The following is a 139,909-nucleotide window of genomic DNA, read 5'->3' as shown; positions in this document are numbered from 1 at the left end:
ACCACCTCTTTGCACGTGTCCCACCACCATCTCCTTTTTGCACCATCTCCTTCTGCGGAATCTCCTTCTGCACCATCTCTTTCAGTCTGGACCATCTCCTTCTGCATCATTGTCCGAGTTTCCTACACCCGGAGTGTGAAGTTGTGGGATTCGCGGATTCATTGTCGCCGGGCAGGGACTGCGGTGGAGTCGCTTGTTGCTCGACAGTCCGCAAGAGAGATGAGGTAAGAGGCGAACAGCAAGAACTTTGTCCTTTGATTGGCGATATTCCAACTCGCGTGCGAAATATGTCTGTTGTGCCACCGTGGCCGTGTCCATCGCCGAAAGTTTCCGGTCTCGAGATGTGCGGAGTTCTGTGTCGCGCGGTAGGATCTTCCAGACTGCTTCGACGGTATCGTGTTTCAACACTGGTTCAGATGCTCTTAAAGCACCGGTGACACGTACATTTCCGCCGCGCTCGAAGTTCTTCTTCGTTCTCGATGATTGCTCGATTCGTAGTCTGTGGAAGACGATGTGGGCTGGGAGTGTGCCGGAGTGCTGTCCACTAGCTGAGTGATTCCGAGAACATGGCTCGTTGTACGCTCGAAGGCTCGGCGAGGGCCTTGCGCTTGCGGAGCGCGGGTGTAGCGGTCGCCCATAAGGCGGATGGGTGGGCGGTGTTGTCGTTGTCGCCGGCGATGAGCCTCGCGGTCGCGGAGCGGGTAAGTCGCTGGCTTGGAGGCATTTGTCGATGATGGCTATGCGGAAAGTGCTCTGTTGATAGGTAAAGGTCGTGGTGGCATTGAGGTGAGATGTAGGCGGCGCGGCGGTGTTGCTTTGAGCTGGTGTGAGTCAGCGTTCCCCGCGCTAGCTTGATTAGGAATGCGCAGAAATCGGCAGCCCAGACCGGGCCCGAAGATCCTTGTCCCTCGGATAAATTTCCGCGCGGCAGGTCGATATGCTCGCCCGTTGAATCGCCGCCTTCAATACGGTCGAGAATCGTACAACGCACAGCCCTCTCCTACACGCCGCGCGCAGAATCCTCGGTCTCTGCTTGTCCGCAGCCACATCGAGGACCGACTACCGTTGGCATTCCTCCTGCTTTTTTGTGTACGCATCGCACGCCATCATCGAAGGATGCGGGATCCGACAATGGGCTCAAGATCACTGAGTGGCTGGATTTGAAGAGCACAAAGCCAACAAATGTCTTTCGAGAGACATGTCCGCGTTCTCGACAGCTAACAGCAGACCCGCTGTCGACTCCGCCGCAGCTCAACGAAGGATTCACATGTCTCAGGACATACGCCGCAAGTCTCCACTGTCGCTTCAGTACCCACGATTGCGGAGGTGCAAGTTGATCGACCCGAGATCGGTCATCTGCCACTCCTCATCATAGCGAACTCCTTGTGCGCAAGGTCTGGGCGTTCGGGAATCAGCTGAAGCATTGCTGCTTCGTTTTCGGCTGTAGCGAAATGCTTATTATCAAGTTGTTCCATCTGATTGAGGGTTGAGACTTTCCTGCCGAGTCGCCCGCTGCTACAAAGCGCCCTTCTTGTGTCTGATGCTTCACTAGGTGGCCATTCTTAAGATTAAAGTTCAGGTAAGTGCGATTATTCTAGTTCTAGGGACGAAGCGGAGGCTTTTCTCTAAGAAAGCCGCTTTCGGGCGGAAAGCCGCGGAGGATGCTTTGCCGTTAAACTTGCTCTCTACACCGTGATTTTGATGCGTGCTGGTTGACTTTTTAACAAGCTTATGCTCCACAATAAGTGTGATCTTGATTCGTTTTAGCTGGTGGTCTGAACTAAGCGTACCTCGAAACTCAATTAGGAGTAGATTTTGTGTGTGAGACCTTTAAGTAAGCGAGGAGAGAGTGGGGAGAGAGAGGGAGAGAGAGGGAGTAAGAGAGAGAGAGCGAGCCGGCGTAAGCAATCGATCAAGGCCGGGAGATGTGGAGAGATGACATGTTTTGGGATGTTTTGACATAGATTCTGTTTTCTATGGATTCAATTTCCCTCTTCCCTCGTATAATGAAATGTTTTAACATAGATTCCGCTTCCCTCTTTCCTCGTACGAAAATGGTGGCAACTTGCGCAAGATGCCTCTCGTCGGGGACGAGCTGTGTTCCTCCAAGACCGTTAGCAGGAGCTACGAAAGAGGGTCGACAGGAAAAGAACATACCCTCAACCTGATTAATCAGGCACCTTAACAATTTCTTAGACCATCCTATCTACTCTTTCAATCTCTAGAACTGTTTCGCCTCTTCTTCTAAATCCACACTTCCATTCTCCTCCGCGCCAGCATAGAACACGACCGAGATGCCCGACACTCTCTTATCCCCCGCCTGCCTTAGATCCCACACATCCTCTGCCTGCAGGAATTCCGGCACCGTGAACCCACTCGGCAGTAGGGTGCGTTTGACGCTGTACGCGCGGTCTAGGTCGCACCGGCGGGCGAAGTACCATCCCGTTCTCAAAGGCACTTAGGGCGGTGGGCGGAAGCCCGAGGTGTAGACGAACGATGACTCGTCAAAGTGGGAGGCACGATGAGTAGCGGCGTTGGATGGCGGTTGGCCTCCTCGCTTAATGATTCTGTGTGTTGGTGTGGGACCTTTGAACTTGACGGGGCGGTGGTCGATGACGAAATGTTGGTCTTGCTTGATAGGACGACGTTCTTTTGATTTGATGTTAGCATCTGGTTTGATGTCCTTATCCGAGTTGCTGTCCTCATATGGCTTGAATGGTTTGTCCTCATCTGAGCTAGTGTCCTCATCTGGATTGATGTCCACATCTGGATTGATGTTCGCCGTCGTAGTGGTGAGGTTGTCGAATGCGGCCATGGGTTCGGCGGGCAGCTCGACGGGCGGTGGAACCATAATGTGTGTTGGATTGGTGGCCGGGAAAGTCGTATTGAGCAAAGATGGATGTTGAAGATGGACGGTTGTGGCAATGATAACTTCTCAACAAGAGAAAGGGCGAGAAGTTATTATAGTCATGTCCTAATCGGCAAGGTGAGTGCCATCATTACCTCACCATCAATCATCATCACTCCCGCCGTCGCACTCAGCGCTAGCGGGTCATGGGATAATAGGATTGTACATGGTCGAGGTGACACACGACGACAACGCTGATCCTGCAACCGAGATGAGTCTCCAGCTGCTGCATAGACCTTGCTCCCATTCCCACCCGCACCGCCCATTCCGCCCACTCGATCTGCTCTACCCCCACGTCGGCCAACCTGACATCTGCGTAGTCGGCGCGGTGCATCGACTGCAGCCGGCCAGCAGCGTCGCAGGCGGCAGGGGCTCCTGCGCCGCGTGTGGCCATGCACTCTGCGGCTCGCGCGACTATTGCTCGGAGCCGTTGAAGGTTTCATTGTGAAAGTTGAGATAAATGAAGGAGAGAGCCGTTCGTTCACAACACCTCAGTCGCCGAAGAACCCAGCAAGAACCTCAGTCTTTCCAGCACTCGGCATCTTTCTCGAGTGCTGTGGAACAAGGGACTGCGTCGCCCGATCTGTACGTGTGCGTCTGCTCGATCAAAATACCCGAAGCTGTCGTGCATGCAACCAATGTTCCACACCTCGGACCCTGTGCAATCCGTGGCGTTCTTTAGCCAATTCGGCCGTGTTTTGCTGTTTTCCCCCTCCTCTTCCCCCGCTTGCCGATCTCGACGTCTGAACCGGCCATGATGGTGAATTTTCGAAAACTTGATATCCTGCACGAAGCGCAGCCTGTATGGCTTTGCAATTGCTGGTGGAAGTGATCTTGAGGTCAATCCACAGCCGCATGCGAGTCGAGGTGCGATTCTGAGATGTCGCCGTCGCCGTCGTCTGTGGCCAGTGGGCGTTTTTGGACTAAAGGAGGTGGAAATCGCTGGTGTCTCCTACACAAAGGATGATCAGCGTGTCTCGTTTACCCTCATCAAACAGACGCGCAGGTCGCGCCGTGATGTTGGTGTTAGTGGTGAATCTGCAGAGGGCCGATTGATTCAGCTGCAGGGCTCCGGCTTGGGGGTGGGCTTTTGGATTAATTAGTTGTGAGACAACACAACGTCGCGCATGTATGATAATTACATTGCTGTGACCGCAATCACTTTTTCTATCGATCCCACTAAACAGATTAATGTATATCGGTTGTGGTGGTGGTGTTGATGTTGGTGGGTTTACAGAAGGTCACTTTTCAGCCATTATTCATCAGACCGGTGGATGTAGCTTGAGGATCAGGCAGAAATTAAGGCATCAACATAACACGTGACGAGGACTACATTCACTCGAGTTCTCCTCCCGCGAAGGTCGGCGTCTGTAAGTTATGCGCACCACCCGCCTCTACCGTTATGCATGCGGCAAGCCATCCTTTCGATTCGTCGCTGATTTACTTGGAGGATAGAGTTTCAGAGTATCCTCGGTCGCATGCCTCGCCGCGCCTCGACACCAATCCATGCCTGACCGCTGAGCATTCCGGAGCGAGTTCATCGACAACCCGAAGAGACGCGAGACGAGATTTGCGTCTACAACATCTGAAGCCAAGAACTCGGTGATCCGATTGTCTACGCCTCTACAGTCTTCATTTGTACAGCTCTCCCGCACGGGTACGGAACGACACGAAGCAACTTGTGGAGGCTTCTCTACAGCACGACGGTGCTGCGAAGATCGAAGATGGTCAAATGCGGGAAGAGAAGAGCGCGGGATCACATCAAGAGAAGGATTTGTACGGACTCGCATCTGAGCGGACAGGTCAGTTCTGGACTGGTCGTCGGCCGGCACCAAGAAGTACTACAACACTCATACTATCCGAGAACAATGCCTCCGTTCTCCGGTTGCGAGAAATGGATAATTCAGGACTCAATCACATTCCAAGTCGTCCGCCTTCGCTGTAACGGGCCACGATTCAAGGTCAGCGAAACTTTTTGACGAGTTTCTCGCGCATTGGCACAACCTTATGAAAGGGACTCCGGGAACCGGACGAGGCCATGTCTGCGAGTCACAGACTGAGTGATACCGCGAGCTCGAATCGATTTGGTGAGCATGCAGTGGGCATCATTGCGCGGCGTGAGGCTGTGCTCAAAGTCTCTCTGCAGCAGCGATAATCTGAAGTTGAAGAGGACGAGCAGCGGTGAAGTTGCTGAGAACGAGGAGAAAGATGGGAACGCGTATGCACGTTCGTCCGACGGCGTCTTCCATTGGCATTCGATCGCGCACGTTGAGGTCGCGATGGCTGTGAAAGCGCAGCGTGGCATCAGAACTGCTCGCTTTCCTCGACTCCATCGCATCCTTTCTCAAGCTCATCGCCACCGGCGTCGACTTGCCGACCAAGTTTCTGGATTTCTGGTCACCGAAGTCAGATTGTCTATCAAGCTCATGGATGTCGAAACCAAGTTGACCATTGTCTGTCGCAGCCAACTTGCCCGTCATCTTTTGAAGTCAGCTTGATCTACAGCATCGCGCGAAGCGTGACGTGCAAGACGACGCATGCAGTCTCGCCAAGAATTACTAAGTTCCAGAAGCTGGGGCGCCCCGCTTCCTTCCGCATTCCGGCTCATGCGCGCCGCAAACAACAAACGTCTGCATTGCTCATTGTCGATGCGTCCTTTGCCTTGCAAGTACGCCTCCTCCGCCTCACAAGTACCGCCGAGCACCTGCTGATTTTGATCAGGTCCCCAGCTCAACGACCCTACACCTCTCTCAGATTCATCGAAATCCAAACATCTCGAAAGTTGCTTGCCGGGTCCTTTGGAGCCCGCTCGTCGGCGTCCAAATCCACGGTGTCGGAGATTTCGGTAAGAGTCTGCTCCGGGATGTATTCCTGCCGATGGCGGGGACTTGACAGCAGCGCAGCTCTGCGCCTCGAGAGGCTCGCAAGGAGCCGCTTGGTCTCGGTGCGCTGCTCGCGGAGCAGTACGGCGGTGTCTTGAAGTTCTTGATACCCAGAAATGAGGGGACGCTGGGCGTTGAGGTCGGTCACGAGATTTGCGTTGTAGATCAACGTCGACCTTTCTTGCGGCGCCCAGACTTGCGCATTGCGAGATGCCATAGCACCACTTCGGAGTGTATCGATGCTCTCCGTGAAACCTCGCAACTCTCTCGCTGTTGTAGTCGGCAAGCAACTTTCGAAAGGCTGAAGGCCATGTTGCGGAATCTGCGCGATGAGACGAAGGAGTATACTCTAGACGAAAGCGGCGGATACTTCCGCCTCCAGCGTCCAGATCCTCCTGGTTTGCGGGCACAAGAAAAGGCAGTCTTCACGATCATACTGTTGATATTCTGCGCTTTCGTCGGCCTTTGGACCCGGCAATGAACTATTCAAAGCAAGAGTGGCGGGGATCTGGCTCGAAGTCTTTCATCGCCGGAGATACCGGAAGAGTGATATTCTGACAGGCACCGTTGCAATCGCGCGCCGTCTTCCATCGGCCGTCAAAGGCTGTCGAAAAAATGGGAAATGCGAGCAGGGTGCCTGTCTTAATTAAGGTGCGGCATGCGGCACCGATCTGGCGAGTATGCGGAGCTTGATGATCCGTTGGACTCGTCGGAGGAGAGAGCCCAGAGCAGAGTGCATCAAGACACAAACTCTTTTTTCGGCTTCCTTATACGCCTATGGCAATGATGGGGCATAATATGCCAGGGCGCCGTGCTGTCGGTGGAACTCCTCACAAACGTCGACCTTTGCTTTGCTACACGGACCTTGCAACGAACCGGACACAGATAAAAGCCATCGGCAAGAGCAAATCGACTCCTGCAAAGCATATCTTGCCAGCCAGCGTCGTCTCGCTACTCGGTCCGCAAGTGACAAATCCATCGAAGATGAACTTGGCCGTCTCGAGCTGCGGCTGAAGGATCTCGAAGCAGAACCAGTCAAGATTTCTCAAAACCGTCTTCAGGTGGTCCAGCGGCACATGCAGCGTCTGGCCGGGTTCATTGCTGCGAGAAGTTCCGAGTATGATGGGGAGATTTCGTCTCTCGCCATTTGAGTCAAATGTGTGTCGCAGCGGTGGACGATTCATATGGCCTTCTTACTAGGAGGCAAGGAACGGTACGGCTTGGCTTCAATGGCTTGCATTCAAAGCAGAGAAGCGTGGACCTTCTTGGGAAGAGCCGGCGATGATCGAGACGAAGAAAGACCCTAATCAAGTGCGCATGGCGGACTGGGCGGCTGTCTGGGGAAGCTATTTGCGTCAATCTTCATCCTTTCCCATCGTCCACACCCAAGCTAAACCTTTGCCTCTCACGTCTGACCCTTGTGGACTGCCGAATATATAGTGGGCAGGCAAGTTCGTATTCGTGAATCTTTTGCAGCCCAGGTAGTCGTATAAGTCTTTGTAAGCCCGGGCCGCATATCGTTTTTTGCGGTCGGGACGCATAAACCTTTCCAGGCCCAGGACGCATAAACTCTTTTACAGCCCAGGCCGCATAACTTTTTTTGCAGCCCGGACAGGGTGTCGCAATACTTTGTTCCAGCACCACAGGTGGGTAGAACGTTAGTAAGGTAGAACTACCTCGTTCTACCTCGGCTCTGTCAGCATATTCTACGTCTCAATACCACCTTACATAGCAGACCTTTCCTCGTGCGGATTTCGCACCGTTATGGCCCCAGTTGTACCGTCAAGCAGGTCCGCTCTTCTGCTCGAGAGGAAAGGTACACCCAACTCTCCAACTACGGAAAGCAAAGCGGAGGGCAAAGCAGGAGGTGAGAAGTCACTGCGGTTGAACCCAAGACTGCGTGATGTCCTCTGACTAGTAAGTCCGGATGATGATGATGACGAGAGGGTGGACGAGTCGCGACGGGCTGCGACCGATGTTTCGCACACCCAGACGGACAGACGTACTAGATTTCTGCGACAGCGAACAGCGAACAGCACACATCCCTGCGCAGTCTCTGATATCCCACTACACTCGCCTCGAGACAAGCACCTCATTGTGACCACGACTGCTGGTCGTCGGATTACTGACCGCTGTATTGCTCTGCGACGAAGACATGCTCCGCGACCAAGGTAGTAGGTCCAGCTTCCTCTTCACGCTCTTCTTGGTTTCCTCATCACTGCCGAGACCGTTCTTATCGACAACAACGTCTTCACCAGCCTTCGCAGGTGCCTCAACCTCTAGCGCTGAAATTACCCAGCAGAGCCGGCATCACCTACCCGGCCCTCAAGTCCATAACTCCGCTGCGGATCCGACCTCCATGGCCATACCCATCCTCACAGCAGCGCGGACGTCGAAATGCAGCCACCGGGCGGCAGGCCGTGGGCCTCGCCTCGGCGCTCGACGTGACAACACATGAAAAATTCCCAAGTCTTTCATCTCGACCGACAGATCTACCAAGACACGAAGCTCGCCAACCGGACTTTCCGGCTCTTCTATCGGATTGACCTTTACTTCCAGACCCACCGCCACCACCGTCAAGGACTCCTCGTAAAGTTGCCAAAGGAGGGCCGAATACAGGACCTGTTCTCCATCCGAGCGGAACTTTGCAGACGAGTGTAGCAGTCATGACGGGCGGGCCACCGACACGATTTTGAAGGCAAGCTCAAGTTCATACCGTAGTCCTTTGGTCAAGCTGAGGAACGGAAGAAAATCGGAGTGTGACATCGTCGAGGAGTTATTTGAAAACATTGTTCCGGGCACTGGTGAGGCTTTTGGTCCTGTGATGCCAGGCGTCGAGGGCGCTGGTGGAAGTCTTACGCATGAGTCTTGTTAAATTCCAGGAATGGATTGAGTCCACTCGACATGAATGGCAATCCAATCTGTCGCACACAACGCCACACCTGAACACCCGCGATCATGCGCATCCGCATGCTAGTCTCGCACTGCATAAGGCGAAGTCTGCTACCTCGCCGACAAAAAGTGGAAATGTTATCTACGTTCCTCGCAATTACTGAGGATCAGCATCAACGGCGCTGTACAGCTGGTTACGGGCCTGCACTCTCGTACAAAGACTACCATCGGCGGCACGCTTTAGCACACAGTTGCCGGTGTGCTTGCGCGAATCGGACATACTGCGCACGCTTCCGCCACTAGCCAAGCTTTCACTGAATCCATGCTTCGCGCCCATTACGACATCTCTTCGACATACCATACCCAGACCTCTGCAGCATCGACTTCACCACACGCAATGCGCTCCCTAGTCATGCCGCAGTCGCAGACGTCCACCTCGCGCGAATTAGTAGGATGCGAAGCAGAACTCAGCACTATTACGAGAGGAGTCATAATGGTGGCGATGGCGATTCATACCCCGGCGAAATCGAGGTGCGATATCCTTCTCGCTTGGAGATTGCACGTCGAAGGGAGCCGTGTCAAACCTACATCTCCCAGCAGAGCAGACTTCATCACATCGCTAACGTTGTGCAGGCCGGAGAAGACACTCAAATTGGAACCTGCAGCTCCTTCGACTGTACACAGGAACTCCAGCTGCAGCTCAGATTCAGACGAACAGACTGCAATCATACCCAGGGTCCAGCCCTCAGATTTTCCTGCTAACAACGGAATTCCAAGAGGCAACAACGTGTCGAATCTTCGGCGTCGGCGGCTGCCGCGATGACTTTCGGAATCGAGCTGGTGGACGTTCAAGACATACAGCTTCCGCGCTTGGGCGAGAGAGCGGGACTTGGCTCGGGTAAGCTGTAGTGCTGCTCGTGGAACGGGGAAGCAGAAACCTGACCAGATGCTCCACGACTGGACTATAAAAGTACGCCTCGATCTGATGGCTTCACTAGCCTGCGTGGTCTACTTCGAATACTCCGACGGAGTGCTAAAAACTCCATCCGCCAACCGAATGGCCCTTTGAAGCTAATTCAATCCCGATACTGCTCCGGCGCCTTCGACAACTCTTCCCTTTGACACGATGCTATGCGACAGCGATCAAAGAGTGCCTCATCAAAGAGACAGCGGGAAGTGCTGTGGTCGTGTGGTCAGATTAATTATGGATATCAGCCCGATTTATCGATGCGGATAATGTCGCACTCGCAGAGGGTGCAAATCGGCCTTGGTCGAATCCATCGCATCTAGCCTACTTCATTTCCGCATGCTCAGGAGTACCGCCGCACAAGTGCCAATTCTTACTACGACTCGGCTATTCTCCGAACGGGAGGCGTGTAACATGACCGCCCAGAAGCAGGAGGAAGTGGCTACGAGACGTCATGTTCAAGTTCCTCGCTCGGAGCAGGTGTACAGAAGCCCTTCCCAGAGTTGATGTATCCCCTTACTACTCAATATCTACCGCATTCTGCTCAAGAGTACGGCCGCACCAACACGCAGTACGAAGGTTCCGCATTATCGCATCGAAATGACCTGCAGGCTCTTACGATACAGTCATTATTGCTATTCTTTTTATATACTGGAGCCTAGGCTAGGCCGTTGTGCACCGGGTCAGACCATGGCGCAGCAAGATTCAGATAGATAACTCTGCTAATATCTACTCCGGCACGTCATGGAAGTTGCCCAGACACCTCCTCACATCGAACCGGCCAGAATCGGGTTGGCGACAGAGCTGGCTCGGAGAGATTCAAAAGTACCAGAGCTTCCATTCTCAGGAATGGCCAAACGCAGACCCAGGACATGGAACTTCAAGGAACTTTCCAGTAGAAGCAAGCGGGCGTCCTGAACAACCTGCTCTACAAAACCAGACCGGTTCTCTTCAACGGAACAGATGCCAAGACGACCCAGGCAACCGAAAGGATCGCGGCCCATGTGTTGTTTGTTTTGTTTTGTTTGTTTGTTCCATTTACGTCCTGTATGAGTCTATGACTATGTAGGACGGCTGTCTCGCGACAGTAGTCTATCTATGTACAATCGTTGTTCTCTCGTATCTCTTAACCTTAGGGAAAGACCCGTGCCTAGGATAGTAGCAAGCTAGTATCGAAGGACTTTAAAGAAAGACAAATAAGGAAAAGTAAAAGGAGTGTAGGCTAGACGGTCTCGTCTTCGCCTCTTGCTAGGTGCCAGGACCTAGAAGCAATCTTTGTATCCGAGAGAAAGGTAGTAAGGTGTTTCCGGAGTTCCTTATCTTCTACTATTTCTAGCAGAGATTGTGCTTATCGTAGCGGTAGTAGCCTAAATACATCGTAGATAGGGCAGCTACATACGAGGTGTTCTGCTGTTTCTCGTCGTCCGCAAGGGCAGTCTAGCGTCGTTGCGTGTCTAAAGTAATAGAGATAGGACTTTAGGTATCCGTGTCCTAATAGGATAGTATAGAAGGCACTAGTTAAAGCACGTCTTCCTCCTATTCTATGTTTTCCTAGCGAGCTCTATAGAAATCGACTAAGGTAGCTATTTATATTCCTAGGTACCTTATTAATCTCCCGTTGTCTTGCTATTTCGTATCGGGTTTTCCAGACGCTAAAGAGATCGTCTTTTGCGTAGTTAGCCCTCTCGTGTTTTATGAAATGCTTGTATTATCGGAGTCGATAACAGAGTAGTTGTATCTATGTTCTCTATCGTTTTTGCGGAAGTATCTCTCTCGAGTCCTCGTGTTGGACTTCTCGCGTATCCGAAGGCGCGCTTTAGATAGCGAGTCTTACGGGGTAGTTTTCGGGTAGCTTTGCTGCGCGTAGAGAGTATAAAATTAACTGTCTCTCTAGGCGTAGATCCGGGGGGAAGAGATTTGACTCTACTTCGGACGGGACGTTTAGGGCGGTACGGAAAACGCCTAGGATCTTCCTACAAGCTTTACTTTATAGAGATACTAGAGGTTTTATGCTCTTTTTCGACCGCTACCAAACCGGGGCCCCGTAGTCTGCTATTGTAGTAACGCAGGCTAGGTAGATCTTTCTTAACGATATAGAAGATAGACCGCGTTCGGTGTTTGCTAGTCTTTCTAATTGATAGAATGCCGCTTATGCTTGTACCGATCTTATTGTAATATGCTCCTTAAAGGTAAGACCGGCGTCTAGCTAAATCCTAAGCTACCTTATCGCTTTCTTTGCCGGGCGAACAATATCGCCGTTTGGAAGAATTACCGGGCAGTCGGACCCTTTCCCTTTTAAGAAGTATACTAGGTCTGTCTTTGCTAGGTCGAAAGCAATCGAGTTCTTCTTTCCTAGGTCTATTAGCCTTCTTGCCTTACGTTCTAGTACCTTAGAGTTCTTCTTAAGGGACGTAGACGAGGTAGATAGTCTAATGTCGTCGACGTAGGAACTAGGAGTAACTCCTTATAGCGAGAAGAATATGTCGCGCGTATAGATAAGAAAGAGGATAGGAGACATCGGGCTGCCTTGCGGAACGCCGATCTCTACGTCCTGGAATTCCTATATCTGTCCGTCGAATGCTATTCGTAGGCGTCTATTGCTTATAAACGACTAAACCCAATATATAAGGCTGTACGGAAGCCTTAACTGGATTATTATTCTTAACAGTCGGTTCTTTGCAACGTAGTCGTATGCTCCTCTTACGTCGAGGAAGATAACCGAAGTCTTCTTTTTCTTTCTTCGATTCTCCTCGATTTCGTTCGTTAAGAGAAGCACCGTATCGATGGCCGATTTCTTCTTTCGCCCTCCTAACTACGAGTCGTGTAGAAGGGGCTTCGTCTCTGCGATAATCCCTAGGCGTTTTGCAAGTATTCTCTCGCTAATCTTGCTAAGGCAGTTTAGGAGAGAGATAACTTGGTAGGCCTTAGGGACCGAATAGTCTGGTTTTCCCGGCTTTGCTAGAACTACGCTTGTCGCAACTTTCCAGCATCGGGGGTAGTGTCCTTCGTCGAGTAGCCTACTGTATATACGTAGAAAGGTAATAGGAATAGCGCCGTACGCTTTACTAATAATAGCTTGCGTAATACCGTCCGGGCCCGGCGTTTTTCCTTTTACTATCTTCGTGCTACAGGCAGCAGCGAGTTCCTCTTCGGTTAGCGTAGTCTAGCCCTAATCCCCGGCTGTATACGCTTCCTAACAGCTAGGTAGAGGTTCCTCGGCAGGAGGGCGCGGAAATAAGGCTTCGGAGAAGGCCTTACATTTCCCCTCGAAAGAATCTTCGTTGTTTATCGTAAGTATCTGTCTTCGGCTGCTATTCCTAGTATAGGACATAGCTTTAAAGATAGATTTCGAGTCTTCTTTTTCGAGGAAAGCGTTCTAGTAGTTCTTCTTAGCTGTTTTAATAGCTTAGAAGTACTCGTTTCTCGCTTTCGTATACGCCTCTTTCTCGTCTAGCGTCGGTGTACGTCCGCAGGTAAAGGTCTGTCTATATGTTCTAGACATTGTACGGCGTAGCGTGCGTAGCTCTCTATCCTACCAAGGTTTTGCACAGGCGTGTACTACTTTCTCTAGGATTGCTCCCCGCATCGATTCGGTAATACATAAGGTAAAGGAGTCTGCGATGTCGTCGAGGGAGTTCGTATAGTTAATAGACGTCGCCTTGCTTATTAGGAGATCTGTAAACAGTTCCCAATCCGCGGAAGCTATATCTAGAACTACTTTCTTCTGTTAGGCTCGATCTTGCGCGCTAATAAGGTCTATAGATATAGCCTTATAGTCTGAGCCTGTCGGAATCGTTCTCCAGTCGATTTCTTTCGTAGATAAGGATCCTCTTGTAAACGTAAGGTCTAGGACCGACTCTGCGTCTAGGTGCGGCCTATAGAAGGTCCCGACACCTATCGTATTGCGTAGAGTAAAGCCCTAGTCTTCTATCCACTCTATAAATTCGCGGGCGCTAGTAGTATCCTTTCCCCTCGGATCCTAGGACGGGTGTCTAAGGTTAAAGTCTCCTACTAGTAGAGTATTTGGAAGGAACATGTTGCGTAGAGAGTAGAGGATTCTCTCTGTTGTTCGTCGGTTTTGCGGGTTCTCGGTATCCCGAAGGTCCTTCTCGTTATAGAGATTAACTATCTGGATCTTGTTACCCTTCTTGTCTGAAATAACAAAGGAAAGTATGTCGCTGTCGTCTAATAAAATAGGAGAGATATTAACGTTAAGTCTTATGCTAATATATAGCATTGTTCTTGGCCGGATCGTCGAATCCGTAGTCGTTAGGAATAGCTAGTTGTATTCCCGGTATGCAATAGATCTTGTCTCTTTATAGCCTGTTATCGGGTCTTCTATAGTCCACGGTTCCTGGACTAGTAGAAGGTCGGCTTTCTGCTTAACCGCGACGTCTAAGGTAGACTCTATAGCCTCGATAGATCGGTTAAGATTAACGTAGAAAATCCGTAGAGAGTGTTCTAACATGTAGAACGTTCTAGGGGCCTCCCTTTCTGTTGTATACGATCCTTCGCCTTCTCGACTCTTAGGCTATCCGCGCCTACGTATAGACGGTTTTGAATAGCCCTTTTTGCCTCCTCCTCGGTGGCAAAACCTACTAGAACTGTCGCCCTAGTAAGAGTCCTTCTTCTCTCTTCGTTTGTTAGCCAAATCGGGGTGCCTACGAGTTTAAGACCTCTATTAAAGGTCTTAATTTCTCGTTAAATGTCCTGTAGGCCCGTTAGCGTGTTAAAGTTCGCGGTCGAGACGCCGTAGACTACGACCTTATGCTAGAGAGAGTCCTCTATTACCCGTGCCTCGCCTACGATATCGGTAACCTTAGTAAGGCTATCGATCGTTCGTTAGCGGGCTTTCTCTGTTGCAAAGTTTAGGACAATGTTACCCCGAAATAATTTCTTTATCGCAAGGACAGCTAGCTCTTGGTCTTCGCCTTTAAGAGCGTCGTTAATTTTGTCTCGGGTTGCGATCTAGTCGAGTTCCTTCTCTTTATCCTTTAGTACAAGGATAAGAAGCATCGGTTCTGCTTGTTCTTTCGGCTTGCTTGCCCTCCGGGAGACGGTCGTCTACTATTGTTGTTGTTGTTGTTGTTGTTGTTGTTATGTTGTCTTTGTTGTCGAGGAGGTAGAGGTAGAGGTAGCGGATCCGCTGTCTCCCTTAACAACGTCTACGAAAGTAGGCTTCTTCGCCTGTGCTGCTAGTTTCTTTGTTGTTATTTCTAGGTTCGAGACTTGCTTTGCGAGGATTTGGGACGTTGTCCTAAAGTCTGTACGCTCGGTAAAGTGCCGAAAGACTTCGAGAAGGTTAAGAACCCGGGTTTGTTCTCCTGGAAACCCGACTAGATCCCCCGCCGCTTCGACTAGTAGCTGTCGGGCTTGTAGGATCTTCTCGTTCGCGGGCGTGTAAGAGAGTGTTTGTTTCTTTCCGAGAGAAGGGCTGCGAGTCGGGGAGATACTAAATTCGAAGGGGTTTTGCCTTTTCCTAGGTAGGAAAGGAATGCCGGTTCTTTTTAGTAGTTCCTCCGGCAACGGCAGGGTTTTGAGAGACTTAAACGTAACTTCCTCGTCCCCTCTAGCCGTAGCTTTTAGAGTCTAAGGGGCTGAGCTTGCGTCTGTCATTTCCGTCTCGGTAGACATTGTCTTGTTGTTGTTGTTTGTTGTTTGAAAAGAGGCTTAGCAGTCTTACGCCGAGAGGGCTGCTTGTTCGTCTCTATTTCCAATCGCGTTCGGGTCCTAGCCTACTTGCGACACTAGGGCACTCTTCTCCCTACTATACAAAGTAGGAGAAGGTATACTTTAAAGAGGAGAGAAGAGATATATAAATATACCTCTGCTTCTAGGAAGTACTCTGGCCTGCAGCAACGTGCGTCTTTATAGCAGGCTTTAGAGGCGTTCTGCGGGTAGCTATAGCAGGTTCGGGACAACCTTTGTCTCTAGGGAAAGGTAGGCCTATACTCTATATAGAGTATCTAGCTATACAGCTAGTACTACTACTCTAATCCCTAGAGGTGCAAATTCGTCCTTACTAAGCCACACTGCTCCTTTAGCTTCCTCTCTCGGCGGCGTAGGACAACAGGTAACTCTAGTGTAGAGAGAACTGAGTATATGTGTATGTTTGTGTATCCTGGGAGCACTGCTCTTGTTTGGCCTTTGGCTCTTTCAAAATTCGACCAAATCAGGCGTTTGATAGCTAGAATAAAAGCTCTCGTCGAGGGCTTTCAAACGGGCTACACGGCGTCCGAATCGGCGGCGTATTGGTTGTGTTGTGGTGTGTTGAAGTGTTGGCGGCCCATGTGTGTTAGTAGGCAAAAACACTGAATTTCTCGTTTTCTCAATCCTCGTTTATCGATGTCGACGCTTACTAAGCGCTCGTAACGTCTACCTCTCTTACTCGTAATATCGTTCTTCTTCTCTAAACCCTTACTACCCTTACTACCCTTACCGCCCTTACCCTTGCCCTCGCCGTCGCCCTTACCCTCGCCGTCGCCCTCGCCGTCCGCTATACTACGCCCTCGTATCGATATCGACTACCTTCGAGACGAAATCGAGCTCCTACTTAGAGTCTCCGAGTAGAAATAGGACGACGTTCTATAATAGCTAAAGGACGAGAAGGGCGTTAATATATACCTACGAACGTTCCGTAATAAGCTAAGGGATTAGGGACTATTAATATAGCCGAAGGTCTATTAAGACGAGGAATATAAAGTACTACTATATATAAGGATTAAGGAGCTCTTCTAGTAATAGGACATTAAGGATAAGAGGCTCTTAAGGTACTTAAGGAAGGATAGTTTTAAGCTATTATTAGGGTAGTTACGGACGATTCGGAAGTAGCTAGGCTTATATCGAAAGGTTCCTAAAGATAAGTAACTAGAGTACGATAAGATTATACGGATAGTATTAGAGGGGACGATTATAGGCGGTGCCCTAGATAACTATAGATATAAGCGGTTAGTAAGGTACCTACGGAAGGAATTCTACCTTATAGGAAGGTCTATATATACGCTCGTAAGTACGCTCGTAAGTACGCTCGTAAGTACGCTCGTAGGCTAGATTCGTCCGCTCGTAAACCCTAATTTACGCTACTTCCCTTACTCGTAAACTCCTCCGCCTAGCTCGTACGCTAACGCTCGCCGGCTCGTAGGAATCGTATATCTTATATCGCGTATACCCTTAATCCTATAGGTTATAATATACGCCGCCGGAGGGGTACTTAGGAGCTAGTCTAGCGGAGTCGTCTAAAGGCTAAGGGTCCTAATTATATATAGTTAGTAGATACCTACTATAAGTTCGAGACCTTTAGTATCTACTTTTACGCCTATATCGATATATTTATACGGAAGATTATATAGATCTATATAGGTACTATAGCTAAGACGGTCTTCTCGGTTTCTAAGTAGTATTTAGATATAGTCCGAGAACTTAGCTTTATACTATAGGTAGGCTCGTTACCGTACGTCGTATACTCGTAGCTCTACTAACTCCCTTTATATATAGATTATATAGGCGGATTACGGCGTAGAGACTCCTATAATAGCTAATATATACCTCTTCTACTATAAACTTTAGGAGGGTGCGAGTATTAAATTCCGCGATAGCTTCTAGTATATAACGAGTAAGGGTAATTAGACGATCGAGCGCTTCTAGGGTCTTAGTATAGCTATAGGATAGAATCGATAGCGTAATCTCTTCTACCGGCTCCGCGATAAAGAGCTCTATAGCGAGGATAGTAGGGCTAACCGTATAGTATTCCTTACTATCTACGTTCTAATCCTCCGGTTCACGGTTAAGCTATTTATTAATAGCTATAACAACTACGCTATTCGGAAGTAGGCTAAAGTCGTAGGGCACTTGCCTAGTATTCCTACTTATAATTACGACTATCCTCCTAATAGCGTAGAGGATCGCGGGATTTACCTTAATATAGACGGCCGAACAGACTGCACCTTCACGCGGTGGCCGTCGTAAGTACCTTCCTCGGAAGGGAAACCAAGACAGTCTGGAAGAAACCTCCTCGAAAACCTCTCGAAATCCGCCCGAAATCCTTCTCGAAATCCGCCTCGAAATACAAGCTACAACAGAACAACGGCACGATTCGAACGAACAGCCCTCTACGCTACAAACGAGAAGAAGAAGAAGAAGGAGAAGCAGTCCACTCTGCCCTATACGCGCACCTCCTCGAAATCCGAACCGAAGCACTTTAAAGAGCTAGAACAGTCGGTGGAATCCATAACTCTGCGATCAACCTGCGTAGCTGTATGCGTTTGGAAGCGGCATATAGTTCCACAAAGGCGTATTAAGGACAAGAGAAGGCAGCGAGTTGGACAGCTGCTTCTGCTTTTGCACGGCATTTTGCACTGCTTTTGCACGGCATTTTGCACTGCTTTTGCATTCGAATTTGCAGCGTGCGTACGAAGCGGAAGCATCCGCTGAAAATTCTGCAAAAGCTTGGCGCGAAAATTCTGCAGCCTTAGGCTGCAACACTCGTTTGATTTCCTTTGTCTCGCATTTGTTTAAAGTCCTTTGGCAAGGCAATTGCCTTAGGCACGGGGTCTCCCCTAAGGTCAAAGAATACCGAAAAATCTGATTGTAACTAGATCTACTGCTTTGCCTTTATGGCAAAGCCGTCCTACATAGTCTTGGACTCCGAAAGGACGTAAATGGAACAAACAAACAAAACAAAACAATACCTTAATATAGAGTACCCGCGTATCTAGCGGATAGCGGATTAGTATACTAAATTCGGTTAGGATTCCCCTACGAGTAGCTTACGTACTACTACGAGCCTACTACGAGCCTACTACGAGCCTACTACGAGCCTACTAAGGTTAAGGAGCGGTAAAGGGATTAAGAGCTTACTAGTTAGTATCTTAGCCTACTAGCGTTACGAGCGTTTTACGTACCGTAACGAGCTAACTATTTATAGATCTTATTATATACCTTCCCCCGCCGACTCTACTATAGGCTTCCGAGATGCTAGTAGCCAGTAGCTATCCGGTAACGCTAGATAGCCGCGAGCTAGACGCTAACGAGGATAAGATCTATATAAATATATATCTCTATCTCTATAATACTACCGCTCGTTATCTTACCGCTAGTAATAACCTCGCGGAGTTTTAGACCTCTCCGAAGGGCGCTAAGTTATAGCCGCGTAACCGTATAAGGGACTTCTTCCGTACTAATAGCTTTATATTCGACTAAACGATATATAAGGGTATGCCCTCCTACCCTTCCTCTTCCTCTTCCTCTTACTCTTACTTACTACCGTCCCTTATATATATAGCGCTCTTATAGCTACCCCTTAGTTCTACCGTAATCCTACGGCTCTACCCTATACCTCTTATACTAACCTAGGCGATAAAAACTATAGCTTCTACGGCTGCCCTCTACCCTTACGAGCTCTAGCGAGCGACGACGACGAGCCTACGAGCAACTATAAGCGCTAGCCTACCCCTCCTAGCTCTAGTACTCGCGAGGGCTTTTATATTACGTAGAGCCGTACTAATATAGAGATAAGGAAGGAGGCTAAGCCGAAGGCTCGTAAGACCCCTAACGCTACCGCTAACTTATTAAAGGAGGCTAAGAAGGCTAAGCGTATTAAGGAGCTATTAGCTAATACGAAGAGTACGAATAGGGCTAGCCCTAAGAGGAAGGACGATAAGGTCGTAGCATTACCGGTCTTTACTATTAAGTATACTATCGATACCGTCGACATAGAAGATCTAAGCGATAACGACGAGGACGTAGTACCTAGGTATTCTAGTCGCCGTAACGAGTATATATAGTTAGCCTAAGGTACTATTACTACTATAGATACGGCTCTTAAGGACGCTATTACGGAGAAACGTAGTAATGTCTTCCTATAGTATCTCTTAAACGAGAGTATAACTACGAGGAAGCGGCTATAGAAGCCCTACTACGACATCTACCTTACTAAGGAGTATAGTAAGGGCTAGCCTATTAAGCTCGGTAATACTAATCTCGCTATAGCGGATACTACGCTTAGGATAATGTAGCTGTTTAAGCCGAAGACAGGCCTTAAGACTCCTACCGCGAACGTCCGGATTACTTATATTATCTACGTTAAGCCCGACGAGCATAGCGATCTTAAGCCTAGCTCTAAGAACGCGGACGACGGCGGCTAGATATATTAGCACCTTAAACGCTCTATAAAGAAGGACGGCGGGCCTACATTTAAGTATATAATTAGCTATAGAGTATATAACGATAGTACTGTCCTATTGTAATAATGAGTGGTAGGGATGTATGAACAAGCGTACTACTCGGGTGTGCAACAGTGTAAGGATACCGTACTATCTGGTGCAAGAGTAATTCTTGCCCTTTCGATCCGCCTACGGCGGCTACCTATTTTAACCCTCGAGAGATGGACACGAGTCGGTGCGGAATGGGTGCGGTACGCCTGCGACTCGCTGCGCGACATCTGACTCGCACCCGTATATGCACACCGTAACGATATCGTAGGGACTTCGCAACGACCTAAAGGTCCCTACGGTCCGCCTACGTTTAGCTTTGGCGCCTTTTACACACGCCTCCTCCTTGTGCTAATGTCCTTAGCAGTAGAGGCCCTAGCTATCCGCCTACGCCTCCTTGCGCCCTGTAGTCCTAACTCTCTTGGTATTTATTTCTTACTCCTCTCGGATCCCTTGCGATCCGCCACGGTTCACGTGCTTCTAGTTGTCTTGGTTTGGTCGTTGCGGGGCGTCTGCGTAGCGACGGTCGCTAGGCGTAGCCCCGCGTTGTTATTCCGAATTTTTTTTACTAATACTCCGGTTAATCCTCGGCGGAACGCCTGCGAATTTATACCTTAGATATTTTCCTCTCGAACGACTTTTCCTCGATGGTACATCGTCTTTCCACGCCGCATTCGCAACTAGACTGCAACCGATCTACAACTAATATTACTAACTAACATTATCACCCATACGTAAGCGTGCCGTGCGCCTCTATAGCTATAGGCTACTAGAAGGGCGCTATAGCGGACTTCGTATATCTGACGGACCTGCTAGAAGAAGCCGTCTATAAGTAGAGCGTAGACGATATAGCTCCGGATGCTCCTACTACCTAGATCGATTGCTATAGGTGCGCAAAGTCTATTACGGTTAGTAGGGAATGCAATAAGCCGCCAAATAAGGCTTATAAGTTTTGTAACTCTAACAACCGTAAAGGTTGCTATTAGGTACGTATGCGCTTCGCTATAACTTGTTAACTTTAGCTAACTACATTATAGGTGCTCGGCGGTATGTAGGGTAGAGTTAACAAGATCTATTCCCTCTTTAATATCTACTACGAGGAAATTAACCGCGTCCGCCGCGAAATAGAGGAGGAGGGCACCCTATTAGATAACTTAGAGGAGTGTGTCCGCGAGGATGACGTAGCTTTCACGGCCGGCCTTAACCTGTCTCTAGCTGTAAAGACGCATAACTCCGAGATCTAGCAGATAGAGGCGAATACGTCTCGCTAGGGACACCGGTTGTTCGGCCTAACTTCGAAGCCTTGTTCTAACATAGAGGCTACTCTCCTCGCTAACGAGGCCGCTGCGCGCCTTAATAGCATACACGCCTCGTAGGTGGCTGGCATGTTTTCTTCTAGCGCGTCGCGCGTATGTTATCCCGCAACTATACCGTAACGACCTTTTACTAACTTTTCGCTTTCTCTAGACTCCCCGCTCTAACGGAGTAATCGAACTATATCTTGCCGTACGCCCTTTTGCCTCTAACGAATAGGGTGCGATTACCTTTGGCTCCGGCCCTGCCGATATACATCTCCCCTCTAACCGTAAGGCCCCTAGCACCCCTTCGACTCGCGTTAACGACTGTAGCGCCTCTGGCGTAACCGCGGCTGCTAGTAGCGACTCGGAGGATGAAGGCGATAGAGACTATAATAAGGATACTAGCTTAAGCGAGGTGTCCGACACCGAGGAGTCGTCGGAGGACGAAGAAGAGGAAGATGTTGTCTACTCCCCTGTAGTCCGCTGTAGTCGCCGTCGCGGCTCCTTTAACAACGGTAGGGCTTCTAGTAGCCGCGTGCTAAAGAGCAAGTCGCCTCGTAAGGGCGGTAGTGCTCTCCGCCTCGCGAAGGAGAAGCGTGCGAAAGTAGCGCGTAAGGCGGCTCGCTAGGAGCAGCGTGCCCGTTACGATAAGCAGTGCCGTACTATCCGCTCGGCTAATAAGCGCAACCGTTCTCGTGGCGGAGGTGTTTCTATTCCTACTACGTAAGGCAGCCGCACCGGTGCCGCCGGTAACGACTTTATCTATAACCGCTCTATTAACCGCATAACATTCGATAAGAACACCCTTCTAGGCAGCCCGGAGGGTACTCCTACTCGCGACAACCGCGGTCGCTAGCCTTTCGCTAAGATCGATCCCGCAATAATAAGTAGCGCTCTCCCTAACTCGGGGACTAAGTAGGACCGTCTTCGCCGCCAGATCGCTAATAACTAAGCTAAAGCTCTACGCCTCGATTAACAGCTTACGGAGCGCACCTAAGAGGACCTCGACCGTAAGGCTGGAATATTTAATAGTACCGCCGGTAGCCGTCCCGCTACCCTATTTAACGCTGGCTCGGCTGGTCCACCTCTAAACCTTACTACGCCTACGGCTCGCACCAACCCTGCATTAACTCTATAATCTGCTCGTCTTACCCTCCTTCGCGAGCGCCAGCGCATCCGCGAGGAGCAAGTCTAAGAGGCTCGCTAGCGTAAGATTAAGTGTACCGCTATGATCCAGCGCGAGCGCGACTAGCGCCAAGTACGAGAGGAGTAGGCCCGTATAACGGAGGAGGAGTCCCGCGAGATTACCTGTGCTGCTGTCGCTAATGTAGTTCTTTGTGTTAAGGCCAACCGCAACGTACCCGTAGGCACTCCGCTAAGTAGCAACTATATCCTCGGAGGTCTTTAGACTCCTGGGACTCGTGGCGACCCGACGGCGGCAAACCCTAACCTGCTGCTTCGCTCCGTTCGAGAGGAGGTGTACCTTTAGTTCCCTGCTAATCCTAACTACCGCAATTAAATTATGTAGGCTTGTCTAGCGGATTACCTAGAGGATCTAGCGCGTAAGAACAACGCTCTATAAAGAGTAGATCTCCGTACCGACTCCGCACCTATCTCGCAACAACTTGTTATCGTAACTGTAACTCGCAGTTACTACTATAATAACTTCTCTTCTTTAATATAGCGCATTTTCCGGGCGCGGGCAATTGGTTAGATTAGAGTCTCGAATGCGATACGTATAGGACGACACCGACTTAGTAGTTCGACAATACTAATATGTTTAATCGTGATCTATGTTCTCCTAGTCTTTCGCCGTAACTTCGTAGTAACTTCTTATTCTTATAATAGCTCGTCTATGTCTTCGAAATTATCGGCGGTTTGCTATGTATTACAAGTCTCGTTATAGTCTTTCTATCTTAATCGATACTACATCTCGCCGTCGCGAGTCCGCTAGTCCACAATTCTTTCGACCTTATATACCTCGTTGCTATCCGTAGTAATATCTAGTAGCTTAACATTCTTTAGCTCGAAGCCGGGTCTAATATAGTATGGTTGTAGTAGTGAGATATAGAAGACGTTATAGATCTGCTATGACGAAGGTAGCACTAGGCGGTACGCCTGCGCCTTCTCTCTAATTATATCGTCTACTCGGAAAGGTCCTACGAACCTAGGTAATAGCTTCCGGCTTAGCTTCTTTAACTTCAGATTTTTCGTACTTAGTAATACTAAGTCGCCCCTACGGAACGCATAGTTGCGATGCTTCTTGTCGTACGCCCTTTGCTAGTACTTCTAAGAGGTCTTAAGCTTCTTCGCAGCTGATTCGCGTGCGCTTTGTATCTCCTCGAACCGCTCGATTGCTACCGGCGCCTCCCCTTTGTAATAAACGGCCTCGTTTATATCGTTCTATTATGGATTCTCTCTATATACTAGGAAAAAAGGCGTTTTCCTAGTACTTAAATAGTCCGAGTTATTGTAAGCGAATTTAGCGTATAGTAACAACTTGGCCTAATTATCCTATCTTTTATTATAGAATGCTCTTAGGAATCCTTTTAGCGTCTGGTTCTGACGCTTAGTTTAACTATCCGTTTGCGGATAGTACGCGGTACTTAGTCTTCTTCTTATCTAGTATTAAAAACACAGCTCTATCCAAAATGCAGATGTAAAGAGTATACCACAGTCGGACATAATGCCTTTAGGGAAACCAAACTTAGACGCTACTCGATCTATAAATACTTTAGCGAAGTCTAAAGCTTTCTAAGTTTCTTTTCCTAGAATATATAATACTATCTTTAATCGTCTATCTACGATTATAAGTATAGAATCGAATATATTATCGTTGCGCTTCGACGGCGGCAACTTTACGATAAAATCTAGGGTAATTTCTTCCTAATTCTTTCCTAGAATTAGCAGGCTGGACAACTTGCCTAAGGGCAACAATCTCGGAGCCTTTATTCGTTAGCAGACATTACATGTCTTTACGAAGTGCTTAACATCCGCGTCTAGTTCGGGCTAGTATAAGGACCTCGTAATAAGTATAATAGTCTTGTCGGCGCCGAAATGTCCCGCAAGCTTGGAGTCGTAGTAAACCGCTATAACTTCGTTCTTTACAGCCGGTTTATTTAGTATATACAACTTGCCGTACCTACGGAGCAAGTTGTCGTCTCCTAAGCTCTATACTTAACTCCCGCGCTTCTTTTAACTCTCTATCTATATCTCTTCGCTAGATCTCTATCGCTTAACAAAGTCGTCGCGATCCTGTAGTAAAGATACTAGCTCGAGGAAAGGTTTTAAATCTTCCGAAGATGTAGTTGCGCTAGTAAGTAGGACTTTTGCTACATAGCGTAGTACGATCTGCATACATTTAGAAGTGCTAGCGACGGGGGATTTCGTAGAGACTACGTCGCTTTAGTCCGGGAGGTCGTTACGATCTCCCTACGGTGTTATACCGTAATCGGGTCCCTAATCCTTTTCGGTTGCGATCCTAGCGAACGCAACTATCACGCTCTAACTTGCTAACTTCAGCTTATTCTGTAGAGTTAGAAGTAGTTCGTTTATAGCCGAATTTTTAGTCTAGTAATCCGGTCTGCGAGATAGTCTATCTGCTAGGTTCGATTTCCCTGCTTAATAGAAAATCTCGAAGTCGAATAAGCCTAGGTATAGTACGTACCGCGCTTGCCTCGCATTTAACTTCTGGACAGTCTAAATGCCTTTTAGATTGTTGTAGTCTATGTAAACCTAGACCGGGTTTTCCGAACTACTAAAATAGTGCCTCTACACCTTAAAGCAGTACACTATTGCTAACAACTCCTAATCGTACGTCTAGTAGTTGCGCTCCGTAGGCTGCATCTTTCGAGACGTAAACGCTATAGGGTGCTATTTACTATCTAGATGCAGCTGCGACATAATACCTAAGATACTAAAGTTAGAGGCATCCGTTTCTAGCTTAATCTTTAGTTTCGGATTAAAGTGCCTAAGAACGATATCGCTAGTAAACACCTCCTTTAGCTTTCTAAAAGCCGCGTTAGCTTCCCTGCCCTATACGAACTCCTTGTCTTTCTAGAGTAGGTCGGTAATCGGGCTGCTAATCTTTACAAATCCTAACACGAAGCGTCGGTAGAAGTTTGCAAAACCTAGGAAGACCTAAACGTCGTAGACGCTATTCGGTTGCGGCTATTCCTAGATCGTTGCGATCTTTTTAGGGTCGGTAGTTACACCTTTAGTCGTGATACGGAACCCTAAATACGAAACCTCCTGTGCCGCGAAGGTACACTTCTTAAGGTTAACGTACAATTCTGCGATACGCAAGCGGTCTAGGACCTTGCGGACCGCAGCCTAATAGCCTTCGATGTCCTTACTATAGGTGTAAATCAATATGTCGTCGAGGTATACTACACAAAGATTATCAAGAAGGCCCGCTAGGGCACGGTTAATATAGGCCTGGAATGTGGCCGGAGCATTGGTTAAGCCGAAGGGCATGACCTTATACTCGTAATAGCCATACCGCGTGCGGAACGCAGTCTTCCATTCATCGCCCTTGCGAATGCGGATGCGATAATATGCTTCCTTAAGATCGAGGGTAGTAAAGAACTTCGCACCTATCAGGCGATCTAAGGTTTCGTCAAGCTATTCAAAACCGTCTATACGTAGGCGCGGACAGCCTAAGAGTCGAGAAGGCGAAGGATCGTATACAACAGAAAGGGAGGCCCCTAGAACGTTCTACATGTTAGAACACTCTCTACGGATTTTCTACGTTAATCTTAACCGATCTATCGAGGCTATAGAGTCTACCTTAGACGTCGCGGTTAAGCAGAAAGCCGACCTTCTACTAGTCTAGGAACCGTGGACTATAGAAGACCCGATAATAGGCTACAAAGAGACAAGATCTATCGCATACCGGGAGTATAACTAGCTATTCCTAACGACTACGGATTCGACGATCCGGCCAAGAATAATGCTATATATTAGCACAAGACTTAACGTTAATATCTCTCCTATTTTATTAGACGACAGCGACATACTTTCCTTTGTTATTTCAGACAAGAAGGGCAACAAGATCTAGATAGTTAATCTCTATAACGAGAAGGACCTTCGGGATACCGAGAACCCGCAAAACCGACGAACAATAGAGAGAAGCCTCTACTCTCTACGTAACACGTTCCTTCTAAACACTCTACTAGTAGGAGACTTTAACCTTAGACACCCGTCCTAGGATCCGAGGGGAAAGGATACTACTAGTGCCCGCGAATTTATAAAGTAGATAGAAGACTAGGGCTTTACTCTACGTAATACGATAGGTGTCGGGACCTTCTATAGGCCGCACCTAGACGCAGAGTCGGTCCTAGACCTTACGTTTACAAGAGGATCCTTATCTACGAAAGAAATCGACTAGAGAACGATTCCGACAGGCTCAGACTATAAGGCTATATCTATAGACCTTATTAGCGCGCAAGATCGAGCCTAACAGAAGAAAGTAGTTTTGGATATAGCTTCCGCAGATTAGGAACTGTTTACAGATCTCCTAATAAGTAAGGCGACGTCTATTAACTATACGAACTCCTTCGACGACATCGTAGACTCCTTTACCTCGTATATTACCGAATCGATGCGGGGAGCAATCCTAGAGAAAGTAGTACACGCCTGCGCAAAACCTTAGTAGAATAGAGAGCTACGTACGCTACGCCGTATAATGTCTAGAACATATAGACAGACCTTTACCTACGGACGTACGCCGACGCTAGACGAGAAAGAGGCGTATATAAAAGCGAGAAACAAGTACTTCTAAGCTATTAAAACAGCTAAGAAGAACTACTAGAACGCTTTCCTCGAAAAAGAAGACTCGAAATCTATCTTTAAAGCTATGTCCTATACTAGGAATAGCAGCCGAAGACAGATACCTACGATAAACAACGAAGATTCTTTCGAGGGGAAATGTAAGGCCTTCTCCGAAGCCTTATTTCCGCGCCCTCCTGCCGAGGAACCTCTACCTAGCCGTTAGGAAGCGTATACAGCCGGGGATTAGGGCTGGACTACGCTAACCGAAGAGGAACTCGCTGCCGCCTGTAGTACGAAGATAGTAAAAGGAAAAACGCCGGGCCTAGACAGTATTACGCAAGCTATTATTAGTAAAGTGTACAGCGCTATTCCTATTACCTTTCTACGTATATATAGTAGGCTACTTAACGAAGGACACTACCCCCGATGCTGGAAAGTTGCGATAGGCGTAGTTCTAGCAAAGCCGGGAAAACTAGACTATTTGGTCCCTAAGGCCTACCAAGTTATCTCTCTCCTAAACTGCCTTAGCAAGATTAGCGAGAGAATACTCGCAAAACGCCTAGGGATTATCGCAGAGACGAAGCCCCTTCTACACGACTCGTAGTTAGGAGGGCGAAAGAAGAAATCGGCCATCGATACGGTGCTTCTCTTAACGAACGAAATCGAGGAGAATCGAAGAAAGAAAAAGAAGACTTCGGTTATCTTCCTCGACGTAAGAGGAGCATACGACTACGTTGCAAAGAACCGACTGTTAAGAATAATAATCCAGTTAAGGCTTCCGTACAGCCTTATATATTGGGTTTAGTCGTTTATAAGCAATAGACGCCTACGAATAGCATTCGACGGACAGATATAGGAATTCCAGGACGTAGAGATCGGCGTTCCGCAAGGCAGCCCGATGTCTCCTATCCTCTTTCTTATCTATACGCGCGACATATTCTTCTCGCTATAAGGAGTTACTCCTAGTTCCTACGTCGACGACATTAGACTATCTACCTCGTCTACGTCCCTTAAGAAGAACTCTAAGGTACTAGAACGTAAGGCAAGAAGGCTAATAGACCTAGGAAAGAAGAACTCGATTGCTTTCGACCTAGCAAAGACAGACCTAGTATACTTCTTAAAAGGGAAAGGGTCCGACTGCCCGGTAATTCTTCCAAACGGCGATATTGTTCGCCCGGCAAAGAAAGCGATAAGGTAGCTTAGGATTTAGCTAGACGCCGGTCTTACCTTTAAGGAGCATATTGCAATAAGATCGGCACAAGCACAAGCAGCATTCTATTAATTAGAAAGACTAGCAAATACCGAACGCGGTCTATCTTCTATATCGTTAAGAAAGATCTACCTAGCCTGCGTTACTATAATAGCAGACTATAGGGCCCCGGTTTAGTAGCGGTCGAAAAAGAGCATAAAACCTCTAGTATCCCTACAAAGTAAAGCTTGTAGAAAGATCCTAGGCGTTTTCCGTACCGCCCTAAACGTCCCGTCCGAAGTAGAGTTAAATCTCTTCCCCCCGGATCTACGCCTAGAGAGACAGTTAATTTTATACTCTCTACGCGCAGCAAAGCTACCCGAAAACTACCCCGTAAGACTCGCTATCTAAAGCGCGCCTTCGGATACGCGAGAAGTCCGACACGAGGACTCGAGAGAGATACTTCCGCAAAAACGATAGAGAATATAGATACAACTACTCTGTTATCGACTCCGATAATACAAGCATTTCGTAGAATACGAGAGGGCTAACTACGCAAAAGACGATCTCTTTAGCGTCTAGAAAACCCGATACGAAATAGCAAGACAACGGGAGATTAATAAGGTACCTAGGAATACAAATAGCTACCTTAGTCGATTTCTATGGAGCTCGCTAGGAAAACATAGAATAGGAGGAAGACGCGCTTTAACTAGTGCCTTCTATACTATCCTATTAGGATACGGATACCTAAAGTCCTATCTCTATCGCTTTAGATACGTAACGACGCTAGACTGCCCTTACGGACGACGAGAAACAGCAGAACACCTCGTATGTAGCTGCCCTATTTACGATGTATTTAGGCTACTACCGCTACGATAAGCACAATCTCTACTAGAAATAGTAGAAGATAAGGAACTCCGGAAATACCTTACTACCTTTCTCTCGGATACAAAGATTGCTTCTAGGTCCTAGCACCTAGCAAGAGGCGAAGACGAGACCGTCTAGCCTACACTCCTTTTACTTTTCCTTATTTGTCTTTCTTTAAAGTCCTTCGATACTAGCTGGCTACTATCCTAGGTACGGGTCTTTCCCTAAGGTTAAGAGATACGAGAGAACAACAATTGTACATAGATAGACTACTGTCGCGAGACAGCCGTCCTACATAGTCATAGACTCCTATAGGACGTAAATGGAACAAACAAACAAACAAACAAACAATAAGGTTTCGTCAATTAAAGGCAGAGGGCATCTGTCTTTAACGGTAATAGAGTTAAGTGCTCGGTAGTTAACGCACAAGCGCAGCTCGCCGCCCTTCTTTGGAACAAAGATGACTAGTGCACCCGCAGGGCTGATGCTGTGTTGTATGCGACCCGAGGCTAACCCCTTCTCTAGGTAATCCCGAAGGATACCTAACTCTTTCTCCGAGAGATTGTATAGGGAGCTATATAGTAGTTCCCGGCCCTCGACTAGGTTAATAGCATAGTCGGTAGCTCGATGCGTTAGCAACGCAGAAGCGGAGTTAGAGTTAAATACGTCGGTGTAGTCTAAGAGAGCCGCAGGGATTTCTACTACCTTTACCTCGGCTAAGCCGACGGTGTATGCGAGGCGCATGGATCCCGCAGGTGTCACTATAATCCACCCGACGACAACAAGCAGAGTCTTGTCGTTCCTTAACTCCTTCTTTAATCTTTTGTACGAGATCCTGCCGATGGTTTCGGTCCCCAGACCCTATTACTAGGTTCCCGCACCGACCTAGATGTTAAATCCTTTCGTCGTTATAGTGTGTTGTCTAAAGAGGATCTCTGGTCCATCCTTGTCTACCCTATATATAAGTATAGTATGTTCTTTGACGATACTATTGTCGTCTATTATCCGAACAGGAACATTATACGCGCCATAACAGGTTATGCTTTAATCTTAAAGCTAAACCAGAGATAGGAGTTCGGCCTCGACTGTTGCGAGGTTGTAGCGAACTACAAACTTCTGGTCGATTAGGGTAATTTGCGACCCTATATCAAACGTGGCGGAGACTATGCGATGTCCCTACGACAACACGATATCGACCTGTCGAGTAATAACCTATCTAGCTTCGATAGGCCGCACTAATTTCGGCTTCGTTACACTTTATGCGGTTGCGACGAAGCCTATCCTTTTCCCGAACCGATTAGAGCTCGGTTTGGATTTCTACCTCCCTGTCCTTTCTAGGGACAGGTAGTTAAGATATAACTAGCCTTTCCGCATGTCTAGCAGCTGACAGTAGAGGATAAATCGGCGGGGCGCGAAGGAAGATTAGAGCCTCCTCTAAAGCCTCTACGATTTCCTCTACTACGATTATTACCGTTGCCTCTCTAGCCTCCTCTACGGTTATTCCTATTAGAGTTTCGGCCCTAGCTGTTACTTCTTAGCTCGCGATTGCGAGGCGCTAGCGTCTTAGAAGGTTCTAGAGGTCTCTAACTAGTGCTCGCAGAGGGAGCTTTTACATCCTTAATGTTCTTCTCTATACAAGACGCAAGGTCTACAAGCTCTATGCGAGTAGTTAGTATTACATTATAATCTATAATCTTAATACGAACATCTTTGCGAAGTCGCACATAAAACATATACAACGACTATTCCTCCGAAGGTAATAGTAGAAGCTAAGCTTCGATGCTTTCTAAGTATGTAAGGAACGAGCATACGGACTAATCCTTGCCTTGTACCGCGACGCGATGCTTCTTAAAGGACTCGAGCTTACGAGCGTCTGGATCGTCCAGCAGGTTGTTAAGGAATTCTATAAATCCTACCTAAGTTACTACGGTACGCAGGTTAGGGTTGTTGGCCTACTAGCTGTACTAGCGTTCTCTTAGATCGTAAGAGTAAGCTAGGTATTGTATAGACTATATAACCTTCTAAGAATTACTGCGGAACGACTGCGGTACATTAGCAAATGCAAGCTCGCATTCGAAGCGCTAGTTACGCAGCTCCTTTACGCTCTTGCCCTTAAGGTCGAAAGGCTTCTTAATATTAATCTTAGCTCTTCTAACTCCGGCAAACTCTTTATCGGACCGCACCCTTTTGTGTCCGGTCACGCGACCGTAGGCGATATCGTCTGCTAAGTTCTTATTAAGTTTCTTTATCTTTCTGAGCTTTTTCCGAAGGAAAGCTTTGGTAAGAGCCTCTTCCGCGGCGACGGCAGCCTAGAGGTCGACTATTTCGTCGATTTCGGCATTGTCGTCTTCGTTTCCCTCGGCGGGATCCGCCGGCGGAGTAGTTGCGTGCTCTTCCTTAGAGAGTGTCGAGGTAATATCGTCACCTTCCTCTTAGTTAGTAATAAGGTTATCTTGGTCGTTATTAACGACTTCCTTAATGCGACCCGTATCGGCAACAGCTTCGGCAGTAATGCCCTGTTCATCGGGCATAGCGCTACTCATAAGTAGCTCGTCTCTTCCTACAGCGACCCTAGTAGTTCGCTTAGGTAGCATCCTCGGACTGTTACCCTTGTAGTAAAGGTTAAGGAAGAATTACTATGTAATAATAAGTGGTAGGGATGTATAAACAAGCGTACTACTCGGGTGTGCAACAGTGTGAGGATACCGTACTATCTGGTGCAAGAGTAATTCTTGCCCTTTCGATCCGCCTACGGCGGCTACCTATTTTAACCCTCGAGAGATGGACACGAGTCGGTGCGGAATGGGTGCGGTACGCCTGCGACTCGCTGCGCGACATCTGACTCGCACCCGCATGTGCACACCGCAACGATATCGTAGGGACTTCGCAACGACCTAAAGGTCCCTACGGTCCGCCTGCGTTCAGCCTTGGCGCCTTTTACACCTATACCCTAACGGGCGTATATTTAAAGATAAGGACGGCGTTATTTACTATCCGTTTATATAGACTAATAGCTATACTAGCGTCGACGGTAGGGAGATCCTCGTAGGTAAGAGTTACCTACTCGTAAGCTAGCTCGTACCGGAGGTACGCTACCTTATAATAGCTATAGTAGGTCCGTCCGGTAGTAATAGTAAGACGCTCGTAGACTAGTCTATAGGGCTCGTAAGCCGTTCTCGTTCCGCTCGTAGTACCCTTAGCTCCTCGTAGGACCCGGAGCGCTCTAGCCCTCTACCTTAGTAACGCTCTAGCTCTAAACGCCCTACTAGCCGCGACCTCTAATTATCGCTAGTAAGCTAGCCTAACGACTACATTCTACTCGACCCTAATACAGATAGCTTAGGCGATATAGTAAAGGCTAAGGAAGCTACCGCGAGCCGAGCTAAGTAGAATAGTAGATCTTCGACGATTACCTCCGTAGTAGCTAGTACGCTAGCGCTAGCGATCCGTTCGGACTCGACGATACCCTCTTCGTCGGCGATAACGACGACGCTAACGCCTTAATTAAAGTCGAAGGCGAAGGCGAAGGAGCCTAGTAGTACTACTACTACTACTACTACTACTACCGCTAGCACTATTAATTAAGGGGGTTTAGAGATACTAGAGGAGGTCGCCGAGCCGGTCGTTTAGTAGTAGAAGATAAAGAAGAAGAAGAAGGTTAACGAGCCGGTAGTTATTAGTACTAGACGGAGCGAGCGGACTATTACGCTTACCGAGAAGGGTAGGGCTAACTAGAAGGACTAATATATACGAATCTAATAAATATACGCTACCGACGACTCGCTCGTTACGTGCTCGCGGACTAAACGGAATAGCTCGTAGCTAGAAGGAGCAATAAACGTATATCTTATATCTTAATAGCTTAATATCTTAATTCTCTTCCTTAAAAACGGCTCGTAGCGTACTCGTAGGCTAAAACGGCTAGCTCGTAAGCGTAAAAACGAGGGATTTAAGGAGATATATAGTAACTAACGTATTTATTTAGGTATTAACGTATAGGCTCGTAAGGCTCGCGGAGAGCTCGTAGGCTAAATCGATCTATCTATTAATCTATTACGCCTAGTCTACCGAACTTCTCGTTAATAGTACGCTAATACTATAACACCGACTACTTAATCTTAGTAATAGTAGCCTTTAACTTACTCCGTACGTTATTAACCTCGTCTATAATCTCCTTAATTAGCTCCTCCTTTAGCTAACCTTTTAAGCCCCTTAAACCGCTAATCTTATACTTTAAATCCGACACCTCCGACTCTAACGTAGCGATCTTATCCTACGCCTTATTTATCTTACCTCGTATACTACTAACTACCTCCTTTAATATAGACTTCTTTTCTACCGGCTCCTCCTTAATCTTAACCTAATCTCTAGTAAAATACGGAGGCTTGCCCTTATAGTAGTAGTAGGCGTAGGTAGGGAGAGTCGTAGAAGTCTTATACTCGAGTCCGCGATCCTTATACTAGCCGTACTCGGTAACTACCGGAATACCTATTTTTTTTTATTAGCCTACGAGCCTTACTAAGAGCCGTACGAGCTATATTACCTTCGTCCGTCTCTATAACTCTACGTACATAATCATATCTTATAAGTATCTAACGTCCGCTCTTCTTAGTGTTTTTATTACTACTCTATACTCTAACGAGGGCATCGTTCTATTAGAGGTCGGAGATATACTAGAAGTCTTTAGAGGTAGCCGTAGTAGACTTATCGTAGACGAGAAGGTCGGTAGGTAGCTAAGGAGTAGGAGCGATAGCTAAAGTAGATGCGGTCGCTAGCTCGGAGTTACCGTCGTCGTAAGTACCGTCGAGAGAGAGGCCTTAAAGGCGCTAGGGGTCGCGAGCCTTACTAAGTTCCGTATTAATTACTATAAAATCGACTATTTTTACGTACGCGCGCGGTACGATATTACGAGCTATATATATTATATAACGAGCGAGCTACGAGCGCGCGCGGTAGAGTAGTAGAAGTAGTAGTATTAATAAGAGTCGAAGAAAAGCGGTATTAATAATACTTATCTACGTAAACCGCGTATTGTCGCGTACTTATATATAATTATTAATAATTAGAGTAACTAGCGCAGCTGTATAGCGACAATATAAGCAATTGGCGACAATAGCGGTGGTGTTAGTAGTGGTGGTGAGGAAGTGTTGTTGAAAATTTAGTGTTTTTGCCTACTTAAACACATGGGACGCGATCAAAGCCCAAATTCGTGGATGATCCAAGTGTCCGGAAGCTAGTCGAGCTGTGTGACGTTTCACGTCTCTCGAAGGAGAAGCACGATGCTGTCGGCCATGATGAATTGCTCTCTGTGTAGGATCCAAGCGTAGAGATGTCTTCGACGCCGGTCACGTCCCTCCTGTATCCGATAGCTCACTTCGACCGACCGCCACCGCCCTCTGCAGCCCTCTAAGACACCTCTGAACGTCCTCGACTTTGCACCTGCAGATAATCAGCCCCTTAAAGATCTCCACGAGATAATCGTCAGCGGAGACAACCTTCTCCCCAAGCTTCGGAAGTCAGTTGTGCAAAGTACTAGCAGAAAGGACAAGTCTATGGCTGCTAGCCGTCCGCCACATTTATAGGCAACCTTTGCCGAATCGGGTGCTCTCAGTGCACTGCATGTCGATCTAGACGGGATGAGAACATACATTACCGTCGCATGAAATACTTTTTATGTCATGTGACTCCATAAGCGACAATGAGGTTGGGAAATGGCAAAAGCAAGAACTCCTGCGTTCACTTGAGAATCACGATTGGCATTGCACCGTCATGGAAAGCCGGTTAATCCGTCGTCTTTCCCGCTATTAGAACGCTCGCAATAAAGAATGAGCCACCCTCGGTTTTGGGACGTACAGAGAGCCCTCGTACCACGGTTTGGTACGCGTGTTCTCTACCAAACCTAGTTAGCCCTAATGTTAATTTCCTGTTGTTTACCTACTCTTGTGTCGTCGGTATAGCTCCATTGTCGCCATAAACCAGCTATTTAAGGTGTCATAAACCAGCCCTTTAAGGTGTTGCTATGCCGTCTCTTTTTATGCCGCCCTTAAGCCCTCCTTCTGCCGCTAGATCAAGTCCTGCTCGTCGCTTACCGCGGAAGGTCGTTCGTACGCGTGTTGTCGAGGAAGCTATTAACGCGTTAAGGCTAGGAGGTCGTAGAGGTCGTGGAGGTAGAGGTGGAGGTGGAGCGGTAGACGCTAAATTGAGTCGAATCGAAGAGGAAGAGGAGGATAATGTCGCTCGTAGTAACGCGGTTAATAAGGACGTAGAAGTCGCAGGTGGAAGTAGAACTGTCCGTTCTGTCAGCGAGCAGGCCGCGATTGATGCTGCTATTAAAGAAGAGGCTTGTCGTCAAGACCGTCTACGTACTGCGGCAATGTTAGAAGACAAGAGGAGGTTAAAGCGTAAATACTTACGGCAGCGTAGGCTACGGTTGAAGGCTGCTTAGGTCGTCGGTGCGATAACTGGCAAGCGCGCGCGACCGGATGTCGATGTTAAGGATAAGGATGAGGTGGAAGAAGAAGGAAACAATAGAACCTCACTACCGCCGTTATATCAAACGCTAGCGCCTTCTCGTCGTCGCCGCCGCCCTTCTGCCCCTACGTTGTTAGCTCGTAGCCGTATTGTTAAGGTAGAAGAAGAAGAGGAGGTGGAAGACACACCGTTCGAATTCACTATCGCTTTGTGTGTGCGCTAAGGACGGACTGAGTTACAAGCAGATACGCTGTATAGCTCTAGTAATAACCAAGATAAGGTGGCATCAGATGTCGAGGCATAGATTCGAAATGCTATTGTAGATCTGAAGGTCGTCCTTAATCGAGTGCAAATGAAGGTGTTGTATCCGAAGCTTATAGTCCGCTCTTATATACAGTTTCCTTAGAAGAACGAGTATAGCTAGCACTTAATCGTGAGGCAGTTGGAGATGTAGCATCGTGCCGGCTATAGCGATCAAAAGGTAGATGTTGTTGTTAAGGCAGAGCTTCCGGTCGTCGGCTCGACACCAGGTCGAAGAACGGCTACGACGATTTAATTAAGTTAGTTGCCGAACGACCGTAAGGCGTTGTCTAGCTCAGGTAACAGAAGTAAGGATATCATAAGACGATAGCTATGCACGAACGCTCGTTGTAAGAACAAGGGCTTCACATGCTATGTCTATAGCATTAACGAGCCTGTTAATTACTACCCTCTTTACGGAACGACTCTTACTACATGGGCCTCTAGCATTGCGAATAGCCAACTCACGGCTGAGGATCCAGGCCCTATAATATATAGGGACCTTGTAAACAGGAAGGCGAGCGGTCTGACCGCGGATGAGGGCACTATTAACTCTGTGCGTTCGAAGATGAAGGGGGGTGCTATGCAACAGGACCTCGTCTTCCATATCTATGCCGCCGGCTCGGCATCTAGCAGCCTCCCTCTAGCGGCCACCGTCGTTCCTCGTACAAAATCTAGTAAAGGCTCACGGCCTTCGACAGGTTACGACCGCGAGCCGCCGAGCTCTTAACCGGACGACGTCGACGACATTAGCGCGTTCTTTGCCTTCGCACGCGCTCGCAAGGAGTTTAGCAATCCTACCGGTTAGCAGGGCTTAGAGGCTATACAACGATGTATTATACGAGGTAACTGGGCTATTGCTAACTTCTGTTAGCTAGATAAAGAGAATTAGGATGCACAGGAAGGCTTCTTAATTAGTTACCGATTGAAATACTATCGCGCTGTAAAGGCGTAGAAGAAGCACATTCGAAAGGGGCGTCGAAGTTCTCCGAAGCAAAGTTAAGCAGCCGTTGCGATTGCAAGCTACTACTACTACATTTTGCTTAGCTTTCTGGTCGTGCTTGTTCGCACGCTCTTGTTATATGCAGAGTTCGATATTAAGGATATATAATAGAATGGTTGTTGTGTAGTTGGTAAGGAGGATGGAATTCGAGCAGACATATTCACCTCAATTCGCGCTAGTAATGCATCGCAACGGTCGCTCCCGGTGCGGTCTAGGCTAATAGGGAGCTTCCGTTGTAATAACGAATTCTTCAGTAATAACCGCTCTTCTTAAAATGCTTCTACGCCGTCTTACCAAACTTTTGCTCACGCACTACATGTATTAAGAACGCCTTAAAACTATCGAACGCCGGCAGCTCTATCCGGTGCCGTTTAATCTACGCCTTTAGCACGTTAAAGGACTGCTCGATAAGGTTGAAGTCGGGTGAATAAGGTAGTAGGTATTCGAGGAAACAGAGGGTATTAGCGACTACAACAGACACCTCCTTATGCCGGTGGATGCTCGCATTGTCTATAACGATAATAGAGCCAGGTGAGAGCTGTGGAAGGACAACGTCGCGCAGCTAGCTAACGATATCCTCTGCCTTAATAGCGCCCTGCTTAAGCATAGGGCTATTAAGGTAGCTATTAATTGTTATTGCAGGCACTAACGACCACCGCTCCGACCGCCTCGACGGCGACGACGTATCCGCCGGACGACTAACAGGCCCCTACGAATACTTCCTTAGTCTATTGCGCTTATTTACCGCCGACTTATTAATAAACACTAGCTTCTCGCGTAGCCAGCCCGTCGCCTTTGCCTTCTAATAGCTCCTTAGCTCTTTATTACGCTTACCGGCAATCCTTCGAGCTACCTTCCGACTCTAGCTATACCTGAAGAGGATATTCCATACCGTCCTGTCGCACACTACCTTGCCTATTATATCGAACACGAACTATGCTATTTTATCCAGATATGCGTCCGGCTAGTCGGACAGGTATTGTAAGAGCTGGAGCTCCTTAGCGGCGGTAAGGACAGTCGGTCGGCTACGACGAACGAGAGCTGGTAGATACGCGGTGCTAAACAACTCTATGGATAACCGCACACGTATCACCCTTATGCGATCTAGCTTGTATCGTCTAGCGATATATCGACTGCTCTAGCCGGTGTCGAATGCCTTACGGAGCTGGTGTTACACGTGCTCTAGAAGGCGATAACCTCGAGTCTGCAATAGTCAGTAAGCAACAACACGAGCGACGGCGACGGCGACTAACTATATTGGCGACGATAAGGTATACAGCATGAATACACACGATCCTCCACGGCTAACCAAGGGTGGAGAACGCGCGTACCAAAAATAGGTACGCGCGTTCTCCGCTATTGCGTGACTACCGAGGGTGGCTCATTCTTTAATTCGAGCGTTCTATGCCGCACGCTGTCGCTTGCAATCCGGGAGATCCGCACACCTTGTCAAGGCTGTCATTCGGCGGTCACTTCCTACGCCCGCCACGAGCTCGACAATCCGGGCTCCGCCGCACTGAACGAAGATTCTGAAAGCACGGTCTGGCAGTATTTACTGCTGACCGCGAAGCGTGTCGTAGGTGCGCAAGTAAAACGACGGCTGGGAGCAAACGTTTGGAGGCGAGGATTTCAAGGAGACTGTCAGGCGGTTCTTTTAGGTTCTTCGGGTATGCAACGACCGGTTTCTACTTGGTTGGACACACATATTGCTGACAGTGTTACAGAGCATCAACCCCCAATTGACCGAGGCTACGATTATAACACAGACACCCTTTGGGTTCGCGAGGAGGACAATGGTCCGAAGGAGGAGGAGAGCGCGAGAGTCTCGAGGAGCTCGGCTCCGAAGTAGACGTGTGGGTTGCAGGGACGTATCACACCATTGAGCAACAGGAGGAGAGTCACTTTCTGAAGCAGTCCCAATCACCGCAATAACACCGGAAAGAAACGGAGAGAGAGGGACTTTCATTTTCTGCGTTGAGCGAAACAATACCTCAAGAACGCGAGGCGAACCAAGATCTTGGTCCTGTACATGCAATTTCCCCAAGTCCCGGTCGAATTGCCCTTTCCTTCCCTGCAGACTCTGTCCGCTGCTTCGTTTCGTGCCAGCAGACTGTTGACTTGAAAGGGAGGCTGTCGGGGATCTTGCGTCGTCGGATGAGCGAGGTGAAGGACGGGACGAGCGAGATGAAGGCCTTGGGCGATCTCCTGTGATCGTGCGAGATGGTGGTGTCGATATGGCGGAGGATCGGCTTTGACTGTGCATGATGATGGTGTTGATGCCGGACGATCGCCTTTGACCGTGCAAGTGCAAGATAATGGAACGCTCGTGTCGCCTTTGAGCGAGCGGGCTGGAGCCGATCGAGATGATGTCAAGAAGTCGCCTTTGAGCGTGCACAATGAAGGAATCGACCACGGTAGATGGTGAGGGCTGCGTGACGTCGGTGATGGCAGATTGGATCGATGGCAATGGTACGCTCTCCGCCGGTGATCCGCGTCCATGGAGGCCCATCCCACTCCCTCGTCTTGAGCACCCTCATTCTCTCCCTTGGACCGACTCCTTAGCGCTTGCTCCCTCTCCGCCCATGCCAGCTGCTCCCAGAGTCTCGCGTTCGCGTCCTCCAACCACTCATCTTCTTGGTCGTTCTTTTCAGACTCTGGTCTTCAACTCTTCAACTCTTGTGCTCATCCTTTGGTCTCGCCTCCCGGCGTGTACCATTACCGTTGGAGGGCGGCGCATTTTCTTCATCATTCTCGAAGACTTCTACGCGAAGTACGTTGGGAGAAATGTGGAGAAGTAACGAGGATGATACCAGGTACTGAGTGTTTCTTGGTACCCGAAGCCTGCCACCCCGTCGGCTGCGATGGACGTCTTCGATGTCTCAGGCACACGTCTGTCGGTTCAGCAAGCAATGCAATCGAATCGACTGACTTTGCCAGCGTCTGCTCGCTTGGAGACTTCGCCTGCGCCGGACATGTGAGAAAGACCTCATGCCTCCGTCTCCACGCCTGATGAGCCGTCCGAGCCCTCTTCACCACCACCTACAGTACCTCCGTCTCCGCCTTGCTCCGAACTCCCCAACAATGGGCACGGGATAGCACGGCACCGAAAAGTGCCAGCTTCGAGATGCCACTGACATCAATGCTACGAAACTGCCCGGCCCAGACGATCGCAGAGGACGATGGATCTGTCAAACGGCCCAAGAAGTTCACGTTTGATGTCCCAGTCACTACGTCCAACCCTGCGAGGACTCAATCGCCACACCAGGAGAACCCCACAGCCGCAGCCAGGTGAGATTCCCGTTGAGGGAGCCAAAGAGACGTTGGCACAGACATATCAGAGTGAGTTCCAGAAGTGGAGAGCCATATTCAGCGAGCACACGATGATTTCGATCAGTTGATAAAGGAGCGAGTGCATGGCGTTGGTTGGGACGCGCATCACATCTCCAGCGGATCTATGAGCATTTCGGGCCGAAGAGGCCACAATCTCAGGACGAGCAGACCACGGCGGGAGGGAGGTCGACATTTGGACGGTCATCGAGACGTGTCGGGAGAGCTTCAACAGCAGTATACTATGTAAGGAACGACGCGGAGAAGGCGGTCGACACCATCAATCGATCGCACGAGGCGTTCCGGGCAGATGACAGGGCGAACTTTCGGGCATCCAAGCGGGACAGGGTGCTCGTTGGATGGAGAGGAGATCAATGTGATGATCAAGGCTGAAGACCAGGTAAGAAGATGAAAAGACGAAGATGAAAAGATCAAGTCTGGCTGTCCGCGGTTCAGAAGCGAGGACGGGGAAGGAGCGCAACTAAGAAGGGGGCAGAAGTCTGGAGCAAAGCTGGTTGCCACGACGCCGCCACTGCTGCAGCCAGCGTATCGCCGAGGGGAGGTGAAAAGGCGGAGGCTCAATTCTCCAAGCAGCAAGGATGCGGGCAGCAGCAGGTCGAACACGGCCAGAAACGTCCCCTGGCCGCGAAGGACAAGCCGCGAAATGCAATGCAGGCGGAAGAGGCGTTGGAAGAGCAGTATGACCGCCGTCAAAGGTTGACCGTCAAACACGATCCAACATTGCGGCGGCCAAGGAAGTCATTTGCCAATGGTTCTCACGGATTGGTTCAAGAGCAGACCCTCGAGAGAAGTGAGCTAGACTCAGATCGAACTCTATTCCATTTCCGTTCTCTATGCACCGCTCCGCTCGTCGCTCGTCTCTGTTCGTGAATGAATCCCATCATCGGACGGACCGATTGCCCGCCAGCAGTGTAATGGATCTTGCTATGCCGCCGCCGCCGATGCAGATCAGCCGCGGACAGTCTGGAGACTTGTCGGCAACTCGTGAACGTACAGTACACCCCTGGAGATCGTAATAGTTCTATCGCGTCTGAGTTCCGCAGCTGGCTTATGTTGCTTCTACTCACCTTCTCCCCTCATGTCGACAACACAGCCTTCGGGACCCGCAGGTACCTCGTGGTCGTCTCTGCTCCACAGGCCTACATTTTTCGGACTCTCCACCACGGAAACGCTCGACGTCTTCAACTTAAAAATCTTTCCCGTTTGCGGAACCTCAAAAGTACGCAGCTGCAAGGATTCAAACTACAAGATTCCTCCACCGAGCGGATTCGGGAAGGATGGTCGACCTTCTTAGCGCTAAGTCTTACGCCGAGATCCGTTCGCAGAGAATGTGGTCAAGGCATCGCTAATCAATACCGGAAGAACATCTTCTAGAGTCGACACTTCCTTGGAGGTAAGGTCCTCGGCGACTGGTCATACTGTGGCTAGGTCAACATCCAATTGTCCGGCGCTGTCAACGAGCTGACGCCGACATATATGGCAATGAAGGAGATGCCGCGGTAGGCAAACGATAGGTGGAATGGTAAGCGACGCTTCTGCTGTGGTATGCAAACTCTACTGGCCAAAAGATACGGAATCTCTCTACGGAAGCATTGCTGCTGTCAGCATCTTGCATTCGACATCGGAATCTTGTTGACTCTGGAACTCAGAAAGTCTACGGCTCCTGTGGTTTGCGGCTCAAATGTCCTGCGGTCTCTGGAGCACGACAAGTGCGGCAAGCCCAGCTCGAACAAGCTGCAAGGTCGATAACACTCATCTACCATACGGACCAAGACTGAAGCAGCCGATGCATAGAGTTGTTGACGATGAGACGGTAAAGTCTTGCTCTCGGCGGGCTTTTCGACCCGCTTCACAAAGATGCTCAACGATTTCCATTCATCCGCTCACCAGCGACCGGACATTGACGGAGTGCAGTATGTCACAAGATGACTGCCTCGCCGTGGAGACGAAGTGTGCGAGAGTCTCGACGACAATTCTGTAACGAGCGGTCAAACACGGCAACACCTCAAGTCGGCGTGGGAGGACCTTGACGAACATGCTGCAAATCAGCTACGATCATCTCGACCCAAGCGCTGCCCATCCTTCCCTTTCGACGAGAGTCTGTCGGACGGCTCGACAACACCGCTCAATCTCGCTCCCCGCACCTCCGTTCAGGAATCCTTCGCGATGGCTTCACACTGCAACACCTAAAATCAGCTATCCAACATCCTTCCGCCTCCGCCGGGCTGTCTCAATCGATCCGCAACTCCACGGCGACTTCCTCTTGAAGGTCATAACGACTACATGGTGGAGGGTAAGGCGAACGAAGGTGGAGCAACATGGGGAGAGTGTCATTCTGGAGATCGTCCATGATGAAAATGGCACTCCACCGTTCTCAGCTTGCTCGTGGCCATGTCAAAATGTGACTGATGGAATCTCAGGTAGGTATGGGCTTTTCATTGCACCCGACTTTCTGTCCATCGCTGATGGGCTTCACAATCAACACCCCGAGCTAAACGGGTCTTGACCACTTACCTTGGAGCTCCACCATCTCTCTCGCTTGCCTCTCGTTATGCGATTGCAAGATGGTGGAAAGACCGTAGCCTGCTCCAACTCAAACCTGCCCGAGGTCGGTATATGCAAATTCCGAAAGCTTGGGTCATCACTACTCCGTGGAGTACACAGCTCCGCCGACGTCCAAACCCCAGCGCGACTCTCCGTCAGATGTACGACAGCATCCTGCTTGAAGTGCCTGCCCGCAGACCGAGTCAAGATTCAACGTCAACGCCGCCGAAGACGGCCATTTATCCAAAGGGCCAGAACAAAAATTTCGAGGTCACGAGCCTCGTGGTGTAGATTAGAACTCCATGTTGATGGAGTGCTGTGATTTCCGGCGAGCAATCGGGCGTCTTCACCGAAGCGTTCAGTGCGAGCGGAGAGTTAATAATCGCAGACATCGAGTATCGCAAAGGAGATGTTGCCGACAAGGTAAAGTACGGACTCGGCGATCTGGATCTTGTTGTTTGTTGGTCTTGGCTTTTCGTTAACATCCAGGATGAGGCCTATTCAACGCGAATGCGACGGGCCCGAGGTCGAAGGCATCAAGATTGTGGAGCTTGGAAGCATGTTGTTGTTGGCTCTAACGATCGAACTCGGAGAAGGAGGTCTGGCAGGTCATAGCGAGGAGAGAAAAGTCCGGGAGATCTGCACGGAACGCCGCGATGCGAGCTGCATTCGCTAATGCCGGTACAGTCGTAACGCGGAGCGGAACTTCGGCGGTGGAATGCCACACCGGATGGGAGTGGATATCGGTATGCCGCCGATGCTATGGTTTCTTTATCGGGGAGCATCAGGCCCGGCGGAGATGGATGAGTGTGGGACGAGATGGACATCTGGAACCCAAAGTCTTGCGGGTTTGACAATGGAGGTTTTTATCGTTACTATGACCGGAACGCCGAGACGTCGAGTTCTCCAGCAGCGACCTCGACATCATCCTCGCTGCCGGATGCGTAGCATGCCAGAGTTGTTCGTGCTACTCACAGCAGCATGTCATCACCTGCAGCAGTCTCGACTCCGACCGAGCCACTGGTATCCTCAACAGTATCCTCCTCAACAGCCTCGGGATCCTCCTCGTCGGCCTTCTGTTGTTCCATCAGAGCCCGCAGGTCTTCCTTCACCTCTGACCCGACATTCGCGATAAACCACTTGATTGGCTCTTTAGTAAGCTTCCATCGCACCTTGCAGAGGCGGCGTCCGGCGACCTCTTCCATCACCTCAGCGATATCCCCCTTGTATGCTCGTGCTTGCCGGGCGGTCACCCAAGAAGATTCCTATTCGATTTGGACTTCCTGCCTCGGAGCATCGAAGGACACGAGACGGCGAACGATGAAGGAGTTGTCGCTGTTGGCTTCCGGGCGGGGTTTGGGTTTGGTTTTGGGTTTGGTTCGGCTGGGATGGGAAATGAGCGGAGTGATTGTGGCAACATGCGACGGTCTACGTACGTGCGTCTCCCCATGAGTGCAGTGTGGCACCAGCGAAGGCGCGGATGTCGTAGCGGTTGGAGTGATGCGAAGGTCGTGTCGCAATGTGATGGAGAAAGAGTTGAAGTTGCAGCCGGATCGTGACAAGTCCAGAGGTCTGGGTGCCTGAGGCTGAAGTGCACGCCTTAGGCCGCAAAAGCGAGGACATCGGTTTTTGCTCGCGGCTCATTCTATAGTTCTAACTACGCGGCGGTCTTTCTCTTAAGTACCTCATCTACTCTGACCAAAAGATTGTGCTGATTAATGCAAATGACGGAAGAGCTCTACACACGACCGTCTGTCGTCGATTGGACACATTCATCTGTGCCGGCAAAGAACACTCACTGCCTGGACTGCATGCTTTCTCTCTCACATCTCCCAACGCCGTGGTCACCATCCCGTCATCATCGAGACCGATGTCATTTGCATTATTACGACCATCACGACCAACCCCATCACGACCATCAACATTATCATGACAGCCATACTCTGATCGAGACACCGGACAGGAATTCCCCTTCGTCCACTCTCAACTTTCTCCGGTGAAATACCTTCCCAGTCAACTTGGCGAGGCACAACCGAGGATGAGTCTATGGCGAGATGCAGAATCCTTGTGGCCGAGGTAACTCCCGCATGAGTTTCCACATTCCATCGCCTCGTGGTGATTGTACGACCAGGATGTCAAGCTCGTACATAACTTCTCTCGATTTAGAGGCGGCATACCTTTCTTCGAGGGCAAGGAATCACCAAGACTTACATGGAGAAGTTTCTCAACACTGTACAAACTTGGCTGGCGGGAGCATGCTCCAAGCCGGCCTCATCACCACTAAGCAGAGGAGTGGAGAAGCGAACGAATTCTCTCAAAAGCGGGTGGATGGCATCCGCGGGAAGAACGCTGATCAGGGGATTCGTGGCCCTGACTGACACTTTTCAATCTCAGGTCTTGTTCAAATACATTCAACAGCCACGCCCTCAAGGCAGTCGCTGAGGGCGACTATCCGTAGCAGTCCACGGCCGCAATGACGCTAGTGAGAATCGTTCCATGGCTCACCCTGCCGAAGTGGGAGCGTATTGACGATGAAGTACTCTGACTTTGGGCAAAGATGCGGAGATCAACGGGCGGCGAACCTAAAACACGATGTTTTCAATCGTCCTCTACTTCCTCGGCGTCCAATCTTTCGCGGCATAATGTCTCCCGTACAGCGTGCTACGCAGCTGCTGAAAGGCCGTTATGCTCTGTAACAATTTCTGCCGACTCTTGCTGGTTAGTAAGACTCTCGTCGCGCTTGCATCCTTGTGGAGAATCGAAAGGAACGCGGTCATTAGGAGTGGCTGGCTGAAGCGACGTAGCGCGGGAGGACCAGTTGTGACCGGCGCTGTACAATTGCGGCGCCGTCGCTGGTGTCGGCGTGTGTAGCGGCGATGGTGTGGGAGACAGCATTGCAGGCTGAGGCGAATCGAGGAGCTCTGGCGCCGACGATGAGCATGGCCGGCAGCAACGCGGGAGAAGCAGGACAGGATCGTGCTGAATGCGGCCCAGTGCTTGCTTCAGGTCGCAAACCAGCCGTTTCTGGCCCTCTGCGGCGAATTCTTCCAGCGAAGCGACTACAGCGTCGTCGGCGTGGTCGAGGTCGTGAACCGGGCTGGCACGGCGGAGTCCGAGGTGCATCATCACATCAACGCCTCGGGTGGAGCGTGAGCGCGAGACGGTCGGCCAGCGACGGTGTACGCTATGTCGGGTGCTGATGGATCGCGAAGTCGTGTGCGGGAAAGAGAGGTGAGGTGTTGGCGGAGATCGTCCCGGTCCCGGTCCCGTTGGGGTGGAGATTCCGCGCGTGCACGTGACGTGAGATTCGTAGTTCCATCACCTCTTCGCAGCAACCTCATGGCCGGACACGCCGATTCGAACGCTCCTCAGCAGCCGCCGTCTCCAGCGCCGACCGAAGTCGACGTAGCGACCTGGGATTCTTGGCCAAATGCACCAGTAAATGACTTTGCGCGAATGATTCCCGACAGTCTCAAGGCCGCGTCGCTTTCCGCCAGTTGATTCAAGGCGCCGTTCGGAACGACCCTGCTCAAACTCTCCTCCCGAGCTTTTCTCTGCCCTACATTCATTGGGAATTCGCCGGCGACGACCCGACCCCCGAAAGCGACACCGATCCTACTAGCGATGGATCCTTCTGCGTTCCGCCCACAATGCCCGGAACCCACCTCGGCTGCGAATTTACCGAATGTCACCGGCTTTTATCGCTTCAATTTCGTTCAGCCTACGCCCCGGAATCCCAAACTTGGCTGGATCGTCGGGCTCGGGGGAAGGAAGGGGCCGAAGGGCGTCGATGCGGAATTCATCGTGGCACCAAAGGGCTACCCTGAAGTCCACTCGAGGCATCTCCGGATTGTGTTATCCCAGAGCAACGTCCTTTTGGCCGTGTCCGATCCGTACGAGTTCCAAGTCGACGGCAATCAGCTCCGTCGCCGAGTGCTAGACCGAACCATCCCGATGTCAACCTAATCGAACAGCCGCATAAGGAGTATTAAAGAGCTCTCCTCGACGGATCCCGCCTTGTCGTTGGCGGCCTAGCATACGTATTCCGTATGTGCACGGGCAACCGCGCCAACGTCGCAATGGAAGTGCTAGCCGACGTCGATGTCGAGGCCCTTCTTACACCTACTATCCACGTTGTAGAGAACTATGCTCTTTAGCAACCATTCACCCGCGGCAGCTTTAGTACGATATTATACGCTGCTTGTCTCTCCACCGGCGCAAAAGTGGTGATTAAAAGAGTTACCACTGCAAGTCCGTCTACGAGTAACACGGTCCTCGCCGAAGTGGCCATGCTACGATCCTTGAATCATGTAAGTCTAGCGGACAAGAAAGTCCTGCTGACGTTGCCTCGCTGACCAAAGATTACGCTCTCTCAAGCCCAACATCTCTAAATTACAAGACTTTGTCGACCCGGCGCCGTACTTCTCGAACAGCGCCATTCGCGAATCCTACCTCGTCGTTGTCCCCGCGGCGAAAGACTGTCTCGACCGGGCTGTCCGAGATCTTCGCTCTCTACTCCCGCCGGAGGTTGACAGCGACAAATTCCGGCCTTTCTTCGCCGCTCAATTCCTCGGGCAAACGGCTGACGCCTGCGCATATCTCCACCAACAAGGAATTATGCACCGAGACCTCGAGCCCGCGAACGTTGCCCTCCAACCCGTCAACCCTTCCATTAGCCCGCAGTCCCACCACTCAATCCTGGGTGCTCCCGGTTCAGCCCAGTTTCAGGTTTACATTGGCCAGGCAAAAAGGGCAGCTTCAAGCGAGAACCACATGGTCGGCACAATCACCTATCTTGCCCCGGAGACAATGCTGCTGAAGGACCGTCCACGCCCCACGTCTCGTGCCGCGGCTGTACCGCCCTACACCAGCAAGGTCGACATCTGGGCTCTCGGTCTTTGCTGCTGGCAGGTCTTGGTAGGTCGTACGCTCACAGACAACGACCAGGCCATGCAGGTCGCCCGGGAAGTCGTCGAGGAATTCGGCCAGAACCCCAGTAACAGATTGTGGGGCGTGGTCGCGGAGATGCTCGTGCAAGACTGTAGGACGAGAATCTCGGCTCGGGAGATTCTGCAACGGATGGATCTCGATGATCAGCCCTGATCGTTCTTGTGGGAAGGACCTCTCTGATGATGTAAGTACAAGCGAAAGCAATGCGACACCTGCGGATCTCTTTCAGTTCACGCCTTGAGCTACTCGATTGTTTCTCCTTTGTCTACCTTCTCGAACGTGCACTCGGCTTGTGGGGCGCCATTGTGGCACAAACGCCCGTCGACTCGGTCTTACTGTAACTCCTCAACCTCGTGCAATGTCTCTTTTTACTAAACCCTCTCTCTTACACTTCCGTCCACACCTCCACACCTCTTCTTCCTTTACTACCTTCCACCACCTTTAACACAACATTGAACATCACAGCACTCATCACAGCACACTTCACAATCTCCCAGAATGTCGGCTCACGTCTCAGCAGCCGTGTCCGCTCAGATGGGCCACCAGCGCATACCAAATGATTGGTACTACCCACGCCTCTTCTACCACGATCAGTCCGGAAATCAGCATTCTGTCAGAGTGAGGTGGAATTCATGGGGTCGAAAGATTGCGCGGGCTGTCAGCCTTCTGCTCCTACCGAGGCGGTTGAGTAGAATGACCGGAGCGCCCTTCGCCGCGGTATATCGTGGACCTTGATCGCGCGGAAGCTGTTGGCGGATTTCTGGGAGGATCAGTAGCGGCGAAGCCGCCATAGCATGCTCCTCAATCTCCTCGTGCGGTTCATGGGTGTTTGGGACGTAAACAGCGCCAGGGGTTAACTTCGTGCATGAATGCTCGCGATGGGAATAAGTGCTCTGGTCGATGATCCTGGATCTCGAGCTGTCAAGCTGCGCCAAGGCCTTCAGACCAACACCATGCTGATTAGTTCTCCGGTGAGCCATTTGGCGTTTCTGGGAATGTCCAGGCTGTCCTAAGCGGGACACCGCATCAAGAGGCGTGGTTCATACATGCAATCCTGCACCATCGCGTCGGAATCACCGCACCAAGGGTAGAACTATCAGCAGATGGAGCTTGGTTGCATAATGACGAGGACGGCATTCTCTCATCACCGGCGACAAGTCATACCAATGCACTGCCGCAGTTGCCCTGAATCCGGGCGGCGAATAGAAGGAAGAAGCGCTTCGGCCGTGGAATCGAAAACGATGTCCGCTTGGATGAATTTGCGAGAGACAACGACTTCTTCACTAGAGGAGAGCTTGGCGCAGGTCTTGGCGAGATTGAGACAAACGAGCGCGGTTCATCACAACGCCCGCTCTCGACCATCGACAACTTCGAAACAACAACCTCAATGCCACTCCAAGCTCACGGCACGTAGCTCTTCTGGGCTCGACGTCACTCCGCCAACCTCGACCACTCGCATCCACTGTTTCCCTTAACCTCCACTCGCAAAACGTCCAGCCTCTTTCACCCGCTCGATTCCGAAAACATCAAAATGATGAATTCGACCAATTACAGAAATTTCAAGTGTTGCCCACAGTGTGTGGATCCGCCTTTGAACTGCTCAGATCAACCAAATGCCCACCGAGTACCAAAGAACGAACTCAGCGACTCCGAAGCCGGGTCGACGGTGAAGAACTTTGCATTGCGCATTAAGGTCGCGCGCAAGAACCTTGGCAAAGACTTGGAAGACAATGGCGACCAGATCCTCTCTAGATGGAAGAAGTGGCCCAAGGTTAAGCGCGAGGCCATGTTGCGTCAAGTCGAGCCGGAGATGGAGGACACCTCTTACAGACACACCAAAGAACCCTTATGGGGTCAAGGCGCAACCTTCCGAATATCGAAACTGCCATACCTCGACATCGAGACATTAAGGGATAATCCTATGCGACTCCTCAGTCTGATACACTACCGTTCCACTTATACCCCAGGCGAATGGGTGCCGTATGACATGTCGCGCATGTTGGGCATATGGCGGTCGCTCGACGGTCAGCTCCCTACAAAGTTCAATTCAAATTCGGTGGTAACGCGCGGTCTTGGATTTGGAGACCTGGTAGCGAATGACAAAGAAAAATGCCACACCCTGGAGATTCTGGCTTTTCCATTAGCATACAAAGTGCTCGAACTGCAGGATGACCTTTTGACATTTCTTTGCGACATGGTCAAGAGAATCAAGTGAGATACGACAACGGCACCTACAGGAAATCGACAATGGTTGGCCGTGATTGGGTCCGGTCTCAAGCTTCCTGGCTCAGTCGAATGTTGGTCTGAATTCGCAAACCCTTTTGCATGTCCGCCTGCCTTCGACGCACAGCGATGTTGTGAACAGCTTGAGGCGGACCTTGCCGAGGCCGAGGATCATCTGGCCCTCTTGCAGACCAGCTCTGAGTACCTGCATACATACCTGCGAGGACACGGCACACTCGATCCACTCATTAGGCCATTGCACAAGGTCATCTCCCTTCAAATGGTCAAGAAGCAATGCGAAATGGTGAGAGACGCCAGCAGGATTAAGATGCAGAACATCACGCTCGGCAGTGGTGCAGTTCCCAGGCCTTCCGACAGAGCGTTGTCTGGGTTGTTCAACGAGACATACGCTCTATGCAGACAAGCGAAGCGGGACCTTTTCACGATCATCAAAGACAGCACAGAATTTGGTTTCGACCACCCACTCGAGCTCCGGCCTTGGCTCGACGAAGACAAATTAAGAGGGTTTCTATACCAACTCCCTCTTTGCCGACCATACGGCACTTCCACCGAAGAGGCCGGCATTTTCAATGGGATCGATGAGCATCTGGCGAGAGCAGACAGCAGAGAGCGCTCACGGATCGACCGCGGCATACTCCAACAGTTGAGTTTTGCAGCGACTCTGCAGCTAATCCAGACGAATATAGCTCTGTCAAATCATCATGTCATCAGCTCTGGAGTCGTGGCGGTGTGCCATCCGGAATTCGACTGTCCGCCTGAGATTGTGATCAACGGGAAGAGTACTGCACTGGAGAAATTCCAGAAACACTGCTGGCCCAAAGGACAGCGCAACGAGGAATGGCTCGCCAAAGCGGACGAGGATCGCCGTCTTATGCTTGAGCTGTGGAATCGTGCACGACAAGAGTACAGCAACATGCTGAGCGCAGCAAGATGGCCCGCGGACTTGGTCGATCGAGTTATGTCCAGTGTTGCCGCGGACCATTCCCCACAATATCGAGCAGAGCTCGAGGCAGAGCGGAGCGAAGTACAGGAAAAGATTGCCGTCGCAAAACGTCAGAATACAATAACGAAAACATACGCGCCAGTACAGACAATGTGGGGACCAGATACACGAGAATCCAAGACAGCAGTTGCCCTTGGTCGCACGAAACCAAAGACTCGACCAGCAGAACCCGTTCTACAAGACATTAGCAACGAGCAGACTGTCCGTCGAGGGACCAACGCGATTGAAACACCTGTAGGCGGGTTACAAGATCGGATACCAGTGAACACAAACAGCCTGCGCGTCCTCGCCATCCTCTTCGGGGTGGGAAACTCGAAAGCAACCGTCAAGTGTGAGTAATCTCGTATCCCGCCGTCGTCTTCTCCTTCACCACCGATTGAGCTAACAAGATTCGAATAGGGCAAGAGATCGTGACCGCTCTGACCGACGCTGGCATGGTAGCTATGAACTCAGGCGGCTCGGCCGTGACCTTCAAAATGCTCTCTAAAAGCGACTCGGGCTCCCCGCGAATCGTCTTCCACAAACCACATCCGGATCCAGCTGTCGATTCAATTACACAGCTCTGGATGGGGAAGCGGCTAAATAAGTGGTTTGGGTGGGACGCGGGCACATTCGTGAAGAGGCAGAAATCCTCCGCGTGCCTGTAGGAAACAGCCGACTATCACGCCTTGCGACAAGCAGTCAATGCGATTAACACGTCCGTCGCTCGGCTAGCCATTCCGACCCCTCGCCTGGAGGACAGGTATCGTGGGTTGGATGTGAAGGCGCTCGGTCGATGTGTAGCCAATATGTGTGTATCCAAATTCTCTCGATGTATGTCCTAACTATGAACATGTTCATTGCTCTTGCGATGACCGCCGTTATCCTTCTCGTGATCTACGAAGTTCGTTAGCCCTCCTCTTAAAAGCCCTGCTCTTGTGATGCATGTGCCTTGCCAGGTAAAGATCCGTATAGACTGTGCAAAGGCGAAGCTCGTAGTTGCGAGTGCAAGGTAGGCCGAATAGGGAGCAAGAATGGCTTAGGGTGGAGCGCGTAAGCGTTGCAGGCGGGATTCAAAAGAATTACCGCAGATTGAGGGAAAAGATGAGACGCCGCGGAGGAAAGGCCAACATACGTATTCCATCCGCCAGGTCTGATCTGATCTGACGTTTGCTCATCGAATCAGCAAGAGGTACGTGAATGTTGATCATCTGCTTTGACGGCACGTATCTGTGGCATAGTGTAGGAATAGAAGTCTCTCTGTTCGAGTGAGCGAAAGCTGCTTGGCGGTGCGAGTGTTCAATCAATACGCAGAGTCCTTGTCTCGCCGCGAGCAGTGTACCTTGGGCAAAGTCGATGTGGAACACAGACTACACGTATGGCGGCGAGGCTGTTCGTCGAAATTTCATCGAAATTTCCACGACGATGACACTTCTCCTTACAAGGCAACTATCCTCTTTTATCACTCTTTGGATATTCTGATACACCTTCGCTTTCGGATCTCACGGCGATGAACTGTGTGGTATGGGAAGATGTTGTGTGGGTTTTATTTGCTGGCTTCTCCGACAATGACCCAAGATGATCCAGCGTTGAGTCCAGGTGAGGAGTTTCTTGCCCAGGACGCGGAAGAGGTCCGGGTCGGACACTTCCCAGCCGACAGCGCGCATGAACCTGTAGCACGGGTTAGCATCATGTCGAGCAGAAGGGAGAGGGAGAAGAAGTAATACCCGATCAACTGCTTGGAGTTCTGCGGGAGACAGTGGACGGAGATCTGCTCCTTAGCGCAATGGGCGAGCGCCGCGCGGACCCAGGTCGAGGAATGGGTCATCTTCTTGCCCTGAAGCACCTCGTCGTAAGAGCAGTTCTCGTACACCTGTGTAGATAGATGTTAATCGTGCGATAGGGAGATGCTGAATGGGATGGCGTACACGGAGCATGTCCTTGTTCATCTCGGAGGCGAATTAGCTGTCGTTGGATTCAGAGTAATCAGAGTGGGCGCGGGCGCGGAGACCATGGGCGATGCGAAGATTGTCCCGGAAAAGCATGTTGGTTGGTGGTAGTAGTTAATAGTTGGTCGGGTGGTACCGAGAACTGAGTATCGAAAATTGGGTATCGAGAATGCGAAGCTGCAATGTTCGATGGAGAGCGTAGAAGGGCAGGATGGGAGGTTGCTTATAGATGGCAGTTGGTCCAAGAGATAGCAGTAGAAGTATTGCTGGTAGAATTCTTGCGCTGACCGACAACGCAGATGGCGGCAGCAATACCAAAGAATCCTCCTTCCACCCAGGGCTAGAGCAGGTGCATACAGCGTTTCTGTAACGAGAAGCGGGACTGGCAGCATCAATGATCTTGCTGACTGCCATGGCCATATTTGTCGTAGGAGATGAACACCGCCCTCATCGACCATGCTGCCGCGGCCTGACGGTGGTCCCAAAAGCCCCAGCAATGCCTTCCTTGTTGTGTGAGTACTATCAGGTATGGATAGGAGCCACGACAACTCTCGGGCAGTTCAAAAAACATATGTCCATCATCTCCGTCCGCACCAGCAGCGATCCCACGTACGCCGACCGGTTGTCTCAACTCCATGTGTCCTGTCCCATTACCAATGCCGACAACCGCTTCGCCAAACTGCATGTGTCCCTTCAAGAACGCCGACAACCGCCTCTCGACTTCCAGAACTTCTTCTTCGGGCTCCAGCCCTTCCCGTCCCGCAGCAGGTCGGCATCACCAAATATTCGTTTCCGCGGCGTTCAGTCCGGCGGCGTGGAGTAACGTTCATTCAGCTGGCGAGAGCAGTAACCGTGCTGACTCTTCGAGCGGCGGTTTTCGATGCTTGTCGTGGTGGTGGTGGTGGTGTTTCTTGCTGGAGTGTGGTGTGCTCTTCGCCCATGTCGGTGGGATGTTCTCCTTGCCTGGCGAGTGAGAGTCGACGTATCTGACCCGTTGTTGGTGGCTGTGACGCGGAAGTTGGACTTGAGCAGCCATGATGATGAGCTTGATTGAGCTGGCCGATGGCGAGATGGTGAACACACACACACACACACACACACACACACACTGAAGGAGGAAGTGAAGCGCAGAAGAGGTCGACGGAGGATGAATGTCGATGAAGGAGGAACGTCGATGAGGAAAAGACGATCGTATCCGACGACGAGGCGGGAGTTCTCGAGCCTTCATGCTTCACGAGCAGTCGACACTCACCCATGCGCCGCCCGCGCCGGGTATCTCTGGCACAGCACCGTGCCACAGCAAAGGCCGTTCTCCGGGCAGCAAACGAACGACAGCGCGCGCCTTGCTTGATGCCCTGGTTCTTCGAGCAGGTTGCCTTGGTATCTTCATGACTCCGGCTCGCAGATCATCCATCCGCTCGGCATCCGCCTCATCTGCGCCCGCTGCTTGGACGCGATTGTATCGATCCTCCGTCCGCGCGGTGTTCAGGCTTTCCCTCAGGACTGCAATGCCGTTCATTTCCCAGCTCTTCAACTGCAGCATGACCCCATGCTCGTGATGAGGGTGAAGGGTGTCCGACGAGGCTTGAGGAGGTGGCGGTCAGGTCGGTTGTTCTAGTCGAGGAGTTGGATGGAGTAGTCGGATCGAAGGATTCTTGATCGTCGATAATCATGACGGTGAGGTGGAGACTGGAGATTTGGGGTCAGATCGGAGGCGGGAAATGCGGAGGTGAAGGAGACCAAAGCCCAAGGCCCAAAAGGATGAACATTGAAGAGTTGACGGGAGAATTTTGGAAGAGAGCAATTGTCCTCGGCATTTGGGCTCAGAACTGAAGTTGGTCGAGTAGCATCAAAACCGCCTCCTCGCATTAGACATGGAAGTCTGCAGGGCGGGAAGCCAAGCGAGGAGACTCAGTCGGCGTTGATGTACAACGAGTTGAGTCCGTGTCAACGGTCGGGCGCTTGGTTCGCTGCGAGAGTAGACGTGGAGGTTTGCAGCGCGGGCACCTGAGCGAGCAATCCTGTTGGCGTCGATGTGCCCGACGCGCTGGTCTCGATCGATGCGTCCAGATCGAGCAATCCTGTCGACGGTTGATGTGCCCGATGCGCTGGTCTCGATCGATGCGTCCAGATCGTCTACGGGCGCATGGTTTCACCGACGAGAAGTTAAGCCAGGCGTGGTAGCGGCGGTCTCTTCAAGGCGCGGAAGGTTTCCCGTAAAAAGCCTCTCGAACGTATCAATGTTGTTGCCTTCGTCCATCTCGACCGTGCTATCACTCTGATCTTGCCTGTCGTTCTCGTCATCCGTCCGATCTTCTGCATCGTCCTCGCCGTCATCGGTCTGACCTTCTGCATCCTCGTCTTCTTCGTCTCCTTCATGTCCTAGCTTTTCTCGAGATGTCTTCGCAAACCGAGAAGATGCGCTCTTGCTACAATCTCGCCAGATTCAATGTCAACGTCATCCCGTCGCCTGCTTCGGTGAAGTCGTGCTCGTACTTGCCGAGGATGCGCTCCAATCTCCTGCCGCTTGCTCTGCAAGTGGTCATTGTGCAACCAGCCGGATCCAATGTCGACCTCGTCTCGCCGCCTGCTTTGGTCAAGTTAAGCTCATACTTCGGTGAGGTCGTGCTCATCTTTGCGGAAGATGCGCTCGAAGCGACCTTGGTTCATCAATGTCGATCTCGTCGGCAAAGTCGTGCTCATATCTACGAAAGATGGGCTCGAAGCTCACGCCGCCTGTTCTGTGAGTAGTTATTGGCCCGTAGACAACCGATTCGATGTGCTTCGCAGTAACGTGTAATGTACGTCGAAAACCTGACGCACCAAGCAGGATAGCCACGCAGTCGATCCGCTTCGAAAATCAATCGGCTGCGATTTCCACTCCGCAAGTGTAAAGGCTGCGCTCGCCGTGCTGCCTGCATCTCCGCCCGGTCGATTTGACGCCGGAAGGGGCGGAAAGTCGGCATTGTATGACCGTGAGGCCGGCTATAGCAGGGTCGTTGGAACTGGTCGTTTGAAGGAGTCGTTTCGTTTGAGGTAGTGCTTGTGAAGATGCCTTGCAAACTGTGTATAGTCCAACAAAATCAATCGAGAAGCCCGGTAATGTCGTATTGATGAGACTATACCAGGTGATTCGCAAGACATCGACGCTCGACCTTGTTAGAAAGTCGTTCAGACGTCCGACATGCGCACGAAATACTTGCACAACGTCAGACGACACGACGACGCTTGATCCGGCAGAATCACAACCTCGCCACCAACAAACTCGGCGCAGTCCTCAAACTCGGGAATTCAGCTATGTTGGGCCGAATGAGCTGGACGTCTGGGCCGTGAGCGAAGTGCTGAGGCGGGTTTTGAAGGTCTCATCAAGGCAATGCTGGCTCTGACGCGCGCGCACATCTCCTTGTCGTCCCGCCCTCTCTTGATTCTCTCGTTCATCGTCAACATCCTGGAGACTCGCATCACCTACCGTCGGCACTCGACGACTGGAATGGCAGTGCATCCTCCGCGGCAGTGAGGCTGATCAGGGCGTCGATACAATTACCACAGTGCTGGCCTCGACGGCAGCAGGTGGGAACAAGAGCTGAGCTGCAGCGACGCGTTCGAAAAGGCGCAAGATGCTTGGTGAAGCCAGGTAGGCCGTGAGGAAGATGAGCGCTGAGGTGGAGGCTAAGGAGGAGGGAAGAGATCGGCGGTAGGGCAATCGTCCAGCTCCCTGACTTCCGATGTGTCGTCTTGGTCGGATCCTGCCAATATCGAGCAGATTCGACTTGGTAAGGTCGTAGCTTAATGGGCGTGCCGTTGGATGTGCTGTCGACTGTGCCATCCTCTTCCCCATCGACGAACAATAATGCCATCGACTGTGCCGCCGTCGTCCTCCTCCTCGCCTTCTTCCTCGTTGTGAGCTTTTCCCTCCGGATGCTTGATACTCAACGCCGCCACGAGCTGATCAGCGAAGCTGTATGTCTCCTTCTGCTTCTCCGCTTCCTTCATTCGTCGTCCGGATCGGGGAGAAATGTCGGTCTCGTAGGATAATGTATCGTTTTGAAAGGTGTTTTTGCGGGTTGCGAGGGGTGTGTGACATTGAAGAGTCCAAGGACGATAATGCGGTAAAGTATGTCGCGGGCGGAGATGCGTCTCGAGATAGGTGCAAAGATGCCGGAGGAGAAACATTCGTGAACAATTATAGCGTATGCCCGACGCAACCTTCGTTCACTTCCTCCTGCAAATTCAAATTCCCCGACGCCGAGCCCAGCGCTCCCTTCGAATGTGAAGTGGCCAGCAATAGCCGCAGATGTGATCATGTGAGCCTCCGTGTAGTGATCAAGCATCACCAACGGATGCTTTGTTCACTTCTTCCTGCGAATCCTCCAGCGCCCGCCCCAGCGCTTCCTTTGACTCTGAGATCGCCTGCAACACCCTCTTCCACAACGCGGAAGTCTCATGTCTGGTAGTGAGAAGAGGTGCTGTCAGGTCCTGGGTGTGGCCATCTTTTCCTTGATCGCCTTGAGTGTGTCCACCTGTTCCTTGCAGCGGGAGATCTCATCGCCAAAAGTCCCTGGCTCGCCAATGCTGTCCACCACTTCAGCGCTCTTCTTGTCCCCAACTTTCAACAAACGATCAGTGGCGTTACGTCAAGCTCGCAGGCACAAGGTCGCCATTTCCTGGTGCGCGGAGGTAAAGGCGGCGGTGGGAGGATATGAGCTTCCTTGGGAGGTCGCGCGTGAACAGGCATTGAGAGGAGGGTGTCGAGGGGGACGCATGATGAAATCGATGATGAAGGCCCATGCGAGAGCTCTGGCAAGGTCGGTGTCGATGTGCATTTCAAGGTGAGGTATCGAAATGTTGCTGCGTGGGGCCGTGGGCGATGCACTGAACAAGCCGCCCATTGTGAATTGGAGGCGCGAAAGTAAAGTCGTAGCGGCCGAATATCGGATTGGCGGTTGTCGTCGTTGTTATCGTTGTCGTTGTCATTTTCTTTCGCGACGCTGTTGCCTGCCAAATGGAGCCTATGCGGCAAATGCTGATGCGTGGGACGCGGCTGATGATCTGGTAATAAGGCCGGTGAATGTGGTGAGGTGAGGCCGTTGAATGTGGTGAGGCCGTTGAATGTATGTAATGCGGCAATAGGCAATGGAGGCAAGTCAAATAACTTCTTCATAAACCTTTTCGGGCCCGGGACGCATAAACTTTTCCAAGCAGGGGCCGCATAAGTTGTTCTAGCACCTCCGGGTGCCGCAATACTTTGTTGCAGCACTACAAGGTGCCGCGATAATTTGATCTAGCACCTCCGGGTGCCGCAATACTTTGTTGCAGCCCGGGACGCATAATATTTTTTAAGCCCGTTCCGCATAACTTCTTTGCAGCCGGGAATCTTTCATAAGCCTGGGCCGCATAACCCTTTTTTGCAACCCAGGAGCATTTTTCAAGCCCAGGCCGGAAAACCTTTTTGCAGCCCATGAATTTTTTGCAGCCCGCGTCGCATAACTTTTTTGCAGCCCGTGACGCATAATTCCTTGGGGCCTCAGGCGCGGTAAGATGACCTTCAGACAATCTAATAGAGCTCCATATCGCGTGAGATGGACTGCGTGAGTTAGACGAAGAGCGGCGCCGTATGCCTTCCGGACTGCCTATTGCAGGAAGCCGGCAGGTATGACAGCCGGTCCTCAATCACCAGCATTCAGAATCTCAAATGCACCTGAGGCTGTATGACATTAGCGGTATGAAGTGAGATCCATCAGATTGACTGTCATACAGATAATCCAGAACCGTTGGATGTTTTCTTCCTTGTGCGAACGTCGATCATGATGCAGGTGTCCAAAAGATGCGTCGTCGCATTTGGCAGCGGCCACAAATCGCTTTTGCAGACAAGTTTCTGGTCGCAAATCATTCATGGGGACAGGTTTTGGTCGCATATCCTTTTTGCTGACAGAATTTCGGTCGCAAAAGCGATTTAGCAGCCACAATTTTGGTCGTATATTGATTGTTAGATCAGCTGTCATACTAATAAGGTAGTATCGCGTTCGACATCTTTCCGGCTATCAGGTGACCTTGGTCAGCTGATCCAGAAGCGACTGGATTTTGCAACGCTGGAAGACTGGTATCTAGTAAAGAAGGAGCATGGAGGGACGTCGGGCCTTTCCGCCACGCGACTGCAGTCGCAGGCGGAATCGCTCGACGTTCATGCATAAGGTGTAATCAGGTAGTCGATCCTGTTCGCAGCCACCCAGCTCACCACCACCTATGGTACACTCTCGCAAATCCCACATCCCTCGAGCGTGGTCGCCACCCGCACCCTACGAATCACATCGCCATGGCTCGCTTGTACGGCCACCATGCCTCGCCGGCATGCGATCGAATCAATGGCGGAATTGCGAAGAACCCGAAACCTCGAACCGAAGGCGAAACTGCGAAGGACCCGAAACCTCGAACCGAAGGCGAAAATGCGAAGGACCCGACACCTCGTCCCGTACAACTTCGGCGCCTTCTAGACAACGATACCTCGGACGTCACGGAAATGGAGGCAGCCAACGCGACAGACGGTGAAGCCGACGAAACGCTGGTGCGCGCTCGAAGCAATGCTGGAAGCTCTAGCAAGGAACCTCTAGAAGTGTTGCGGGCTTGGTGGTGGGAGGATGTTAAGAAAGTGGACACACTGGATATCTACTGGCCTTCTAGCACCGTGATTGGAGAGCTATCGGACGAGGACGCGCAGGAGCTGGAGACTCGTGCGGATGCGAGGCTAAAGGCAAACTGGCGGAGGGCACTCAAATATCTTGCCAAAGCAATGCGATGGAAGCGATACCCAACGTTGCAGATGTATGTGCTGTTTGGGAAGGAAATGTGCGGGAGCCGCAAGTTCATGGACGGAGTTCGGAAGCTCGTAAAGCTGGCTGGGTCGCGCAGGAAAGCGCTGCGGGCGCTGAAGGATGCGCAGCGTCTGAGGAGATCCGGACAGGTCTCGCATCAAAAGGTCAGTTCGAGTTCGGAGTGGTCGGCGTACGATACAGACGTGGCAGAAACAGCATTGCAGAAGAAGGCGGATCAAGGGCGAGATCGGGATGGACCTCACAGCAACAGTCAAGAGGACAAGGAAAGCGACACTGAAGAGAACGACAGTCAAGCGGGAGAGGATGAGGATGGAGACGAAATCCGAGACGAAGACCGCGGCGAAGGCGATGGCCTCGATGGCGTCAAAAAGTCGCATCGAGCAGGCCTCCAACAACCCGTCCAAAGCAAGAATCGATCCCAGCTTCTAGCAGGCCAACATTCCGAACCGACGAGGCTGTCACGCTCGAAGTCGCCCTCGGCATACAGGAAGAGACGGCTCGATCGCGAATCACACTCTCAGGACGACGATTTCCATGCATCATCGGCTGGAAGTCAAGACGATGTCCCAGACGATGTGCCCGAAAGGTCGCCCGAGGTTGGTCGAGGTCACAACGGAGACTCGTACGACGACGCCCCTTCAGAAACGTCATATTCAGACAGCCCGGTCATGCCCATGGATGATGATTCGAGGTTGAGCGAATGTGCACGTGACTCGATCTGGACGGAGACGGTCCGCCGCGACGCGGGGCGCGACTTCACGATAAGGTACTTCCTACTGCCACTTCCACACCAGCAACAAACACCACTGACCACTTCGGTATCTTCGCTCCCAGCCAAAGTTCCGCCCGAGCTTCACTGCCACCCGTGAGTCTATTCCAACGGGAGACGACAATTAATGCCCGGCTCGACTGACTTGGCTTAGATCGGCACTCCCAGAATCGCTGCTGCGAAACCACACCACCCCATCGCCCACAGCGACATGCACAACATGCACAAGCGTCTCAAGCGCGAGTTGCCACCGGAAGCCTCCGACGATGAAGGCCTCACCAAGCGACGCCACATGCTCAGGATTCTCGATCGTTCGGAGACTCTTACGCCGTCGATCGACCCACAGCACGAAGATGTACTCGAGAACTCGCTCCGCGCCGTGTGCGGAGGAGGCGGAAGCGAAGAAGATGGGTTGCAGATCACGCATCGGCGCGTCGACGATACCAATCCACTCCCCCAAGGCGATCGAACATGTGTCCTGTACACAGATGAAGGCGGAAAAAGCGTGGCATGTGCATACATCGAGAATCGGAGCGGGATGCCAGCGTGCAAGATATATGTCGCGGACAAGACAGCCATCGATGTGGACGCCATCAAGCGACATCTGCGCCGCGAGCACGAGGATTGCGATGAGATCCAGGAGCTCGACTTCACACTGGCGGCCACGGACTCAACCTACTATCCACTTGTCGTGGTAGCAACGTGTGTCTGCCTGAATCTTCCACTCCCACCTCCGAACGGTGTCATCGCACATCCACCCATCTGGTCACACGCCATGACCACTTTGCTCTCTGGGTCCAACGCAAAAGAGGACAGAACAGACACAGGCGCTGCGCTTGCGACCGTCGACAACTTGCTCTTTTCTTCTACTACTCTCATATCCAAGATACCCGAGCCGACCAAGACCAAGCAGTCAACTCGTCTTTCTTTGATGGGTATGGGAGGTTTGTCTCAATCTCACCGACAGCGCGCGTCGTGTTGCGACGCTCTGGAAACATGGACAACTCTCGCCACAGGCCTCCTTGCCGATGCCACGCTTATTGGTTTCCTCGTTTCCGTGGCCCTGGACCGCCTTGGCTGTCCAAAGGATCGACCAGAAGACGACGTCAACATCCAACAAGCGATCATATCCTGCGAAGCGTCTCTCGCTGCTCAGAGAAAACTAACGTCAACTGACTACACTCGAACCGAGATTGCCAAACTGGAGAAACAGCTGGAAGATTTCCGACGCAACAGGGCCGAGCCTCAAAACGACCGTCTCGAGCTGGTCCAGCAGCATATGCGCTACCTGGCCGGATTTATCGCTACACGACGCACCGAGTACGAGATGGATCGAAGATTGTTGGTCGAGTCGGCTTGAGCGAACACATGTCTGAGGGGAAGCTTACTTGCTGGACTGTACGATAAGGGACTTTGTACGATAGAAATCCACAGCAGGGAAAGCGACAGGTTGCAAGATCATTATCGTTCCGCTCGAATCTCGCCGCTGCGGCAATCTTGTCACAGGTATTCCTTGAATGGCACTCGATGTACCGCGCCATTCTTCGTAGCGATTGAAATGTGGCATCGGAATTGACCGAGGCCGTACGAGAGCGTGAGCAGGATGAAGGCAGATGGCATGAAGGTGTACGTGTTCTCGTACGCGAACGAGTACGTGGGTAAGGTTTGCGGATCCGGACTTGAACGTGCTGACGTGCGTGATCCCGATCAGGACCTTGTGAAGCCACGAACAAGGCCGACATCCTGGTCGCGCAGCTGATGGTATACGGGAGCCTGGCTGGTCTATCTCGACGCCCTGACCGTGGGACGGAAAAACCGGTCCTATGCCCAGTACAGCAGCACCCGTGCCTCGCCCATACGTTCGGGGGGGCACAGGAACATGAATTCCCGAATAGTGACCTGAACTAGAGCACGATCCTCTACGACATCCAGAGCAATGTCCTTCAAGATTTAGGAAGAGGATGTACGGGCTCGTGCAGGAATGTGATTGTCATCTTCGGCGCCGGCAGGTTGTTCCAGAAGACCAGCGAGATGGGAGGTCTCGCAACTTGCTCGTACATTGCTATCGAGCCTCGAATGAGATCGACATCGCCATCGCAATCCCCGAGCAAGTGAGTGAAGAGAGGCTGTTGTCGATCACGCCCTACGACCACCCCCGAATGGTGTGCGGCTGGTATGTCCAGCCAAGCGCGTGGCCCCACCCGGAGATGCTGCGTCAACTCGAGTCGGGTCGCCGACACTCGGATCCAAAGGGATATATATATATCCTCTCGCTGATCGATGGAGTCTTGGTGTCACACACATCCTTTCCGTCCACGAGCTAGTCGGCCTGAGGGCGAGCCATCGCTGCCGCCCGCATGACACCTCTCGAGCTGTGCAATTTCTGGCCTGGTTGGCCGTGATCGATGGCTGTATTGCTACAGATGTCGTGCTTGAATGGCTGCCACAAGTCCGTCGGTCCCTTTTTTTTTTCTGGTGGATCGAGGCCATCCATCTTACCAAGGGCCCCCCTGCAAGCTTTGCAGTGTTGTTAAATCGATCATTTGTCTGCGATACAAACTGCATCGTAACCGAGAATGGTGCTGAATAACTTCCCCCGAGGGATGCATTGCCAGCTGCTTCTTCAATTTTTCTACGAATTCGACAGCGGTTAGTGTGGCTCTCCTAATGGGCTCCGGAAAGAAGGCCTACCGCTGCTGCGATGTTCTCAGCGGTACTCGCATGGTCTCGCCCGTCCGCGGTGAGTCCTGTTCTGGTTTTTTTTTTTGCCCATTCCTAAAAGCGTGTTAGCACTGTCCGCCGTCGTCCTTGAAAAGGCCCAAGAATTCCCCGGTTTCAAGCGAGAGAAAAGACGGTGCCGCTCCGTAGCCGTGCGTGCTACGTAATAGGCGGGTGCGAAGTGTAGGGCTTAAAGTATGGGGATTCTAAAGTGGACAGCAGAACCGAGAATGTTAGAGGAGGAGGAGGAGCAGGAGAACGATGAGTGAATGGATTGAATGAATACGTATAGATCAAGTTCCATTCGCGCCCTTGACCTCATTCAAACTGCTTGCTTGCTTGCTCTTTCTCGCATCTGCGCCGCGGGACCAACGAACCTTGAGCTCTCCCCACCGCAGCCTTCTAGAGCAAAGTGAAGAATGAATGCTTTCCTAATCGGGGAACCGCCTCCCTCAAGCTAACGCGAACACCCCCCTCTCTCTCCTCCTTTCCTATCTAATCTGTGGGACATAACTCCTCGCGTAGCTTAAGATCCCAACGACGGACGTTGGGGGCGAACATGGTTGCTCTAGTAGGCAAACGGGAGGGGCTTTTCGGCCGGAGCTGCTTTTCGAATCGAAGGAGAGATATCCAAATTTCACCCAGCCTTTTTTTTTTTTTTTGCATCGAAGATGGGAAGATTTTAGTCGGAGAAATCCGTTACCCTAACTTGAGTTCGGGTCTCTCCTTATATAGTGTCGGAAGGGCTTGCGCGGGAGCTAGATCGTAGAGGCAGTTCTCGAGCGAGGCGGTAAGGGAATCCTAAAAAAGAAATGTATTCCTAACAAATCTCCTTTTTAGAACGTATAGCCCCTTCTTAACACTTTGCTCGCTACGATAGAACGAAAACGTAGACTAAAAAGTATTTTTGAATCTAATTTTATTAGACAAAAAAGAGGATAGTTAAACTAGATACGGAGATTTTTCTCGATAAATCCCGGATCTATTATTATTATTATTATTATCGCCGGCTTCTCCTCGACAACACTATATACTCCTCCCCTAACGCTTTCCCCTCCTACAAACGTATAGGTCGCTAGCCCCCAAGCCCGACTAATCTCCTCCTCCTCCCTCGCATCCCTCGCGCCTAGCGACGCCCTCGAGCATAGAGGAATCTATAAATCCGTCCCGACGCCGGCGTAGGTGCGGCTTAGGTGGGGCATGGACTAGAGCAGGGCGGAGAGCACGAGGAGGGCGTGGACGTGCCACGTAGTAGTCCGGTGGCGGGGGTTTCCGGCGGCGGAGGAGGAGGAGGAGGAGGATGCGGTGGGGCCAGGAGAGCGGGGAACAGGCGTGCGCGTGCGCGGGCGCGGTAGTGAGGCGAAGTGGGCCGGGCGAGCTAGACGGCGAGGGAGGTGCAGGAGTAGGAGACAGGGCGGACTTTGGGTGGATTAGCAGGCGGAGCGCGACGTCCGGACAGGAAAGGTGCCGAGTGCGCCGAAGGGAATGAAATGTACAACAGCGAGGCAAAGATGGAAAGACGATCAGAGGAGGAGGGAGGAGGGCAGAGGATGGATGGATAGATGGATAGGGATCTGGATGAAAAGCCTTCATTTGCATACTATTTCTTATCCCGCCAGCCCCGACCAATCCTTGCAACGGTTCGCCCACCATCATAGCTGCTGCCTGGCCGATCGGGAGATTGAGCGAGTCCTTTCCAACCTTCCGGCATCGTTTCTTGTCCGCCGCCACCATCTTTCCTATCAATCGGTGTCGGTGGATTGTGTTGTTACGAGCAGATAAGAGGTATTCAGATCTCCCGACGGCGGCATGGATCCAGAGATGGTGCAAGACAGTGTGCCGAGTGGTGGTGGCGGCGTTTGTCGTATGGTGCAGCTTTCCGTTCGGCCGAGGCGCCTTGGGAAGATTCCAAAACGCTTTTCAACTCAAAGTCTTCCACTCCTTCCTTTTCCTTGACATGGTGCTCCGATTCTCCTCCAGGCGAGACTTGCGCATGAGCCTTTATGTCGGTGGAGTGTGGTTCCGATCGCGTATAAGTCTGTCTTGAAGTGTCCATCTCAGTGGATGTAAGGGAGGAGAAGAAGAAGAGGAGGAGGAGGCATTTGCGGAATCCGGGAAAGAAAAGGTAGATGCTTTCAGGCTGGTGGATGGAGGAAGTCCTGTCGCGATGAGGTATAGTAAGGTAGGTAGGGATAGCAAATTGATCAAACGGAATCGACAAGCTCGAGGTGGTGAGGTGAGGTCGAGTCGGCGGATGCAGGTGGACCGGACCGAAACTTCCGTTAGAACTAGTTAGCCGCCTTGACGACCGACTGAATACCTTAGCCTTGACGACTAACGAACTGATCTCCGGACTTCCAGAACAAGCGGACCGGCTGCGACAAGCCCTCTACTTCAGGATGGCAGTATCTCGTACGATTCGTACCTTAAGGAAGTATTCTGTCGTTCTGTCGACTCAGAATTTCGGTAAGCGTACTGTCTTGTGCTGATATACAGGTGTGAACGACGTTGACTTCGCCAGCTGATCCGCCTTTTTTTGGAAGTTCAGGGCTGATAGTGATGACCGAAGTTAGGGCTGATGACCGAGGTCACGTGCCCGCTACTCGACTCAAGTCACATCTGCCACTCGACTGACCTTCACAACTTACTGACCTTCATCACTCGCTGACCTTTACCACTCGCTGACCTTTACCACTCGCTGACCTTCATCACTCGCTGACCTCCAAATTTCACGCGACCAGCGTCCAAATCTGCCACAGCCATGGCACTTGCTAACAAAGGCCTCTCCCACGCCACCAGAGCTCCGCGGTTTACAAATACCATGTCTCCAGCAACACCATTCTTAGCCAGAACGAAGCGCTGTTCCCCTTGAAGCCGCTCTCCTTCGACATCTTGTCCGCAAAGCAAAACATCGCCGAGCTATCCCACCCATCTACCATTCAATGCGCCTGCGAAAACACGAGACTGGATAACTTGAATGGAACTAGGCGCCGAGGACAGCACGGGCGACGCAGTCGGTAATAACCCGGAAGAATGAAAGACGAAGATGAACGAATCCAAGGAAGAAGGCGCCGGCGACAAGGACAACAAGACGTCCGCTCTCGCGCTGGGACAGGAGCCACATCTGCGCGTCGACAACAACTCTCCACTCTTATCGACCACTCGTCCCTATCCTCTCCCACCTGCACAGTGCCCGCTCGTGCAAGCCCGCAATACTTCCCGTCCCTTTTACCCGGTCGAGGCACGCGATGCGCAAAGTTCATGTCAAAATTCCAGCCTGTGGCAGAAGAGAACGACGGGAGACTTTCAAACCACCAGTCAGGGCTGCGCGGAACGATCTTGTCTCTGACATCCCTTAACCTCTCAAAGATGACTCGAAGAAGCAAGCCTGCACCTCGCCTGCCAGCCGCCAACAGCAAAGATCGCCCTGTCTCGCGCGGACGACGAGTATTTGCCAACCCTCAACCTTTCGACGCACGAAGAAGCACCTACGGCCGTCAACAATTCCCCCCTCCTGACCTTCTTCAGCCGACCTCTCCTTTTCTCACCACCACCTTCGGAATCTTCCGCCAAAGAGGCCATCACCCGCGGCACGCCTCCTCCCTCCGACCTATCCTCAATCAGCAACACCGTGGACAATGGCGCTCGACCCTCCCTCCAACGTCACGGTCGGTCTTCTCCCACTCGGCTGATGCGAGTCAGTCCTGCGCCAGGATGTCGTCCGTACACCCAAAAACCACCACCCGAACAACAACAGAGGCGTGCAGAAAAGACTACATTACTGTGCCGAGAAATTACCTCCCGATGGAAGACGACGAGGATGGCGAGGGCACGGGACTCGCGGAAGAAGACCGGAGGAGATGATCTGGTTCAGAAGGAGATGGCTCGGAATGCGGAAAAGGATGTGTGGGACCACAAGCTCAGGGACAAGCATATCTTTCATTATACTTCACATCACAGCGTTCGGTCCATCCCTTTTTTGCGCAACGCCGGCGTTGAATTCTGTGACGCGGACACCATCGCTGTCATCGGCCAGTCGATTTGAGTGCTAGAAAGTTCTCGAGGTCGATGGGATGTGCGGCGGCTTCCTAGAATATCCCATTTCGTTGCGGGTCGGTCTGCGTTGATGCCGAGATACCCGATAGCTCCGTCTGATTTAAAGACTGTTGTGTCTGGTCTGGCTAACGGCTGAACGGTTGGAGATCCGTCCGGTGACTGGCGGCGATTTCGATGCTTGGCTCCGGTCCTGCACCCAATCAACCCCGGTGACGGAAAGTAGTACGATCGCATAGAGCAGCAGTTCCTCACATAGAGCAGCAGTTCCTCACCGGTATAAAGGTCGCCGAGAACAAGTTGATTACCTTCCTACAGGACCGTGTTGTCGACAGACCGCTCAAGGTCTCCAGGAAACGACACCATGACGAACAAGGACGACTTAATCGACGCAGTTGGCATCGCGTAAAGGCACCATTGCGGACCGAGCTATTAGTTGGCTTGTTGACCAACGAGTCACGGAAGATGCATGAAGAGCGGTTTCAATCTCATGAGGACAGAGCGACCGGAAACGCTGCTCGATGGGATGGGTATGACAACGAGCAGCACGCAGCGCGGTAAGAACGTCGACAGCCGGCTCGTCTTGCACTGACTATTGCACCACTAACCACGCACTGACCACTAAGCAGCTCTGCATCCTTGTTATGTAACCCAAGGCGTTGGCCAGCATATCGACAAGCAGATGAGAACGCCCGCTGACCTTTGGGCTGCATTTACTCTGGCCTTCTGCGTCCGGCATCACAGACTATGGAGACAAGCTTGCCCTCCACTGCCGTCCCTTCACTGCCGTCCCTTTACTGCCGTCCCTCCGCTGCCGTCCCTCCACTGCCGTCCCTTCACGACCACCACCTCAATCGACACTGGTCCCTTACTAGCTTCTTCGCCTCAACGAGCACTGCAATCGCTGTCATCAAGTCATTACGCTAATGCTCATGCCGAGGGCACCAAAGCAACTGAGGCTGGTTTTTCAATCGATCGGATCGATCGGGCTCGACTTCACCGGCTCTCAACCGACCGGACCCTCGGGAAACCGGACCGAGGAGGCCAGCTTTCTTCTGATATTCAGTCAAAGTCGACTGACGATCACCACGTAACCCCACACATTACCATTCCGGCCAAAAGGTCATACGGAGCTCCATCTCCTCGATGCCAGCCATTGCCTCGTCCCAAATTCACATGGAAGTTGCCGACGCAGTCGCTGCACCACAGCCTCCCCTTGAACCTTTGCCTGAAAATCCGGCCAATGACGCTGGAAATTTCCGATTCAGCGATGGAGCATTTCCTCCGACGACGGACTGCTACAATGCGCACAGGACACGTGTGTGGATGGGGCCTACTGGGGTCGATAAGGCTGCCTTGCTGCTCCCCGACATGGCGGGTAAACGACACCGTTTCTGCGTATTCAGCTGGCAGCAACGAGCACCCATTCCGGTGACAGCGCCACCGAAACGACAACCAGCAGAGGCATCCCTTCATCCGTCGACCGCCACTGCAAGGGTTCCCAGCTAACTGCCACCATACCAGCTCAGCAGAACGAACTCGACCGTGCAAGTAGTGTGGACAAGGCAAGAATTACGCCGTTCGGCCGGTCGGGGCATGCCGTCGGTGTCAGTAGCTCGATCGGGACCAGGGCACTTTTCCGGCGGAGGGAGCGCCGAATGGCGAGTCTCGTTTCTTTACCGCGTGAGGAAGGTCATGCGGACGGAGATGTAACTGAGCGAGGCGGCTTGGGAGGGAGGAATGCAGACCCGACCACGCCCTCGATTTCGATGATCTGTACTTTTGATTTTGAGCACGCGGGCGGAGCTACACTACACTGTCATCATGAGCAAAATCGTTGATTCCACGCGGTGTATTGAGTGCCCAAATCGATTGGCGGACAGTGATTCCCGTCGCAACTCGGAACGGGCGCGGACGTGGTCAAAACGTTTGACCATATTGTGCTGAGATCTGCTTCACAGCTCTGGAAGCGCAAATCTCAAGCGATGATTACAACCTGGCATATCCCCCCCCCCTCCTCTCCAAACAAGCCCTGGAGCTGCCAACAATATATCCTGCCACCATCCCGTTCTCCGACAACGCCAAGGTCGAACTTCCCAAGGGTCAAATCCGTGCTCGCGAGCTCGAGATGTACTCTTCAACGCCCTACTACGCCCGAGAGTTTCGCTTCCAATGCTGCTGCGACTTCCTGACTTGCACAGTCCAAATGTCTTCGTACCGTACACGGGCCGGCTTTTGTTCGGATCGACATTGTAGAGGCATCCTCCTGTTTGTACAGGACGGTGGGGGCACAGAGGAATCTGCAATGCGTTTTGAACATGGTCCTTCTTCCCCTAGAGATGGGCCAATCACCGCACTCTCCTACCTACCTACCTACCTACCACTCGTCCTCGAAGAACTGTTTGAAATCCCCCAACGACTTTTCAAGGGTGATGATCGTTGGGAGCTTGCCAGGAAGGAAGCATCTATTGACGACTTCATCACATTGACGACTTCATCACATCTGGACGACTCCGACTTCCTGACACCTCCGACTCTCGCCATGGCCCCTTTGATCGAAACTAGAGACGGCGGCGGCGGCGGCGGCGGCAGAAGTCGGTCTCTTCTGTTGCCATTTTGACCTGACCTGCGACACGATCTCCACCTTCATTCCTCGCCTCCAACGAACCGCTATACCGAGCATCATCATCATCATCAACATCATCATCATCACTCGCGGGCCGTCACCTACCATGGCACCACGCAACTTACAAGGCGGCTCTTCACATCCTGGGTCCCCCCCTACCTCACAGGTCTCCTCCGCCTGGCTAACATTGGCGCCAGTACCCTGAATCCAACTCAACCGGCTGTGCCGCGCGCGCGCTCGGATGGGGAGTCGCCCCTCGGGCGATATGGAAAGAGGAGCGAAGAGGCAAGAGAAAAAAAATCCGTCGACGTGGATTCGGTACAATGTCCCCTGCTACGGATGTGGAAAAGGGGTTCCAAGGTGGTGGGGTGGGGTGGGATGGCAAGGTCGCCGAGAGGGTGCGGCTCGGGGTGGAAGGTTTGGAGGAGGAGGAGGAGGAGGAGGAGGAGGAGGAGGAATTGGAGATGGAGGGCGAGGAAGACAATAGTCATGATTGGGAGTTCCAAGAGCAGAAGAAGCGAGAGAGCCCGAGAAGCCACAGCCTGCTATTGTCTCGCTTCTTCTACTCCTCCTCCTCCTCCTCCTCCTCCTCCTCCTCCTCGTCGTCGACAGCTAACGCGGCGATCAACTTGTTCGAAGGAGGCGGTAGGGTACTACTGCTCACGGCGGAGGAGGTGGAATGTAGCGGCTGCATCGATTAGACACAACAAATCGCTCGGATGAGCGAGACCGTCCACAAAACGGTTGTGAAACGCCCCTTGTGCTTATGGAGAGTGAGAGCCACGTCCTCGGTGAGGAGAGAAGGGAGCTCCCGGAAACAGACCGAGGGTGAGAGGAGATAAATCTGAGCTAGTTGGGCGGGAAAAAGTAATGGTAAATAGTTCCTGGCCCCTAATCTCGATCCTTATTAACAACTCGATGCGCTTCCTCTCGTGCGTTTCTTCTAGTGCGTCGCTACGGCAGGAAGTTTCTTATTACGTTTCTGCACGTTCGCATGTAATCCGGAAAGGGGTTCCTTGCGAGGTTCGAAAGCGGTGTTCAGTTGGTTGGCAAGGCAGATGAGGCTGCTCTCGGTGTCGGTGTACAGTCAGGTATTAGCTCTTCCTGAAGGGGTGCCAAGCTCCGCTCGCAAGCACGTGTCGATGTCGGTGTTGTGAAGCCCTTGGCGGTCCGCCGAGGCGCGTCGGTGAATCCAGTGCATAAGCACTGATCCAATGTCGGTGTAGCCGGAGGAACGAGCTAAGAGTCGTCCGGAGCTGGTGACAGTTGTCGACTGCCAGCGGCGGAGCAATGAGGGGGACAATGTATCGTTGCGCGTCCGCAACGACGATGTCTCTCATGCTTTTCCACACAACGCCTGAGTGCGTTGCTGCCAAGTGCCCGCGTGCACTAGCTACGGCCATTCGGACTGAATGGACCCGCGTTGTTCCCTGTTTCATGATCAATGAAATCGAGGTATAGCGCGTCTCGAGGGAACCTGCTGCGAGGGTCATCGGTATCGCAGGGCGACAGACTGGCGCGGAGTGCTAGTCGCTGTCTTGAGATGGGGCTATGAATACCCATGCTCACTCACGGTGAATCCTGCTCCAATTTAAGGAGGATGATTGCCATTGAAGGCTAACAGCTTACTCGGACGGCGAGTGCTTGAAGCTGCTGGGGATTTGGTGCGTTGTCGAGAACGCAGAGTGCGCTGAGGCGGAGCGGCTGGTGCCGTTGAGACGACGTTCCGGAGCAATGGACGGCGAAAATGCCAGTTCGAGTGACCGGCTGCGTGATGATCGGTGAGGTTGCTTCTGGCGCGGCAGATGGCGGTAGAGCTGTAGTCGGTGACGCGGTGACTGGCACCGGTGGAGCTGGTGGAAAGATGGCATTGAACAGCGACGATTTCGATGGCAGCACCTTCTGCGTAACCAGCTGGCTGTTCCTCGAGGGCGGTGAACAGAGAGGTCAGCGATTCGAGCTGAGACTTCAGTGTTGACGTGCGACTGGTCGGTGAGGCCCGTGAGCGACGAGGTCTCGGAGCAGAGGCTAGAGTGGTCGATGCCGGTAATTGAGATGACTGAGCAGCCGCGGAAGGAGTTGATGGTAGCTCTCGCGAGCGTGCTCTCCAGTCGTTGTTAGGGCACGAGCCATGATAGCTTGAGTGACCATGTTGACGGCAACGGAAGCAGATGTTGAGCTGGATACAGTGCTTCTTCTGCTCTTGCGAAAGAGGCTCGAAGTACTGCACCTGCGGTGATGAGGCTTGAACCGGTGATGCTGGCGATAAGGGCGGAAGGGCCTGTGCTCGAGTATTAGCAAGCAACAGTATTGAATTCTCCGACTTACGCTTACATGTTTCGGCGATTTGCTGCAAAGAGCAAGTGCTCCCGCGACCGCCGCTTCGAACATGATGGAGATTTACAGGATCACGACGTTTGGAAAGATTTCGGGCATTGCCATTCGAGCATCTGCGCAAGGTGTTGCCGTCCGAAGCCACGGATTAGTTGTCGGATTAGTTGTCCGGCATACTGAAAGCATGGCGATGGCCAGCCTGACGACTCGAAGGGAAACGTGGAGGGCAGTGAAACTCAACTGTGGCCGTAGGACTAGCACTTGCGATGGCCAGGATTTTCCGTGCTCTGCAAAAGGCATCTCGGGACCCTGGGCAACGTTGCTTTTTGATCGCGCAGCTTTCATCCATTACCCTCGTTATCGCCAGCATCATCGCAAGTGTAGCTTCCAAGCTGTAGCAGTCCCGAGAAAGGGCACGGACAAAAGCGGCGGGTGTCGTCGCTATCGGAGGCGACAGAATTCCTAGTACTTACCTGGGGCCTCAACAGGACTGATGACCGTTGTCGGCGTCGTACGGTGTTTTGCGTGCATACTGAGATTCGTGTCCTGGATCTGCAAAGTCTGTTCTCTACCCATCTCTGCAGCGATGGTCGGATGAGGGACTCTAATGCACGTCAGGTATACAACTGTCGATCAATGCGAGTGAGATTGCCGCTATGATCTAGCCGTTCATCGTAGGCACTTCTCTGTCCTCCGCCGGGAAGCAAGAAGAGAACTCCATGCTTTCCGTTTTGCTGTCCGGGGCTTGCCTGTCTTGATCCTTTCCGTCCTGTGTGTCTTCAGTTGTGGGCATTGTACCATCTTCCTCGGTTGCCTCCTCCCGAGACGTGCACGTTGAAGATCGCAGGTCGGTGCGAGCGCAGCGGCCGGAATGGTCATCTGCTTGAACGTGTCAGCGCAGTGCACAACACAGACAAAGACTAGGAGATGTCCTTGCACCAAGACCGGATTTGCTGGCTGGCTGGGTGTACCTCGTATCGAATACATTGTGTTACAGTCTCCATGTTCAATGCAACTCTTCCTCCGTCCTCGATCATTCCTGGCCCCAATTCCGTCGTCGCCCTCGCCCAGATCACTGCTGTCGCCTCGAACCACGCTGGCCTCTGGTGTTGGCAAGTGTACCATCTCGCTGGTCTCGATGTGGGCGGCCGGCTGCTCGGGCGTGCATTTGCAACACCTTTTCGAGCTTGGCGTGCTTCCCAGATGCGCAATGAGACAACGCTCGCCGGTTTTTGGGATGCGCTGCGCCGGCTTGAGTACGGCTCGCCTTTCCCATTCTCCATCCTCCGACATGTCCGACTCCTCTTCTTCGTACCGCCGCATCAGTTCTGCCTGATGCCGTATATACTGATTCGAGACACTCTCCGGTGTCGTACCGGGAGAATAGCGGGCGGCGATGTCTTTGCCGTATTTGTACTCTCGGAGCAATTGTCTCAGCTTCCGCGACCGGTTGGTTTTTGCCATGTTTGCATCGTACGCCTTCCAGACTCGAGCTGCGAAGTCGGGGTCGGGTGCGCAGTGGTGATATACTGGCGTGCGCGGCGAGAGTAGTTCGGGCGGCGTGCAAGTGGTGTGCGTTGCGTCGGAGGCGAGCAAGAGATGGACTGGAGGTTGTGATGCCGGTGGAGATGGTGACGGTGTCTGTGCATCATGCGTTCGTGGAGGAGTTGACCGGGTCGCATCGAGAGTTGGTTGATGTCGTTTCGAGGAGCCGACGCTTGGGCAGTCTGACGTGGATCGCTTGCGTTTCATTGTCGCGGAAGACGCGAATGCCCAAGGCGAAGAAAATGTGGTGGTGGAGCGTTGACGAGTATACGGCGGTGACGAGTGCGGTGGTAGAGGCAAGGCAGCGGTGGTGTGGTGCCGCCTGAAAAGCAGAATGGCGCCTGAAAAGCAGATTATGCCTGAAAAGCAGAATGACGCCTGAAAAGTAGAATGATGCCTGAAAAGCAGAATGACGCCTGAAAAGTAGAATGATGCCTGAAAAGCAGAATGACGCCTGAAAAGCAGAATGACGCCTGAAAAGTAGATTGATGCCTGAAAAGCAGAATGACGCCTGAAAAGCAGAATGATGCCTGAAAAGCAGATCAAGTTCCCGCAGCAGACATCCACCCACCCCATCAAGGCTCATCTGGTTTTCTCAAAGCGATTGGATGCCTTCGCAACGCGATTTGTCCTCCCAGTCAAAACAGACATCTGCCTACCTGGGTAGTTGATTCGTGTGGGAAAAAGCTTCAAATACGCAAATCTCAAGCTTCAAAAATCACGCAGCATTCTTCCTCGCATTCTTCCTCGCCATGTCGGTTCAACAAGACACGCCTTCGCAGGCAAAGCCCTACAACTTCGCGACCCTGATCCCTCGGAACATGAACGCCATCCTGGCGTTCAGCGACGTGTGGGAACATATGAGGCAATGTCCGATGGAATACACCCACCACCGCCACTTCCTCGACGTTTCACCGGACCAACGCTCACTCGGCGCCGCCCTCAACGAGCCCGCCGCGGACTCGACGGACGATACCGAGCTGGACGCCGGAAGCGACCACCACCCGCTGGACCGGCTGGTCTGGACGGGCAAGTTCGTGTTCAACCTTTCTCGACCGCCGGAGATGCCCCCGCTTGGCTGGCGATGCGGCCATGGTCGCCGGTGGGAGATCGATCCGTTCGGCCGCGTGGACATCGTCCTGTGTCTTCCGGAGGATGGCAAGAAACATGGCATCCACCCGAACCATTGCTTCTTCAGATTCCTCCCGGCAACGGATGCGTTTGCTATCCAGGCCAGGCACCCCACGGGTGTGGATGCCGATGAGGCGATCAAGGGGCGCAATGATGGCATTGTCGTGCTCAACAGGCCTCGGCAGATGTTGCGTATCGGGCAGGCGAATTACGAGTTCAGCTACAGCGTGGTCGACGAAGACGCATTCAGAGTGGACCGGGAGAACTACATGCGAGACATTCTCCATCGCCCATCGCCGCCAACCTTTCAGTTGTCAACTCCGTCGGATAATGACATTCACGTCGGCAAGTGGCGGTTGCTGGGCCGCGTCGGTCAGGGCAGCGAGTCTGTCGTCGTGTCCGCAATGTCCTCGGAGAATCAAATCGTCGTGGTGAAGACACTGAACCGGCTTCACTTCCGGCAGCAAGACATCGCCGCAGAGATCCGACGGAATCGACAACTCACCGAACGAGTATCGTCCTTTGCCGACTCTCAATACGTACTTGCGTTCCTCGAAGGCATTACCAACGATCAAGCCGCCTATCTCGTCTTCGAGCCGCATGCCCGGCACGATCTCAATGCCGTACTCCAGGATCCTCGCGCGCACAATAGGCGCCTACTCGGCCAACTATTCCAACAAGCTTTACGCGGTGTGGGTGCTCTTCATGCAGCGGGCTTCATGCATCGGGATTTGAAGCCGGCGAACATTGGCGTAGTCCGAATGGACCCGCCGCAGGCGATCGTGCTCGACTTGGGATCCGCAATGGAGTGCGGCGAATTTCATCGCAAGTCCGACCCCGGGACCATCGGCACGGTCGGTTACCTGGCCCCGGAAATGGAAGACGGCAATCCCGAAGTCTATGGCACCAAGGTCGACGTCTGGGCCATGGGTTGTGTGGCGCTGGAGTTGTTGCTGCCACGCGATGGTCCTCGCATCCCCTGGAACCCTACCTACACCGTCATTTCACGAGATGGCACCGCCCGCACTAAACAATTCAATCCGTGGAGATCGTTCGAAACTTTCACTCCCCCTTGTCCGACGGTGCTTCAACTGGAGACGCAAAGAAAAACATACAAGACGACGCTTGATGCCATGTTCGGCGGTGAGGATCCGCTCGAAGATGCGGTGGCGAAGATGCTCATCATCCCGCCACATTGGCGATGGGACATTGCCAGTGTGCTCGCCGAGTTTGAGGATCTGCATGTTGAGGATTGGCCGGGGCAAGTCGCAGCAGGGGAAAAGCCACCGCCGGTCATGCGTCAGCCCGACCAGGGGCACGAACGTGGAAGCATCATGGGAGCTCGGAAGGCTTTGAGGACATGAAGACACCACACAGAGTGCAGCGGAGAGCTCCACGTGCAGACCACCGATTGGGACACCAACCATGGCTATGTCTAGACTGCGTTCGAGGTTGGTCTCCAAGGGACATATCTCAACACAAGTTAAAAACAACATACCCTTTCTCTCTCTGTCTCTCTGTCTCTCTCTCTCTCTCTCTCTCTCTCTCTCTCTCTCTCTCTCTCTCTCTCTCTCTCTCTCTCTCTCTCGTCCCATACGAAGTGTACACATCCCTAGCACAGCGTCAACCGAATGGACTCGATTGACAGGCAAGTAGATTCTGGACTTCGGAACACCCGATTTCATCGAAGCATAAGAGCTCCAACGACGAGCCTGTAACAGCCGCAAAGAGGACGATCCCAGGGTTGGACGGCATCGAGGCAGAGGAAAGGACGAGATCGATCCCCGGCGAAGAGGATTTAAGCTGGAGCAGCGATCGCTTGGCACACACTCCGTCTCGGCTGATCTTAGCGACGGGACTGCTCTACAATACGGTGGACTTGCGCTGCCAAGGTTATTATCATGTTCGGTGTGCCACTCTTAGGCATGGCTCGACTATGCTATTCGTCTTTTATACGGCGCAGACGCACTGGCGGTAGTGCTGAGCGGGTGCTTGCTGCTACCAGGACGATGCACATCGGTCTCGGGGTCTGACCAAGGCTGGCTGGGGATCTCCCAAACGGAACGACGAACCTTTGTTAACATATTGCAGCGCTTCCTGCGTATAACTTTGATTTTCAATCAATTGGTTCCCGCAAAGATCGAAACCCTGGTTAAAAGTTCTGAAGTAGGCCGCAACTTCGGCGACCACTGCTTTGAAATTGGCAATAAGTTGCGTTGTTGTACGATTTTAGGTGTCGTCGTGGGAGTTGACGGAATCGTCTTGTTGGTCTGTCTGCACAGCAATCACAGGCGAACGGATAGGAGGACAATCGAAGAAAGCCGGCTTTAAAACCTTGTGTTGAGCGATCGTCGAATCCATAGAGTATTGGAGACGATTGATAGCCTGCGTAATGGATTATGTTTTAAAGGTAATATAGTGCTAGTCTAATAATCCGGAGCGGCGCTATGTTCGTCCTCGCCTAATGCCGAGCTATTATAATTCTTAGAAGCTAAGATAATAAGGACTTCGGCATCCCTACTAAAGCCTTCCTCTACCGAAGGGTTTCTCGAGCGTAGAGATCTTATCGACATTAAGCCGTCGGACGTTGAAGACGCTTGGATGTGTACAATGCAAGACAGCGGGGAGCCGTGGACTATCCGACAACGGAGAACTGGCAAAGTTCGCCGCTGATGAAGTCGCGTAAGGAGGGAAGCGGATGAGTCGAGAACGAGGTTGCGGATAGCAATATTGATATGGCTCTGGATCGGAAGGCCGGGTCGATTGGACTGTTAATCATCGCTGAGGATGCTGGATACGACGCTCTGAGCTGCGGTGTGACAGCTTTGATGGGCTGCGTTGTCATCGTGTGATACTTATGGCCATCACCCTCAGCATCGGTGGCTGCAGTGTCGTCGCAACCGTCGATTGTCATTTGAAAGATGTCAGAAGTGCTTTGAAAAGGAACGTGGGCAGTGTCGGGATCAACCTCGTGCGCAGAGCCAGCCGCGAAACTGTCCAAAGTATTCGATATGCTGCTCCCGATGTCGAGTTCAACGGATGGTATGGTCTCTGGGACGGTCTCGATAACAGAACCATCCCTTCCATTGGTCCAGCTGGCAGACTTTCCGGTAACGTTGGCGGTGAGATCGCCATTAGTCGCCTGATGATTATTGACGTCCTTTAGAGACATGGTATCAGAAGTCCCTGTGGCAGCCTTGGTCGATGTGACCTCGAGGGAGCAGCCTGAACCGGGCTCGTGGAGTCACAGTACTCCATGTGTAAACTTCTTCCATCGTTCTCGGCGGCGACTCCTCTCTCAACGGCTTCCCGGGAGCCATCTTTGGCTCGGTGGCGCTAGTAAGAGCATGAATGACATGGGTTGGCAGAGTCTCCTTTGTAGTAGTGTGAATGAATGCGTGGCCACCGGTGTATTTCTTGTGGAAAGGGACACTGGTGGTAATGCGAGGAAAGCTAGGCAGCTGGAAGAACATGAGAGATGAGTATGTTAATGCAGCCCCTGAAAAGTCTTGATTGAGAATTTGTCTGCGTTGACGTGGACAGTGTTTGTAGGTGAGAGAATGTCTTGCCCCTTTCGCCATTTACAGACGCCTCTCCCGTGCTTGGAGACTCATGTGCCGTCCGCTCAATGACAATTGGAACGACAGCGTCGACTTCCGGTACGAATTTCGTCCTCTCTCTTCCGTGGCTCGTAACAGCTCCTCCGGCTGCCGAAGCATTGAGTTCCTCTCCAGAGAGTGCTTTCGCGGGGAGTGTGTGGTCAGTACTGCTATCAATGCTGCCCTGCGCATCAACATCACGAGTCTTTGATGTGAATGCAAGCGTCGCACGCTCTGAACAGTTTCGATCCGGTCCAGAAGTCCACCACAGACGAAGTCTCGGGGGCGTTAATGGTCGAAGTCACTTCCGGGATAGTCATATCCTAAACAGCAGTGGTCTTGAGGGTCAAGCTCACGGCAGTTTCTTGGGGAGCCACACGCTTAAGTATGTCGACCGTGCATAAGATAGGCTCTGTTTAGACGGGTTTAATCGTGGTAGCAACATCGGCAGCGGCAGTAGAGACTTCGTTAGGCAGGTCTAGAACTACTTCGTTCCGATATTACTAGAGATTGTGGCATTGCAGACCATCTGCTTGGTATGGCCAGGAGCGTGCCAATAGCAGTCTGCGATACTAGCGCGATCACAATGGTGGGGTCCTACTCGAGCACTGATTGCAGCTTCATTGCTTGCAAAAGCAATGGTAGCAGTTAAGCAACCTGGCCGATGATGGAATTGCGGTCGGCCGTCTCGGTTGCAGCGACGCCGGAGGACACTATTCGACAGATGTAGTAGTGTGCGCCAAGTTTCCCGGAGCAGCAGCGCTTGTCGTCTCGAAGCCAGCAGCAAGAGAGTTATCGAGGAGGGCGGTCACGGTGATGCCACGGACAACGGAAATTCAGGAGTGGGCGATGAATAGCAAGGCGCTATTCGGCATGGTCATAGTCTTAGTCTGTGGGACAGCGAAAATGTCTGCCGCCTCCGAGACCCCTTCAAAACCTTGCTGGAGGCCAGCCTCGTGTAAACCCATGCACGCTCCGTGGATACTGCGTGTTGTCTCACTGTATAAGACAATGTTCATGAGCTTCGACGAGGGAGAAGGGGTGCGAGTTGCATTCTCCACAGAACATCTTGGGCGGTTCCGGAGAACTGGACGATATCTCATGTGTTGTCGAGTTGCCGGTAGCAATCGGGCGTGCGTGGAGATCGGCCCCGGCCTGTGGCTACCGGAAGAAACGGGTGCATTTCCTAGCCTTTATGCACAAAGGCCGCAAGCAGTTGCAGAGCCTGCTTGGTCTTGTTCATCGTTGTAGACTCGACAAAGTCCCACAGATGAAGCAGAGTTGGCCGTCGCAGTAATTGGAAAGCGTCGGCAAGCAAGACTTGATGCACGGCTCTATATAGTGCTTCGAGTAGCCTCGCCGTGTTCTGCTGCTTGAGGGTCACACTTGTCAGGGCCTCCAACATTCTTTTTCTCCTCCTTGGTCTTAGGTATTGGTTCAGCCTCGGAGATGGGAAGGTTGGTGAGAGAAACTAGGGGGGGCTGATTCGACGCTGGGAGGCTTCTTGTCTCCTGGCCAAGTGATGGCGAGATATTGTTCGAGGCCGCTGAAGGTTGAAGTCGAGCTGACAGGTCGAGCTGCGGGACAGGTGCAGACCGCGGAGCTGAGCACAAGCGTTACTTAGCATAAGATCAAGTTGGCCATGTACAGGAGGGAGAACAGTGGTCAGAGAATGAAGGAAATGGTAGCCTTGGAGTGAGATGGAAGACAAGCTGGGGAAATCTGATCGTTATTGAGCAAGATGGGCTCAATAAGTGGTCAGCCATGAAGTGTGACACATCACCATAATCGTCCTGCTTAGCAGCACCTTCACCCTGGGACCCAGCACTGCCTCCATCACCACCCGGCGGGAAAGTGATGAACATGCCCTGAGAGCCGTTCATCTCCACAACCTTGTTGTCTCTGACTAGACGACAGATTTCAAGCACGGCCGCTGTACTGCTTCGCGATCCTAGAATCACCCGTGCGAGAAGGATCGACGATGAGCACGTCAATTGACGCCACGCCACGCCGACCGCAGCGGCCGATACGAGAGCTGGCGAACGAGCTCCTCGAAGCTCTTGGCAATGTCCAACGGAGTCGTCTGACCGACGCTCTGCCAGTGGTAGCCGCGGCCTCCGGCAGCAAAAGTCATGACGATGACGTCGAGCTGCTGGGCCCGTCGGAGGATGAGAAAGAGTCACTGACAGACCTCCGGGCATCCTATAGAGTTCTTCCCGTGAAATGTTGCGACTTTGCCGAAGTTGTGTGAGGGTCCTCTGCGTACTTGATCGTCTCGACTTAGAATGTTACTCGATCATCGAGTAAGGTCAATGGGGTTGTCCCCGAACCGGCCCAGGACGAGTCCGAGATGCATAGTGTACCTGTGTGTGCCAGGTGGAACCTCGAATGAATATGTATATGGTCAACTGCATGCACTCCCTGGATGTCTCGCCTGCTTGAAGCTAGATGGCAACAGCTTGGACAAGACGTACTCGCTGGCAGAGTTGGACGTGGCAGAGAAAGCGATGATCTTGAAAGTCGCATTAGCTTGGAACTCCGAGATGCGATGTCCAAAGTCGTTAGTTATGCGGTCGGCCTCATCGATGATTAGGTATTTGAGCTTGCTCGAGTTCATGTACCCTTCGATGGGGAATTCGAGAAGGCGACCCGTACACGCACACTACGCGAGAGACAGCGAATCATGTCGCCGGTTGGCGAAACACCGTACACGAAGCCGACCTCAACTGCAGTGCCTTACTCAAGCATGCGGGCAATGGCATCCAAGCTGGCTGCTTGCATGCGGTTCGGTCAGATGACCACGGTCTCGGGGAAGACAGTTTTGTTGATGACGCTGCAGCAGGCGCCAGGCATGACACTGCCGTCGCACCAGAGGATCTGCAGCTCCGAGCAAGGCTGGTGCCCGCAGAAGGAGTACAGCGCCGAGCTTGAGTGAGTTCAGACCGATTGGCAAAGTCGCCATCCGCTTCTGGAGGCTTTCCGAGGGTAGTCTCCGGATCATTGACGGGAACGAGCTTGGTATGAGATACGGCATACTCGAGAAGTTTTGCGACACGCCTACGATGCGCTACGTTGTCCTCTTAATCGTTGCCGGGCTAGGGAGAATCGCCATTGAAATGCCACCGACTTGAATTGAAGAAGAAAGGAACACAAGTGGAAGGACTTACTTTCGAGAAGAGTTGTTACCGGCGCTTGGAGCAGAGCCTGGAGCAGCACCACCGTGAGGCGCGGCAGCGTAGGTGGTGACTTGTGTTTGCTCCATTTACGACCGTATCCTCGTGACATTACAAGGGGTACATCCGGGGTTTGTACATCTCCTTAATCTCGCACCCTGGACTGCTCTCCGCTTCCCTTACGCATCCGCCGCCTGAACGCGCTGTGGAGACCTGGTAGGACTATTGGGAGGAGATGGCAGTCCCGGAGGTCGCGCTAACGCTGACGCTGCATCTCCTCGAGTCGAAGCGCTCCGATTCCTACGACGTAGAGTAGGTAGTTGGCGCAATCGGACGGCGGTGTATCAGCGGCAGGGAGGAGATATATCGAGGGTGCACTTCGGGGTCGACGGACATGTAGCAAAGGATGGAGTGTAGGAGGCCCTCGTCGGAGGAGACGACTTCGACTTCGCTGGACTGGGAAATCTGCCGCATGATGTCAGACGTTTTGGGACGTCAACTTTTCGCAATAGCACAACAACACGTCGTATTCTTAGCCTACCCTCCTGCTCTTGCGAACCGAAGCTCGTTCGTGGTATTTGGTTGGAAGCCCGTAGGTTGGTATTGATTGTTGTCGTCTTGTGTGTGGAAGAGCGATATGGACAGCCTCAGGCAAATTCAGTTTGCGACCGTCTTACTTCCTGCAGCAGCCAACTCTCCCTGCCGGACAGCGTCCGTGTCCGACTCCTTTCCATACGCAGCATTCAACTCCGCTTGGAGCTGAACTTTGTCGTTGCGAAGCTCCTCTGCAAGTTCCATAACCCAACGTGGTAAGGTGACGCCGGCTTGCACAAGCATGTCGACCCTCTTGAGTGACTCGTCGTTGGAATCCAGGACCTCCTGCAAGTGAATGTCGAGCTTCCGACGCTCTTCCTTGACTTTCCCGTGCTCGGCCGTGAGCTTCTCGATCCCCTCCGTCTGTATCCTGATTCTCTCTTTGAGACCTTGAAGCTCTTGCGCATGTGGCACTGCCGAATTGAGTTGATCGAAGGCCATGCCGGTAGCGTACACGAAAGGAGATTCAATGTCTTCGAAAGCCTCGTCGAATAGGCTCACGAACGGGGATTCGGCACTTGTGCCGTTGGGAGGTTCGTCCTGTGAAGTGTTGGTCCATGCTGGATGTAGTCGACCCTGCAGAGATGTGGACCTGCGAGAGTGTTAGCGACTGCAAAGCTGTCAAGTAACGTTTGACTTGCAAGTCTGCTGCCGCCTTTCGTGCCATATCCATTGCCATTCTCGTGTTCGCTTCGGATACTTGGTCTTGGTGGGATATCGGGTTCATGGTGTGCGAGTGACAGCGACAGTGACGCTGTTTGTGAGAGGGTGCTTGCAGTCAATGCTGGAGGTGAGAGGAAGAGAGACGAGAGGAACCGGTGAAAGATGAGAGGATACTGGTTATGGCGCTGATTCATCCTGTGCAGCGTGCGGCCGCGATCGCGACCATTGCGAAGGAAAGGACGCACGCATGCTAGGCCGAATCCGATCAGCTGGGTCAGCCGATTTGGCAGGAGCGCTGAGGGTCGTTGACTATCCGAGATGACGTGTGATACCTGCCATGGAGCTGCAGTCGGCCATGGGCGGTGCAAGCAGAGGTCGTAAGAAGTCGACTTGGAAGTTGTAGTGAGATTCGGACGGTAAAAATTCGGAGCTCCCGTCCGAACTTTTACCGCCGACGCATCTTCAAGGCTCGCTTCACCATACCCATACAGCGATGCTCTCCTCTTGCGCTCAAGGGCAGTTTCCCGCGAGAATCGAACTAGATGGAACACTCGACAACCCGGTCTCTGGCCAATGCCGCCTGCGATTCCTGCGATTTCGCAAACAACCCCATGAGTCCCATCTTCCTTGAGTAATACTCGTACACTCGCGGCTCCCGGTCCAGGTCCACATCATTCACCCACAAAACGCGGTTGGAGCGAACGCAGCTCGTTTCATACTCAAGGGTCCTGGCTCTTCAGCGCGTAAGGCCGCAAACCTGCGTCCAAGAGACGACAGCAAGGACGGAGTGCCGCGCAGCGCGTGCGCAGTGGATTGAGCCGTTAGGACAGGACAGCCGCGGAATAGATGTCTGGCGCCTATGGACGTGGAGGCGTTGAGGTCTCGGGATCCGCTTGCCTTGTGGAAAAAGGTGATGAATAAAATGAAAAAGAAGATGGCAACATTGAGAGTCAAGTCATGGACACGTACAAAACCGGGCATCACGATGGGCACGAGGACTTGTGTGCGCAGGATCGGTACAATGTGAGGAGATGGAGGCAGGCCTTCGGACGGGTTTGACTTTGAGGAGGAGCTCGCACTATGAGGCCAGGTTGTATAGGAGGCTCTCCGTCACAGCAACCGATTACACCTTGAGGAGAGATTGTGATACGGACACTGGCACAGTCGTACTTGGTAAGAGCGACGGTCAACGCATGAGACGCCAAGGGCAGCAGGATTTTCAATTTTCAAAGAGTGACCACTTGCATTCATCGTCCCGTGGCTGCTCGCAGTCACATACTACGCTTCTTTTCAAACATCAAGCACCGCTCTTGTGCCGGTGAGACAAGCCGGCTATGAAGGAGGCCGATCAAAAAGGCGTGGTGCTGTTGCTCAAATCGCAGCATTAAACCTCCGCTACCCAATGGTGGTGTCTCCAGTGCAACACGAGGCGGCTCCACTCTATTGGCACCACGACCGACCTTTTCCGGTTGTCCCGCCTGCGACTACTGCATCTGAATGCTGGTACCTCATTATCGTACACCGCATGTTTCGATCATCGATCATCCGATCGCTGTATGGACGTGTCGGTGACTCGTTGTCGCATACTACTTGTTGGCGAGCATCTCGATGGAGTCGGCAAATTTTGGGGAACATTGCACTGCGCGACCGACATTGGGGCAATCCAAATTCGCCCCTTGCACACGTTCCATCACCTTGAAGCCTCCATGTCTAACGATGTGACTTCTCACGCTTCAGGTGTTCTCAACCCCTGTCTTGACATCGAAGTAAGGACATACTCGCTTCGGATTCCGCGTTGTTGGTCCGAGATTTTCCGGCAGCCGACCTACTAGTTCGTGTCTGGAGCATACTTCGCCAGAGACAATGATGGCGGGATCGAAAGCGTTGGGAAAGGGACAATGCTTAGGAAGAGGATGAAATCTTGATTCATGCCGGCGGACCTGGCCCAGTGAACTTACTTGAAATCGATCAAGCCAAGGTTCCGCCGGAATTGCTTGCCGTACAGTTCGTACCTACATGGAGGCGAAGTCGGATAATCGCAGAAGTCGCGAGCTTGAAAGCGCCGTCGCACCACCACCCTTGCTCCAATGAGGGACGATGCACGGCCCCTGCGAATACAGTTTCACAGCGGCGCGGCTTCGCAGTCCGTTCAGACGTACCATGGCGCAGTTGTTGCGCGTTTGAGAATGCACAGCAACATGACTCCCTGTAACGTCGGATATCGAGACTGCAGGGAGACTTTAGGTGTTACTACAACGCTCTGCGTTGTTATGCACACTCTTTACAGGATCTGGGGATGCTGTAGACCCCGAGATCGTGGCCGGCGGGGGTGGCGTGGATCGACAAGCTCAGATGGGTGTGAGTGCGGCGATGAAGGTGACTTGGGCATGGGGAGAGGAAGGCGCTCGAGACGGAAGAGTGTGCGCAAGTGGTCGAGCTCGATGGGGTTTGAGTCGCGGAAGTTGAGCTCAAAGGGTTCAAAGGCATAATGGCGTGCGTTGCGAATGTTGCGGGAGTGGAGCCGGGTGAGGGTGAAGGTAAAGTAAAGGTGATGTCGTCGCGGCCAGAGGTCGGGCGTATGATTTTTGGTCCCCGGCGAAGGGTACCTGCTGTTCGAAAACTTGGTCGAAGAGAGACCTTGGAATCGATCTTCGGCGGGAGGAGTGGGTGCTGAGAAAGAGGTGTCGCGAATATCTGGACACCAGTCTGGAAAGTCGAATAGATGTCGTATCCGCGCTGGACGACAAGCTGGTATTGAAAGTCCTGGTTCGTGCGGCGGACGAAGGCGGCGGCGTCGACTTCGGTGAAGATGAGTTCGCTGTAAACCTCGAGCCTCGGTCTGTGCATCTTTGTTCCATGTCCAGGCATGTCCAGGCATGCCCACTTCTCTCTGCTCGTCCCTTTGAGATCCGTCCACCTTCTTCAACCATCTCGATGTTTTCCGTGGCAGAAATGAGCCGCGGCCCAGCGACAGCTGAAGCACTTAGGTTTCCAGACATGCTGCGCGCAGACTTGCCCGTGACAGTCGTTGCGTGGCGACAAGGAACCGCGGGAAGGTGCAGATCGATGCCGGAGAAACGGAGGCTCGGTATCGGAAGGTAGTGGAGGAGGAGGATGGGCTGTAGCAGAGGGCATAGATGGGTCGTAGCGGAGGATAGCGGTGCTTGGATTCTGCCATTCCTCGTAGCCGAGTTGGTAGACGACTCCGCGGATCAGAAACTGCTCCGACATGCCGCGCTTGTGGGAAGTTATGTCGATGTATGGGGTGAAGTGGAGCGGTTCTGGGGTGGTTGTTACTGGGGGGTGGATCTAAGCAAGGTCAATTTAGCTGCGCATGTTTTGAGTGAGAGCAAGGGAGACGTGCGAGTGATAGGTAAATGTGGTCGCGGTCGCAGTCGCCGAGAGCGCGGTAGATGTCTTGTCCGCCCGCCGGGAGAAAGGCGCATACTCTGGTTGAGAAGACTTTGTGACTGGTCGGATCTGACCAATATGTGGTCGGAGATGGTGTACCATACGTTAGTTTCCCTCACTACGTCGATTTCGTGATTTTGATGGTCACGTGCAGAGCTCAAATGACTTTACTCCCTCAATAAACGCTCCTATTGTTGTATATTACCACTTATTGTCAGCCGGTTACTAAGATTACGCTAAGAGCTAATAATTATATATAAGTACGTATAATACTAATAAGGGCGTTTAGTAGGTTTAAATATCCCCTTCCGCGGTCGTTTCTCTCTCTCTCGAACATTAACATTACTACTACTACTACTACTAATCTCTACCGCTCTCGCTCTTACTTATAATAGCCTTTACTACTTAGAATATATTATAAGGCGAAGCTATTAAAAAAGCTAGGCTCGAATCGTAAGGCCTACCGATCGAGCGCGACGATATACTAATGCGAGATGTTAATAATCCTCCGTCTAATAGCGACCCTCTAACTCTAACACCGCCGCTAGTAACCTTATCGCTACCTATAGATCTCTAAGCCTTCCGTATACCGAGTATAATAGATTAATTCGCTCCGTAGTATATTAGTATTAAGGCATAGACCGAAGCTCTTACTAAGGCGCAATTAGTAGACGCCGCTATACGTCGAAGCGGTCGCTAGATACTTAACCGCTTTAATTATATAGGTCGAGTATAGGAGACGGACGAAGGTAAGTTTAAGCCGGGAGATCTCGGCGTTTCTTAGTATAATCCTAGCTAATTATCCCGTTTTAGGAGTGCCGGCGTTTACCGAGTATAGACTCTATAAGAAAGGAGGCTACGTATGTCGCGTATATAAGGACATTACGACGTATAAGACGACCTACGGATATTACTTTAGCCGTAGTAAGGCTAACTACGGTGCTAGTAAGCTATTAGATACGGAGTCTACTATCGAGGATGCTACTAGTAGTAAAGGAATAATAGTAGACATAGAGTCGAAGGTAGTAGCGATAGAGGATAATATTAAGCTATTAATAGATACGAATTTAGAGCTAGAGAATAAGGGTAAGGCACTACTAAGTAAGATCGAACTCCTTAAAGGTAGCTATAGCGCTAAGATTAAGGGACTTATAAGTAAGATCAAACTCCTTAAAGAGTAGTACGTAGATTTGTTAGCGAGCTATAAGCTAAACTAAGAGGAGTTAGTAGTAACGAGAGAAGCGTTAGAGGAGAAAGATACTACGATTAAGCGGCGTTTAGCGAAGTTAGAGGGCAAATAGGTAAGAAACGTACTAAGAAGTAGTAAGATTCGCTCTCGAGCTACTAAATAATACCTAAGTTTCCTCTATATATGCTCCTTATATATCTACTGCTATATACTATACTAAGAAACGCTATAAGATAACACTAAGATTCGCTCTTAGCCCTCTTCTTCTCCGACGTAATCCTCTTCCTATAACTACGTCTCGGTCTATTACTCTCCTACTCTACCGACTTATTAACGATAGGCTTATTAATATGCTTGTCTATAGCGGTAGCGGTAGGCTTATCGACTATAGGCTCGTTAATAGATAGCTCTATCTTTACCTCCGGCTCCTACTTAATAGGCGTATCCGGTATCTTAGAGCGCTCTTATAATAGCGTAAGGTTCGGAGCGGCTAATAGCTTACGGACGCGGTCGTAGATGCTATCCTTCTTCTTCTTCTTCGGCTTAGTTAACGAAGATCGTAGAGTTAGAGTCGCTGTCGTATTAGCTACTCCGGAGGACGTTAAAGATACTATAGCTATTACCTAGACTAGCGTCTATACTAGTAGCGATAGTAGTAGCGATAGTAGAGGCGCTACCGAGCTAGACTCGGCCGCCTTCTCCTTCTCTCTTCTAGTAACAGCTGCCTTAGCCTCTACTATTATATCGTACGAGCTAGACGGGGCGTTAACGTCGTTAAGGATAATAATAGAGTCGTTATGTCTTACTAGTAAGGATAGCTACGGAAGCTCTAAACTAGTAGCTTGCTTACTAGCCCTCGAGGGACCGGTAGTAGGCTCGGCCTTAACCTTTAGGGATTTAGCGATCGCGGTATCGAGATTAGCGTTAGGATTATCGCTAAGATTATCGTCGTTAGTCTTAAGAGTAAGGGCTGCGGCAAACGTAGCGTCCTATAGATTGCTAGTATCCTTACCCTTACCCTTCCCCTTACCTACGGAGGTGCCGGCGGAGGTGCCGGCGGCGGTCTTAGTAAGATCCTTATTAAGATCGGCTCTAAGAGCGTCCTTAGTTGCCTTATAAGCTAGCTTAGTAGCGCGCTTCTTATTAAGGTCGGCTTATCTCTAGGATTTGCTACTTCCTATAAACTTCCGGTAGGCCTTGTTCTTAGCTATCTTATTAAGATAACCTCTATAGCGATTACGGGTGTACTATTCGTTTATAAGTAGCGTAATATATATAGTAGCTTTAACGAGCTTAACTATAGTATTAGGGTAGAAGGGCGCTAGTATCCGGTAGAGATCCTACGATATAGTGCTCTTATCGCTAGGCCTAATAGGCTAATTTAAGCTATTATATTTTACGGTAAGGAAGTAGTCGTAGTAGGCGTTACGTTCGATACGCTTACGAGTATGCTCGCTCTCCTTAAGGAGGTATTTAAGTAGGTAGCCCTTTCTTATGTTCGCCGAGAGGGCACTAAGATTAGAGTTTATCTTAGCAATAACGCCTTAGCTAGTCTACTCGAAGGGCTCCTTCCGAGGGCTATAGGTGTATACCGTAGTTATAGTATCTACTTCGACTGTATATATAGTATACGCGAGGCTAACCTCCTATACGATAGGCTCTTATAGCTTGTTGCCTTACTACTTAGTAGTTAAGGCTAGAGGTAGAGCCGGACTAGAAGATCGTAGTGTACTATTGCCGGCTATAGCAAGAGCGGCGGCTCTAGCTTAAGCGGCATACCTAAGTAATAGAGCGCGAGTACCGGCATTAGTAGGGCGAGTGTACTTCTTAGAAGTGCTCTATCGGACGGTATTAGTACGACCGGAGTAGAAGACGTTGTAGCCCTTATAAGCGCTAGTATCTCTTACCGGCGTAGCGATCTTAGTAGCGATCTCGGTCGTTAGGGGGTCGTAGCCGTAGTTACTATAGTTCTCGGTAAGTCCGATATCGTAAAGGGCCCCGCCGTTAGTATAGAACTTAGTAAATAGTCTAGGAGCTATAGTTTAGAGCTATTAGATATTTATTCGAGTATATAGATAGTTAGAGGTAGATAGTTAGAGGTATAAGTAGTTAGAGGTATAAATAGTATAGGATATAGAGAAAATAGAGGGTAAGGATATAGACGATAGAGGGTACGAGAGAGTAGAGTTTTTATTTAAGGGCTTATTATCTCGCGATCTTAGCATAATCTACTCTATATCTTATAGAGGGAAGCTATTCGCTACAAATACCTCCCTTATGCGATCTCTTAGCTATAGGCTAGCGCCCTATATAGGCCTCTAAAACTCTACTAGCTTACTACCGGCGGCGAGGTAAGTAGCGGCTATAGCGCGGAGGTAGAGATATATAATAATATAGAGCTTCTCGCTATTAGTAGCCTACTTACGACTATCTAATTTAGTAGGGAAGCCGCCTTCGATAAGCGTATAATTAACCTAATGCATCGTAGCTAGGGGAAGATATAATATAAGGTCTATATAAATTAATTAGTATATTAGCGCTAGTATAACGCGGTATATACGATCTTAGGTAGATCTTAGCGGCGATCCTAGCTAATAGTATACGTACCGAATTCGTCCTTATTTTAGACTATTTGTCGGATCTTAGGATAAGTAGTATTAATGTAGATGCTATAGTTCTCGGTCCCCTTTAACTCTAGATATACGTAGAGTATGTTCGGAATACCGGCAACATAGCTAGTAATCTTAGGGTGCTTACGAATGCGGTGTCGGTTGTAGCTACTAACGAACAGCTAGACTATATATCGTATAATTAGTACGTATATAGCGAGGAAGGCTATATAGTTAGCCCGCTAATCCTCGTTATATAGACGGTTGTTACGGAGCTTAATAAAGAGGTTACGCTACTGGTTAAACGCCGCTAATGTACTAAGACCCTAGAAACGCTTAATAGTATTGTTGCCCTTACTAGTTATATACTAAAAGGCTTTATTAAAACGGAGTTAATAGCCCTCTTAGTTCTTACGGAAGCAAAGGTAGGCGTCGGCTATTATTAGAGTCTCTACACTATAGTTAGCTCGTAGGATCTATATATATAAGTTAGCCTATATACTAAGATGTCTACCGAGACGTCTACCGAGATTAATAGATATAGGGCTTACCTATAGAGTAAACCCGAGCTAATCTACTATACCGAGATACTAGCTAAAGACCGAGAACTTCGTCTTAGCTATAGTACCGACGTACGCCTATATAATCTTCCGTAAATATACGTTAATGTAGTAATAGATCTAAATGCCGAAGAGTTTAAGCTTATAATAGGTATCTACCGACTATATATAGTTTAGTCCCTTAGCCTTTAGAAGATAAGAGCGGACCTTTACTCGCTTACTAATGCGGCGTATATCGAACGGCGCTAAGTTTATCCGATAGGCGATCTTAAAGATCCGGTTCCTATATATAGCGGTTAGTATTAAGATAAGCACTAAGATAGCTTAAATTACGAACCTTCCGATTAGCTTAAACTCGTTCCGTATCTCCCTTACGAGGTTACGGTATCCGTAATCTTCTAGCGCTCTACCCTTAATTACTCCGACTAATACGCTCTTAATAATCTTATTATAGGATAGCTAGTTATCCTTTAGAATCCTCCTATATAATCCTATACTCTTCCTTAGCTCTACGAACTACTACTTCGAGAGAGCAAAGCTATTAATAGTAAGGATCTTATAGTATATAGCATCGTCCTCGTCTAATTCCTAGAATAGCTTCTTAATCCGAGCCCTTAGCCGCTCCTTATTATAGGTACTAAGATTAGCTCTACGTAGTCTCGTTATAATCCCCTAAGTAGCGATTATACGCTCGAACGTAGTATACGATATATCTACGCCCTTCTACTCTTTTATCTATGCTCGGACGGCGTTGTAGGTTAGGCCTAAGACTTAAAGAAGAACCTTAATCTCCTTACGTAGGTAGTTATAATTCGGCGGTAGGCGTAGTATAGCGAGATCGCGGTAAGATTAGTAGTAAGATAGCGTAAGGGCGGCGGCGAGTTCGTATATATATACGCTAAGGGCGTAAGATCGATAGTAGTATATATATCGCTAAGGGCGTAAGGGCGTAAGGGCGTAAGATTAATAGTAGTGCGAGAGCGTCTTAGCGACGACGACGACGACGACGACGACTATAGCAACAGTGTAACACTAGCATGGTAGTGTGTTAATATATAGCGATATCGCTAAAGGCTAGAATTACGAAATCGACGTAGTAAGGGAAACTTACGAACAGGGCGCTATCCGGATCTAACCGATATATAGTTAGATCTAACCGAGCCTTAGCAACGACGTTAGACAGACCTCCGTAGACATAGCGCTCTCTCTCTCTCCTATTGTACTTAAGGTTTAAACTTCACTGCTAGTTATCGCCGCCTTTACTAATCTTATTAGACAAATCTATTCTTCGCCTCTTTTCTTTCGGCCTCCTACTTACTCTCGCGACTTAGATACTACCCGGCGAAGTAGTACTAAGCAGTACATCGTTAACGAGCCGATAAACTGAATCTATCGCGAGAAATATGTATAGGATATATTGCTAGACCGATCGGCAGTACGATTAAAAAGAAATTGTCCGGGAAAGCTACGGAAGAGCGAGAATTAATTCCGGCCTCGTAGCGTAGGTCTAGTAAGTATTATTCTTAACAGACATTGGATGTATCTGCCTTGTCTTCTAGACTTTGCCGCTTCCGTCTCTACCTCTCTTATTACCGACTACTAGCTTATTCGCATACCTACGACTAGTCCTATTTGCCGGCGACTCGATACTGCAACTATCGTTACGAGTTACGACTATATCTTCTTCTACTAGATCGTGTCTGCTAGTCGAGGCGTATTAACCGATTCTACCACATTCCTGCCTATATATTTCTCTCTAAACCTTTATTAATAGTCCCGGACTCTTTCTCTAACGTAAGGGCATATTAGGTCTGTCTTTATATACGCTCTTAGGTCTCTTACAATCTAGTCCCTAGATGAATCGTTACGATATCGTAGAGCTACCGGCTACTCTTTTTCTTCCGACGCTAGTTTTAAAGTCGTAATCGCCTTAACGCCTACTAGGTTAGCAGTCAGTCCGAACAAGCCAGCTATAAGACGCTATATTACCGCAAAGTCTTCTCCCTCTAACGCTACTAGTTCTCCTAAGGATTCGCCGACACCCTCTACCTCGTCGACGTCCTTCTTATTAATAGGCGACGACGACTACTAGCAAAAGCCGGTCTATAGCGGATTAGAGTTTAGCAATAGAGAAGGCGAGTAGGTAGGAGGTAGCGTTCGAGTAGAAACGTTGCCGAGCATCTAAAGGTAAATAATAGTTGCAAAGATAACTTAGTTGTAATATAAGGGCCGTAGGAGAACTTTAGAGAATCTTCTTAGACTATACTCCTAATTACAAAGTTGCAGTTCTTCTATAAATAAATTATATATAGATGAGGAAATACGAAGTCGATCGCGAGTAGACAATACAGAGGTAGTAGACGCATAACGCTACAAAGTTATAACTAAGTTCTATAGATAGCTACCTATAACGATTTCTCTCTTTTACCTCTCTTTCTCGACTACATTTTACTAGTGCTAACATTTAAAGGTGGCAATTAAGTACGAGATACATCCTAGACATAAATTGCTATTTAAAGCACCTTAAAGTCGAGGAAGCGGATCTCGGCCTAGAAGGTCGGCGCTTTCCCTACCTCTCCTAAAGATACCTCCGATAATGGTGTACTATACGTAAGTTACTGCTACTACCTCTTAATTAGTAATTTAATAGTTACGTGCATAGCTTAAGTAACTTTACTCCCTTAATAAACGCTCCTATTGTCGCTGTATATTACTACCTATTATTAGCTAGCTACTAAGATTACGCTAAGAGCTAATAATTAGATATAAGTGCGCACAATGCTAATAAGGGCGTTTAGTAGGTTTAAATATCCCCTTCCGCGGTCGTTTCTCTCTCTCTCGAACATTAACATTACTACTACTACTACTAATCTCTACCGCTCTCGCTTTCGCTTACTATAGCCTTTACTACTTAGAATATACTATAAGGCGAAGCTGTTAAGAAAGCTAGACTCGAAGCGTAGGGCTTACCGCTCGAGCGCGAAGATATACTAATACAAGATGTTAATAATACTCTAACTCTAACACCGCCGCTATCTTATTCGACTCTACCTAAAGAACTCCGAGCCTACTATATACCGACTATAATAGATTAATTCGCTCCGTAGTATATTAGCGTCTCTACTTAGAACGAAGCTATTACTAAAGTATAGTCGGTAGATGCTACTATACGGAAGAGCGGAAAGTAGACTCTTAACTACTATAATTATATAGGTCGAGTATAGGAGACGGACGAAGGTAAGTTTAATCTAGGAGATCTCGGCATATCCTAGTACGATCTTAGCTAATTATCCCGTTTTAGGATTGCCGGCGTTTACCGAGTATAGACTCTATAAGAAAGGAGGCTACGTATATTGCGTATATAAGGACATTACAACGTATAAGACGACCTACGGATATTACTTTAGCCGTAGTAAGGCTAACTACGGTGCTAGTAAGCTATTAGATACGGAGTCTACTATCGAGGATGCTACTAGTAGTAAAGGAATAATAGTAGACATAGAGTCGAAGGTAGTAGCGATAGAGGATAATATTAAGCTATTAATAGATACGAATTTAGAGCTAGAGAATAAGGGTAAGGCACTACTAAGTAAGATCGAACTCCTTAAAGGTAGCTATAGCGCTAAGATTAAGGGACTTACGAGTAAGATTAAACTCCTTAAAGATTAGTAGTTAGATTTAGTAGCGAGCTATAAGCTAAACTAAGAGGACTTAGTCGTAGCGAGAGATACGTTAGAGGAGAAAGATACTACGATTAAGCGGCGTTTAGCGAAGTTAGAGGGCAAATAGGTAAGAAACGTACTAAGATGTAGTAAGAGTCGCTCTCGAGCTACTAAATAATACCTAAGTTTCCTCTATATATACTTCTATTATATCTACTTCCTTTATATATACTGCCCTTACCGTATACTACACTAAGAAACGCTATAAGATAACACTAAGATTCGCTCTTAGCCCTCTTCTACGTTAGAATCCTCTTCCGACCGCTCCGCCGTAGACTATTGCTCTACTCTATAGACTCCTTAAGGACTAGCTTATTAACGACTAGCTTATTAACGACTAGCTTATTAACGACTAGCTTATTAACGACTAGCTTATTAACGACTAGCTTATCGACGACCGGCTCTACCTTAAAGCCCTTCTACTCCTATTTAAGAGGGATCTCCGGTAATTTAGAGCGTTCTTATAATAGCGTAAGGTTTAGAGTATGTAATAGCTTACGTATACGCGATAGCTTACGTACCTTCTTTATCGATAGTACCTTCGCTATTATATTAGCTACTCCGGAGGACGTTAAAGATGCTATAGTCTTAACTAGCGTATATACTAGTAGCTTCGTAGAGCTAGACTCGGCCGCCTTCTCCTTAGCCCTTCTTACGGCTACTACTCTAGCCTTAACAATTATATCCTATAAGCTAGAATCGGAGTTAACGTCGTCGTCGATAACAATTATAGAGTTGTTAAGTCTTACTAGTAAGGACGGCTAGAGCTCCGAGCTAGTAGTACGTTTACTAGGCCTCGAGGTACCGGTAGTAGGCTCTTCGATAGGCTTAGGCTTAAGGGACCTAGTAAGGGCTAATTTAAGAGCGAGATTAGGGCTAAGAGACGTATCGTTACTACCGAGAGCGGTAAATGCCTCGATCTCCTACTATAGCTAGTTCTCGTCCGATAGCTTAGGCTTAGCCGGTTACTTAGCCGCCTTACCCTTAGAGGTAAGATCTACGGTAAGAGTAGCGCTAGCGTTAGTCGTAGCGGCGAGCTCGTTAATAAATTTACCGCCGCTCTACTCCTTCTTCTTTATCTCTCGTAGTAGCTTAAACGGCGGTGTAGGCTTCTTCGTAACGGATAATCTAATACGCTACTCTAGCCGGTGCTTAGATTTATTACCGACGAAGCCTCCGTAGATGTTAAACTAGCTAAGCTCGTTAATAAGTAGCGTAACGTATATACTAGCCTTAACGAGCCTAACCGTAATATTAGGGAGGAAGGGCGCTAGCTACCGAAGGATGCTCGGCGATATAGTACTATTATTACCTAGCCGAATAGGTTAATTCTTATCGTTATATTTAGTCGTAAGGAAGTAGTCGTAGTATCGAACACTAAGGCTACGGACTTAACGGCTAGTAGTGTCGCTCTTATTAAGAAGCTAATTTAGTAGCTAGGATTTCCGCTCTTCTACTAAGATCCCTGCTAAGATAGCGCTTATCTCGTCGACAACGCCTTAGCTAGTCTACTCGAAGGTATCCTTCGGCTCGCTATATATATACACCGCCGGCTTACGAGTGTTTACGCTAACTATATATATTATATAGGTAATGCTAACTTCCTATAGAGTTTCGACTTACGGTCTACTACGTCGGTTGTTAGTTACGTTGTTAGCTACGTTGTTAGCCGCACCGGAGGATGCTAGATTAGTCTACTATATAGGCGGAGTTAGCGACGGAGCGGCGGTAGTAGCTTAAGCAATAGTAGTAGCTTAAGTAGCATAGTCGATTAACGGAGCGCGAGTACTAGCGTTAGTAGGGCGGGTAGACTTCTTAGAAGTGCTCTAGCGAATTAGATTAGTACGACCGGACTATAGGACGCTATAGCTATAGTAGGCTCTAGTACTAGGCTTACTTACCGGCGCTAGTGTAGCGTACGTAGCGGAAGCGCTCTTAGCGCGGCTCTCGGTAGATAGTAGATCGTAGCCGTAGTTGCCGTAGTTGCTAGTAAGTCCGACGTAAGGAGCTCTACCGTCGGTATAGAACTTAGTATAAGTAGGCATAATTAAAGGCTTCGTTTAGGGCTAGATACGTATATATTAGACTAATTGTTAGACTAATTGTATGTAAATTAGAGGGTGTAGACGATGTTAAGGGTATAAAGGGTAAGGGTATAGAGGGTATAGAGGATAAGAAGGGCGAGGAGCTAATAGCTAGGAAGGATTAAGAGCAGAGTTTTTATTTAAGGGCCTATTATGCTAGGCTCTTAGTGCGCTCTACTTATATATCTTAGATAGGGAAGCTATTCTCCGTAAATACCTACCTTATACGATCCCTTAGCTATAGGCCTATACCTTAGGCCGACGTCTTAAACTCTACTAGCTTACTACCGGTAGCTAGATAAGTAGCGGCTATAGCGCGGACATAAAGATATACGACGACATAGAGCTTATTACTACTTATAGTCTTCTTACGACTATTTAGTTTAGTCGAGGTCGATGCTATACGGCTCGGTGCCCTTTAGCTCTAGATAGTCGTAGAGGATGTTCGGTATACTATTAATATACTTAGGGATCTTAGGGTGCTTACGAATGCGGTAGCGATTATAAGTAAGGACGAACATCTATACGGTGTATCGGATAATAGGTAGGTAGATAGCGAGGAACGCTATATAGTTAGCCTTTTAATCCTCGTTATATAGACGCTTATTACGGAGCTTAATAAAGAAGTTACGCTATCTATTAAACGCCGCTATTGCTCTAAGACCCTAGAAACGTTTAATAGTGTTATTACCCTTACTAGTTATATACTAGAAGCCCTTATTAAAGCGGAGTTAGTGCCCTTCTTAATGCTCGCGGAAGTATAGATAAGCGTTAGCTATTATCGGAGTTTCTACACTATAGTTAGTACGCATAATCTATATATTAAGGTTAGCGACAGCGTCGAGAGATGTACTAAGAAGTGCACTAAGATCGTAGCTTACCTACGGCGTCTTCCTAAAGGATTCGACTATACCGAGATACTAATAGAATACCGAGAACTTCGTCTTAGCTATAGTGCCGACGTACGCCTATATAATCTTACGTAAATATACGTTAATATAGTAGTAGAACTATATACTAAACAGCTCTAGCGACGGCCGAACAGACTGCACCTTCACGCGGTGGCCGTCGTAAGTACCTTCCTCGGAAGGGAAACCAAGACAGTCTGGAAGAAACCTGGAAGAAACCTCCTCGAAAACCTCTCGAAATCCGCCCGAAATCCTTCTCGAAATCCGCCTCGAAACACGAGCTACAACAGAACAATAGCACGATTCGAACGAATAGCCCTACGCTACGAACAAGAAGAAGAAAGAAGCAGTCCACTCTGCCCTATACGCGCACCTCCTCGAAATCCGAATCGAAATCGCATGTCCCTTCTCTAGAGACTTCGTCGCCCTCGAAGGAAGCATACATATACTTTAAAGAGCTAGAACTCGGTGGAATCTACAACTCTGCGATCAACCTGCGTAGCTATATGCGCTAGAAGGCGGCATATAGTTCCACAAAGGCATATTAAGGACAAGAGAAGGCAGCGAGTTAGACAGCTGCTTTTTGCGCCTTTGCGCTGCATCGCCTTGCGCTACATCTCTTTCAAATTCGCAGCGTGTGTGCGAAGCGGAAGGATCCGCTGAAAATTCTGCAAAGCTTGGCGCGAAAATTCTGCAGCCCCAGCTGCAGACAAGCGGAAGGATCCGCTGAAAATTCTGCAAAAGCTTAGCGCGAAAATTCTGCAGCCCCAGCTGCAGACAACGACACTCGTTTGATTTCCTCTGTCTTGCGCTGTTTTAAAGTCCTTCGGCAGATCTGCTTGCAGGTCCTGCCTTAGGCACGGGGTTTTCCCCTAAGGTCAAAGAATATAAAAGATTTTGATTGTAAATAGATCTGCTGCCTTGCCTTTATGGCAAGGCCGTCCTACATAGTCTTGGACTCCGAAAGGACGTAAATGGAACAAACAAACAAACAAAAACAAACAAACAAACAGCTCTAGCTTATAGTATACATCTATAGACTATATATAATCCGGGCCCTTAGCCTTTAGAAGGTAAGAGCGGACCTTAACTCTCTTACTAATGCGACGTGCTTCGAACGGCGCCGAGTTTATTCGGTAGGCGATACTATAGATCCGGTTCCTATATATACGGATTAGTACCGAGAGCTTTACTAGGAGCCCGAGATCGCGAACCTTCCGATTAGTCTAAACTCCTTCCGTATCTCCCTTACGAGACTACGGTATCCGTAATCTTCTAGCGCTCTACCCTTAATAACTCCGACTAATACGCTCTTAATAATCTTATTATATGTCGGCTAATTATCCTTAGGGATCCTATAGTAGAAACCTATACTCTTCCTTAATTAAACGAACTACTACTTCGAGAGCTTAAACCTATCTAGCTATAGGATCTTATAGTATATATTATCCTTCTTATCCGTTTCCTAGAATAGGTACTTAACCCTCGTACGTAGGCGCTCCTTATTATTCTTACCGAGATTAGGCCTCCGAGGCCTTATTATAATGCCCTAAGTTACTAGTTGTCGCCTTAAAGTTCTAAGGGATATATCTACCTACTTTTGCTCTCTTAGCTATACTCTTATAGCCTCGTAGCTTAGTCCTAAGACGTATAGTAGGACTTTAATCTCCTCGCGAAGGTAGTCGTAATTAGGCTATAGGCGTAGTATAGCGGTAGGATTACGCTAAGATTACCGGCGAGCGCTAAGGGCGTATATTCGTATATTCGTAGAGGCGTATATTCGTAATAAGGGCGATAGCGTAAGGGCGATAGCGTAAGGGCAACGGATTCTATAGTAGACGACTCCTTAGCGATAGCGACGACGAGCATAACAACGGTGTTACTAGCAGCAGCGTGTGTGTTAATTAAGGGCTATATATAGCCAGATTATTAAAGGTCTAAACATCTAATTCGCAAAATGGAGGTAGTGGCAGTAACTTACGAATGGTGCGCCATCCGATCCTTAATCTCCGGACCTCGCGCCAGGCTCAACATTAATATACGATTCTACGAAGACAGTCCGTTTTCTCGTTTCCTCAACTACGGAGCTTCTGTTCAACGGCTACCGTTTGCCGACGGGCTTCTCGGCTTCCGTCAAGCATACGCACGTCCGCATCTAAAAAGCAACGCAAACATCGCATCAAATCAAAGACAGCTAGCCGAAGTGGAATGGACGCCACAACAGAGGCTACAATACACATAACGCGAGGCTGCATGAAGCTTGAGCGCGGGACATCGGCGAGCGAGGTGCAGAATACAGCAAACGTGACGAGGTCCTCGCGGCCGAGGCTGCCGCTGCAAAAGTCCACCGCGAGAAGAGCAGAGCATGGAAGGCATACCGTATGATGGATAGCAATAATTGCGAAGGCGCCCGGTGCTGCATGCTGCTGGTGGCATACCAAGCTTCGAGTACCTCCTTCATCTCCTTTCCCTCGTCATGTTCTCGTTTCTTGCAAACCCGCCGATCCTGAAGGGCAGTGAACTAAGAGGTCGGCGGTTCGAGCTGAGACTTGAGTGTCGATATACGACGAGTTGGTGAGGGACGAGAGCGGCATTGTCGTATGTATAGATGTGTATCATGAATTCAGAGTGTCTCGCTCGGTGCACATGTGACGTTCGCTCTGGAGTATTCGAGACGGGAGTCTCGCTGAAGCTTAGTCATCGGCTTGCTTGGGGTGGTCGGCTCGGAAGCCCTCGCCGCTCGGGACATGGCATCTCTTCTGCGCGGTCACCGTTCAACAACAACAACAATTCCTTGCACCAGCAACGATTCTCTCGACTACAGGTATCCTCAATGTCGCCGTCTCGTTCAATCCATCTCCATCTCTCCCTTCCTTACTACAACACCACTCTTATACTCTCACATCACAGCAAGAACAACATCCACTACTACTATCGACAGGAATGCATTCCGGTGCTGACCTCGCGGCGGCTTCGAGCATAGAGGCGGTATTGACTGCCGTGAAGCCAGAGGTACCGGCAAGGGAGCGAAGCTTCGACGAACCTCCGGATTTGTTGTTCAACTTCTCGTAAACAGTGCTTTCCCGTGGGGCGGTCATCCCAATGCTATCTCTCTATCCGGAGTGACACCAGCCTGCTCACAGCAGGGAGTACTGCGCTTCGTCCTTGCACCCCATTCTCTTGCAGACCCTTGTGGTTCGCGCAGCCCTCCGTGGCCAACGCTCGATCCGAGCGCATCTCTTGAGCGCATCTCTTGAGCGGGTGCTTTGGTGAGCCAAGCAGACGGCCCGGCCGACTCTCGAGCCATCTGCCAGCCCTATGCAGGAGAGCTTCTGCTGCGGCGTCGTAGATCGAGAAGCTGTCGTCCGCGGCCCTGGAGATAGGTGAGCGGGAGGCGAGCGAAAGAGTGCTGGTGAGTACTTACTTGCAAGCCTCGCAACGAATGCAGACCTTCGTCTGAACCCACACGTAGCCTTAGGCGGACGTGAAGCTGCTACGGTCGCCGGTGCCCAAATTGACAAGCACAGCGCTGGCATGAGCGAGGCGTGGACATCCATCTCATTCGGGATGCGAAGAGTCGAGGGAACTGGGGCGAGAGCTTTCAACAGCGACGTCGTCGATGCATCAATATGCACGACTGCAAGCGCTTTAGCGACGCGACATCTCAGAGGGCGTGCTGGGATCGGCCACCGCGGCGTCTGTTGCGATTGTCAACTACCATGTGAACGAATACCTCGACACTGAGGTCGCCGCGCCTAGTCGCAGAGGCAAAGATGGATACCCGCCATGACGAGACAACAAGAAAACCCCTAAGAAGGCGTGTCTGCGCAGTGCAGCAATTCTAAATTGCGCATCAGGAGTTGGAGGACCATACCTAAGCATTCTGACTGTGGCATAAAGTTCACATCTCAGGCAAATCTGACTGTGATGTGATCTAATGCTTAAGTACCATAACCGTCAAACACTTAACGGTCTCCGACTTGGACCTCCCTGGCTCAGATCCTCAAGCACGCCTACGACAAGCAGACATCGCATACGCCAACTTCCTACGCCAATGCCTTTGCCGCCCCATGCCCGACTACCACTACCTCCTCCTCCTCCTTCTTCTCGCTCTTTTCCTTCTTATTGGCCTCTCCCTTATTATCCTTCTTCTGCTCCGACATCCCTTCCTCGCCCTAACCCGACACCCACGAACGCTCCACCTCCCTCCGCCTCTGGATCATGCGATACACCTTGCTTAACACTAACTTGATCAACCTCATCGCATCCTACTACTAATCCACCTACTCCCCGACGCCGTCGCCTTCGAAGGAGAAGTCCAAGTCGCCAAGACCGAAATCACGCCTTGCCTGGTGTCTGGCGCCATAAAGAAGCGGCTTTATGATTCCAGCCTTGTTGTCGGGAGAATACCAGGAACGGTGAATGCGCCAGCGGTATACATTTCAGAATGGATCAAGGATGCCAATCACCGTCGCCACAGTCTACGAAGCTCGCACAAAGGGAGGCTTTTGACCGAGATGCGAATCCAAAGGCTCACGGTCACTCGTCACGCTTCACCACGTACGAGATGTCAGTCGAGAAGCGTGGACCTGTAGCACCTTGTCACCACGATGGAGAAAATGGCTAGCATGCAGGAAGTCATGTGTGCAAGGCAATCCAGCCCTGCAGGGTCAAGATGGTATACTTGGCCACAGCCTTGACCCGACGGCTAAGACGAGCCCGACGACGCCAACCCCCGTCTCCAGCGCCAAATGTCGATAGACCTGACCACACTGCACAACAGAGGGCTGCCTGAAACTGGCCCGCTCCACCACCGCGCCTAGAGCAGGGTAATTGTGGGGTTGCCAACAATTGGAACGGATTCCAGACGAAATCTCGACAGGAACGCCCTGGTCGCCGTTTCAAGAATTAGGTGTTCGGCACGCTGAACTTCCTCGTCCAGGGCTGCCAGCTCCAAGTGGCGCACTTCAAGATCTTGCCGGGAAAGCTTGGCAGCAGACATACGAACTAGCTACTTTCCGCAGCCTTCTCGAGAAAAATCTCAGCCGCTGAACAGGACCAATCCATCACGTCTGCTACGGTCGTTGCCGACCTCTTCTTGGCATTGTATTGGCACAACAGCAAGAACGCTCACGGAGAATGCTCGAAGGCGGCCACCTTTTGGACGGCAACAATTATGATTTGCTAGTCAGTGTCAGCCGCGCTGGCTCGACCTTGATCAAAGCATGGGACTTCGCCCGAGACGGTCTCCTCTGCCCGAGACGGTGCCCTCTGCCGGCAGCGGCTTCTCTCGCTAGACTTTGGTCCGCGGCCGCCTTGACTCCTTGACACAATCGACGTAGCAAAGCAACACCGTTCCTGCGCCCCCGGCAACCATTCCCAAGGTCGCACGGCCAAATATGGCCAACTTCCACAACCATCCCCGGCGAACATATTAGAGTCTGGCTCAACGTCATCGTCGCACTCGAGACCAACACCGACGAGTACGGCACATTCATATACTCCTCATCGCCTCGTTGCCGAGGCCATGCGCCACGACCGAAGAACCTGCGCCTTCACCGCAACTCGTCTCGACCGCCGGCTGTCGGCTATCGGCGTCAGTAGTATCATGCTTGAAGATGGGTCACTGTTTCTAGAAGAAGTCCCAGGTCGAAGACGCCGGCATCCCGCTCCTCCTGTGCGCTGTCCTTCAGCGCTTGTCAAGTTCAGACTGGCGCCGGTTGAAGCGTTCACTTCCGCGTCGGCTCGGAGGGGCTCCGTGGCGGTGAAGAAGGGCCGTCGACATAAAGGCTAGGAGGGCAGGAGCCCTTACGCGGACTTTCGATATCGCAGTCCTTGATCACGCAGCTGCGACAGAATGCGTGGGATGCGACGCCGCACGGCGGGTTGACGGGTTCGCGAGAGGGATTGAGGTGGCTTATAGCAATGCGGACAGGTTTGGTCATCTTCGGAAAGACCTGAGATCTGGTCGGTAGCCATCGTGGTGAGGAATCGGTTCGGCGGGCGCCGTGTCGTTCCAAATCATCGTCCCAAGTCCGAGCCTCCTCATGACTCCTCAACACGCGCGTCGTTCTCGAAGTATTCCGGCAGCGTGGAGCGGCGCTGTCTGTCTGGCCGAATGCGGCGACTATCAAATCATCCTTTTGATTACTCTCGGAGGGATTCTTATTCGGATTGACCATAGGGAAAAGCTTGGAGGTTTGGAAGAATGGCCGACAGCGAGGGTTGAAGCGTCGACGACACTGAAGCGCATATAACAAACCCACGCTCAGAATCCTTTTTGCACCGCGACAGCGAATGGTCCGATTGACCCACCGAGATCATGGCTTCCTACAGCATGATAATGCGCGAAGTCTGCTGAGATCGGGAAAAGACAGCGCTGGGGGAGTTTGTGGAGGCGACGACTTTGACCATGAGGTAACGATTGACAGGGATCCGCTGGACGTGGAAGAGATAATTACGAGGAGTGCTTGCTGATGCAGCAACAGCGAAGATCAGTGTATGCAAGGTTGTCGAGTGGATGTGTACGAGGAAGTCGAGCGATGGGTCCAGATAAGACGTCGGACTGTGCCGGATCAAGAGGGTCTCCAAACACACGTCACACCTCCCTTGGCGGCAAGGGCGCCCCTGGATTGTTTTGCTCTCAATTGCCCATTCCCGTGAAGTCGGGCATGGGGTGTCATTGTCCAAGACATTCGTCCCTATAAGGGCGGAACCTGGAGCCCGTCCGCATGCTCCTTTTGAAGTGATCGTGCCTGGGCATGAAAGCAGTGTGGTCGGTCTACTAGAGCGCTTCCTCGCAGTCATAGCAGCTCGCAATGAACCCGATCAGCTGCTTGAAGAGATTGGTAAACTTCCGGCTAGCTTACTGTATCTGGTAAAGACTCAGATGCAGACGTAGTTCTGCTAGTAGCATACAGTAAGCAACATTGAGAGCCGCATCGCGGGTGCTGAGGGCTTGTCGGAGGGCGTGTTGGATGACCCAGTGTAACAACATGCGAAGGCAGCACCACTCCCTCAACTGAAGGACACCCCGGCAGGCTTGCATCGATGATTGGGAAGATACTGAGAAGTCCTATATCGGTGACCGCTGAATTCGCATGGAGCAGTACTTTGTCAAAATGCACGTTGGCCAGTACATTAATGACGGGTCTGCGTCCTCGCAGCGCGGTAGGAGCTTCCATCCGGTCGTCCCCGAGCCACTCACGACACACAACTCACTCGGAGATGCATGCTTTTAGATCGAGAAGGAATGCCGCAGATTGATAGAGCGGCTCGGGCTCGTGGAGTTGAAGTCGCAGTCAGTACGCAGACGGCGAGGCACCCTTATCGACAAGCTAGCGCTGGACTTTGCTTTGCTTGACCGCATTTCAATCACAGCGCTCGGATCATAAGAGCGGCTAGTCGACTGCTGGCCTGACTGCCGGCTCTTCGGACGCTTTCTCTTCGGCGTGCGTGTGCCTCATGGACCAGATTCTCATTAGCACGGTGAGATCCAGCAATGCCATGGCGCCTCTGCTGTCCGTGAATCGTCCGCGCCGTGCCATCAACAGCACGCCTGAGCTACATGTGGCAGGTGAACTTAATGCACGTGGACGGACTGGCAGCCCTTCCCGGCGTCGACGCAGGTGATTTCTACCGCGACCATGAGATGGCATTAAGAGGCGACTCCAATGCCACCCTCAGCGGTCTATAAAGCAGAGCTATTCGTAGACCTTGATTGTCGCAAACACTAAGGCTCTGAAGCGGGCCATGGACGGGCGTTACGAGCGTGCCTCAGATGCACTGCTCGTTGATCTACCAGCTCGTCCATGGGTTAGGAAGTGGAAAGCAGCAACTACCAGCAAGGCAAGCAACAACACACTTTTCAAGCACACGGAGCGTGAGCTTAACGCGGCTGCTGTTGCCGCCGCGATTGAGCAGCGTAATCAAGTCCGCATTGCCGACGCCGCGAAGAAGGCAACGAAGGCTACTATACGGACGAACTCCAAAGATCTTACGTCGGAGCAGCCCGAGGCTTACCGCGAGTAGAAGGCCAAGATGTTGCGTGAAAGGAAGAAGCTCGTCAATGCTAGTCAGTTCATGGACGACTTCACGGAATCTCAATTAATGAGGTCGACCGTTCCAGTGACGGCAACCGCACCGACTGATATGTAGAGCCGTGTGTTTGTCGACCGTGGCAGTGCCGGTGCTGTCGTAAGCCCGACCTTACGCTCCGGCGATGGCCACAACGCGCACTCAAGTTGCAGCGAAGGGTTCGCTGCCTACACATACGACTGCAGGGCAAGCAGAAGACAACGACGCCACTACCGTCGCCGAAGGACGACGAAAACGATGACGACTTCTTCGTCCACCAGTCTCAGACACATCCGTCTGTCGGTGAGTAATAGCCTGGATATTGCCAATCACAGATGTGGCGGACTACGACGGACACTCGACCTCATTGTTCGTGCAGTACAGGATGTTGCATCGGCACTGTCAACGAGAAAGGGAAAACATGTCATTGAAGCTACGAATGATGACACCAAACAAGCCACGAATTCCATTGAAAAGTCATGCGGACAACTCAACCGTCCGAGCGATTTTTCGTCTGACGCCGTACCCTCACTTTGCGCTGTCCATCTTCAATGCCTCCAACTTCTTAATTGCCAGCTTGACTTTGGCTCGATCTTCTTGTGCCTTGCTCCCTGCCGGCGAGCGCGGCAGCGGCTGAGGGTTTGCGCTCGCGGCGCTGGTGCTCGAACGACGTCGAGTGAACGGGCCTCGTGAGGAGGGCGTGCGAGGGCGCGGTGATGCCGCGGTGGTGGATGATGACGACGACGAGGTCGACAACGACGGACGGCGGGACGAACCACGGGACGAATGTGATGGTTTTGTTGGCGTAGGACGCTTCGACGACGAAGAAATCGGGCGTGATCTTGGTGTGGAGGGTGGTGGTAACAAGTCCGGGGAAGGAGAGAGATATCGATCATCTCCAGTCAAGACTGGCGGTGGAGGAGCATGTCTCGAAGAGGAAGAAGAAGAAGAAGAAGAAGTCGAAGGCCGCCGTGTGTGTTTCTCGGGAGCCGGCAAGGATGATACTCGCGAGGTTGATCGAAGTCTGAGTCTGAACGGGCTCCGGGACGAAGGGGTCCGTGGCGGTGATGGCGTAGGTGAGGCCGAGTTTGCCGATGAATCGGGAGAACATTGCGCGAGGATCTCGAGTTGTCGATGGATATCCGCCGGTGCGGTTGTGCGTCGAGGATGAATGATCTGCTGGATCTTTGTCCAGCGGGACTCAACAAAGTTCAGATTGTCCTCGCTGTAGAACGTACGCAGAGAAGATTCCGCCAGATCGCGAATCAAGTCTGCGTAGTCCTCGGCGGAGATCCCACTCCGAGATGTTTGGGGCAATTTCCACAGCTTCGCGACGCCGCCGTTGACCATGGCTGCGATGGCTCTAGGGCGCGGACGGCCACGGTCAAAGAGATCTCGAACACTCCCGTCTTCCCGCACTTCGTTCAGACACTCAGCGATCAGAGCCACTTGGTGCAGTGTCATGGTGCCGAGGATCTCTTCCGCACGAACTTTGGCGAACGGCACTCCGTTGAACTCCTGCGCCGTCGGAATCGGTCAGCACGCACTGCGGAGAGCTTTGGATCAAGCATCACAGTGCAGAGTACTCACGAATCTCGTGTAAGAATGCGCCATGACGGGAGCTGAATGGGATGTCTGATATCAAGGTCGGGACGTGAGGTGATTTGGTCGGGCATGCAAAGTGCCAGGTGCGATGGAAATGCGATGGGATAGAAAGCGACGGGATGGGATACGATGAAATGGGAGGAGGAAAAAGTGGCATTGATGTGTTTGTTGTAAATCGCCAGCAAATGTCGCACGGCATCAATCATCTCGCAGCGGCGCGGGCCTGCAGAGTGCATAATGCCGTGCCACTCGGGAGTCGGCTGCATCATCTTTGCCACCTGGGCGTAATTGATCCGCTCCAATACGGATGCGGTGTGTGAAGTACCACGGGAGCATTACAGCTGCAATGTAATACGCCTGACTATTCACCTCGTTATTATACATTTAGAGTTCCAATCTGCTTTGCACAAACCACACGCTCTCGAGAGTCTTGACCCGGATCCGTCTTACGAGGACTCGTCCGAGCTCTCCTCCGATTGATCCGAACAATCCACATCCACATCGCTATCGCTCTCGGCTGTGAAGATGAAAGGGTGGAAGCCCTTGCTGATGATGTCGTCGAGTGTGAGGCCTGTCCGTCCAAGTCAGCAAGATCATACCGTCTACGTCAAAGTCCACGACATACCGAACTTGGTCTGCAGCATCCCGTTGGCTCGATCAGATGATGTGCGCTTCAGAAGTGAGATCATCTCGTCGATGGACTTGTGCGACATGCCATTGCTCGCCGAGTTGACACTAGCTTTCGTCTTTCGGCCTCTGTGGAAGTGTCCCTCCTCCTTGATTAATCGAAGGGCATCGCGCATCAGTCTAGCCTTGGGCAAGTGTGTGATATCCGTCACAAGGTATTTTCGCTGTTCTTTGTCTTCCAGAGCTGGCTCATCGATGGCCTCTGCGAGAGTTGTGCTGGAAAGAATACGCTTCCGTAGACTCTTGTTCTTTGTTAGTCTTTGCACGTCGAGGCATTGAAAAGAACCACTTACCTTGGTGAGCGAGAAGCCTTGGTCGATGTCGCACCACAGGCCCGGGCCAAGATTCTGCTCGACGACAAGGCCCGCAATGGTGTTTAGAGTCTTGCCCATGCAGATCTCGGTGATGTCCTCGCCCTCGGCAAAGGGACAAGCGAGTCGAGCTAAGAGATCGACCAATTGACGAGGAGTCATGAAGTGTTTGCACCACATGTTCTTGGCGGCATCCTGAAGGATCGCAAGTTTGGCCGTCTGGGAAAGTATGAGTCGTTTATTATCAGTAAGCACATGGCGAGGGATGAGACATACGGAGCTCATGTTCAGTCGCTTTCTTGCAAGAATGTCCTTCTTCGTCATTCCCATCCATATGACCTGTTTGGACAGCAAGTTAGCATTATGAGCCTTGTTCTTCATTGTTGGCTCCGCACCTCATGTTGGAAGTGGGCCATTGCACGCCGGCGCTCGGCGGTTGCTGGCAGGAAGAGAGTAGCGATGGTGGAGCGAAGGTCTTTGACAGATAGCGAAGCTGGTCCGTTGGCCAGACGAAGATGGAACGAATGTGTAGAGAGGTGGACGTATGCCCCATGCGATCGTCGAAAGTATACATGTATGTTCTCCAAAGTGGCTGGCAGACCGCCTGAGACGAAACTGACGATGGCTTCAACAGTTCAGACGTCATGGCTTTGACGAGAGACATACGCCACGGTATGAGGGATCAGTATGCAACTCGCGAGACATGTGCCCGAGCGGGCCGGCTTCGTCGACTTCATGAGATTACTCCTTCAGCGACCAGCGATGTGGCGGTCGAACCAACCGAAGTTGAAGTTCACTTCTGGCTACAGCGACATTGTTCCATCGTGGCTGAAGTCCCGGATCCTGCCCAAAAATATCTGCCAATATGTCATCTGTGCTGGAGACAATCCGATCTGTAGAGTTGTCAGCACTCACGTAGGTTGTCAATCGATCGTTCCAACAGGCTGGCTTCATCCTCTTACTGGCTGGACGTTTCGTTCGATCGATTGCATCTTGGTGGGTCCACTCCCCCCGATCATTTTGAAAGATCACTCCCACGGGTGGGGTTGATCCGTAATGCAGGACGAAGGGTAAGCGGACTCAACTCATAACCAATCAGGAACGAAGGGCAGCGTCCGCTGGGCTGTTGCAGGCTGGTGTTTACAAGCCATTCCCGATGACGGCAGTTTGATCTTGCTTCAGACAGTCGTCTCGATTGGTTCGTTGGCGATGCAGACGGACGGGTCTTTGTTTGCAGATCCGTACGGTGGAGAATCTCCAAGACGGGTACGACGCTCGAGCACGCAGCCGGTCGTTCGATAGGTCCAAAGATCGCATGTTTTGCAGAGATCCGTCCAATTGCACTGAGCCCATGAATGATGACTTCCGCTGATGCCAAGAATACACCGCAAGTTGACCTGCAAGATGGGTGATATGATGATCTGATTGAGATGATGATTGATGATCGGCTGAGACGGGACGGAACGGCAGGGAAGCTCGGTCCGCGGCTGAGCCTCGGGACTCATCCAGAACTAACCTGGAAAGGAGCGTGCACTAGAACTACTCCACCGCCATAAAAGTCAAGGAGAGGAGCGAGGACTGGATACACCATAGCATAAACTTAATAATTCGCTAGAAGGGCATAAAAAAGCCCAGCTACTCATCCGCCGACAACTCTCCTTTGTATACTAAGCAGTGTTCGTCCGACATGTCGAAAAGTAGATAGATCATAGCTCATCTGCGACAAACGTCAGCAATTTACGAGAAAGACGCCTGCCTCTCTGACCTTGCACTCTCTCTCTCGTCCAAAATCTTCTTCCCAAGCTAAATCTACGAGAATCCTCCCACCCCGTCCTGCTACGATCCTTACCCGCGACGGCCAACCCTCTCTCCGACGCCTCTCATCTCCACATGCGACAGCATTCGACATCTGCACTTTCGGCGACTGGCAAACAGGCAACGCTCATCCGCCCGCGCACTGACTCCTTAACAGGGAGAGCAATCATGGCGTTTTGCGTACTCGATTCGTTCGTTCTGCTAACGTTACAGCTGTAGCAGGTACTGCCTACTGCCTGCCTCCTTGCGCCTCTAAGCAGTCGCGGAAGAAGAGGAAGGTTGCGTACAGGAGAGGAAAACGATCGACCCGATCGCGGAGAAATTAGCTTAGGGAGATTCCTGAAAACGCTAGCGCCATCTCACATGTCTTGCACCAAGGAGGAGTCTTCGATACCTCACCGTCGGACGCGGCGGGCATACCACATTGGCGTCGTCCCATTACGGCGACATCCATCTAGCCTCGTCAAAGAAGATCAAATTCACGCATGCCTTTCCTCCGCCCAGGGCGAGAAAGATGAGGGTGGGTTTCGTAGGGCGGAGACTTGTGTCCGCAAAGATCACGGCCTGCTTGTGGACCTCTTTTCCGGGAGGAATGGAGGCTCTTTGGAAGGTGAGGGGAGGAGAATGTCTGCCTCGATCGGAAGGGTCCTCCCCAACGGTCTGAAGGTCATGCACGATTTCAATATCCACATCTACAGCAATCTTGCCCACCTGACACTGCTCATACCCGCCGCATGTTGTAGGAAAACTCGCGAAATGCGATGACCGGTGTCCAAAGATCAGCCAATGAAAGGTCCCAACGCCAACAGCCCTTGAGCTTCTTGCTCAGAAATGCCCCGTTCTCCAACAGAAACACCTTCTTCTCCGAGTCCTCCGCCAATGGCGTGGTAACGTGTCAAACTCCTGCTTTTCTCCCTCTACCTCGACGGACCTTCCTCCAAAGTTTTACCACCGCGTTATTCGCAGACTGGGCGCGTGCGAGATATGTCGTGAGCGGCTGGCAGGAGAGAATCGTCCGAGCAGGGTCGTGGATCGCGTAGTAATGGGCGGACGGTGGAGCCTACGAATCGAGCGGACAGATCAAGGCGCAGTGATCAGTGAATGGTCTTCACGGTCGCGGAGGACGAACAGGGCCGGGCCGTGATGAAGTGTCGCTCAGAGGCTGTGATGATTTGATTGTAAGCATGGAATCTTGGGTAGTTGTTCTCACGTCGATTTACCTGAGCGCCGCGACGAGGACTTCCAGCCCATCTGCGCACCAGCCATACAACATAAAAATGTCGGTTCGCCATTGTCCTTCCTTTAGCATCCGCCGCTTCGTCCGTGTGAACTTCGTCGATGTCCAGTCCGAGGCGTGGAGCGCCTTGCAGACTTCCACTGTGTTCTCCGGAGAGGAATGCTGCCTTAGCACTGGCGTTCTGGCATGTTTGCGTGGTATCGTGGGTTGCACGTGAGGACCGGCGAGATTGGCGAGATAATGGTGGGCTGGTGAGGGTGACTCGGAGCAGAACCGAAGTGTCCGGTTAGATGCCCCGCGGGCGGGTAGAACTAGAAATAACCTTATTTCGATTTTCCACTCGGATTTCCATGAATGAATTCTCCCCCGGGTTTTCTCGCGCCCGCATTTTCGACATCCACGTCTCCGGCAACTCATGAGAAGCACGCTGAGAATTAACACAGACAAACCTGTCCTCGATCGACACCGCCTCACTTCAAATATTCAATACTATCCATCCGATCATCTCCTCCGCACGCCTGCCCTCACCCCGAAACGAGCACAACCCGGGACTCGAGAAGGTCTGCTGGAGACTGCTCATGGCTGGCCGCCGAAAGGTCTGATACGCGGAGGAGAGGAGGGACAATGACTCTGGCTCGGAGGAAACATGGCGAGCAAGACGATACGGTTGTGGTCTTGCAGTCGACGGCCAGGCTGCATAAAGACGAAGCGGAAGAGGCCTGACAACATGGATACCGAAGAAGCATGCCGATACACCAAAAGCTGCTGCAGCCAAGCACGTTCGAAATGGTTGTGTACGTACCTCTACATTGTTCGAAAATGCTGCCGTGGTATGGATCGCCGCCAATATGCTATTGGATCTTCTCGTCAGCGGTCGCGTCGACTGCAACGCTGCAACGCCCAGTCGTCCATCGCTGCCTTCGGGAGGGATCATGGACTGTGGCGGAGTTCGTGTTCATCAAGTGCTCAGGTTCCTGCGCAGTCGATGGACTCCCTAACACTTACTCTACAAGACATTCGCGTTTCGGAGTAAATTATTGGTGTACACACGCGCCGGAATTCGACATGTTGACATCGCCATTATTGAGACGAAACCGCCACCCGGAGACTATCGATGAACCATACATGCTTGCTGTGTTGCAAGTTGCACACCAGTCTCAAGGATTCTTTGACCATGATCGGGTACGGCCTGCACGCAACATGGATCAAGCGTCCTGAACAAACTGACATTTTTGATGAACTGGGCAGTCTGTCTCGTTGGGACTTCTTGACACGGTCATCTGCCAATGATGCAACTGCGACAACACCTATGGCCGGTTCTTGCGGTTCAAGCCGATACTGCGGAGCATCGCCATTTTGAATCTGCAATCTCAATGTCTCTCCACAGCGCTTTGAAATAGATCTTGCCCAACCATGGCGCCAATCGTGGAAATTCCCAACGCTTCAGAGTAGGTCTGGTCGTCCGCTCCGATGCGATTCCTGATGTCGCTGATCTGTTCACAAGTATATATGTCTGCTGCGTGCTGCTTCACTCATACCATCTTGAACATCACTCTCAAGCCCTGGCTATTCAAGCCTCCCCAGCTCCTGTCCGTTCACTCCTCCTGTGTCCATTCATTGCCTCTTCCTGTTTCCTACTCATTCACTCTTCCTGTTTTCTGTCCAACTCCAAGCATCGCAATGTCTCCTCCAACTCCATATCAATACCAGGTCCGTCCCACTGCGCTCCAAAGAATGCCCTCGTTGCTGACCAGTATCCATAGCTGGTATGGATGGGAAAGACCAAACATGACCTTCTCTCCGGAACGAGGGTCGTGATGCCAGAGGTACGATCCTTTTCCTCCGATTGATCATGCCCTCGCTAACTCTGCATCTCTTACTAGGACAAGAAACTACTCATCCTGCAAGACGCCGCCAAAAACCTCTGGTGTCCATGGTTCATCACTCCCCAACAGTTCATCGAATTGTTGCGTGTCCTCGGCGTTCCTTTCCTCGAAGGAGCAGAGCTTACTACAGTCTGCATGCGCAAGGTCATCACCGCCATGGATAGCCTCGTTTGTCAGGCAAACCTCGGTGACGGGCTTATGATTGACAAGTCCATCGAGAGATTCTCATACACCGACGTAAGTGCAATACAGCTCCCATCCCAACAGCTCCTGTCCCACCGCTTCCGCTTCGTTGAAATGAATGACTCTAACCAAGACACCCACCGATCTCAGACCCTTCGCGAACACATTCTCTCCAGCAAGACTCTGGCCGAGGCGTTCGACACCCCCCCGAACACGGCTTCCCGTCATCGCAAACACCGCTGCGAAACCGTCGCTCACCATTCCCGCAACGCCCTTGTCGCTCTAAGCATTGCCCAGTTGGAGTTGAAGGGTGCCTTCCAGAACACTATGCGCATTACTAGCCGTCTCTCTACTGTCCGCTCTCCGGCTTTGGACATGTCGAATGAGTACGCCAACAAGATCAAGCAAGTCCTGAAAGAGGCCCGCTCTGATAAGGAGGCCGAGCGGAGATTGAGGAAGCAGTTTGGTATGTTCGATGGAGATTATGAAGCCGCGGATTCGATCTGCTGCGATGATGAGGGTTGCTGACATTGTCGATTTCATGTAGGCATCTCGCTGAAAGACGTCATCCGAGGACAGTACAAGCGCTCGAACGTTTCTGACTCCAGTTCTTCGATGGATGAGGATGAATCGTCAGAGGAGGAGAGCTCGGAGGCCAGCCATTCGGGAGACTCGGATTGAGGGTGGGCAAATGGGATGGTGGGAATGGTGCGTTGAGTCTGATCGATTGCAGAATGGGCGTCGAAATGTTGGACACGGCGTGAGTGTCCGATTCGCTTCCTGATGTACGAGCAAAGTGGTTTTTGGGATCCAGGTGTATGTAATATGATTTGAGTCCAGCTGTTAATTTCATTCGATGTCGCATAAATCAGTTCAACCCTCATCCTGTTATACCTCGCCTCAGGTCGCTTTACCTCTTTCCTTCCAGCACACTCTGGTCAGAACCTTGAATTATCAAGATGCCCTCGATGGCCACGCCGTATGCGCTCGTCTTCAAGCTCCGATCGCTCGACGTGACTGACCTTCGCCACAGACCTGATCGAGAGGACAGTTCTGCCTCGCGCAAGATCAAAAATCAACACCAAGAAGATGATTTCTTCGTGGTCGAAAAGCTAATCTCTCTTGATCGCACCGGCAAGAACGTACGCGTCGAGTAGGAATCGTCGTGGATCACGGACAAGCAGTAGCGGCACTACAAGAGCTAGGTTCAGGAGGAGTTGAGTAAGCGCGACACCAAGTCTGGACTTCGGGAAGTAAGGCAGACGAAGGACGAGCAAGGCAGACGAAGGACGAGCAAGGCAGACGAAGGACGAGCAAGGCAGACGAAGGAGGAGCAGACCAAGGAGGAGCAGACCAAGGTGGAGGAGACCAAGGTGGAGGAGACCAAGGTGGAGCAGACCAAGGAGGAGCAGACCAAGGAGGAGCAGACCAAGGAGGAGCAGACCAAGGTGGAGGAGACCAAGGCGGAGGAGACCAAGGCGGAGGAGACCAAGGCGGAGGAGACCAAGGAGGAGGAGACCAAGGAGGAGAAGCGCAAGGGCGAGCAGACCAAGGACAAGAAGGTTGTCACTATCGCTTTGACCGCCGACGGAGAAACCAACGACAGCGGTGTCAAGCCAGCCGATATTGGTCCAGATCTCTTCTCCGACAACCAAATCGACGACATGGATGGCATGCAGATCCTGGAGCAAAAGGGCGAAGCAGGCGCAACGTTACACAGATGATGTGGCAGGGCGAGCGACGAGCGAGGCGCTCACGATGCGATCCCACTTGGTCAAACGAGATCCTCGGACTCGGGCGGAGTGTGAGTTTGTGGTAGATATACCGACTCAATCAACCGTTATAAGCTTCAACTGTCATACGCTAGTCTCAGGCGCTCAGACCACCTCGCTTAACGGGCCTATTAGCTGCAAGCAGCTGGCCCTACTGTAGGTGGTCTAAGGGTCCAGACGCGCTTTTTTCGTAATAGAGCGCAGCATTAGTATGTAAACACTACCAACATACAGTGTAGCATTAATAACGGCTAGTAGCGACGACAGCGACACTAGGTATAATATTCAAATTTCGGACACTATAACTTTGTATAACTAGACCTGCTAAACAACCTCCTACTATCTATTTGTCTATACCTCCTTAGTAGCGACCTCTAATAGAGCTCGCGTACCTCGTATCTTAACGACGCGTTTATATAGCAGGACGCGAGCTCTATTAGAGGTCGCAGTTGGCGACTAATGCTAACAAAACTATATCTACTAGAACCGCACGCGCTCCCTCTACAAAGTTACAATCCCCGATTCTCTAATAGCTCCCCCGAAGGCCCGCCGTAGACAACTAAAGGTCGCTAATCCCCGATCTTGCGCTAGCGATATCTCGAGTAGCTTTAGTGCTAGCAGCACCAGACAAGATAAGAACAGTATAGGGACGTCGGTCGTTAAGGAAAATCGATCGTAAGAGTAGTCTCCTAGTGTAGATATCGAGCGTATAGCTGCCCTACTCGACTAGTTCGATAGGTGCCCGGGCGACGACGACGGCAGTAACAGCGGGCTTTCGGACGTACCTAGTAACTTCGACGATGTAGGAGGGCTTTAGGGTAGTCTGCAAGCATCCGTTAAGGCATCCGAAGAAGATTTGTCTATACAGAAGGTCCTAGGTAGAGGGGATATAAGGATCTATTTCGCTAGGCGACGCGAATAGGTAGCTAAGATAACCGCCGCTCTGTTACGTACGCTAGTAGAGGTTAACAACGTAGGCATAGAGAAGGTCGTACTTTAGGCGCTACATAATACATAGCGGCAAAACACTAACCTAGAAGCCGTACGTTCTACCTAGCTCGGTCTAGTAGGCGCTAACGGCAAGCTAACCCTCGAGATACCTAAAGACATAGTTAGTAGTCTATTTGTACTATCGCGCCGGCGGGCGTTTCTTTAAGTGCGCAATACAATTAATTAGGCGATCGACGAGCCTATCCCCGTCGACAGCGGGCCACCTATAACTACCGCTTAGTAGATGCATTTAGTTTAGCAGGCGGTGCGACTCCTCCTTCCCTACTACGCTCGCCCGCCGTAGGTCCGGGCACTCTACTAGCTGCTGTTTAACAACCGAGATCTTGTCTGGATCGCTGCCACGTCCGCAGGCAAGAGCCTCGTCTTCCAGGTGTGGCCTATCATCCGCAACACTCAGGCGAGGCGCTCGAAGAGGTTAGTGCTCGCCAAGAGGGTCTGTGCTTCTGAGACTAGTCATACGCTTCTCGGTCTCGGTCGTAATCTGACGATCACTTCCTTCCGATTGCGGGAGTGACATCATAACCTTCTGCTCCGACATTCAGGCTCGATCTCCGCTCACTCGGATGCTGAAGAGCGACAAGGAATTCATCGCAAAGTCTCTGCCTCCCTCTCCGGCGCATCGGCTGATGACCGTCTCAGCGCAACTTCCCCGAAAGTAAGTGAAGGAACTTCAACGACGAACTTCAACGACCTCAACTTCAACGACCTCCGCAAGCCGAGAAACACCTTACCAATCGCTGGCTCCATCAAGCCATCGTCATCGTCTCCAGAAGACTCCTCGACGACTACATCATCTCCAAAGCCGCCCGATTTGCACCCGCACCTCACTCACCTCACCGTACGCCTCATCACCGCACACCTGCCTGCAATAACGATCCTTATCCGACCGACCGACCGACCGACTCAATTCAAACGAACCTCCTTCTTGCATACAACAGTTACCCCACGAGTATAACGATCGCTGTTCGACCAAAGTCCTAGTAGCGAAGAAAGGAACATGGCACACGAAAGCTATATGGGACAATGACGCGGCCGGAAACGGAGAGGCAGACGGCGCCGGAGATTGGGAGGCGGATGGCGGAAACGTGGAGCGGTAGATGGCGCCGGAGATGAAGAGGCAGGATGACGCCGGATATGGAGAAGGGTGGGTGGGGGAGGAGTCGGTGTTGGACACGGGAGATCTAGGGCACAGCTGAATGTAATCGGCAAGATGTCTACGTTGAGCAAGGAACACTGGTAGAAGGGTCCCAGGTGAAAGAAGGATCGGAGGGAAGGGAGCTGTTGGATGAGGCTGCAGGAGAGCGCATGTAGGGCTGGAGGGGTGGAGTAAGATTCCCGATTGAACGAGCCGGCGTTGATGGAGGTGAAGGCGGAGACGGAGGTGGAGGTTGGGGGAGACCGCCGCTCAAAGGAGTGATAATATGTCGCTTCCCGCGTCCGCAATTCGCCGGCAGATACATCTCGAACGGGACCGCAGCGACCTCTGTCCTCATATCTTCGATTACACTGCGGTACGAGCGCATTGCCGACCTTCACAACAGCGGCGCGCCGTGTCTCTCAACAGTTGCCAACCCAGGCGAGCGCACACCGCAGCATATCGCCATCCCTGGATCCGGATCTCTCCAAGGCACTCGCAGCGACCCCTCCCGAATACCAGCTTTCTCCTAGCAGTGCCAAGGGCACCACTAGTAGTATTGGTGAGAGCCCTCTCTGCCGGCGCTTTCATTATCACCAAAGCTGTCCGTGCCGAGCTTCGCAAGAAGATCAAGGCTGGGCCCCATTCCGGAAAGCTAGTCAGCTCGACCAAGCCGCCATTCTCAGCCGACATTGCTTTCGAAGCTGGAACCCCTCCGCATGAACACTTCGAACATTATTTACTGCGTGCACGGAGGTCTCGTCGATGCCGATGCGCAAGCGTGCGCTGTAGCTCGACAGAAGTGGCACGACAATCGAGCTAGCTACACGTTGATCGTGACACGGGTTGAGCACTTCATTAGCATGGACACCGGCGTAAGGCTACCAAGAAGCGCGAAATGAAGACACCGATGCAGTTTCCGTCGCCATGGGTCGAAATCCCCCGAAAATTACTGCAAGGTAAGGATGAGGAAGACGAATGGACTTTGGAGGCATTATTTCTTTCCTCACCGCCGGCAATGATCAAAGTCTTCGGTCTTGACGGTGCCTTTAACGATGTCATCAACACGCCTTCCAAGAATCCTGCTCGCCGCCTCCAGGACTCCTCTCGGTAATCCGACAGCGTATCCGCTCAACGCAGCGCTTCACTTCGGCGCTTCAATCTGTCCAAGTTCGTTATGCCTGCCGCTATCGAGATCAACGACGAGGAGGACAGTAGGGACTACGAGGAGAATAATGAGGACTTCGAGGAGGAAGAGGAGAGGAGGCGTCTGAAGAGACACTTCGCTGAAGTGGTCCACCATATCTACAACACATTAGCTGCTCCAGGTAATCAAAAGGTCACACGAGAACGTCACCGTCCAATAATTCTCAGCGCTATTATCTAGCACAAATTACTACGCCTTCAACCGCGCTACTCATTAGCCCATGGCCCACAACTCCTCTATAATGCGCCGCAGGCAAGAAGAGGAGGAGGTTACTTGTTAGAGTCTTCCTTGTTGCAAAGCTAACGAACGCTAGACGGGTGCCGCATTTCAAGGCTATGCCTAGCTATTCCTCGAGAAGATGACTTTATTCGACAGCGCAGCAAAGCGCACGAAAGCAACCTAAAAGCTCCGCGGCTTTGCGCCCAGTCAGTCCATCTTCAACTCCCTCGGCCAAGCGCTCTCGCTTGAGCAGCTATGCGATGTAGAGGTGATAGATGGCGTAAGGCGATATGAGAAGGTCGCAGGAGAGAGTAGGAGGACGGAAAGGGGAGTTTGGCGATGACCTTGGTCATCCCAGTGAGCTTAGAGTCGTGGCAGCGGATCACCGTGCTGGCGTGCTCATCGTGAAACTCAAGGACAGGCGAAGGCGGCATAGCCGGGAGGGTCCACAAGGAGTAATGGTTTTACACTTTCCCTAGTGGTTAAGAGAAGGGGCCGAGAATAAACACGGCGAGGAAGCATTGGGAAACGAGAACCAGGAAGACAGCAATCACTTGTTCGAAGGGAGCATAGTCCTTGTCAAACAATGCTTCTTTTACGTCTTCTTGTGCTATTGAGAAGCTCTTGCTGTGATGTTGTTCGTCCCTCTGCTCTTACATTACAATCCTCCGAGGTTCAGGTCGAGCGAAGGCTCAGTCGTCTATCGAGCAGGAGTAATCCGGCCTACTATTATAATCCCAGGACCAAAGTGAGTGCTTTGCACAGCGACAGCAAGGAATAGGAGTGCAAGGATGTATTTAGAGCTCCGGCGCATAGCAATGGCCGTGCAGCCACTTCAAGACGCGAGGATGATGTCGTGATAGGGGGAAGATTCGCTGAAGAGGCGGCCCGTCTCACAGCGTGGCCATCTCGATGGGAATGATTATGTTCTTGGGTTGAGTAGCTGGAGTATCTTCAACACTGTGGTCGCCTTAACCCACGTCGTTGAGCATGCGTAGGTTTGTGCAAAAGCTCGGCCGGAGGCGACTAATGGCCGCGGAGGAGATGAGGACGGAAAGGAAGTATGTTCGGTCAACACGCTCGAGCATGGCGGCCGCCGAGGAAGCCGTTGTGGTTGTTCTCCTTGAGTTTTTTCCCCACCACAAAGGCTCCTGCTGTTATACACAGCACCGGATCGCTTCTTGACCTCCGCCTATACTGGTGCTCAACCCTACCATCTGCTCGACACCGGTCTTCGTCGCAGATCATGCAAGAGCCCGGCTACGACCTCTCCGAAAAGTGCATGCATTCGGCGAACGAGTGGGTGCGCGGCGTTGTGTGCGTGAACGAGGCCTTCTTGCCCATGGGCCCAACATTCAAGTGATGGGCTGCCGCGAGTAAGCGACATTCAGACCGTCCAGCAGTTGACCGGACCGTTGCCGAGCCGGTGAGCGTCCGCGCCAGAGGTCTTTGTCGCGCTGACCATCGTGGGGCGGGTCTGGGTCTGCCCTCGGCGTGGAGATTTGCGGCGAGCGATGGTGGAGATTCACGATCGTTATCGGCGAAGCAAACGGGGAGTCGTGTTCCAAGGAAGCCTCAGACTTGGAGGCCACAGTCACACTAACAACGACTGCTTCCAGTGCCGTGGCGACGAAGTGGGTTTGATCGAAGAGACACATGGCACTTGGAATATTCTGATAGTTGCTGCTAGCCATTCATCAAGGCCGCAACATACGTACACGTAATTCAAGTAACTTCCCTGCTGCAGCATTCCTCCTTGTAGTCCTACAATCGAGTTCAGACTGGAAGGAGAATGTTCTAGACCCAGACCGGCGTAGTATCTGTTCTTGTGTCAGCAAGCAAGGATGAGTCGAGCTATGAGAGGGAGACACTCGCCTCCCAATCCTCGGGTCATTCTCAAGCAAGTGAAGTCGTGGACGGCGTTGATAGCTCCGCTGCCGGAAAAAGAGCTGCAATCTGGTCTGCCCGCTTCTTGGTTGCCGGAAAAAGGGCTGCAATCTGGTCTGCCCGCTTCTTAGTTGCAATGACTTTCTTTTCGATGCGCATCACGGCTCCGGAGTATGGTAGTAAGTACGAGGGAGGAGGAGCGGGCCCGGCGGAGGAGATGTCAGGGTTTTGGGGGTGGTGGTGTCCGGTCTGTCGTCGTCGTCGTCGTCGTCTTCATTTTCGAATTCAGTGCGACAGCGCCGAGTAGAACAGTCCAAGCAAGACCGCTGGCGATTTCACGTTGATTGACGACGGGAGGCGTGTCGTCGATGTTTCATTCACTTGACCTTCGCCCCTAGCTGTGCGAGCGAGCATGTGAACGTCACATGGTTGAACACGTGCCAAGTCCAAGGGTCTCGTCTCGTCTCCGCATTTCGGCCGTACCCGCGACTATACCAGATCAGTCTTAGCACTCTGCGGGCCGACCTTGGAGCACCGCTCGTCTGAATACTTCGTAGTCTAGGGATGGGGAGAGCCGATGCGGTTTAGCCCGGGCCGCTTCGAGATCGCGACGGCTGGGCCCGCGTAAACATCGCCCCCCGGAAATCGCTGCTCCCCTCCCAGCTGCTCCTCCTCCCTCGCCTGTCGTCCGCCCTCACCTTGCTCGCTCATTCTCGCGCCCATGGATGCGCGCCCCGAGTTCTCCCCTCACTATCCGAGATCGCGGTAGCCGGCGCGTTCGCCACGGTGCGAAGGACGAGATCGTGGAACCGCTGCCACTGCGAACGGATTCCTCGACCGTGCGATCACCGCGACTGCATCGCACGGTCAACCACGATATCTGGCAACTTATGCGCAAGCGCCCTCCCCCGACTGGGGACACGTCACCTTCGCCGTGGCGGCACCGCCGCAGACGTACCAGGTTGAGCTTTCGCTCGAGGGTCGCGGCCATCTGACTGGACCGACCGTGAGGCAGACACCTGTCGCAGTGCGCCACCTTGAACAAGGGCGACGATCGAAAGAGCTAGCGAGAACTCCTTGAGAAAGAAGGTGGGCGAGCATAGGCTCAGATCGCTCGATCTGGAGCGGACATTATGTTGGAGACGTGCAGCTCTCACGCTCACATACTATTTGTGGCCAGTGGAGCGGCGCCACCAACACAACGCCGCAGCTGTGCCTTGTGCTAAAGCGCAAGAAGTAATCAGGAGCAGCTGCCTACGGCATACAGCACCGCTTGCGTGGGCGGGCGCAAGGGTGACCTGTGTGCACGACGCAACAACTCGCTGCCACTACTCGACGACAGACGCAGCGGATGAATGCTGCGCCAGACTGGAGCAACACCTGTGTCCTTACACGGCAGAGAAGGGTGCAATCGATCAACACTCTGGACACGAAAGGCGTTATATAGTAGAGGTTGAGGTGCAGCGCTAATCTGGCTCGTTCCATCCTCTCCTTCTCGCGACATCGCTGCCGATCTCAATTCGGCTATGCCTAAGCCACGTCGAGATAACGCTTGACGAGAAGACGTCAGCGATAAGTACGACACTTCGCAGAGTGGTGTACAGCATAGAAGGAGGGACGTGGGACAATGTGCGCTGACAACACTTGATCGCATCACCAGACAAGACCATATTCGGCATGACGCAGGCGCTGGTCTAAAAGAAACCAGGACGCTATGCTTGAACTTGCTATACATGCAAGTCCAATGGAAAGATCAGGCGAGGCGCGAGATTGAGAGACACACGGTGGAGAGAGATCCCACGTACGGCATCTGCGAAGTGCGCAAGCGGAGTTCACAGCGACAAACATCGAAACGCATAACGGTTGCGCAATGTAGGTGCAGATGTGACCCCGATCTAAGCATTATAGGGCCGGTGTGATTGAATCGCATTGGGTCGGCTCTGGCTTGAAGGTATTGCCATTGACGCAAAGACACACTTATACTTATGGTAGCAGTACACATTCAAGCTTTTGATCACTGGCAGAAAAGCAGCGTGGAGACCGGAAATCGGATCAATCCGCGTTCGATCGTACTGCTATCTGCCTGGCTTAGATCTTCCTTGACAGGGTCATGGCATTCATCTCAGGAGTCATTCCATCGGAACCCCATTCCATGTCATGCCGAGTCTTTGTAAGTAGGAGAAAATAGAACCGAGGGGAACGCGCGCTCCGTAGAGTGATTGCCATCGCGAGGCGAAGGATCCTGCACGACCGTCAGTATGCGTCTTTTGTGACCGAGCAGTGACGAGATCGCTGACCTGCTGCAGGACCAAATTCGGTGAACCCAAGAGCCTCAATGATCCACGGCGCTAACAAGTAAAGAATGCCTATCGCTACAACTGCACAGACGATGCTCACGAGGAACGGGTGCTCGTTTGCAAAATCCTCCGTAAGCTTTCCAATGTCTTTGGCACACTGGAGGGCTTTGTCAAAAGCCGCTTTCATGGCAGGACCCATGCTTGCGTTCGCTGCGAGCGCTGTTTGGAGCAATTGGAGGATGCGCTCAGCTATGGCATCGTTCCACCAAGAAGCTTCTGCAATGGTATTGTGAACGATGGCCCGCGTTTCCACGACGGAAAGAGAACCATTGTGAAGCATGAACACCACCCGATCCGACAACTCGTATTCGTCGTGATATCTTCCTTTCTCGGGAGGCGTCGAGGCCGGAGGTGGGTTCCTGTGGCATGGCTTCCGCGCTTGAAAACAGCCTAGGACCATGGTGACGAGACAATCTCAATCTCAGCTTGGGTTTCGTGGATTCTCGGGAGACTTGAAGAGTGAAGTAGAGAGCAACAGAGTCCAGACCATGGATGCGCGCCGTCTTAAGAACATGCATTTTGCGAATTACCGGTACTCTGTTGCCTGATGCGTCACACAGACGGAAGGGAGGCAACGATCCCCGACCAGTGGTCGGGTGCCACGAGGACGTACAATCTCCACGTTCGATGCTCACGCAGTCGCGACATGCGAGCTCGGCTACAGCTGCTAGGAACCAGTCCGAGGCCGGCTGCCGGTTTCGCCTGATAGGGCAGAGGAGAATGCTGCTTGGAAACGCCCTTCCGCGCGCAGCTCGACTGCTGTCGTCTGCCACCCATATGCGCCTTCGGGAGAAGATTAGCCTCCCCGCCAACACCGCCCTCACGACTTTACAGAGCGATTGGTACGCCTTAGGTACCGTACAGCTGTCTTTTCCAGGGTTTCGCAGAACCACCGTAGTCAAACAGCGAAAGTGCTCGGGACGGTATGCCAAGCCGATGCTGCTGTTGAATATGTTGGTCAGATGTTTTGCATTGGCCTCATGTCTCGAACCTAAGCTCCGATCCATCACTCAAGACAGCTTCTTGTACCGTGGTAGTGGCTTTCGAGCGAACACCTCTGCTCTTTTCGAGACCATCTGTGCCTTCTGGGGTGACAAGTTCTCACGAATGGCGGCGGCTTCTCTGACGATTGAGGGTGGCTTTGTCTACGCTGACAGTTCTTGAGTTATTTCGAGCTCTGAGTTCGCACACAAAGGTGCTCATTGCAGCATACCCCCGATGCCGAACAACAATGGCTCTTAAGGTTCTACTCGAAGGATCTGATATGCGTGAACTCGATCTAGTATAGCCACGGTCTCACGAATTTGAGCATTTCATAGGCAGAGTTCTATGCTAGCCAGACTTCTTGGGGTCCAAGACCTTTATTGTCCCGCTTGAACTGCGTGTCCCTAGCTATTCCCCCAATATCATTTATATAATCTCGCCGCGTTCGAGCGATGTAATCAAGAACTGATCATAATAGGAATTTCTGGCGGTATGGATCTATCATGCTATTTTCGTCAGGATGAGCGCGCAGAACTGGACCGAGTATTTACAGCCACGCTGGAAAATGATAGTGCCCTTGTCTTCTGGACAGGAATATCACCAGACCTTGCGAAGACTTGGGCCGGCAAGAACAATCTGAAAACTTTGACTATGGCGATGGGTGCGCTCTATAGCGACCAAAGCGCAGCAAGCCTTCGATCTCGAAAAACAACTAAGTCATGGTCCTCGTTCATGAAAGGGGCGTCTGGACTGTTCGCTCAACATGCATGCCATGGCCGGCGTGCTATCGTACTCACAAACCCGCCTCCAAATACTTATAGCACAAGGTTACGTTCAAATTATCGCGACATCGAAGAGCCAATACTCAAAGGGGTCGGATGTAAAGTACATACGATTAGGATCGATCATGCGCATCCTACAGTTCCTGGTGCTGAACTTTTTGTGTATCAGACCTGGCCGGAGGACACATCGTTCAAGTGGTTCACTTTCCTTGATACTATTTTAGCCAAGGCTGCAGTTGGGAATCTCCTTAACTGGAAAAGTACTGGGCGAAAAGGAACCGGATGCGTAGCAGCTGCGATGTCATCTACTGGCGCACAAGGGAGAGATGTTGCAATTCCAGAGTCCAGGACTCTGGCTAGCTCCGTCACGAACGAACAGCAACAAGTGAGCCCTCAAAAAGAGCAACGAGTGGCAATGGCAAAGCTTTGTGAAGTCGAAGCACAACGGCGAAAGGCGCAAGATAAGAAGTTAGCGAAACAATTTAAGACTGAAGCAGAACAGCAAAAGGCCCACGAGAAGAGATTGACAAAGCGACTGAAGCTTGAAGCAGAACAGCAAAAGGCCCACGAGAAGAGATTGACAAAGCGGCTGAAGCTTGAAGCAGAACAGCAAAAGGCCCACGAGAAGAGATTGACAAAGCGACTCAAGGCTGAAGAACAACAGCGGGATGCTCAGCGGCAGGCTCAGTGTGTGAAAACAGAGAAGCGACTGAGAGTTGAAGCAGAACAGCGAAGGGCCCAAGAGAGAATACTAGCAAAGCGACTAAGAGTTGAAGCAGAACAACTGGAAGCTCAAGCAAAGAGATTAGCGAAGCGACTTAGAGTTGAAGCAGTGCAATGCAAGGCTGAAGAAACGAAATCAGCGCAGCGACCCCGATGAAGGGCATTGAGAATATCCCTCTACGTAGTAGTAAGAGCGAATGTGGGTAGATAATAGTTCTTTGTCGAGGTATCTTGGAAGGCAATGATCTATCCAGCGTGACTCGACTTCATGTTCATAGAAAGTGCACGAAAGGCATTAAATACGGGATGGACTTCGCAAGCTCGGCCGGCCGTTATGCCTTCTCTGTGCATGCTCCGACTTCACCAGCTCCGATTCCTGTGACTGCCCCCATCGACGCTCGTCTTTTTGCACCAGGTTTGCTCCAACTGTTGTAAGACGACTATAACATTAACTATTCTCTATTCACGTATAGTTAGTTTGTCAGGTGGAAAGAGAAGCTCCGCATATCTCGAATCCTATCCCTCGTCGCCCGGGACTTGCGCTCTGAACAGAGTGACCCAAGCATTGACTGATGGTTTCCACGTATTATACCAGTCAATACATTCCTGCCTTATCTCATAAAAGGAATCTTCTTTGGAGTAATAACTCCCAATGGAGCCCAGCGGTTCCACCTCGATCGCAAGCTGCTGTATCGAAACAAAGTCTCCATGCCAGCATTTTTTGATAACGTCGTCCCTCGTGTCATTGGTCTCGGTAAGTGGAAACTGCTTGTTTTGTAGCAGATCCACGATTTCAGGGCTAGTGAATAGCGTATCTTCGTATAGCTCGAACCCTCGCGTCAAAAAGTAGAACACACTGCCGATCGCGAACTGCTCGGTTCGTGGCCTAAGCAGTCCAAATGTTCCCCTTTGTTCGCCAGCCTCTGGACCTTAGACTCTAGCGTATAGTAGTGCTCCCGCTTCTAGCTCTTGTTGGCCAACCTCCGCTAAGCAGTCGAAGTCGGCTAGCTTAAGGTGATCCGCAGAGTCCAAAAGCAGGTTGGAAGGCCGGATGTCGCTATATTCAAGCGGTCAAAAGGGTCGGGACGCCAAGACTTTTTGATTTAACTCCAACTTCCTCCAACATGCGATTTAATAAATCTTCCACCAACTATAGCACTACAACTACTACTATTACTACACTCGCGAGTGCATTAATCGAAAGAACTTATTAAGAGCTTTAATTCCAGCTATTAAACACCGAAATCCGCTAACGCGTTCCGGCGCAATCGCGGTTACTAGTTTCTCTTAATGCGCCTAACGAGACAAGACGAGAATTTGATAGAATTATGTCTTCTCGACCGCTAGACCCCCCCGACATCGTTTAACTACTCTTAAACGACAATAGAGGCTCTCGCACCGCAATCTACATACGCATTAAACGATTTAACCTTACTAGTACCGCCCGCCCTTATGTTAGTAGCCGGCTACGTATTATCGAGCTACAACATAGGGACTTTATTCTCGACTGTCTTATAGAACGCTCGTAGTTATAGTGTGAGGAGTTGCAAGAGCTAGTTTACGAGCGGTTTACGCTCTGGGTAAATACAAGGACTATTGCTCGCTGCCTTGCAGATAAGGACTTTATATATAAACTACTTACACGCAGTGCTGCTTAGCGAGACGACATTGCAAGGGCTATATTCCAAGCACAGATACAAGAGCTAGAGGCCATTTAGCTAGTATACGTTAATAAGACATATGCTAGTAATAAACTAGCGCTAAGGAGAAGGGGCTGGGCTCTAAAAGGATGGCCGGCGAGGGATATTAAACACCTACACCACTCGGAGCGATTTAGCGTCCTGCCGGCATATACAATAGATAGCTATCTTCCAGAGCTATTGATTAAGCAAGGCAGTATAAAGACTAAGGACTTCCTGTTGTGGCTGCAGACTACAGTAATGCCACGAATAACTCCATTCCCTAGCCCTCGCTTAGTCCTTATTATAGATAACTGTGCAACATACGAGCGTGTAAGGATCTAGCAGATGTGCTATAAGTATAGCGTAAGGCTGCTATTCCTTCTACCTTATTTACTAGACTACAACCCTATTAAGAAGACGTTTAAGCTAATAAAGTACTAGATACGAAGGCATGCACATCTTATGCCGACCTATAGCGAGGACAACTGGAGCTAGCAGTTTATGGACTTTATAGCTATAGCTTGTGAGCATTAGGACTATCGAGTTAACTACATAGCGTTGTTTAAAGCCTATTATATATTACAGTAGCCCTCGAGGGCTATATCTTAGCCCCTAACGAGCCGATTCCTATTATCGTAGGCTTAATCGAAAGCCCTTATCTTGCTCTTAGAGCCCTTTATGCTCGCTTATTTTTTACGAGCCTCCGTCGTCGCGATATTAGTGCTTAAAGAGTCGTTAGTAGTTGTAAGAATTTGCCAAGTATATAAACTTTAAGGCTGAAACCCTAAATCCGTTACCTCCGCGGGGAAGCGGGAGTACCCGCTCTTAGCTGGATTCTACACCGCGCAGCTACGCACACCTTAAATGCTCTAAACACAACACTTATCGTATAGCGCGCGCTCTGTGCTGTTAAACAAAAAAACAATTAGCGAATTTAGTTGTATTATTGTAGTGCAACAATTGATGCAAGTTAGTTATGTCGAAATTCGCGGAATTTAAGGTTCTTAGGGTTCTTGAATCCGGCTCGGATTTCTTACCCCTCGATCTACGAACACTAGGGATGTACATATCTTTACCGTTACGCGGTCGATTCTCTCCGTTTCTTTTTTAACGGCGCCCGCGCTTATAGATCTCGGTAACAGCGTGCCTCTGTTTGGACGCTTAAGGAGTGCGGCTGCGCGGTCGTAGTAGAAAGTATTGGATCTAGTGCTAAGTAGAATTATACGCTAAAACTTAGGGTCCTCGCACTAGCGCCTTACTAGCGGCGGCGAACTTATTTCGACTTTGTACCTACACCTCGCATTAAAGCTATCGCGTAATTATTATAGTAACTACATAGAGCTGTAGCTTATTGTCGTCGGTAAAGTATAAAAAAAGAATAGTGTTAATTGCTAGTGTAGTTGTGGAGTTATCGCGCACGCAAGAATCTACAGACTAGTAAGTATAACTTTAGCTTGTGCAAGCTCGAATTCGAAAACTCTAAATGACTATACGCATCGCCGACGACGATAACATTATAACCTAACGGTTAATCGATATAAAAACTAAACGAGCGCCGAGCGAATGAATTAGGCTATAACATATTGCAATATTAAAGCGATCGGAGTAGTAGTTGTTAAGAGCTAGCTCCGGAGGAAACGTACTAACCCTAACAGAATTCGAACAACGACTCTACTACAAACGCCGCTAACTCTACTACTTCTACTGCCTTGTATATTTATAGATCTACCTCTAGCATAGCCTCTAACAAGTAGACATACTTTAAGATGTTCTCCTTGCTTTGTAGCTGTCTCCGGATGCTAGTCTCTTTTACATTAATAGCTAACACCGAGTCCGGCTCTTCCTTAAGCATAGTAATGTACTAGAAGTTAGCAGCAAGGTAACCGCCAATTGTCTTTAGCCGCTCGGCTATAACCGGCTGCCTCTTACTAAGCTATTAATAGTACTTCTTAACGTTAACTAGATTATCTATAGCCTGTTTTATAGTAGCGGCTAGTAGACTGCTACGTTGTAAAGTATCTACGGTAGCTACCGGCAAGGCAGGCTGTTAAGGCTACATTTGCGGCATCTGCATTAGCTAGTAAGGTAGTAGAGCATAATGCGGTTGTTGTTGCTGTATTAGCGGCTCTGTTGCTACCTTCTTCTTGCCCCTTGTAGCGTCCTTATTCTGCTAAAGGACTTGCTCTATAATGTGCGTTAGCATAGTGTGCTATGTTGCAGTGTTAGCTTTAATGTAGTAGCTCTAGTCTTAAAGGTTCTTCGCAAGGAGGCTATAGTATATACTACGCTACACGAAGCAGGCTATCTACGCAGTCGTCTTGCCAGAGCCGGTGCTATAGAATCTATCTGTGCACTTGTGGAGGTTAATAAGCTTGCGGAACTAGCTCTTAGTCTGTTTATATGACTCCTTGCTCTTGTCGTTAGCGGACTTGCGGCCCTTTAGCACTAGCGTGTCTTAAGAGTCCAGTTCGACTAGCATAAGGTTGTCGGAGTCTATAGCGGTAGCACTAGCGTTCGTGGACGGTAGAAGGTTGTGCTAACGCTCTATAATATTTAGCTTAATTAAAGGATAGCCCTTAAGGTATGCAATGTAAGGAGTTAGCTACTCTATATAACTAAGGACTGTAGTGTCTTTAGGCCACTCTACGGTGAGGTTAACCTTGTCGCCGTGCTTGCGTGCCGTTAACACGCTATCTCGTCTAATAAGCCGCTTCCTTAGGCCCTGTTTATTCGTGTAGTCTACTACCTTTAACCTCGCTAAGTTTAGCAAGCCTTGCAACTGTATGCGTTCACCGGTGTATACGGCATTAAGCAGGTTAATCTCCTAATTATTAAACATAATGTAGTAGAAAACGAGGATCTTGTATCGCTTAGGGCTGTTAGTCCTACGGCGTTTAGTAGCAGAGCTGGAAGTTGTTACGGCTACCGGTGTTAAGGATTAGTAAGTCGGCTGAGACGACTCGTCCTAAGTCGGCTAATTAGCTACTTCCTTAGACGGCTCCTAGTCCACGCTATAGTCGTCGGACGGCACTAAAAACACGACGAGGTTAGTTAGCTATATTAATAGATGGATCGTAGAACTTGCTATTAATATTAGACGATAGTAGTAGTAGTTTTGGAGCCCTCTTCGGCGCCGGCTTGGTAGCTGGTTTAGGCCCTTTATTAGCGGCGACCTCTGCAGCCCTCGTAACGGCTAGTTTAGTAGCTTTATTAGCTGCTTAGGCCTTCCTTTTGTTAGCATTTACAGCAGTACGAGACGTGCCCTTAGGTGCCGTCTAAGGTGCTGTTTTAGGTAGCATTTAGGCTGCTGTGCCGCCTGTTCGAGGCACTGCTGTATCGCTGCTAATGTAGCTAGGAGGAAGTTTAAAGGTTACTAACTTCGAGGCTCTCGTTCGTTTAGCCGGCGTTGTTGTTGCCTCTACTACGCCCTTAGCCGACAACGACAATGCTCTTGCACGTCTTCTTATAAGCATATAGCTAGTGTTGTTGTCGTTGCCGTCACGCTATATAGCCTCCTTAGCAGGATCCCTATTGCTTAGGGTAATAACCTAAGTCTCTGTTAGCAATGCCGGCTCTGGCTCTAGTGTATCCGAGCTTAGTAGTAGTTATGTCTGAAACTGCGAGTATGCGTCTTCCGGAGAGCTTAGGGGACGGTTAGAAGATGCTATATCGCGTGTATTATCGCTCGTGTACGTAGAGTTGTATATAGAGGGTATTAGCGAGTCTTAGGAGTCTTGGTAGAAGAATGTCGGCTAGGTCTCCTTATATAGGAGGCTAGAAAGTTCGAGGAGCGATTGCGCGCCGAGTCTTAATAGTAACGACAGTATTAATAGCTTAAAATAACGAGAATGCACAGGAGGTGAAGATAGTAACTTAATGTTGTCGCTGTTTATAGTGTTTTAAGGGTGTAGGGCAGGTGTGTAATATCAGTCTACCCGGTGTTGGAGAACTTGAAGTTAAATCAAAAAGTCTTGGCGTCCCGACCCTTTTGACTCTTAGAATAAGCCAGCCCTAAACTTTCTAGCTAGGCGGCCGCTCTTGCTAGCTCTACTATCCAACGGGAAACAAGATGTGTTGGCTCGAGTGAGCGAACTAACAAAAACTTGTGCGCATCTCTGACTTGCCGGGCACGCAGTCGCGCTTTAAGGTTGCCTCCCGTTATGTTTTCTAAAAAATTGATGTCTGGCAGTCGCAAGAAACTGCGAACGATATTCGGGCACCAGCACTTTTCTTTAAGTAAGTCGAAGACATGGTGTTCACGCTTGATGCGCCTGTTGGCCGATGTGCGTGCGTGTTTGAGAACAACACGGTTGCTGACAAAGAAGACAATCCCAACCGTGTTGTGGATTATCAGACTGACTATTAGTGAAGTGCACGTGACTAGTGCTAAGGCATTCCTACACACAGATAGCTAAAGTAAGAATCTTACACTTAAGATTCTCTCTGTATAATAATATATACCTGCTAATTAGAGGTCTTCTTCTACTTAGCTTAAGTCTAATTACAACAGGTTATAAGCCCGGCGTAACTACTGCACACTTAAGGAAGAATTGTCTGTTCTAAGCGCAGCTACTAGAACCTTACTATACACTATTTAGACAGTTAACTAGCGAGCCGAGAAAGAGCTAGTTATAATAACAGCCGTAATGTAGGCTAATAAGTTTAAGACTGCGAAGGAGAATAAAGTCCTAAGAAAGGGAAGTAACTTCTTAGACTAGTTAAGGATGCTTAAAGCAGCCCTTATAGACAAGGAGGTATTAGGCTATGTCTTTTATAACATTCCCTAGTGCCCTGCCTAACTAAAGCTAGGAATTAAAGTTAGATATCCCTCTCTACTAACTAAGGAGAGTACTGCTTTATCCTCCTAGGCTCTAACTCCTTCCTAAAAAGAAGGAGGGGACACTCTAGTAACAGAACCTATTCTAACTAGTAGACTAAGACTAACTCCTCTCTAAGTCTAGCATAAGCATAACTTAATTGCATACGGGATTATTAGTAAAGGGATTAACTAATCTCTAAGGCCTAACTTTAGGGATATAGAGAAGACAGCTAAGGAACTATATAATACTATTGCAGCTACCTATAGGCCTGTTATAACTATAAACATTTATAACAGCCTAAGGATTCTTAGAATTAGCAATATTAAGATCTAAGGAACAAATACTTAGAAGTACTATAAGGACTTCTAGAAGTAGTATTACAAGTACATCTCTGTAATAGAATAATACTCTAGGTCTAAGAACATTCTAGTCTTAAAGCTTACCTTTAGTAATAAGCAGATTAGGCTATTCTTTATTTAGGGCCTCTACTATCTAGAATACCTAAGAAGCTAGAGACAATCCTATTATATTAAGAACACAATTCTTAAAGAGCTAATTACCTTATTAATTAAGGAACCTCCTTTATAGATATAGAGGATAGTAGGAGGATTTAGGGGTGCTATAGTAGATAATAATTAGTATACTAAGTATACCTATTATATCTATACAAATGCAGATTACTTTAAGAAGTACCCTAACAAGGCCCTAAAGTCCTAGGTATATAGAGGAAAAGGAGGATCTAATAAGGACAAGAAGAAGTCCTAAGACAAGAGTAAGAGATATAATAAGAAGGGAGGAAAGGGTACTATAGCAATTAAGCCTATCTCCTCTTCTAATGTAGGCTTAGGCTCTAATTTAGACAGCTTATTTGTAGGAGTAGCAATTGCTGCCGCTAGAATATAAAGGAGTAATACTATTATCTAGGATTCTAGTATATTATACTACTTCTTTAACAACAAGTCCTAGTTCTTAGACCTTAAACCCCTAGAAACCCTAATTAGGTTCTCTTAAGCTATTAGACAAAGCATAGTTATATACTTAAGAAGTATAAGGATTATAATAAAGTACAAGGAGAATAAGTTAAACATTACCTTGTAAGATGTGTTATACTCTCCTAACTCTAATTACAATCTTATCTTAGCAGAGACTCTCTAGCTAAAGTGCAAGGTCTACCTAGACAGGCTATCTTTATATATTTTAAGGAATAATAAGAAGATAGGCAAGGTTTAGTCTACTTATAATATTTTAATCCTCTAGAATGCAACTGTCTCTTTTCCTAAGGGGAGTACTAAAGTTGCTTCTACAACTAATAGGAATATGTCCTATCTAGCCTTTGCTATGCCTAAGGCTAATATAACAAGATAGCACTAGAGACTAGGCTATATAGGGAACAAGATTCTTAGTGCAACAAAGGCTTAAGTCTAAGAACTTAAGCAGATTAACACATTTACACTTAAGTACTATAAGCTATATAAGCTTGCAAGGTTATAAAAAGTAGTGTTAAGAACTCTAAGACTAATACCTTAATCCTTATTAGATAAGGTCTATATTAATATTATAGGACTAATCTTTCTACTAGATATCTTTAGATATAAGTATATCCTTATAATTACTAATACAAAGTTAAGAAGGAGATAGGCTATCTTCTGTAAGCTTAAATTACAAGCTGCACAAATTATTAAGAAATAGACTACTAAGACATTTAACTAGTACAAAAAGATAGTTAAGATCTAGTTCTTAGATAGAGGAGGAGAGTTTAATAACAATAATCTAATTACATTTGTAGAGAATAAGGGACTAAGATAGGATTTCTTAGCTCCTTATACTCCTAAGCAGAATAGAATTACAGAATTATCTAATAAGGTTATCCTTAACAAGGCAAGAGTAATAATAATTAACTTTAGCCTACCTCTCCCTCTCTAGAGTTTTGTAGTTATATATGCAATCTTCCTTACTAATAGGCTAATATACCTGTTAACTAATAAGATTCCTCTTTAGGAATTTAATTAAGATCTTAATACTAAAACTCTATATATTAATCTAATAAGGGTTAGGAGATTTAGATACAGAGTATATCTACATAATTAGGGGAGACCTAATTTATAGAAGTTCTATCTTAGAGTAGAGAAATACTAGAATCTAGGATTCTAGGAGAATACTTTAACTAACTATATAGTTTAGAAGTTTAAACTATCTACCCTTACTAGGTTTTAGCATAAGATTATAACCTCTCCTTATATAACACATAATAAGGATAAGGTATATAGCATAATACCTACTACCCTAGACTTCTAGGGGGAGAGTTTCCTATAACTAATGCAACCTATTACTATAGAATAGGAAGTCTATACTATTTATACTAAGGATTAAGATTAGGGCTAGAATGCCTAAGGGCAAGATACCTAACCTCTTACTACTTCTTATCTTTAAGAAGTAAAGAACATATTTAATACTATACAGAGAGAGAGAAACTAAGCCTCCCTTTTAATATCTTAAGGGGAGTAAACATTAGGTTAGGATATACAGTCCTAGGATAACTAACACAAGTAGTCTAAGCCTAATTAGCTAAAGGCTACTAAGTATAAAGAAGCCTCCTAGCTAGCTTAGGAGGAGTATATTTCTAAGGAAACAGGAAGTCCTAAGGGATTCTAAGGAAGTCCTAAGGGATTCTAGGAGCAGGCTAATGCCTTATTAACATAGCTATAATATTAAGCATTAGCAGAGAATTGCCCTAAAAGGGAAGACCTCTAAGATTATACTATAACTCCCTTCCTAAACATTTATATTATAGGAAAGAGGAAAGTAGGGAGAAGCTCTAAGAGACCTAAGAAATTAGGTAATAAAGCAAGTCCTAAAAGCTTAGGCATATTTAGACTCTTAAGAAGTAGAAGATTAGTTGTAAGAAAAGACTATAGCAAGATCTAGAAGATAGGACTTAAAGTAACAAATCCTAATCTATCTAATCCTAAGATAGTTAAGGAAGCTCTCTTTAGATCTAACTATAAGGAATAGGAGAAAGCTATTATTAAGGAAGCTAAGTTACTTAAGTCTATAGGATGCCTTAAATAGAAACTTATTAGCACCCTCCCTAAAGGGAAAGTCCCTCTTATAGGGAAATAGGTCTTTAAGATTAAGGTACTCCTAGATAGAACTATAGAGAAGTATAAGGCTAGATAGACAGCTAGGGGATTTATATAAAGGAAGGGACTTAACTATATTAATACCTTTGCTCCTACCCTAAGAGCTATAATAGGGAGAATACTTCTGTCCCTCTTAGTTAACTTTAGCTAGAAGAGGAGATAAGTTAATATTAAGACTACATTCCTAAATCTAAACCTAGATAAGCAGATCTTTATTAAGCTACTAGAGGGAGCTTATCTCTTTAAGAAAGATGCCTACAAGTATATTATATATATTAAGAAAGGACTATATAGGCTTAAGTAGGCAGCTGCTCTCTAGTACTACGATACTATAGACACTCTCTAAAAGCTTAGTCTAATAAGAACTATTAGCGATACTTACCTCTTTTAAGGGAAAGGCATCCTTATTCTCCTTTATATAGATAACTTCTAGATCTTTAGATAGTTAGACTATAAGATTAACAAGCTAATTAAGGGATTAGAGCAGAAGTACATAATTAAGGTTATTAATACTAATATCTTTCTTAGACTTTACCTAAAGGAAGGGAAAGATAGCTCTATATCTGTCTCTTAGGAACACTATTTTAGAGACAAACTTTAAGGACATAGTCTTAGCAATACAAAGAGTGTTAAGTACCCCCTTAACACCCTTCTTAAACCCCTCTAGGATAAAGGAACAAAGAAGGACTATAATCTCTTTAACAAGATTATTAGGGAACTGCAACATCTGTTAAACTATACTAGACTAGATATTAGTTTTGCTATTAACTACTATGTAAGGTTCCTTTAGAACCTAGGACCTTTGCATATTTAGGTAGCTAAACATATCTAGAGATATGTTACAGGTATAATTAACAAGTGCCTTATATATAGGAAAACTAAGGAGCAAATTTAGATTAAAGTATTCTTAGACTCTAACTTTACTAGTAATCCTAGCATATCTAGGTCTACCTTAGGAATGCTCTTTAAAATTGCAGGAGGCCTAGTTATCTAAAGATCTTAACTATAGAAAGAAGTAGTACTATCTAGTACTAAGGCAGAGTACCTCTCTCTTACTAAGGCAACAAGAGAAGTAAATTAGGTAAGGAATCTTATTAATAAGCTCTAGCCCTTTACTTAGGCTAAAAGCATTTCTACTATCCTTATTAAAGTAGACAATTAATTAGCTATTAGCCTTGTAGAAAACTATACTAACTCTAAAAGATTAAGATATATCTCTCTTAGGAACTATTACTATAGAGAATAACATAATAAGGGGAGTATTAAGGTAGAGTTTGTAAGGACAGATATGCAGCTTGCAGACTATCTAACAAAACTAAAATCCCTAAACACTATCCTCTAATATATAGATCTATAAATCTAGCAAAAAGATACTTATATGTCTATGTTAGGCAGCTAACAGGGATACATAAGAGAGGCTAATACAGGAATTAAACCTGTAACCTTCTAATTTGTAGTTAGAAATTATACTACTAGACTAACTAGCCCTTAATAAGAAGAGGGAAATTGCTCTTTGTTTGTTTGTTTTTGTTTGTTTGTTCCATTTACGTCCTGTAGGAGTCTATGACTATGTAGGACGGCTGTCTCGCGACAGCAGTCTATCTATGTACAATTGTTGTTCTCTCGTATCTCTTGACCTTAGGGAAGGACCCGTGCCTAGGATAGTAGCAAGCTAGTATCGAAGGACTTTAAAGAAAGACAAATAAGGAAAAGTAAAAGGAGTGTAGGCTAGACGGTCTCGTCTTCGCCTCTTGCTAGGTGCCAGGACCTAGAAGCAATCTTTGTATCCGAGAGAAAGGTGGTAAGGTGTTTCCGGAGTTCCTTATCTTCTACTATTTCTAGTAGAGATTGTGCTTGTCGTAGCGGTAGTGGCCTAAATACATCGTAGATAGGGCAGCTACATACGAGGTGTTCTGCTGTTTCTCGTCGTCCGCAAGGGCAGTCTGGCGTCGTTGTGTGTCCAAAGCGATAGAGATAGGACTTTAGGTATCCGTGTCCTAATAGGATAGTATAGAAGGCACTAGTTAAAGCGCGTCTTCCTCCTATTCTGTGTTTTCCTGGCGAGCTCCATGGAAATCGACTAAGGTAGCTATTTGTATTCCTAGGTACCTTATTAATCTCCCGTTGTCTTGCTATTTCGTATCGGGTTTTCCAGACGCTAAAGAGATCGTCTTTTGCGTAGTTAGCCCTCTCGTGTTCTACGAAATGCTTGTATTGTCGGAGTCGATAACAGAGTAGTTGTATCTGTGTTCTCTGTCGTTTTTGCGGAAGTATCTCTCTCGAGTCCTCGTGTCGGACTTCTCGCGTATCCGAAGGCGCGCTTTGGATAGCGAGTCTTACGGGGTGGTTTTCGGGTAGCTTTGCTGCGCGTAGAGAGTATAAAATTGACTGTCTCTCTAGGCGTAGATCCGGGGGGAAGAGATTTGACTCTACTTCGGACGGGACGTTTGGGGCGGTACGGAAAACGCCTAGGATCTTTCTACAAGCTTTACTTTGTAGAGATACTAGAGGTTTTATGCTCTTTTTCGACCGCCACCAAACCGGGGCCCCGTAGTCTGCTATTGTAGTAACGCAGGCTAGGTAGATCTTTCTTAACGATATAGAAGACAGACCGCGTTCGGTATTTGCTAGTCTTTCTAATCGATAGAATGCCGCTTGTGCTTGTGCCGATCTTATTGCAATGTGCTCCTTAAAGGTAAGACCGGCATCTAGCCAAATCCCAAGCCACCTTATCGCTTTCTTCGCCGGGCGAACAATATCGCCGTTTGGAAGAATTACCGGGCAATCGGACCCTTTCCCTTTCGAGAAGTGTACTAGGTCTGTCTTTGCTAGGTCGAAAGCAATCGAGTTCTTCTTTCCTAGGTCTATTAGCCTTCTTGCCTCACGTTCTAGTACCTTAGAGTTCTTCTTAAGGGACGTAGACGAGGTAGATAGTCTAATGTCGTCGACGTAGGAACTGGGAATAACTCCTTGTAGCGAGAAGAATATGTCGCGCGTATAGATAAGAAAGAGGATAGGAGACATCGGGCTGCCTTGCGGAACGCCGATCTCTACGTCCTGGAATTCCTGTATCTGTCCGTCGAATGCTATTCGTAGGCGTCTATTGCTCATAAACGACTGAACCCAACGTATAAGGCTGTGCGGAAGCCTTAACTGGATCATTATTCTTAACAGTCGGTTCTTTGCAACGTGGTCGTATGCTCCTCTTACGTCGAGGAAGATAACCGAAGTCTTCTTTTTCTTTCTTCGATTCTCCTCGATTTCGTTCGTTAAGAGAAGCACCGTATCGATAGCCGATTTCTTCTTCCGCCCTCCTAACTGCGAGTCGTGTAGAAGGGGCTTCGTCTCTGCGATAATCCCTAGGCGTTTTGCGAGTATTCTCTCGCTAATCTTACCGAGGCAGTTTAGGAGAGAGATAACTCGGTAGGCCTTAGGGACCGAATAGTCTGGTTTTCCCGGCTTTGCTAGAACTGCGCCTGTCGCAACTTTCCAGCATCGGGGGTGGTGTCCTTCGTCAAGTAGCCTCCTGTATATACGTAGAAAGGTAATAGGAATAGCGCCGTACGCTTTACTAATAATAGCTTGCGTAATACCGTCTGGGCCCGGCGTTTTTCCTTTTACTATCTTCGTACTACAGGCGGCAGCGAGTTCCTCTTCGGTTAGCGTAGTCCAGCCCCAATCCCCGGCTGTATACGCTTCCCAACGGCTAGGTAGAGGTTCCTCGGCAGGAGGGCGCGGAAATAAGGCTTCGGAGAAGGCCTTACATTTCCCCTCGAAAGAATCTTCGTTGTTTATCGTAGGTATCTGTCTTCGGCTGCTATTCCTAGTATAGGACATAGCTTTAAAGATAGATTTCGAGTCTTCTTTTTCGAGGAAAGCGTTCCAGTGGTTCTTCTTAGCTGTTTTAATAGCTTGGAAGTACTCGTTTCTCGCTTTCGTATACGCCTCTTTCTCGTCTAGCGTCGGCGTACGTCCGCAGGTAAAGGTCTGTCTATATGTTCTAGACATTGTGCGGCGTAGCGTGCGTAGCTCTCTATTCCACCAAGGTTTTGCGCAGGCGTGTACTACTTTCTCTGGGATTGCTCCCCGCATCGATTCGGTAATACACGAGGTAAAGGAGTCTGCGATGTCGTCGAGGGAGTTCGTATAGTCAATAGACGTCGCCTTGCTTATTAGGAGATCTGTAAACAGTTCCCAATCCGCGGAAGCTATATCTAGAACTACTTTCTTCTGTTGGGCTCGATCTTGCGCGCCAATAAGGTCTATAGATATAGCCTTATGGTCTGAGCCTGTCGGAATCGTTCTCCAGTCGATTTCTTTCGTAGATAAGGATCCTCTTGTGAACGTAAGGTCTAGGACCGACTCTGCGTCTAGGTGCGGCCTATAGAAGGTCCCGACACCTATCGTATTACGTAGAGTAAAGCCCTGGTCTTCTATCCACTCTATAAATTCGCGGGCGCTAGTAGTATCCTTTCCCCTCGGATCCCAGGACGGGTGTCTAAGGTTAAAGTCTCCTACTAGTAGAGTGTTTGGAAGGAACGTGTTGCGTAGAGAGTAGAGGATTCTCTCTGTTGTTCGTCGGTTTTGCGGGTTCTCGGTATCTCGAAGGTCTTTCTCGTTGTAGAGATTAACTATCTGGATCTTGTTGCCCCTCTTGTCTGAAATAACAAAGGAAAGTATGTCGCTGTCGTCTAATAAAATAGGAGAGATATTGACGTTGAGTCTTGTGCTAATATATAGCATTGTCCTTGGCCGGATCGTGGAATCTGTAGTCGTTGGGAATAGCTGGTTGTACTCCCGGTGTGCGATAGATCTTGTCTCTTTGTAGCCTGTTATCGGGTCTTCTATAGTCCACGGTTCCTGGACTAGTAGAAGGTCGGCTTTCTGCTTAACCGCGACGTCTAAGGTAGACTCTGTAGCCTCGATAGATCGGTTAAGATTGACGTGGAAAATCCGTAGAGAGTGTTCTAACATGTAGAACGTTCTAGGGGCCTCCCTTTCTGTTGTATACGATCCTTCGCCTTCTCGACTCTTAGGCTGTCCGCGCCTACGTATAGACGGTTTTGAATAGCCCTTTTTGCCTCCTCCTCGGTGGCAA

General features: G+C 50.2%; 23 protein-coding genes across 23 annotated transcripts; 12 read left to right on the top strand and 11 right to left on the bottom strand.

Moving 5' to 3' along the window:
• Positions 1-2,221: 2,221 nt before the first annotated feature.
• MYCGRDRAFT_97615 (uncharacterized protein) lies at positions 2,222-2,851 on the bottom strand (the record flags this gene model as incomplete). The annotated part of the gene is made up of 2 exons (XM_003847395.1): positions 2,222-2,399; positions 2,496-2,851. 2 exons carry the CDS (start codon positions 2,849-2,851, stop codon positions 2,222-2,224), a joined length of 534 nt encoding a protein of 177 aa, XP_003847443.1.
• A 2,518-nt stretch (positions 2,852-5,369) lies between these two features.
• MYCGRDRAFT_83119 (uncharacterized protein) lies at positions 5,370-6,189 on the bottom strand (the record flags this gene model as incomplete). Its single annotated transcript, XM_003847394.1, has 3 exons — positions 5,370-5,449; positions 5,544-5,576; positions 5,630-6,189. The coding sequence occupies one exon, from the start codon at positions 6,005-6,007 to the stop codon at positions 5,648-5,650; it is 360 nt and encodes a 119-aa protein (XP_003847442.1).
• Positions 6,190-37,133: 30,944 nt separating this feature from the next.
• MYCGRDRAFT_51578 (uncharacterized protein) lies at positions 37,134-37,292 on the bottom strand (the record flags this gene model as incomplete). The annotated part of the gene is made up of 1 exon (XM_003847393.1): positions 37,134-37,292. A coding segment is annotated over one exon (159 nt), but the record flags the coding sequence as incomplete, so codon positions are not given.
• A 419-nt stretch (positions 37,293-37,711) lies between these two features.
• Positions 37,712-38,606, top strand: MYCGRDRAFT_97613 (uncharacterized protein; the record flags this gene model as incomplete). Its single annotated transcript, XM_003847398.1, has 4 exons — positions 37,712-37,738; positions 37,880-37,973; positions 38,098-38,337; positions 38,482-38,606. The coding sequence occupies 4 exons, from the start codon at positions 37,712-37,714 to the stop codon at positions 38,604-38,606; spliced, it is 486 nt and encodes a 161-aa protein (XP_003847446.1).
• A 3,913-nt stretch (positions 38,607-42,519) lies between these two features.
• MYCGRDRAFT_106603 (uncharacterized protein) lies at positions 42,520-43,075 on the top strand (the record flags this gene model as incomplete). Its single annotated transcript, XM_003847399.1, has 1 exon — positions 42,520-43,075. One exon carries the CDS (start codon positions 42,657-42,659, stop codon positions 42,969-42,971), a length of 315 nt encoding a protein of 104 aa, XP_003847447.1.
• Positions 43,076-43,600: 525 nt separating this feature from the next.
• On the bottom strand, positions 43,601-44,148 carry MYCGRDRAFT_101933 (uncharacterized protein; the record flags this gene model as incomplete). Its single annotated transcript, XM_003847392.1, has 2 exons — positions 43,601-44,032; positions 44,086-44,148. Coding segments are annotated over 2 exons (237 nt in total), but the record flags the coding sequence as incomplete, so codon positions are not given.
• A 3,061-nt stretch (positions 44,149-47,209) lies between these two features.
• MYCGRDRAFT_30708 (uncharacterized protein) lies at positions 47,210-47,647 on the top strand (the record flags this gene model as incomplete). Its single annotated transcript, XM_003847400.1, has 3 exons — positions 47,210-47,293; positions 47,333-47,487; positions 47,521-47,647. Coding segments are annotated over 3 exons (366 nt in total), but the record flags the coding sequence as incomplete, so codon positions are not given.
• Positions 47,648-49,130: 1,483 nt separating this feature from the next.
• Positions 49,131-51,493, top strand: MYCGRDRAFT_97610 (uncharacterized protein; the record flags this gene model as incomplete). Its single annotated transcript, XM_003847401.1, has 3 exons — positions 49,131-49,623; positions 49,837-51,177; positions 51,246-51,493. 3 exons carry the CDS (start codon positions 49,131-49,133, stop codon positions 51,491-51,493), a joined length of 2,082 nt encoding a protein of 693 aa, XP_003847449.1.
• An 834-nt stretch (positions 51,494-52,327) lies between these two features.
• Positions 52,328-52,774, bottom strand: MYCGRDRAFT_97609 (uncharacterized protein; the record flags this gene model as incomplete). The annotated part of the gene is made up of 3 exons (XM_003847391.1): positions 52,328-52,496; positions 52,553-52,698; positions 52,754-52,774. 3 exons carry the CDS (start codon positions 52,772-52,774, stop codon positions 52,328-52,330), a joined length of 336 nt encoding a protein of 111 aa, XP_003847439.1.
• A 1,849-nt stretch (positions 52,775-54,623) lies between these two features.
• On the bottom strand, positions 54,624-56,767 carry MYCGRDRAFT_97608 (uncharacterized protein; the record flags this gene model as incomplete). Its single annotated transcript, XM_003847390.1, has 6 exons — positions 54,624-54,910; positions 55,121-55,203; positions 55,271-55,386; positions 55,598-55,759; positions 56,319-56,543; positions 56,621-56,767. 6 exons carry the CDS (start codon positions 56,765-56,767, stop codon positions 54,624-54,626), a joined length of 1,020 nt encoding a protein of 339 aa, XP_003847438.1.
• A 2,129-nt stretch (positions 56,768-58,896) lies between these two features.
• MYCGRDRAFT_106599 (uncharacterized protein) lies at positions 58,897-59,444 on the top strand (the record flags this gene model as incomplete). The annotated part of the gene is made up of 1 exon (XM_003847402.1): positions 58,897-59,444. A coding segment is annotated over one exon (357 nt), but the record flags the coding sequence as incomplete, so codon positions are not given.
• Positions 59,445-59,927: 483 nt separating this feature from the next.
• Positions 59,928-61,832, top strand: MYCGRDRAFT_106598 (uncharacterized protein; the record flags this gene model as incomplete). Its single annotated transcript, XM_003847403.1, has 3 exons — positions 59,928-60,370; positions 60,439-60,469; positions 60,528-61,832. 3 exons carry the CDS (start codon positions 60,273-60,275, stop codon positions 61,731-61,733), a joined length of 1,335 nt encoding a protein of 444 aa, XP_003847451.1.
• An 8,261-nt stretch (positions 61,833-70,093) lies between these two features.
• Positions 70,094-70,471, top strand: MYCGRDRAFT_97606 (uncharacterized protein; the record flags this gene model as incomplete). Its single annotated transcript, XM_003847404.1, has 1 exon — positions 70,094-70,471. One exon carries the CDS (start codon positions 70,094-70,096, stop codon positions 70,469-70,471), a length of 378 nt encoding a protein of 125 aa, XP_003847452.1.
• An 890-nt stretch (positions 70,472-71,361) lies between these two features.
• On the bottom strand, positions 71,362-72,161 carry MYCGRDRAFT_97605 (uncharacterized protein; the record flags this gene model as incomplete). Its single annotated transcript, XM_003847389.1, has 2 exons — positions 71,362-72,051; positions 72,105-72,161. The coding sequence occupies 2 exons, from the start codon at positions 72,159-72,161 to the stop codon at positions 71,362-71,364; spliced, it is 747 nt and encodes a 248-aa protein (XP_003847437.1).
• Positions 72,162-74,443: 2,282 nt separating this feature from the next.
• MYCGRDRAFT_106596 (uncharacterized protein) lies at positions 74,444-74,721 on the top strand (the record flags this gene model as incomplete). Its single annotated transcript, XM_003847405.1, has 1 exon — positions 74,444-74,721. A coding segment is annotated over one exon (249 nt), but the record flags the coding sequence as incomplete, so codon positions are not given.
• A 1,099-nt stretch (positions 74,722-75,820) lies between these two features.
• Positions 75,821-76,292, top strand: MYCGRDRAFT_106593 (uncharacterized protein; the record flags this gene model as incomplete). Its single annotated transcript, XM_003847406.1, has 1 exon — positions 75,821-76,292. One exon carries the CDS (start codon positions 75,914-75,916, stop codon positions 76,142-76,144), a length of 231 nt encoding a protein of 76 aa, XP_003847454.1.
• Positions 76,293-79,027: 2,735 nt separating this feature from the next.
• On the bottom strand, positions 79,028-85,180 carry MYCGRDRAFT_111740 (uncharacterized protein; the record flags this gene model as incomplete). The annotated part of the gene is made up of 9 exons (XM_003847388.1): positions 79,028-79,092; positions 80,163-80,494; positions 80,854-81,041; positions 81,710-81,774; positions 82,230-82,686; positions 83,055-83,141; positions 83,779-83,887; positions 84,768-84,821; positions 84,969-85,180. The coding sequence occupies 9 exons, from the start codon at positions 85,007-85,009 to the stop codon at positions 79,028-79,030; spliced, it is 1,398 nt and encodes a 465-aa protein (XP_003847436.1).
• Positions 85,181-106,260: 21,080 nt separating this feature from the next.
• Positions 106,261-108,990, bottom strand: MYCGRDRAFT_97602 (uncharacterized protein; the record flags this gene model as incomplete). Its single annotated transcript, XM_003847387.1, has 7 exons — positions 106,261-106,568; positions 106,959-106,990; positions 107,424-107,544; positions 107,599-107,902; positions 107,954-108,190; positions 108,248-108,310; positions 108,934-108,990. 7 exons carry the CDS (start codon positions 108,988-108,990, stop codon positions 106,261-106,263), a joined length of 1,122 nt encoding a protein of 373 aa, XP_003847435.1.
• A 3,713-nt stretch (positions 108,991-112,703) lies between these two features.
• Positions 112,704-114,836, top strand: MYCGRDRAFT_111739 (uncharacterized protein; the record flags this gene model as incomplete). Its single annotated transcript, XM_003847407.1, has 8 exons — positions 112,704-112,733; positions 112,787-112,849; positions 112,907-113,146; positions 113,243-113,558; positions 113,640-113,724; positions 113,826-113,852; positions 114,126-114,234; positions 114,298-114,836. The coding sequence occupies 8 exons, from the start codon at positions 112,704-112,706 to the stop codon at positions 114,814-114,816; spliced, it is 1,389 nt and encodes a 462-aa protein (XP_003847455.1).
• Positions 114,837-117,717: 2,881 nt separating this feature from the next.
• Positions 117,718-118,369, top strand: MYCGRDRAFT_106592 (uncharacterized protein; the record flags this gene model as incomplete). Its single annotated transcript, XM_003847408.1, has 1 exon — positions 117,718-118,369. One exon carries the CDS (start codon positions 118,066-118,068, stop codon positions 118,282-118,284), a length of 219 nt encoding a protein of 72 aa, XP_003847456.1.
• A 4,083-nt stretch (positions 118,370-122,452) lies between these two features.
• On the bottom strand, positions 122,453-122,960 carry MYCGRDRAFT_51611 (uncharacterized protein; the record flags this gene model as incomplete). Its single annotated transcript, XM_003847386.1, has 2 exons — positions 122,453-122,565; positions 122,621-122,960. The coding sequence occupies 2 exons, from the start codon at positions 122,958-122,960 to the stop codon at positions 122,453-122,455; spliced, it is 453 nt and encodes a 150-aa protein (XP_003847434.1).
• Positions 122,961-124,156: 1,196 nt separating this feature from the next.
• On the top strand, positions 124,157-124,645 carry MYCGRDRAFT_51634 (uncharacterized protein; the record flags this gene model as incomplete). Its single annotated transcript, XM_003847409.1, has 1 exon — positions 124,157-124,645. A coding segment is annotated over one exon (489 nt), but the record flags the coding sequence as incomplete, so codon positions are not given.
• A 1,040-nt stretch (positions 124,646-125,685) lies between these two features.
• Positions 125,686-126,237, bottom strand: MYCGRDRAFT_51659 (uncharacterized protein; the record flags this gene model as incomplete). Its single annotated transcript, XM_003847385.1, is given in 2 exon segments — positions 125,686-126,090; positions 126,106-126,237. Coding segments are annotated over 2 exon segments (537 nt in total), but the record flags the coding sequence as incomplete, so codon positions are not given.
• Positions 126,238-139,909: the final 13,672 nt, after the last annotated feature.

This window comes from Zymoseptoria tritici, chromosome 14 (assembly GCF_000219625.1).
Source record: "Zymoseptoria tritici IPO323 chromosome 14, whole genome shotgun sequence".
NCBI classification, from domain to species: Eukaryota; Fungi; Ascomycota; class Dothideomycetes; order Mycosphaerellales; family Mycosphaerellaceae; genus Zymoseptoria; species Zymoseptoria tritici.
The sequence above is the reverse complement of the archived record's forward strand: the minus strand, read 5'-3'. Positions and strand labels throughout refer to the sequence as shown.